Source organism: Centroberyx gerrardi, chromosome 6, assembly GCF_048128805.1.
Source record: "Centroberyx gerrardi isolate f3 chromosome 6, fCenGer3.hap1.cur.20231027, whole genome shotgun sequence".
NCBI lineage: Eukaryota > Metazoa > Chordata > Actinopteri > Beryciformes > Berycidae > Centroberyx > Centroberyx gerrardi.
The window spans coordinates 11,534,293-11,678,471 of NC_136002.1; the positions used below are offsets into that span (position 1 = coordinate 11,534,293).

Consider the following 144,179-nt stretch of genomic DNA (forward strand, 5'->3'; position numbering starts at 1 on the left):
CTGTTGGAGCTCATTAAATAGGGCTAACGGGCTGGTTGAAGTGAACAGTACGTCCTGCAGAGGAAGCTTGTCTTCCAAAGGCATTACTATAACCCAGCGCATCCCTCCTCGGGGCATGTTGGTCTGCCTCTCCCCACTCTGTTTGCAGTGGCCTCGGGCTGTATGTGTGTGTGTGTGTGTGTGTGTGTGTGTGTGTGTGTATGTTTGCTATTATTAGGAGGACAACTGCTGGAAGGTATAGAAAAATGCCAGGCAGGGCAGCTATTTTTAACAGCCGGTGCTTGGCCCTGATCCTTCTTTTCCCTCCATCTTCTTCTCTTTTTTTTTTTTTCGTAGCTGAGCGTGCCGTGTGCTCTGTTGCACCGTGCCCAATGGTACCATGTGCTGGCCGGGCATCAGCGCTTTGCCCCCTTCTATCAACCCCACCTGCCCTCTCTGCCCCCATGCCCATTCCAGGTTTTATGTGATCAGAAATCGCCGGGTGTCACGCTCTTCCGCCTCTTTCATCACCCTTCGCAGTCTGCATGGCAAGCCACATAAAAAAAGAAAAAGAAAAAAAGAAAGAATATTGAGAGATACAGTAAAGGTATCATAGATTTACATGCTAGGTGCTATTTTTAGGAGAATTATCTCATGTCCTTTCATTTGACTCAGCCAGTGGCCAGTAAATGAACTGCATAGCCAGGCTTTTAAACAGTTTCTTGCAAGAGCTATGCAAAAATCCATTCATACAGTCAGTGATATATAGTCCTCATTGACATTGCAGTGCTAATGCAGGCGAGAGAACGCCTCCTCTTCCACTATGCAAGCACCACAGGCTGAGAGCAGCGACAGAAGCAGCTCTCTCTCTCTCTCTCTCTCTCTCTCTGTTCCTCTCTCTCACACGTGTGCACTCTCGCTCTCTCCCTCCCTACTCAAACATTTGTCTTCTCAGTTTTGTTTGACTATCATTTCCTTCTTTTCCTCCTAAAGCTACAAAGCACTTCTCTCTTTTCACCCTCTTCTTCTCTTTGACCCCTTTCCATCCTGCCAGAAGAGAGGAAACAGAACAGCCCCAGCTAATCTCTCCCCCTTTCCCCCCACCTCAGCTGCTCGCCTCAGACTTAAAGGGCACAGCGTTATCAACAACTTTCAAAAATCATCAGATAAGATAATCTCCTGATTGCCTTGATCACATTGTTTCGGGCACACTTTTGAAGACAGACAAAGACACGAGAATGATATGACTCTGTGATTATATCATCCTCTAAAAATATCCAATTTGCTAGCTGTCATTCTAGAACCAGAGGGTGGCGGAACAGTGGAAGCGCTCCTCCATTCCACCCGATAGCGAGAATTACAGGGGCCCATTCATCTGTGAGGAAAACGTGATATAACTGTTCTGCATCCAGCGGGTTATTTTTGGTGCTGAATGTGACAGGTATAATTATGGCACCATATGGTGTTTTCTTATCTGTATTTTGACGGGAGCGCAGAGGTCATTCCGCCACCCGCGTTCCCCGCTGAAGTTAACTGTGTTGTCAAGGCTACCGCATGCAGGATGTGAGGCCGGTGCAGAACACATCATTTTCTTGTTCCATTTTTAAAGCCGCGACCGCAACCTATAGGGACCTTCATGCGTACGCTTTGCTCTGTAGTCCCTATCTTAATAACCTGAAACTCTTTTGTAGCTCTGATTCTGAATCCCAGAGCCACCCGGTAAAAAGCAGTTGTAACTTCTGTTTGTCATTCGGTCGGTGGCTGCATAACCCTGCAGGTGCTAAGTGGCCAAAAATATGTATTTCCTGATTTCTTGTGACAGTAACCGGAGACTTTGCCAGGGCTGGTGGACTACAGAGTTGCATTCAGCTATTACCCACACAGGGAATGTCTTTACCCAGAGAGAGAGAGAGAGAGAGGGAGAGAGAGAGAGAGAGAGAGAGAGAGAGAGAGGGAGGGAGGGAGGAGGGGGTAGGGTGGGGTGGGCAGAGAAAAACAGAATGAACAAAAATTATATGAAAGACTGTGGACAGAGATTAGAGAGAGGTAGAGAGAGAGAGTGAGAGACAGAGAGACTGCATAGCTGGCATGGGGCCAATGAATTCATTTCGTGAGCCCACAAATCAGTTAGTGCTGTGAGTCACAATCCACAACTTGTGTTTGAAATGAAACAGCAGCAAGTGCTCATAGTGTTGGAACGCAATCAAAGTGGATTGCGGTGGAAGTGAACACACCCACTTGAGGGGACCTGGATAGCATTTTGCTTTTAATTCACTTAAGTCTGTTGTTTAGCTTATTTAATAAACGCCGCTGTTAGAGCCATTAAATGTATCCCTGTTATCCACCTACAGCGGGGAAGCCGACCCTATGTGATGCAGACCAGTTCAGTCATGCATAAATGGCAACTATCCCCATGGGGCATGTCGTGTACTAAAAGTACTTTGTTTTTTAACCTTATCTTGCGCATGTTCATTCAGTAAAACTGACTTTGACTATTTTATAGAAGACTGTAGCATTAAGCATTGACACTTGACACTGTAATATATTTCAATAGTGAATACAGTTAAAGGGTGAATACTGCATACTACATACTGTATCTCTTCAGCTTATATCAAATCACTAGACAGCAAAACCTTTTGCAATGAACCTACACATCATGTAGTGTGACATTCTAATGGCGAATATAAGCCATGATTTATCTGTGGTACTTGATACTGTGTCCTTATTAACAATATCTCTACAACATGGAGTCTGTTTTTTTTATTTCTTTTCATTTTGTGTTCAGCAGCCATGACACTCGGTACAGTAATGAGCTAGGTGATATTTAGTGGGTGGCCCTCCTGACTAAAGCAAAGTGACAGCTGCATGCTAGGTTGTAATTTGTTTCTTATAAAACCCCAGTTCGGTGTCCAAGCTTATTACATGTCAGAATGTGTCACATGCTGTATTTCACTGGTTAGTAAACAGCAGTTTTAAGCACACATACCCTCCACTCTCTTGGGCTGATGTGCAATATTATCTCACCCAGGCTATAAGAAACCGCAGGATTATGCATCCACACAACACAATATGCCTTTCTACCCTTTTAATCAGAGTATTGTGGTAAAGAATGCTATTAGGGTGCATGTTTTTTTGCACATCAAGAAAGGAAAAAAATCATTATCTGAACTTCATTCAATATCTATGATGATCTATGAAATATAGATAATCTTGTCTGTCAAAGTGGTTTGTCAGCAAAGGACTTAAGTTACCCACAATCAATCAATCAATCAATCAATCAATCAATCAATCAATCAATCAATCACTTACTCACTCACTCACTCACTCTGAGTCAGTGATTTTGGAATGAACATCTTCATATTTTAACTGGGTTGTTATACCTTGAAGAATGGGCATGCATGTGAAATTATCATTGTTTTGCATTTGTGTGGTGTGTGCATTTGAATGCATGACACCAGCAAACTGTCAGACTATTTTTGTTAGAAGAGGTTGAAGCAATCTATATTTAGACTTAGTTGCATGGGAGCATCATCCCAGAGGATTCTGGGATTTTTGGCTGCATTTGATTGTGTTTCTTCTCTCCCTGTCTCTGGAGCCTTTGCCTCAACTCAAGTGTGATGGTTCCCAAAATACGTGCCACTTTCCCCGATTCAAACATGATTGACTTATGGGAACGGCCGAGCTCCCATTATCATATTCATTACCTCTGTGATTGGAATCCACACATGCAGGCTTGAGTTCTCCATCTCGTAGGCAGGCAAGCCTTCCTCAGGAGACAAGAGGTTTACCCTTGCCTCTCCTCTCTGGCTAATGTTAGTCTTACCATGGAACTACTCTCATCATGACCTCATCAAGATAGACAGCAGAGTAGCACCTCCAAGGCCTTGGACTGAAGGTATTTGATTTACCCCAACTGGCCGGCCTGGATACCACCAGAACCTTGGTGCTAAATGTTGCGATTTTCATCAGAGAGAAGGGGGGAATTTCTATTTTTACTTTAGTGATAAATGAAACCTGGACTCATCCCGAAAGGTCAGGGCAGAGATGGAGATTTGTGTCTCTGGCCTGGGAGGTTATAAATCGAAATGGTGTTAATCTGAGATGAACTTTTTTTATAATCCATACATGGATACAGTTGTCTGCTCTCTCTGAGAAAATCTGTTGCAGTAACATCCGCTGCATCAACAACAACAAATGAATCAGAGGCGCTGGTGAAACAAAAGATTTGATGTGAGCTGGTAGACAATACTAACCATTCAAGCTGTTTTCTGACAGCATCGTGAAGACTGCAACTGAACAGAGAACTCTTGTTTCCTCATTTTCTATATTTATTCTAGCATTTTTATTCTCCTTTTCCCATTCATTTCTCTGATTTTATATTTCTCCTCTATTAGATCAACAGACATCTTAGTCTGATTGTATGTGTTGTGTATGTGTGTGTGTATATGTGTGTGTATGTGTGTGTATGAATGCATGTGTGTGCATAAGAACACGTGTGATCTTTTTTAGCAGGTGCATGTACAATATATGTGTGCTTGCATGAGTACTTGTATGTGTGCATGTGTGTGTGTGCATGTGTGTGTGTGTGTGTCTGTGTGTGTGTATATGTTAAGCATGTTTGGCCTGCTGAATGCTTGAGGGATCACAAATCTAGGAGACGAAAGTGAACCAAACGGCGGTTTGGCCACTTCATGAATGAACAGATCAATTGATTGATTTGTTTAAATGTCTGAATCCTGGTTGCCTGCAGAGGGTCCTGCGATCCCCCCAGCATGATTAACAGATACCCACTGAGAATGCTAAGTAGCCCGAACGGCACACATCTCACAGCTGGAGGATGGAGAGATGGTTTGTGTGTGTGTATGTGTGTGTGTGTGTGTGTGTGTGTGTGTGTGTGTGTAGGGGATGGTGGGAGGATTGCCGGCAACCTTTGGTATTTCTCTAAAAGCCAGTTCTTCTAGTTGTTTGATCGCTGCACTTTTAGAGACAATGTGACTGCAGGGAGGGATCTGTGTCCCCTTTAACCCCTGATGAGACGGAACGATATTTATGGAGCATCACTGATATATTTCGTCAGAGTAACTCAGGCTCAGTGAGGCGCGGTGGAGGCATACGATCGTCTGTATCAAAAGAAATCCCCGCACGGTCAGATCTGTGTGTCACATGGTTCACGTTGCCCAGATAAAGGGTATCATTGCTTTGTGCTGGTTTTTTTTCATTCCTTGTCATTCTTTCTTGGTGGGGCTTGTCAAAGAAATGATCTTGCTTCACTGGTCACTGTATCAGTCATGCCTCAGCCCATAGTTGCTCTGGAAAATTGCCTGGGCTTTGGAATGGTCCGCGGCTCGGGGCATGGAATTTTCTGTGACCAATAGTTTTGTTTTTTTCTCTTTGAAAATGATTCCCCCCCTCCACGACTCTGAGGTTATTCAGGCAGCCCCCAAAGCATTCACAACATAATCCCGCATCATTTTTTATGTCTAGTTCTAAAAAAAAAAAAAAAATACACAGCTCGTTTTATCCTTCGGCTCTATGTGTCCCTATTCTTTTTTACACGAGAGCGGCTTGGGCCGAGCCTGTATCAGACAGTGGTTTCCTTGTGTTCATATTGTAGTAATCAGTAGTCAACAGCACAAAGTCATAGTTATGTTTCATCACAGTGTGGTTGCTACAGCACTATGGCTTACAAGAGCCAAAGGCAGCCAGCCACTCCTCCATACCTGGGCGCTGTCAAACTTTGGAGCAATATGGTAAAACATTTCCTACAAATCAAGTCCATCCTTTATTGAGCAGTATAAAATGAAGTAAAAGTTGGATTATTATGAAAATGTAACTTCAACTATAAATGTTCTGTAAGAGTTTTTATACCACTCCCATAATCCTCTTCTCATATGCAAATGATTTCATTAACCTCACACGATGGGAGTTTGCATGGACTGCTGCGATACAGAATATACTCTGGCATTTTATGATAAAGCATAAGCAAAGTATAAGCAATGCTTCTATGTATGTATGTGTTATGTTATAGCCTACTGTATGTTTGCCAACGATTCAGTTGCTCATGTCAGTATCAAGTCCAAGTAGCCTAGTTACAGTATTCTCCATATAAGAGATAGAGGCAGCTGATGATAGCTGAGATCACATTCAAATGAACTGATAATCAATAAAGTCTGTACGTTGTTTCACAAATGTGCAGAATCTGTACTTCTCTCACTGTGGAAGACTTTATTTTTGTATGCCAAAAAACAGAAGCATTGTATGTGAGCAGGTTCAAACCCTCCAAGAGTGCATGTGTCCATCCTTGTCACAGTGACATGAGTAAGGTCCCGAACCCCTGCCTGCCCCTGTGGTCTGGTCACATGCATACATGGATGTGCGAAGAAACAAATTGTGCAATTTGCCAACTGAAGAGTTCTAAAAAATACTAGTCTTGCCCTGACAAGCCAAAATGCAGAACTGTTGTCAACTCAGCAAGAGCTAACAATAGCATAATTGTTCCTGCCGTTGCAATTATGAGGTGAACATGGATTATGCCTGGTGCTAGCATTAAAATATAACCAAGGCTATTCTGCAGAGAGATTTTTCAAGAACATCAGGCCTCTCGCTCCATATCACATCGCTTCATGCCTATGAATTGAAACAAAGTACTTTTGGCTTTAACTGAGCCAAGAATCTGTGGGTAGAAATAATCCTTTCAAAAATGCAATCACACATTTGACCTTGCGGGCTCCACAGGTCAAGAGGAGATAGAGAAGCATCCCTCAGTCACTTAACAGACAAATGGCACTGGTTTGTTCAAGAGCCTCTTGACAATGACAAAAGAAGCCTTCACCCTTTAACACACAGCATCAATTTGACCTGTTGCCCTTCATCACTGGAATGAGCAAAGGAGTCTTTCTGTACAGAATGGTGCTTAGTTTTGTGTTGAGTGCGGATGGTTCACATACCGGTACTTATGTCATTTATTCCCCGACAGTATGGATATACTATCCATGGGGGAGGGGATTCTTAAATATGCCCTGTGTTGGTATAGTCAGTCAGACTGTTTATCAACAGCTTGGTCATTTCCTAGAGTGATGGATAGGGACCTGTGGAAGACGGATGCCCCCCAACCCCACCCGCATCTGACATACAGTATGATGCAAAGCGCCTGCTGATTTACGCTGGCTCTCCACCACCATAAGGCTCACATCACTCACTCCCCGGTCGTCGGGATGGAACACACTTCATCAAGGAAAGGTGTGATGGTGGAGTTGCGATTGGCGAGGGAGACGAGATGAAGGAATTACAAAATCAGCCATCAAACAAACACCTTCACCTCTTCACCTGCTCTCCCCTCCGCTGGAGCCTCGCTCAAGCTAGCCTTGTTTGCTGAGCAAACGGGCCTGCTAGCGCTCTGCCTCGTGTCAATAGACCTTAGAAGGCAAAGCGATCAATGCCAAGGAAGGCATTCAATTTGCGTTTAAATCCAAGGCTAATCAGCTAATTCATTTGGTTCAATATAGTATCCTAAGCTCCCAATTGGTGGCAGAGGCTACTCAAATGTCCTAATAGGTACGTAAAGATTGTTTTCTCGGTTCACATTAGCCACTTTGACTGTGGAGTTAGAGGAGTGACTGGCTGCTTCAGTTTCTCACTGACAGTTTCTCACTAGTATGAACTTCTCTCTGTCAAAAGAGTCTGCCCCTATGGAATAATGATGTTATAAAAAAAATCCCACTGAACAGGAAGGGTGCTTTAGGAGGGGAGGAGGGGAAAGTGAGTCAGGGAAGATTTCATTTTAGCACCAGTTGTATCCTTTTTATAGTCAATATACTAAGCAGGTCATGGCTACAATACACAATAAATCAGTTTGCTGTGTTTTGGTCGATTTTATAAAACAAGGTTGTTGTTGACTTTTTCTTATCAATTGCAACATTTCCTTTACATAAGTGAATAACTCTCTCCACAGGTGGCTGGCCAGCTGCAGAGGTGATTCGTTTTCAGTTCAACTAAAGCATTAGGTGAGCCTATGTGACAGACTATGGTATTTGTTTGGGTTGAGAAAAATGAAACCACTGGTGGGAGGCTCTAATGGAATTACAATTATTTATTTCTCAGCTTATATATGATACCTTAGAGGGGGCTTTTACTCATTTATGCACTCACACACATCTAAATAGACCAAACAAGTTCTTCTAATTAAAAATTTGGTTGATTTTTTGATGGTTTCTAGAGAGAGGCAGGATATGACATTTCCCTGTGCCTGCTGGTGTGGAAAATGCCAATGTTGAGGAAAACAAATTCTAATGCAGTGTGCAATGTGGTGGAAATTATATTCAAACGTGATTGATCTGTTTATCCAGAAAAGGAGCAGGCTACAATCTAGCATTATTACCCTTCCCAAAGACAGTCATGTGATTAAAAATAAACAATAATCAATCTCATTTCACTCTTCCAAATGACACCATCATGTTTGCTTGGTTTTGCTTTGGTTGATTAATTCATTCACTCATTCATTCAATCATTGCCATTCAATTCACTCATTTACCCATTCACGAAAAAAAAAGGCAGATGCAGACTGACAGATGTAAAATAAAACCGGTTACGCTGTTGGGCTCCTCATTGCCATTCCATCATCTGCCTCGCCTTTAATCAGAGCATGATAACATGTTTCAACTTCTATCTCTCTCTGCATCATGTTCCTCATGAAAAGCTCATGAATAAATTGAGGAGGAACGTCTGCTTTTGAACTCATTGGTCCTTCCAGCGCATGGAGACAAGCTACTCCACTCGCAGGAATGTGGAATAGGATATGACAGGAAGAGGTCCATTTGCTTCCTCCCTCTCTGGTCACACAGTCTCTGATTGATTGGCAGCAGTGATCAATGCAGGGGATACAGATAGTGATATTGACATGGATACGGGAAGGGAAAGCATCTAAGTCTGTTTTAAGTTTGTGTTTAAATCTAAAAAACTGCATGATCAAGTGGATAATTTAACACCTATTGATAACGACTGCAAACACTTAACCTAAGCTGTTCCAAAAATAAAAAAATAAAAAATATCTAAATGGACTTATATGGTTCTTGGTCTGCGGTCTTCATTCATACTGAGTCCATAACATTATTCCTCACAGCTTGCTTGCCTACTAAGGTTGTATGGCGCATAAGTAATGTGGAAAGGAAGCAAAACAATTAGTACCAGCAGGCTCTTGATGTCCATGGTTGTGGTCTTGTATGCAAGCTGTGATTCTGCATCTAAGTGCATCTCTGACCGCCTGTCAGGCTCTATATGTTTACAGAGTGGAATGCATTTCTTTTATTGGATTAAAAAGAGACTGACAATTTGAATGGTGCTGAGGTGAGGTTGCATGGTACAGCAGGGAGAGAGCTTTACTGACCCATAAACAAACATCCGATTTGGATCAATAAGCCGAGTGGCCAATGCTGCCTTGAGATGCCGGCCATAAATCTCCGAGGGCCGCCCTCTCCCTCATTAAATTATAAAGGATCTGTGAGCCGTGAAACACTAACAGCGAAGGATCCCAGTGGTCGCTAAAAATAGAGAGGCCTAAACAAAAGAGTTTTTTTTTTTCTTCTTCATCCATATTGTTACTCAAGAATCCTTTTAACTCTCCGCTTCTCTCATCCCCCGAGGTCAGGAGAGAGAGGTGGTCAACGCCGGGCGTCCCGCCGCGCTCGCGTGTATCTGCAGCGTGTCGTCCATGCGTCAACAAAATACTAACACCTCCCCGTGATGTCACGACGAAGGAGATACAGCTGTTCCACTGGATGGGAACACTCTCTCTGCAGCGGTCTGTCTCTGCCGCCGAGGTCCAAGGTGCATCTCGTTGCTCAAATTTAAATTGCAGACCCACTTAAGGTACATAAGTCAAGAGTGCTCCCAGCTAAAATGCAAGCCGTGTTGCGTCTGGAAGTTTTTAAAAAATCATGGACCTTGCACTTAGGAGGATTACATTTTCATGTGCTAAAAAAATAAATAAAAAAAGGAGTCCCGACACATCATCATCATCACCATCATCATCGCCTCTAAAAGGGGCTGCCTGTCTTGCACATGATATTCCTTTAAAACAATAAATTTTCCCAAGTCTCAAATAATACACATTACAGCCAGTCATATGCTTTTGTTGTGCAGAGGAATGGGTGGGTGGAGATTGTTGCGCACATTGTGATGTGAAACTAATCAGGGAGAAAGACCAGTTTCCACACTAGTGACTTTTCAGGGCCTGTGGTATAAATATCAACCATCTGTGAGGCCATCTGCATTGGGGTGCTATATCATGCACCAAGGCCAAGCCACCAAACGCAGACAGGTTGCTTTCCATGGCACTATCTGCGCTGCATGCGAGACAAGTAACCTAGTGCAGAATCATTACTATCAACGGTGAATCTTCCCCCATATCTCATCTAGTGTTGTCATCTGTTTATACATTGCACTGTAAGTGAGGTCATCCTTTAAAGGGGCGATCACGATAACCCCAATGCTGCATAATGCATTGTACTAGCCATACTCTGTGTCCTGCCACCGGATCGCATCTCGCTGTGGCAAACCCCTCCTTTGGGGAAAATTGAGCATAGGTGTAATATATGTTGGCTATCAGGTGATTGTTCAATCAAGTGTTTTTATCTGAACTTAGATTACAGTACGGTCATGGGGCTTTTCCGCAGCGGCTGTGATTGCAGGAGCAAACATGTCTGTTGTAACCAGCCATCCATCATACTTTGACAGTTGATATTGCGGGATTGTACAGCACACAGTTTTTGCTTTTGTACTTAACTACACTACACTGTGGCTCACTTCTGTGAATACAATCTTTCGCAGAGATGAGCTGCAATGAGACCATGACCTTTTATGTTCAGCTGGAATTACAGAGAGAACACACGAAAAGAGACCCTGAGTGTTACTATAAACAAAATACCCCAGCACACAGGACAGAAGACATGGTGAAAGGCCAGAGACAAGCACATCACTTCGCCATGTCTCTCCCAGCTCCTGCAAGCGTTTGGAAGTATGTGTGTGTGTGTGTGTGTGTGTGTGTGTGTGCGCATATATGTGTGTTTGTTGCTCTCTCTCTTTCTATCTCTCTCTCACACTCTCTGCTCTCTCTGCTACATGTGTATCTAGTATCTAGTGTCCACATGTGTGCATCTGTGAGTGTGTGTGTGTGTGTGTGTGTGTGCGTGTGTGTGTGTGTGTGTGTGTTTGTGTGTGTGTGTGCGTGCATGTGTGTGTGCATGGTTGTGCGTGTGAGACATTGTTTCAAGCTATCTAGTTATTGGAACGGAAAGGAATGGGGGGAGGGGGGGCTGGTGCTGAAGAGAAGGCCACTTCAGGAAGAGAGTGCGAGGGAAAGAGCTGAGAGAGCGAGGGGGGGGGGTGAACGGGGGCTAGTAGAGGGCCAGTGGCTAGTGTAGAGCCTTTTGTTATTTCTGTAGATTGTTGAGACAGGGAAGAGGGGATTAATCTGTCTCAAGGTCTGAGAGCAGCCGTCAGCAGACAGCAGCACTCCACTGTTTGTTTAGCTAACTTAGACCATGCTGCTCCTATACTCCATATTTACTGACACATTCTGCACAAAGCCAGTGAAGGAATACATCTTGTGTGACAGCTTTGAAAAGGAATAGGCAGATTGCTCCCAAGATTAAGAAAGTAGACAGATCCGCTGGTAAAAGGGACATAAATAACTTAATAATAAGGCCTTTGAATTGCTTCTGATCATTTGGGCAGTAAGCATGATGCATGCTTATTGCCCAAATGATCAGAGCCTACATAATGAGATTAATCAAATCATACAAGCAGTTCTTAGCAAACTGAGAAAACAATGTGGTCTAGTTGGTAGAGTAATGAAATATATGATGCTAGAACACCAACTTATTCAGGGTCTTGACCCCTTGTTCATTTAAGAATTTAAAAAGTGCAATTAATTATAATTTCTTGCTGTAAAATCAAATTGACCCCCAGTCATTAGCCTGACCTTCTACACCATTACAGGGAGAAAAAAAAAAAAAAACCACCTATAGCCTAGTAATCCTATTATGAATTTTAGAAGGATACTAACACAGCACAACACAGCACAGGAAGGTATCAATTATGTATATGTATATCCTATAGGAATATTATAGTGATTCTTTAGGAGATTGAAAAATACCATTAAGTGTGATAAACTCACTATTGAATACAGATACTATAAATCCATATAGGAATATAGTAGAAATATTATATTATTCTGTGATACAGTACTACAGGATGAAAAAAATAACATAATAAGGTCATTATAAACTCACAATTGAGTACCACAGACACAATAAAAATGCCGACAGCAGTACTGTATTATAGGACTATTACTGTATTATACAAATTTTTCATTAGAGGTAACTTAAGCCATTCAAATGAAAATGGCAGAAATGACTTCAGTGATGCCCGCTGCAACACTTTGCAGGGGCTCCCATCCGCCCCACGAGCCCCTCGGTGTTTGTTGCAGGATGCCGGTGCTGTGTAAGAGAACTTCAGACTCTAGAGGTCTCCATCCTTCAGCATCCCTCATCATCCACCTCTTCGCCCTCCTCCTCTTCCTCCTCCTCCACCTCCTCCTCCTCTCTCGCGTTTTGTGCAGCGCGGAGGAGGAAAGGAGGAGAGACTGCCGAGGAGGAGACAGAGGGGACCCGGAGACAACACGTCCCACGCCAGAGCCAGACAGCACGGGGAACTTTGATCTGACGCCAAGTACGATTGAAAATGACGATGGAGAGACAAAGCCACGTTTCTTCTCGGGAGGCTTAGACATGTCGGGCGTCTAGAAAACATATGATGTCCTTGGACTCATGTGCTCAATGAAGATTTATGTATCTCTTCTTTCTCTCCTCGGTCGCTGATGGTGCCGCTTCGTTGTGACTGCACTTGGGTCAGCCGAATGCATTTGAAGGCAGTCTGAGCGCATTGTTTCCAAGCTCCGTTGCATATGGGATTTCCAGCCGTGATGTCTGCAATATTTCGCTCTTTGTTTCTGGGTAAGTCACTTCCCATTCGTTTAAAAGAATCATTCAGTGGTTCATAAGTCAATTGTCTCTGAGGATGAGGGTAACGATGTCCATCTGTCTGTTGTAGTCATATTTATTGTGATTTTCTTTAGTCATATCAATTTATTTAGCCGTATTAAAGCAACACATCTGGCAAAGGTTCTCAGCCTGCAAAATGATTCAGAATGATGTCAGAATTTCGTATTCTCTGGTATGTTAGTGATCCGTAGACTTTTCCTCTTTATTATGTGCATAAATTAAGAAATTGCTAGTCAAAATTTAGGCGTATCTGAATAATAAATAGGCACAAGTCAGCCTTTATTTCCAAGCCATAGACTGCTCTAATTGTAGGAGCCGTTAAAAAGGGAAAAAAGATTCTCGAGGATAAAAGTTCACTTGATTAACGAAAGACCCCTCCCTTTAGAGCCGCTATCCAGATTTTTTTGACCGTGTAAATGTTGCATGTATTGTCAGAAACACTCTCGAAAGGCAGGCCAGCGACCTGCGGATAGCCGAAAATGCTTTTTCCCACTTTTTTTTGAGAAATCGGCGTGTAATTCAAAATGTAGCAAAATATGTTTTCACGTAGTCTATTCTACTTAAACCCCACTGAGGCCACATGCTTCAAAATAAATGAAATATTTATCTTGAGCTGTTGCACACTGTTCGGCCCATTTTTAAGTGTTCTGTTAATCATTTTGATTAAGAAAAACATGAATTTGACAGTTGGACTTCATCATTTGTTGTTTAATGTTTGAAATGGAAGTTGAAAAGGTTAATTGAAAATGTTTGTGCTAAGATCACTGATCAAGGAATCCACCACCTCACTTGCATTCTGAAAAGGAAAGCTCCCTCCTCTCTTTGTATCAGCATTAATAAAAACAACACAATGATATTAGTCAGAATAATAATAATAGTAAAATTAGACACAACTACTTACAAAACCATGTCACCTAAGTGCAAGCCTGGAATTTGTTGTGACACTGATGGGGAGGCCCACAGCTAAGAACTAGATTATCTTTAATAGATGCCCAGTAGTGGGATCGGCCTGGCTGGTGGCCTAACATGGGACTGGCCAGGAGACTCTGGCCCTCTCGTGTTCCCAAGTGCACCTGGGTCAGTTAGAGCAGTGGTTCCCAAACTGGGGTCCAGGGATGCCAGAGGGTCCCCAGCAAAATGATGGATTGTTTAATTTTACTGTTATTTCATTGACTAGAATTTACTACTGTGAGAGAAAGTGTAAGAATACACAATTCCAATCAAATCTTCCTAGCTGGGGGGTAACTGGGACAAAGCCTCTATCAAATGAGGGTCTAAAGCATTCTCTATTTGGTGGTCCTTGGCATGAAAAAGTTTGGAAACCCCCGAGTTAGAGTGTGGTGAGAGCGGCCAGTCAGAGGTGCAATGCAAGCATCCAAAACCTGCAGGCTTGTCTGCTCTGGTTTGTTTCCAAAAGTCGTTGTGTGCAGTGCGATGCATGCTTGAATGCTATTCATGGAACTGCAGTGTGGAGTGAAGGCAAACGGCTACAGGCTTTGTGTTTTGTGTTATCTGTCATTCTTATGATCATAATGCAGGATTAAATGATAGTTCAGGCATATGAACAAGGTTATTTGCTTGTTTCTGATGTGGCAGAAACAGTGGTAGATTTGTAAATGCCAAAAGAGGATGTAAACTTCAGCTCCCAAATTGAATTACTTACATAATATGTGGAATTGTGTGCAAGTTGCCTCAGTAATGCGTAGTTTTGTCTACCAGTTAATGCCTGTGTTGAAGGGGTGATGGTCACTGATCCCATACTAACTGAGGAAGCTCACTTGGCAGGAGGCACCAACATGTGTTTGGCCCGTCAGCCCTGTTCTGTTTGACAGTGATGTCATTCAAGCTACACATGTAGATTATATAAATGTCAGTGCTTTACTAATGATGATGATGATGATGATGATGATGATAACGATGATGCTGATGATGATGAGGGTGATGACAATAACAATAAAAACACACAACCAAATTTAGTTTCTTTGCTGACTTAGTTGAGCAAACACTGGCTAGGTGAAAGGTGAAAGCTCTAGTACTTTACCCACTAATGATAATGGTACATTAGCCATCAGCTCACACCTACAGTAGTATTACTTTAACTCTTAACAGGCTTGTATTGTTGCCATGGTGAGATATTTTCTCCTTACCCTTTCATGCTACAAGATGTGAATGTATAACACAGCTCATATCAGACTGCTGAAAATGATATTATTAGGCTGAATGTCCACAACAATTGCAACCTAGGCCCTGTCTCTCATGTAAGAACAAAATTTCTACTAGTCAGCCAAAAGAGAATTTTCCCTGACCAAGGGAGATATATCTGTCTTTTCAGGTCCCAGGCCGCGCTGCTCTGCTGTGCCAGACTGAAGGACATTTTCCCTAAAGTTATAGCCTGTATTAATTCAAGATCAACACCGAGGCCAAGTAAAGAGAGGAAGTGGCTGTTTTATTATAAAAGAATCAATAGTCATTAATAGGGGCTCATTTCCTTTTTATTTGGCTTTGGCCTTGCAAGTCCTGAGACATCCTTAATTTAATATCTGTTGGAGATGTAATATCCACTGTTCACATTACAGATAAGTACCGCAATTAATTGCCACAGAGAGTTCCGTCACTCCCTTTGTAACTCGGCCTATACAAAGTAAGAAGCAGAACAAGGTCAAATAGTGACTTAATAACAGCCTGGTGCAGTGGTAGGTTCACCTAAGTAAAGCAGCCTAGTGATGGATTGCCTAGCTGTCCTTGTGCCAGTGTTAAATGATTTTGAATGGGGGATTTGAAAATGGCTGTCCAGGAAGTAATAACATACTGTAAGTCACTTGACAGAAATGTAATGGGAAAGAATGAGCAGGCTGTCTATGTGAGCTCCCAACCACCACACCCTCACTTTAATTTGAGTTTGACTCGCTTGGGCTCTTATGATTGTTTCGCCATCATTCTTTAAGACATCACAATGCCAGAGAACACGGGAATACAGTAGAGCTCCAGCCTTAACATTCAGTGTTTGTGTGTGTGTGTGTGTGTGTGTGTGTCAGCATGCATACATGTATGTATGCATGACTTCGACTGTGACTGCATGCCAGGGCCTGTGCATGCATGTTAGCGTTAGATGGAGATAAGGAGAGCAGTGGCTCTAAACAGAAATTCTGTCCCCATTCTATATTTAGCATGTCTGCCGGGGTAGGCAGAGGATCTCTGAAATGTGAAGATGACAGGAGCCTCCTGAGCTAGAGGTTATGAAGTGACATCTTGATGCGTTTGCCCCTGAATCACACTCCCACACACACCAAAGCCACAGACTTCTGACATTCCCACAAACCCACAGACATTTTGCTATTTGACGTCTAGTTACCATACGTTAAGGCTCCGTCTTGATCTCCTGTTGACTCAAATTGTTTCTCAGGGTTATTGTGTGGCATCCCCTCGGAAAATATATTTAGTTTTATTTAGAGCACGTGATGAATTTGGCGGATCTATTTTGTGGAATCCGAAATCGCCCAGTATTTAACGTATTTGGCAGTTAGTTGGATGGCCTCGCATGTTGTTTGAATGAACACTCGGAGTGGACTCGACTTTCACTTTGACTATCACTTTAATTGGCGAGTACAATCAACGTACAGGGATTCCTCTCGGTGACCTTGGTGCAGAGAAATATTGACGGTTCCAGCGTTTCAGCACATTCTGACACACGGTACAAAAGCAAAGCGTCAATCTGCATATATACATTCAGGAATCAATTGATTGATACTGCATCCAAGCTGCATGGCGTACAGTGTGGTCGCAGCTGTCGAGGGGAAGGGCAGTGAGTGGATTGCAGTGCATTGCGCCATTGTACCATGAGATAGTTAAATGACTTCCCTTCCACCTATAATGTCAGCGATTTGACACGCAGTCCAAAGTGTAAACAGATTTCCATCAAGAGAGGATTGTATTACTCGAAGCAGAAGTAGCGAATTTGGAATGGCTCAGCAAGGGCACGGCACTCAGGAATGCAAAACCTCTATCAAGGGTGACTGAGTAGGCCTGCAGATGAGTACGGAGGTCCAGCCGTCCTCAAAGCGATTGACCCATATCGTTAACAAACACTGATTTGCCTTTCAAGCACTTTTCCCCTGATGTGTATGGCCTTTGAATGACAGTGTGCTTCCCTGAATAACAACCCGTCCCGTTTTTTTCTTTTTTTATACCGGAGGGATTCTTCATGTTTCATTGATTGTGGTGCTTTTAGTCAGAAGGTCTTTCCATTCTGTCACAGCAAGCTGCACGTCATGCTCGCAACGAGAGCGGTTCTAGGTGAAAGTGTACCTGTTTTGTGCAGTATGTGCTTTCATTCTTATTGGTAGAATTTCAGCGGCTCGTATTTTTATAGCAGCCAGGCGAGGCAAAAACAAAAGGTCGCACTGGTGAAATGAAAATGTTTCATTTCAGCATTCATCTCCTATTCTTAAACAATGTTCCTCTGTGTGACGATCTGTTTGTCTCTGGCGTGGTGCGTTTCTGCCACACCCATAATTTCCAGACTATCCGAGCATTATTGTGTAAAGGCCTTTTTGTCACTTGCATCCCATAAAACACAAGAGACATGCCTAGACAGAGCTGGGTTTGTGTAGTGTTCCTGACCTATAAACCCTCCCCCTTTTCATCCTTCACTGGGAAAATTACTGCCAGATTATTTTGGAACATATGAACAGGAACTGCCTATTTCACTTTACTGCTAATCTTTGACAGATGTTCTGGAGAGGCTCACATTCACATTAACTGGAGCCACATGCACAGTCTACACATGGCATTACACTAGTATACTGCACTGCTATACACACACTGACAGACACAGACACACACATAAACAAACACACACACACATTACGATACCTGCTTTTTCGTACAATAGATTGACCACGGGAGTATGATTTCTTATTGATCACCTTTTAAATCCACTTCAGTCATGAGGTTGAGATGTAGATGAAGGGAGGAGACACATTTTAGAGGGGTTTTTGATCTAGACAATCAAGACATAAATCACAAAAAAATGGGGATGCAGCTCAGTGTTCCTTGTACATTGAGTTTACATTCATTTTAGATAGTTTCTCTTCCATTCATTGAATATCTTTGCTTTCTTTCAAATTGACTTTGTTGTTTTTTGTAAAAGGTGACCACAAGACAGCAATGGCAACAGAAAACAGCTTATAGAATCACCCTTCACCTCCCGAATCCCTCGGCCCCTCCACCTCTGGACTCCCCCAACCTCTCCCGCTGACCTAAGTAGAAATCCATTCAATAAATCATTTAATTAACAACAGAATATTATGGCATTGGGGAAACAGGGCATAGGAGCGTGTTTCAAATGCTTGAACATGGAGCAACATATCCATTTTGGGAGAGGTAATGATTATGAAATGAGATGAGATGAGACTAAGCAGAAAACAAAAAAAAGACTCAGTTTCCATCAAGCATAAGGAGCAGATAAGATCAACTACTCAAAAACTACCATAGGAAACCCTGTATAAATGGTGGTAAAACTGGTAAAACTAATCCAGACTGAAATACTGCATTTGCCCCTGGTTATCTATAATCTCTACAGCCATGGCTATTTCCTAGCAAAAGTGAGGATTTCTGCTTTATTTGCTGTAGTGAATAACCATGAAAGTCAATGGAGCAAGGGCAATTACAGCTTTTTATGTTTTTTTTTAGAAAACCTGAAGTGTTTTGCTGTTAGTGAGCATAAACATTTTTAATGAAGGTCTACGATTGTTTTATGTAGACAGTAAGGAGATCAAAGAGTGAACAAAACAGCGAGATAAACGCTGATGCTGTCGGCCAGGCGGAGCGTGGAATTGTCTCCCATTGATTCACCCCATTGAAGTTCTGTCTTGATATTAGTGCTCTGCAGCGATTGACATTGCAGGAAATGGGACTCCATCTATCAATGACCGCGTGCTCTTGAGCTGTGAGAGCCGAGGTGATCAAAATTAATACTTCTTCCAAAAACACCATTTAAAATGATTTGTTTATCAGTGGTGGGGGTTGAGATGCTATCATCTCAAGGCTCCCAGCCCTGTTTTGGTCCTTTCAAGTGTTTTCTGCCTTAGTGAAAACTGGCAGCGCGGAATAAAGCTGGCACGCTTGTCTTCTCTAAGCAGAACATGCTTTTGATCTATGTTTTCTGTCTCTGAAACCAGGTATATCTCTGTTTTCTGTGCAGCTGCGCGATCCGACTATGCAGGAAAGTAAACAGCTCAAAAAGCAAAATCCCCATTGCTGAGATGTCTTTCACTTCCAAGCGGCTTACCATAATGCTTACATCAATGGCACAAAAGAATAAAAAGTAAATTATAGATAAGGCATTTATGCCCACACAATGAATAGCACAGGAATGACATTGGTTGTGTCACACTAGAGGTCAAGCCTCTCTAAATCTCAAGACTATTGCGTGTCTCATCAGAGGCGTCCCCCTGTCACCTGAACAGCTATTAACATGACCGAGGTTGATAACGCTGTCAGGTCCACATGATATAAAATCATTGTAGTCTTTGCTCAGCAGAGTAGACGCAGTTTAGCTGGTTGCTTTTATTGCTGGACAACCAAAGACCAAAGTTAGCCGGGCTAAAACAGACTGTCAGTGTCCCAGTCAACCTGTATGCCGATAGTTGTTCATTTCTTACCAGTTGCTTAACACTCTAATTGGTCATGGGGTGCACCTGTCAGACCTGAGCCTGTGTGGTCCCTCATCTCACAGTGTGATTATTGATTATCACGTCCAAATATCAGCTTGGACGTTCAAACGGCATCATACATCTTGAGATGGGAATCAGCAAAGGAGTATGGCTCACACCCAGACTGTGACTATAGGGAATCATCCCCATAAATCTTGAGGAAAGGATTTTTCATGCAGACAGGGAGAATCCTGGAACATACATTTATTTTCTTTATTCCAGTATGGCACTAATGCACAAAACATTGACTTTTTTTTCCCTCTACATGACATTCAGCTGTAATTCAATTCCCGCAATTGATTGCAGATAAACAAAAGCGACTTGTGTTGCACCAGACAATGGCAACCCAGTAGAGGCTTTTTTTCCCCCTCTCCTTTTTTTCCAATTGGGAACTGACTGAATGAACAGGAGGAAATGTTCCACGTCGCTCTATTTAGACGCCCGCTGTTCCTTTCAATTTGAAACAGTCTATTAGCCCGGCAAGCAGGACACTCCATTAGGTGTTTTGAACTCGCGTGCTCCATTGTCTCACTCCATTTCCTCTTTTCGTTGCCAGTCTCCCCCAAAGCGTTAGTGCCTTTAATCAGCGGAGGCCCTCCCACCCTTCAGACATTTATCTTCTGCCCCTTTGGTCGTCACCGTGCGGCCTGGAAAGATCTAAAGATGGATGGTGCTTGGAAGGGAGGGAATTTGGTGGCCATTGATTAGAGTGGTGGAAGACGGAGCGGTTACCTGCACAAGACCTGAACACCATCTGGAAGATCACCTCCATTCTTCCTGTATGATAGTCAGGACTCAGCCATCTGTGTAGTTTTACCGAGTGTGAGGGAGAAAGGGATTTTATTTTGATGGGGAAAGAAGAAAGTTGTCTATGCAGTAACTTTGAGTAGTGAACTTAATCTCCTTATTGACTGTATCAAAACTTTGGAATTGACCTTTAAAGCTCTATAAGTTATGCAATCAGGCTGATTAATTCTTTATAGAGATGAAGTACTTGGTCATCAAGACCGCATCTCATTTAATTGCCGTTCAGTAGGAACTGTAAAATGCAATACTTAGGTCCCGTTGTAGTTGCCAGTCCCGTTCTCATGCCGTGGCTGTTGTGTGATGGATGGCTTAATTATCCAACCACAATGCCAGCCATTTGGCTTTTCATACCAAAGCGAAAACATTGTAAACTGGATATCACTGATCAATTGCTAGGCCGTCCACAATTAAGTGTGTAATGCCACTGATTGCACTACAGCTCTCCCCTCAGTATGTCATATCGAGAGAGAGCAGAGTGCAGCGGCCCTTTAACAGGCCAAGAGGTTGAGATGCTCTCTGGAAGAAGTTTGCTTCCACAGGAGATAAAGTCACTTATGCAGGTGCTTAGGCCGTGGTGAGTGTTCAGTATATCGCCCGGGCTGAAAAAGCTTTTTTTTTTTCCCCCTCGCCCTCCCTCTCCTTTTTCCCTTTTCCCGGCAAAGTGGTTCAGAACAGATGGCACCACCACCTTTGTTTTTTACGAGTCGTTAGACTTGACTTGTTGATGAAATGGAGCCTTTCCGCTATACTGCCCATGCAGATGTGTAGCTTTACATTTTTTTTTAATGTCGCAAAGTGCCCTGCAGTAAGGATAGTATAGTCTACAGGCTGAAGTGCCTATGGACATAAAATGTTTACCTTACAAGAGTGCGTAGAGTGCGTTCCCAAAGAAGACTCATGTTTTCTCCATGACTGGGAGGCCAGCACTACCTTTGCATGGAGATAAAAGTGAAGTTTACTTGGAGTGTGTGTGCTTTTTATTGGCATGCCTGGTACACACACACACACACTCTGCAGCCCTAGGGTACTGGTGCTCCTGTGGCTGTGTAGGCTCACTACAGTACAGTACGGCACTGTACCCAAGGGAGTGGCAAATTGATGCCAACAGCTTCCCGGATAAAGCTCCCAGCTCATTCCGTGCAGATACTACCATTTTTCCCCTTAGTGTCTTCCATTTTTTAGTCATCCTCTGCATTTCCTATGTCTCACCCTCACTTGTTTAGCCTGGCCCATCATGCAGTCTGTCAGACCCAACTGTAGACCACTACAGCTCTGGTCTAGAGACAGACAGGGGCTTAGGACTGCATTCAAGATGCCTGTCATGGTTTGGTGTTACTGTCCAAACTGTCTCACTATGCATGAATTCTTCCCATTATGGTTGCTGGATGAGGAATGAGATCTTCTTGTGCAAATATTTGCACAAATGAACAGTACAGTTTTGAGTCGAACCAAACAGATGATGTCTCTTTTAAAATATTAAATATGAGGCTTTTTTGGACCTCACATTTTCTCCTAGCAGCAGACATAATTTTTTATGTTGTGTGTCTTTTTTTCAAGAGGGAAATCAAGAGTGTTAGCATTTGGCTTGATTTGCTGTCTGGGGTCCAAAGTTGCTGTGGAGGAGGAAATAGCAGCGTTTGCAAATTCGAGCTCTTAAAATAATTAAAGTTGGCGTGATGACTCTGCTCTCTAGACGGGTCCAAGCTCAAAAAAGACAGCAACAGGAATTACCATGCACCAACTGTAGGCTGTGTTATACTCAGAAATTAGGAATAATGAAGGTTAGAATATGGACTGTGCAGATAAAATGAAATCAAATGCATAATCCTGTGACTGTGGAGTGAAATAAGGCTTTTGGGCACTGGCCCCCCATTCTAGAAAACAAACATTTTTCCATTTAGGAGAGGGAGATGCTGTTTACTCTATTAACCTTTCCTCTTGGTTGCACTCTTGACATTGAACAATGTGAAAGAGGCCGACTCCTTGCTGGCCCTTTTGCTAATGAGGCAATTAAGTCTATCCTGCCTTGGTTGAGCAAGGGGCAGAGAGAGCGAGGCAAGTCATCTGCTGTCTCAGCAAACACCAAGCATCTTAACCGTGCTGCATGCAGAATACACAACAAGCCCTCTCTGGTGGGATTGGTTGCCTAGCCGTTGTGGTTCTCCCTTGTCAATGTGACCCTTAGCACTGCTGGAGATCACAGGCAGGGTCAGGCCATATTTGAAAGTATCCATGCGTGTGACTCACAGCAAATGGAAATGGAAGAATAACTACAGTGAAATAAAATTATGCCTGCACTCTACTTGTAAAGCATTGTGAAGCCGCTGCTGGTGTCCACTGTATGTCATAGCCACCGCTATTTTCACATTACTTTAGGATAACACGAGCAATACATACAGCATTATACCAATTAGGGATCTAGTAGTGGGCCACTGCTGTGACTTCCTCTGTGTTACACAATCCATTTTGGAATACAGCTATTACCTGATATTCATTAGTTAATACTTTAAAACAGTGGTCATAGCATTCTCAGAATTTTGACTATTTGAAAGTAAAGGAATGAAGATAACTATTGACTTCAATGTACCATTTTTTGACTTTTAATATTAAACCAACAATCAGATTGCAAGAGTAGATGGCATTTATTCAGATAGCGGTGATATTATTTTGGAAAGAAACCCTTTTCCCGCAAAGGGAACAAGCTATGGTAGCTAGCTAGCTACAGATTCACAGGCTACTGTGAAAAAATGTTGGCAGCTTCTATCATGAGCCTGAAATCATACTTTCAGAAATGCTTTACCCAAAATGCATCTCAAGAGGCAAAAACCGGATGCGCAAAAGCATCTATTCCCTGCAGGCAGATCATCCCCTCTATCAGTTGGTACAGTCGTAGATTGTAGTTCTCCATTGTTACAGTTTTTTCTTTAAGTTTTTATGCCTAAAATAGAAACATGCAAATGGTCTAAAAAGCTTATACCATGTGCCGAGAGGTGAATCTCAACACCATTCATTGCTTTGTTTAGTTGCAGTAAGACAGACTACTTTGTGGTCAATGAAAATCGCGTTAGCCACTTAGCTGCTGGTCAACCATGGGAAGGCTTCGGCCTACACTTCCACTTCAGCGCCCTATTCTTCCTCATTTTTTCAGATCGCGGGTATCTTAATTTGGAAAGAAACCCTTCAGTTAATACTTCCTCATTTTGTCAGATTGCAGTCATCTTATTTTGGAAAGAAACTGTTCAGTGAAAACTTCCTAATTTTTTCAGATACCAGACATCTAATTTTAGAACAAAACCTTTCAGTTAATACATACCCATTTTCTCAGATTGTGGTCATCTTATTTTGGAAAAAAAAACAGTTCATACTTCCACATTTATCCAGATAGGCCTACTGGACATCTTATTTTAGAAAGAAACCCTTCAGTTACGTAATACTTCCTATTTTTTCCAGATAGTGGTCATCTCATTTTGGAAAGAGACCCTTCAGTTAATAATTCCTCATTTTTTTCAGATTGTGGTCATCTTATTTTAGAAACACTTCACTTCGAAACACTTAGAAACACTGTTAGCACTTTCTCAGACGGCTCCCTGAGAAAGTCTGCTAGCTATGTTTCAGTGCTTCCTACATTTCCAACTCACCCTGAACACCTACTTCACTGGTGGCCTCTGTGTGTGTTGTTGGCTTGACCCCGCCGCCTGTGGAGTATTTACCATGTTTCTTTTATCCCATAAGTTATTCATGCTTCTCCAAGAGCTCTTGCTAGTCGACAGACTGAGAGGAAGTTGGGCTACAGAAGGCCAATGCAGGCAGTGCGGACGCTGCAGCTTGAGGTACTGCGTAGTGGAGTGAGGATGTAGCTCTGATCGTAGTCCCATGAGACTCATAACCAATACAAGGCCCTGCGTCTCTTCCTCACCTGTCTACTGATTACTAGAGAACAAATCCTGTGTGTGTGTGTGTGTGTGTGCGTGTGTGTGTGTGTGTGTGTGTGTGTGTGTGTGTGTGTGTGTGTGTGTGTGTGTGTCTGTTCACGCCTGTTTGTCTCTTCAGATTCCATCTTTGAAACATGTTGGATAGTTAAACTGCGGAAATGCAATTGCCTCAAGACTGTAGTGCTTATTTCCAGGCTAATGTTGATTGTTTAAAATGTGCTGATACTCTGCATCCATTAAAAAACACCCCTGTTGCCCAATTAAATGAGAGTGACAGCAATTAGCATGTTTCTCCCCTCTTAGCCTAGTGACTGGCTGCTATGAGTAGCTGCTGCGTCATGCAAAAGGGGGCAGCATTAAGGCCTAAGTTAATGTGTTTAAGGGATGCACAATTCTAACGAGCGATAACGGAAGGCTTACGGCTGCTCAGAAGGGATTAGGGGACATAGCTGTCTGTCTTAAAGCTCAGGCTTAACCATCATACTCTTTTTTTTTTTCCTCCGCTTCTCCTTTCTCCATCTCTCCTCCCCGGTAATGAATCGCCTGTGTTTCCTGACACATGGCATGAAAAAGAACGTCTCACTCGGCAGGGAATGAAGACGGCTGCTCATTAGCTCTGGAAAGGTGTACCGAACCAGAAACGGGGAGATGTCCGGACAGATTTGCTTGAAATCAATGCCTGTCTTCTGAGGCTTCCTCTACGTGGCCGCCACTTTGCCGGTGTGGCAAGGGATCACACTCGATTCACAAGCAGTCTTGATTTGCTAATAACAGTGTGTCTCCGTGTGGGCTTGTGTGGGCAGGCAGATGTGTGCTAAAGCTACAGATGCATGCATGTAGGCATGCATTAAGAACAAGGTGATCAATATGATTCCCTTTAGCATATCAAGTTGCACTTGTGTAGGTTCTCACTGTCCATTTTGACATCCTCTGCCACGTGACCAGATCAATATTGAGAGATCACCTCTGCTTTGGTGAGAGAGACAGATGCCTCTGAGGTGGCAGGATTGGAGAATGGCAGGGCTGAGAGTTTCCAGTTACAGGACACCCAGAGGGCACAGTGACAAGGTCGTCAGGAAAAGTGCTCAGTTAGCAATGGCCTCCACCAGCAACCGACCACGTCTGTTCTGCTACTGGCCAAAATTACTGACACTCGATACAATAGGTAGCATGCCTCTACAGCACAATATACTGACAACACTGATACCCCCTGTCTGAATCCTTTCGAATCCTTTATCCTTACCCCTATCCCTTAGCCCTATGTCTTAGCACTGGTTCAACTTCACTTCGGGAACCAATCCTGGTATTTTGCTAACTTGGAACCAGTTCCTGAACAGAACTGGGTAACAGAACCCAACCCTAATCATCACTACCACCACCACTATACACACACACACACACACACACACACACACACACTTACAACACTCTTTTGCTCACCCCCGACTTATTCCTTTCCTTCACATATACTGTGGACAAGGCCCTTATAATGACGTTACACTGAGAAATGACTCTTTCATTCAATATTCAACTCACATAGTACGGCAGGACAAGACAATGGAAGACTCCCTTCTTCTCTTGTTGGAGGAAATGTACTGAGTGTGTGCACTCCTGTGTATTTGTGTCACAATTTAATGCAGTCTGTTGCCACTGGCCCTGGGCAGATGTTATGGCTATAGCCTGTGGCTTATTGTATAGCCAGCGAAGAAGTGGCAGCCTTTAACTCAAGCTAACAGCCTTCCAGTGAAGATGGATAGGCCCGCGCTCGCTTTTTCTGAAGCTATGTCAATATCTCTGTCACTAGCTCCTGTGCTGTGAAGTGTACTGGGAGACCTTTTCATTGACGTGCTAGTTAGCACCGTTTTGTCGTTGGTAACTGTACTGTGGGGTCTTCAGGGAAATCATAATGCGATGGTGCCAGCACATTTTTGATTATTAATGAAAGTTATGGTGTTGAAGTGTGGAGCTCTCCTTGCGACCTAGTTACAGTACCTCCCACTCTGGCGTCTCCTATGTCTCCTTCATTTCCCCTCTTCATTCCTCTGTTGTCCTCCTCTCCCCCCGACCATCCTACTCTCCCAACTGCATAACTAATCGCCTTCTCTAATTGATCTCATGGACGGGGGAGTGGTGGTCGTGACGGGGGAGAAAAGGCATTTAGCCTGTCCTGTCTTGTGGGTGGACATTTTGATGTATTGTGGCACACATTATCATTTGAATGCATTAGCATGGCCAGCCGTGTATGGGTTTTGAAAGCCCCCATTATTTTACCTATTGATTTTTTCTTTTTACTTCACCCGCTCTAGTTGAGTTACCACTCAAGTAATCCCAGTTATTGTTTATTTATCAGATCTGTCCCCAATGTACAGTATTATAATTTGACTGGGAGGGTAGAAAAAACAAATAGATTTTATTTTTCTCAGCAAACCCCAAATGGCCTCTGCATTGCCATTGTTTGCCTACACGGCATTGGAACGCAATAGAAGTATGAATGATGTTTCACTAGACTGACCAGCGTGGTCATTAATCCTAATATTTAGACTGTAGCCGCCATCCACTCCCAGCCGCGGCCTGACTACAAGTAATCATAGCCCCGCACCCTTGTGTATTGTGCTGCAGAAAAAGCACTACAAGCGTAGAAGCTTAGTCCATCAATCTACGGGGCCAGCCATATTTTTTCCTCCTACCCCATGTTGTAGGATTTTACATGTCACCCTTCCCCCCCGTCCTGAGGGAATATGTTTATGAGCCCTTTTTCTTACTGTCCCTTGTCTTCCCAATCCCCCTCCCCTGTTACGAGACAAGGGGTCTGTGCGGACGGCGCATGCATAGCTTTCCGCTGCAGGGTCGTGATGGATGGCCACTCAGCTATATGCGCCTTGCTCACCAGAGGCTGTCCATATTTCTCCTTCGCTGCCCTCGTAGACCTGCATCTGCATGAGCACAGTATGGATGCTGCTTGCTGTGCGCTCGGCAGGCCTGAGGAGTATCTGATTAGTTGTAATGGAATTACAGTAATCTGATTACAAAAAGATGACATCTGTAATCGGTTACAGTTACTGTAAAAAGACAGTAATCAGATCAGATACTTTTGCAAAAATGCATGATTTTGACTTGCTGGGTTGCTCAGAACATCTTTGAAAGGAGAAAGACCTCTAAATTGTAAAACACATTTTTACTGGAGCATAATTCTTCACATTATCAAATAATGGTTGATCATCGCAGATATATATAATTAGAACTATAAATTAGAATAAACTGTTAATTTACAGTAACTTAATTTACAGTTAATTTACAGTATTTGTTCTTGTCGGAGTTATTAACTGAAAAGTAACTGAAAGCAATACATTAAGACAGATTGCATTAGTGAGGATGAGCATTCCTGTAACATTAACTGTTACAATTTTCTGCAGGTAATCAGCAGTCTCCACAAAATTACATTGGAAAGTAATCCTCCTAACCCTGGTAATTGGTGTTACGGTGAATGGTGTGCTGGTGGGGACGGGTGGGATGTGTGGGGGATGGATGGATATATTGAGGTGGAGTATTAGCGATGGGATGACCCGAGGGCCTTATTGGAGGCTAGCGCTCGGTCATGGAAGGAAAAAACGCTGCAGGGTACTCTGCATGGCAGCGCACTGGAGCTTTTGGGTCAGAGAAATGAAGGGAGGGAGGGAGAGAGAGAGAGAGAAAGAGAGAGAGAGAGGATCTGTCATTGATCCTGTGGCATTAGCCTGGGCTGCAGTCATAATGAAGCCTGTGCTGTGAGCTCTGTGTGTGAGTGGGACTATTTGTGCGTGAGTGGGACTATTTGTGCGTGTACGCACACACACGCACGTGCATGTGTGTGTGCGTGTGTGTGTGTGTGTGTGTGTGTGGTGTGTGTGCAACTGACAAGTCCTGTAAATATCTGCATCTAGAGTGTTTATATCTCAGTGATTAATTATAACTCATGTGGACATAAATAAATCAGTCTAAGTTTGTGTGTGTGTGTGTGTGTGTGTGTGTGTGTGTGTGTGTGTGCGTGTGAGTGTGTGTATCCCCAGATGGCCTTGTGTGAGCATATTTGTAGTGCGTATATGTTCTGTTTGTGCATTTGTGTGTGTATCCCCAGATGCCTTTGTGTGAACATATTGCAGGGTGTGTATTGTTGTCATTGTGTGACTATACTATGTGTATGTATATTTCACTGCCTTTGTGGGCATATTTGTGTTCTGTGTGTATGTGTTTATGCTCAGGTTCATGATTTTGTGTGTGTGTGTGTGTGTATGTGTGTGTGTGTGTGTGTGTATGCGTGCGCAGTGGTGAAGCAGGAGAGGCTGCTTGGCGACTCATCCATCATTTTCCCCCCTGGCCCACGGTGCCCTCAGAGGAGCGCTGCGCTGTCACGGTGACATTGGGCTCATTTTGGACTAGAAAAATGGTGCATCCGCCCCCGGCATCGCCACCGCACGCTCCCCCCCCCCCCCCACCACCACCACCACCATCCCCCCACCCCCCCCTCCTCCCACTTCCTCCAGCCAACCAGCCAGCTAAGTCGGCGCGGTAACAATCCCTCTAACCGTCTCGGGCTCGTTCCCCCCGCCGTCGGCTTTGCGCGCCGTATCCACGGGGACAGATTGCTAATCAGAGGCAGCGCTCCGGTGAAGGGCCCTCCTTTGTTCGCGCTCGTTTAGAGAGGCTGCTTCAGGTGGGCTGTCACCCTCTCTGACCCCGACCGCCACCCCCCCCAACCCCTCCTCCTGCATAACCTTGGACAGACCGGTAAGGGGAGGCAGGGGAAGCAGGGAGCAAGGAAGACCGGAGCGGAGGGAGGCGGGGGGTGGGGGGGGGGGGGTTGAAGATTAGGGCAGTTTATGAGCGCAGCGTGTCGCCCCGGTCTCTCTGCCCCGTCCCTGCGTCTCTCCCTCGCTGGTAATGTACAGGGTGAGTCAGCATGAGCAACTGCAGGAGCGGTCCAATCAATCTGTTTACGCTCGCCTCTGAAGAGACAATGCCAACGCCACGCCGCCAAGCCACTGCTGCTGCTTCGTGACTTCGTGATGTGGTGCGTGTGTGTGTGTGTGTGTGCGTGTGTGTGCATGTGTTTTCTCCATCTCTCTCCGAGGATTTGCCCCGGCAAGACAGGACTAGCACACATAGGACTAGCCTTTCGTCGTGAGCTGCTGAGCGGGATAGCTGTTGTGGTCAATGAATATACAATGCAGTGATAGTCATGAGAGATGAGGAAGAGAGAGAGAAAAAGAGAGTGAGAGACAGCGAGAGAGGTCTATATGCTAGTATGATCTTTCTTAGCTCCGGATCAGTCTATGTTGCTGCAGCACACCACTACTGATGCAAAGCACAGTGCCTCTTTCTCTCACATAAAGAGAGACTGTGGCTTTTTGTGTGTGTGTGTGTGTGTGTGTGTGTGTGTCCAGCTCCCCCTGGCTAGTAGTGCTTGGTTTGTATTACTAGTAGGCGCTCCTCTGGGCACCTTAGCTCTCTCCAGCACTGTTAGTCTTGTGTGACATTGGGGCCTTATCCTACTGCTGCTCTTTATACCAATCCCTGGACAGGTTTTAAAGTCTACCTGGCTAGAATAAACACAGACAGCCGCCCCATATTTGTTTACACACACATACACTGAGGGTAGGCGCTGTTTAACACATAGGCACGCACACAGGAAGACACAAACTGTGAGCGCAGATACCGCTAAGCACATAAACGCATGCAGACATAGCTCAACCACCAGCAGCCATTATGTAACTGCAGTCACCACATTTTAATGTCATTCCTCCCCAAACAGCACCTTGCTGTTTTGAAGGGAGGGGGGTGAGGAGGGGTGGGTGGAAGGAGAGAGATATGGATGAAGGGAGGGAGGTATAGGGATAAAGGGAGAGATAGAGCTATGAGCTATGAAGCGAGGGAGGAACAGAGGGATAGTGGGAGGGACAGAAGGAGGGATGGAGGGAGAAGAGGAGGAGTGGAGGGATTGCAGCACGTTTGCCCCCTGCCATCCTCCTGTGTCCTGTGTCTGCAGCTATAACAGTTGCTAATCAGTCCTGTCCCTTTACACACACACACACACACACACACACACACACACACACACCAAGGCCTACTCACAGAAGCAGCACAATGCACACAGAGGCATGCAAACCCACGCAAACATCAACACACACACATGCAGACACACACGCACACACACACACACACAGAGTTTTTCCTCAATAAGCCTCCTTTCATAGATAACCCCTCTCCAGCTGACGTGAAACAATAGCACAAATCCTGATCCCTACAACAACAACAGCGATGGACAGCCGTGTCCTTCACTGAACCCAAGTCAGCACATTCTCCCTTCTCTCTCCCTTTATTTTTATTTTAAAAGGATCAGTTTCCGGAGCTGCCTGCCGCCTGATAGGACACGCTGTTTGTGGCTGATTGATCGGCCTGTACTGTCGCTGGAGATCAATTGCCATCCATCCTCTTCTATTGGAGATCTCGTTTCCTCCATTTGCATCTAGCAGCGCGCCCGGCGACCTCATACTCCCACCTGACCTCACTTTTCCCATAAGTCAGGCTGGAGGTCAGCGCCTGTTATTAATTTGCATGACCTTGTTGGCTGTAATGTCCTATTGAGCCGCTGCGCAGCGGCGCGCCTGTATTGTCTTTCATACAGCCTGAGTATAACTTCCTTCCTGTGCCGGGGATCAATAATGTAGCATGGGCCGTAAGAAATATTACGCCATTCCACTCGCAATAAGGACAGGAATTCTGCAGTACATGCTAGCTAACCTGGAATCGATAGCCCTAATGTAAATGGAAACTCTTCCCTTCCTGTTCCAGTGAAGGTATTGTGGTTTGTCTATGTACATTTCTCTACACTAAAAACAGGCTTCCGGCTTCTAATCTTAAGGAAGCTACACCAAAGGCATTTTGCTGTGTACAAATATCGTTCAGTTTTCCTCCGAATAACACAGCCAACCATTCTGATGCGTTGCTCCACGGCTTCTTATCGCAGCCTCTCACCATGAAGGAATGGTGAATAGCACATTTCAATCATTCTGTCACGGGAGAACTATAATCTTTTTCTTCTGCATGGCATATGTCCTTCCACTTCTAACTAATCCTTATTATGCCTCAGAAGCGAAGGTCATTGTCAAAGCCGAGGGGTGATTAAGTTAATCCACTTGTTTTCTGAATCCGATTTACCTCATTTTCCAAACTGGGGAACAATGTTCCGGCACAAAGACATCAAGATGATAGCGCGGCGAGCATTACGGAGGAGGGCCCCTAGACTGGAGAGGCTTCTATTATCTGTCTACATCATCTGCATCCCATTCTGTTTCCCCGCGCTTCCCAGTTCTATCAGCGGATTTCTAATGACTGCGTTCAAAGCTATCTATGGCAGATGGAGAGACAGTGAGAAAGAGAGAGAGAGAGGGGGAGAGAGAGAGAGAGAGAGAGAGATAGGTGCATACAAGTTAAAAGCGGCATGATCTCTCTTATTTATGGATCGATCTATGCCGCTGCAGTAAGCCACTAGCGAGGCGAGGCACAGTGCCCCAGTGAGCAGTAGCCCCGTGCTGCGGCCGGCCAGCCTCAGTGAGTTACGCAGTGCAGTGGCATACAGTTGACTTCATTAGCAGGGCCCTCCCTTGAAGGGGATGGGTTATTTACTACTGCACTGGGCACAGACAGATGCTCTACAGCTATCATAATATAGAGATGTGTGTAGGTACAAATAGGTGTGTGTGTGTGTGTGTGTGTTGCAGAGACAATGCATTTTGTATCCATAAAAGTCCCTAAATCATGTTGAACCTCTTTAATGAATCCTGAGTAAACTATACTTTAATTCAGTGGCTGCAAATAAAGCTATTAGTGTATGCATATGTGAGCAGATGTCTATGCGTGTGTGTGCTGTGTGTGCATGTAGGCATACATACAGTAGTGTAAGTGTGTGTAAGTGTGTGGATGTACCCATGCGTGTGTGTGTGTCCATCTGTAAGTTGTGCAAGTGTATGTTTATGAATATTTGCTTATTGATTTATTAGTGTGCGTGGCTGTCAGCACATTAGCGGTGCCATTAGCTTCTCCCTGTCAAATCCGATCACTCCTCTCTCCCTCTCCTGCCTTATCATCTCGTGGCATGTGAGCTGCCATTAGGAGTAGAGGGAAAGGGTTAGAGAGAGCGAATGAGAGGGAACGAGACAGAGAGTGCGAGAGAGAGAGAGGGTAAGGCTGGGGACTCACTACTACACCTATTAGGCCAGTGAAAGCCACAATTTTGCCATCAGGACTAATTTTCAAAATAGGACCTGGTCTGCGGAAGGAGCATTCAGCACAGACGATGGTGTAGTGTGTGTGAGGGTTAAGACCTTTAATCTCTGGCCTCCTGATCCAGTCGCAACCATCATGATTATTTCAAACTTGTTTGATTTTTATGCCTCAAGTCTGGACAATCCTTGATGTACTGAAATCTCAAAGGAAACTGGCAAAAGCTGATGAGAGCAAGAGAAAGAAAAAGAAAATCCAGGAAGCGTGGAAAGAAAAATGCTCCAACGGCATGTTTTCTTTTTGGTTCCATGTTCTAGTAATGTGAGAGCTTCCATTTTTGCGAAGTTAGTGAGTTGCATGACTTCAGAAAGCAGGTAGTGTGCTATCCCAGTCTTTACCTCATTTTTGCGTAAGCGCCTACATGGTACAAGACAGAAAAAAAATCATGCTAGTGCTAGTTGTTAAGTACGTGATGTTTAGTCTTTTCAATTGGTTCATGCAGTGTATCACTGGCTGAAGGACAGATAAGAGAGAGACACAGAGAGAGAGGGAGAGAGATTGGAAGTGGGAGACAGAGAAAAGGACAGAGGAAGACGGACAGAGAGGGAGAGGGGGAGAAAGAGAGGGAGAGAGAGAGAGAGAGAGGGAGAGAGAGTGGGGCAGACAAATAAACAGAGAGAGAACTAAAAGGAAAGAATAAAGCACACGTGAAAAAGTGCAGATGTTTAGGGGTGTTTAGCAGGTCCTGTTGTGAAGCACTCAGTCAGTCATAATAAACAGGCCTAATGCACAATTAAAAACACCTGGAGCCCCTCCACCAGTTATTAAGTCAAGCTCATAATCATCGGGGGGGCAACTGCACTGCAGACCTAATGGCTGTGTGTGTGTGTGTGTTGTTCATCTCTCTCTCTTTGTCTGTCGCTCCCACAGCTTTGCAAATTAAGGTGTGACCGAGCCAGAATGAGATCTCTCCAGCGTCAATTACTGAGCCAGGCCAAAACACCGTAATAGGCATTTCAAACACAGACCCTATTATTTTTGTATGACAGTGGGATTGCATATTATATGACATTCGTATTTTTCTCAATTTTGGTTTTTCAGGGTGTTCATTCTCTTCAAACTCTTTCCCTCAAAATCAGCCTCACCTCCTCTCGGAGGTCATGGGCTTGATCCTCAACATGTTTGCATCATAAAGTTGTTTTTGTCCCTTGATTATATAACAAAAAGCCGGACCACTTTAAAGTGAGGAAAGAAAATTCCTCAATGAGACACTTTCTGGGAGAAAAGTTGGAGCAGATCAGCATCAGTAGTAAAGAACTGCCTATGGCTCCCGGCTCCTATTGCACGCTCAGCCGTCCCGGTGGGGGATCCGTCTCTGAATTGCCCCAACCAAGGTTTCTTCCATATTCTTTTTCCTAGTAAGGTTTTTCTTGGGAGTTTTTCCTTGTCTTCACTGAGGGTCTAAGGTTGGTGTTGCCAGGTAGGCTCAACATGCTATTTTGTCTTTTGCTTTGTTTTGTTTCCTTGTGTTTTACTTTGTTGCGTTGCACTGTATTGCATCATTTTGTTTTGTGATCGTTGATTAGTTATCTAGGTAGCCTCGTTCTCTGTAAAGTCCTCTGTGACATGCTTTTGTGATGAAGAGCTGTATAAATAAACTTGACTTGACTTGACTTTGCCTTTAAGGTATGAAAATAATAAGAAAGTTGGGAGAAGTATTAATAATTCAGTGTTACACTTAAGATTGTTTGCCCCTGAGAGAGATTGTGTACACCATTAGCAAATATTACCAATATTATTAGCCTATAGTCAAAGGCATCAAACAGTGAGCGACAATTCTAGTGTCTGAAAATGGAGATCTGCAAAAGTATGGATTTTAAAAATAAGTAATGGATAAAACTACTTAGAGCTTGTGGAGAGCAGCCCCTAATAGACTTGTGACGTTTGTGGAACAACTGGGCAGAATCTAGGAGAGAGTTGTCCCCATTTATTTAAATCTCTCAAGGGGAGTAAACTACACATGAGAGTGGAATGAGTAACTCATTTCCCCTTCTCTTGGCTTTGCACTGTGAGGATTATGCTGCAGGTTGCGTGATGCCATCGGTGAGGTTGCAGTGTGTTTGACTTGGACTCCGTGTGAGAGGAAGGCTAGAGGCTTAGCGCCTCTGAGAAAGCTCACATATAAAAGGCGCTTTTATCTTCTCTGTTGTTCTCCAGCTCCATATCCTCAACCGCAGCAGCGCCTGCTATATGGTTTCTAGTTGTTTATGTAGCTGGCCTCTGGAGGTTCAGCAAACTACATTCAGCACACTGGGGGTATCTTGCAGACCTTTGAAGTTTTCCACTCTTCCTTGTTGCTGTATTTCTTCCTTACTTTTTCCTTCTCCTCTTCACCCAACCACCCAGGGTTTGCGTGTGTCCACTTCGACCAGCCAAGCAAGTCAGCTAAACAAACCCAGTCCTCTGAACTCTGGCTGACTCAAGCTCATTTAGAAAAGAGAGCAGAGGGAATAATCAATCCTGAGACGCAGGAGCCACACCAATCTAAATATTTCATCATCTCCAAATCTGGAAGATGGCTGAGGCTGAGAGGCAGCGAAGAAGGTACATTTCCACTTTGCTGAACAACTCTCTCGTCAGTTTCTCGAAAAAATTCCCACAGCTGCATCTATCATGATTAAGAGCTAAATTAGTTATGATGGAGCATTTCATTAGAAAAAGAGTGTACACTAGGAACAACTTAATTACGAGCCATTTCCTTGCTTTATTGTTTTCTTGAAGACTATTTGTGATGATGAAGAGATTTTGGAAGTGGCCAGTGTGGGAGCCGATTCTTATCACTCCAGTTCTCATGGTTCTGGCCAGATGGGGCGTTTGGTGGCAAATTTCTTAGCACTGGCAGGCTACAACGTAGTACTAGATTCTGTCTGCAAGGTAGGAAGGCCTACAAATGAATGAAATGCTATTTAGAAGCCCGTAATGGTTTTAACTGTTAAGCCTTGTTGTCTCCCCGCCCATCCTTTTGGGCTATTAGAGTTTATGTAAATTAGCTTGCTTAACAGCCCGGGTGACCTCCTTCGGTCTGTCTCATGTACTTCCTTTAATCCACACGCCTGCAAATGATCGCAGGTGCATTAATCAGGGGTGGAAGTTCTTAGAGAACATTATTAGCCGATATAGTAAGAAAACCCCAGGATTATTTCCGAAACTAGTCCTCCTTTTCTCCCTCCGCTCATCCTTTTCATGTTTTGGTGGGGCTGTGATGGCTTTTGTTAACCCTCTGTCTTCAAATACAGTGAATTTGTCTGGGGCGCTGGCTGTTCGACTGGATCTGTGTCTACTTTGAGACTCTGCCTGTCCCTTCAAATTATCTCTCGCCTCACCCTGGGAGCTGGGGCGCAATGATCCATTTGAGCAGGAGAGACACCCCCCTCCATTACTCTCAGATTGAGCTTGGCACCCCTCACACTGCCATGATGGTCCCAGACAGGGCAGAGTGGTACTCATTTATACAGAAAATGGGTTTTAAGCACGTTAATCTGCCCTAAATGGGTAAATCTGGGCACTTGAGTGGTTCCACCTGCATCCTAATCAATTGAGACTCTATTATTTGTTTTAGCTCTGTTTACACAAGCGATTGCATTGCTGGCATGTCTGGGCAAATTAGCAAGGCAGATAAATAGACAAAGTAGCATAGCCCGAGTAAGGCATGACTGATAATAAGATGATTTAGTGAAGCTGACATTAAAAAGGGGATTGAGACGCCGTGAGAACCATTGAAGACGAGCCTCGGAGAGCAGCGGAGTGCGGTTTATGCTGTTTCATCCTCGCCCTAACTCTGGGGAAAGGGGGGGGAGAGGGATTGAAGTCGGCTCAGCGCGAGGTGTGTGCTCCGTCACTTACTGAGAGGACAGGCAGAGATCAGAGGAGCCCACAAACAGGGAGAGAAACTCCGGTCACCGACACCATCGCAGACTCCCTCTCTCCCTCTCTGTCTGTCTCACTCGCTCTCCCTCTTGCTCTCTCTCTCTCTCTCTCTCTCTCTCTCTCTCTCTCTGTCTCTCTGTTTCTTTTCACTCACACTCAGCATCTTTTAATGCCGTGCCAAGAAATTAGCCTTTTGCCAAATGTAATTTCTATAATCAAACAATTATGGAAACAATGTCACAAGCGATATAGCAGGGATAGAGTAGAGGCAAGAAGCCACACGAGGCCCTGGAAGTGCACCAGATCAAGCTTTGCACATTTGGCATCGTTAGTTTCCATTTAGTTCTCTGGGAGCTACTGATTCTGACACCTCTGCTCCGCTTCATCTGCATAGCTGCTAATTTGCTAATCACAATAAAGCTGCTAACAATCCAGTAAACACGGAAGGAAATGAGAATCCCCTGATGATACCACCAAGTGTAAATCCTCTGACATGCAATCAACAGGTTTTTTTTTTTTTTTTTTTTTACTAATGCTGTTCCCATCATTATTCAACAACACTAACTCATCTCGGTAGAGTAGTGTAGTATTATACGTTGCTTAAATTATCTACTGAATAAATGGTTAAGTGGAACTGCAACTACAACACAAGATGTTAGAATTCAGCTTAATAGTCAGTGCTCAGTTGCTATTTAGTTATTATGTTGTATGTGTTGCTTTATACAGTCAATTCTGTATGTAATGTCACTGAGTTTGAGTGGAATCCATTTTGTTAAAGGAACAAAGTGTAGGACCTGCTGTGTTAACATGGAGAGAGAAGTAGTCCACAAGTCTGTAACCTCAGAGAAACTTGTGAAGGCCCAGTTGGATTCACTAAATGAGAGGCCAGGGGGCTTGAGGAATCCGATTTCTCAGTCAGTGATGGGCTGGGTTGGGTTGGGTGCCAGATGTTTGTGGACATGCGAGGGATACGGCTGGCCCTTGCAGCATGCTGCAAGATGTGAAAAAGCTTGGCACGGTCGGCGCTGCTCTCTCCTTGGCACGGTACACTGTGTACACCCTAGTCTTAGTCCCAGCCCTCTCTCTCCTCAGCGTCAGCCCCAGCCCCAATCCTAAGATATCAAACGTTCCCATGCTGTGATTATGTTTCTAAGCCATTTTACTCCTCATTTCTTTCTCCCCATTTCTCAGTCTTTTCTTTCTTTCTCTTGTTCTCGTTCGTTCTCTTTGTGTCTCTCTCTGTTGTGTTTAAGTGATATGTTTCATTAGAGAACATCAAAACATATTTTTCTCGCTTCAAAGAAATCAAAGCCACTTACACAGTTCTATTTTTCCCCTTACAGTACCCTTATAAAGTAAACAGCCTTATCTGAATTCAGGGAATGCAAAGACTGAAGCTAATCATGGCAATTAGCAATCATTGTTTTGATTGCAGCTCTGCTGACTTCTTACTATAATGACATCCGGTGGATCTTTGTAATCATCTCAGCAGAGGCCTTACATAATCCTGATTGTCTCTTCCCGTCTTGTAGTGCCGAATCAACTATATTAGATAGGCTGAGGTCTAACAGATGATAGTTTGACTGCCAGCCATTGATCCGATGAAGAAGACAGATTGAAAGAGGGCCTATGTCCACAGTCAACATTCATCACACCAGCATGTCTGGTCCCAAGGTTGCTCCTCCACTTGGCCCACGGCTACTTCATCCTGGGTTTATGGTGCTGCATTTTGCTAACGTGTCACCGTGGTGCCTAGGGGGTCAACCAGAGGGCTTGATCACCTGACCTCACCGGTCCATACAACCATGTTACCACCACCCACCCCCAGCTGCCATGATGAAGGATGGGCCTGTTAGCGTCACACGGAGCGCCCATGCGTCCCTGAGGCTGATTAAAACACAGGTTGATGGCCTTTATTTACTGCGATGCCCCCATGATGTGTGTGTGTGTGTGTGTGCGTGTGTGTGTGTGTGTGTGTGTGTGTGTGCATGTGTGTGTATGTGTTATGTATGTGTCTCAAGGACGCCAGCCCCAGGAGGCTCCTGGCCTCACAACCCCCATCCCCCCAGCCATTCAATGGATCATGTGAGGGATTGAGGAAGGGGGAAGGCCAAGATGGCTGTCATTTCTTTCCTCTGCTGGATGTGTCACCTCTTTAGCCTTGGTGTTTAGCTGCTTGAAGGTTGAAGGCTGCTGACATACACTCAACACGCAATGATATGCCGGAATGTGCTGTGTGCTGTGCGTTTGTGTGCATGTGTGTGTGTCTAGGTGTGCATATGTTTTTGTGTATCTGTATTATACATGTTTGTGTGTGCGTGTGTGTGTGTGTGTGTGTGTGTGTGTAGGTGTGTGTGTGTTAGACGGCATTGCAGCTGATGGCTTGTCACTGATAGTGGCCCCGCCGTGAAACGAAGGTCACAGTTCTCTCTGAGTTTCATCTGGCCCTCTCTTAGGAATACCTCTGTAGCTGTCAGCTAATGAGACAGTAGGAGGGTGGAAGGGAAAGAGAGAGAGAGAGAGAGAGACAGAGAGAGAGAGAGAGAGAGAGAGGGGGGGGGGAAAGATGAGAGAAGCGAGATGAGAGAAAGAAAGAGAGAGAGGGGAGATGTGGTGCTAATGAGACAGTAGCAGGGAAGAAAGGAGATGGAAAAAGACGGATCGAAAGGGAAAGAGAGGAAGAGGGACAGAGAAAGAGAGATTTTAGAGACAAAAGACAGAAAAAGAAAAAGGTGAGATGTGCAGTCGGGAGACGTACGAAACAAAATGTGGGAGAGATAGGAGAGGATAGAAAGGGAAAAGCAAGTCGCCAAGTTATCAACGGCAACAACAAAAAAAGGGGACGGCAGAGACAGAGAGTGCTCATGGGAAAACGGCAGGCAACGGGGACAGGGAGTGAAAAAAAAAAAAAGGAAAGAAAGGCTTGAAGAAGAGGAAAAACTCTGCTGAAACTCCATTTTCAAGAGAGCCATAAAATGTAGCTGTACAGAGCTACGGCAGAAACGGTGTGGGATCGGCCTCCTGCAGTCTGCCATGGCCACTGACTGCACCACACCCGCCTGCTGAGAGCATCCTGCTCTCTCTCTCCCTTACTTTCTGTCTCTCTTTCGCTCCATCCCTTCTCACTTTCTTAGGTTTTCTCCCTTTCTCTCTCTCTCTCCGTCTCCCTGTCTGTAACTCGATCACTGTCTTTCTGTTTCTGTCTCTTTTTGACTTTTTCCCTCTTCTGTTTCGCCCCGCATGCCCCTGGAGAGCGGGAGGGAGAGAGAGAGAAAGAGAGAGAGAGCTCCCAGACAGTGCCTTGAGGCCGCCATACTCAGGAATGATGGATTGGGTCGAGGGTGCATGGAAGAGGAGGGGGTTGCGGAGCACTGCAGTGTAGCATGACTGATGGGAACATGCATTATTTTCCTTGAGGGTTTCGGCCGGCTGGGGCCAGAACGTATATCGCCTGCACACGCTAAAAGGCCCTGCAGCAGAGATGAAGGGGGCGTGTTTTTTTTAATGGTCATTCTCTAACCCTGAATCATGACCTGCTATTTCTATCGGCGTGGATTAGAGGGGAATATTCTCAGATGTTCAAGGGCTGCGTTTGTTCTCCTCCACAGAATCCACGGCTGTTCGCATGTACATAAAAGCACTCTGCTGGGTGGAAATGAGGCTGTTTGGCTGAGACGCTATCCAGTGACTCACCGTCACCCTGGGACATCGTCACACACACCCACTTCCCCCCCGCTGTCATACATCTACATATGCATTACGTCGGCCGCCACCTCCCCACTTTGTTTTTCTTTCTCCGGGGCAAGCGCATACTGTACGGCGGAGTCATTTACAAATGGCCATAAACATCCACCCAGCAGCCTCGCCATGCTTTTAAGTCACATCATAATGTTTTAACTTTAAATCAATAGCGCGGACTGTGAATTCCTGCGACTTGGTAAAAACGTCTTTAAATGGCCCCCTCCATTACAGTGTGCCGGCCGTGCTGTGCATATGTACTGTAGCCTCGGCCCAGCTCATTCATTTATAATGAGTGGGTTATGACTCCCCTGAGTCACGCTGGAGACTGGAGTCTTATTGTTTAGTCAACCAGAACCTCCTGTTGGAGCATGTATGCGGCGGTGTGCCACCGTACAGTATTTGTAATGCATGAGGGGGGAAATTCTGCTGTGATATTAGCACCTAGTGTACAGTATTTGCCTGCTTAATATCACCGCTCTATTTACCACAAAGTGTGTTTGTGTATCATCAATTTATTTTCAGATAGGGCGACTACAAAACTGCTGTTGCAGAAAAAAACCCATAGCTCCAGTTTTTGTAATTTTCACGTATTTATTTCTATTGAAGCTTCACATGACCTTTTATTGATTGAGCGAGTTTCCTGAACCTGCAGGCCTATGAAACCTATCCAAATCCCACAACTAATTTTTAGAAGGCATGGGTGCCAACCTGAAAATAAGGCTGTTTTTCTAAATTCCTTTTGGAAGATACAAGGATTTCAACCGACATGTTACTTGCAGTAGCTACACTTGTAGTCCATTAGTATGCATTATATCTGTATACACTATAAGGTGGAGCAGAAAAGTAGTGTACATGCCAAAGTGCACTAATCTATTACTCTATAATTTATCTCCATGCAGGAGCTCTCCATATACCTTAATGAGGAAATGTAGAGATATACTTTATTACAGCACATTATTCCATTAGTGCTTTATCCAAAACAAGTGCCAACCTTTATGTAAGCATGTCAATATCAGCAGATACTTCAACATGAGGAGCTGTAGGTGTACGTTACCGTCGGTTTCTGTATCAATCTACTCATCCCTAAAAACATCACATCCATTTCTGTGGAGGCAGGACCGAAGTGCTTCAAAATGCATCCTTTACCTTTGCTGTTGAAAGCCAGGAAGAGATGAAGGCTTCACACACTGCTGTCAAAGACCGGCCATCTTGATTCAGCCTCGATCTCTCGAGAGTCTCTCAGGTGTTTAAGAGTCGGGGAAGAGAGGCTTTGAGAGGGGAAGAGGCTGGTGCCAAATGGCTAAAACCTAAACACTGTGGGAGTACACTTTATCCCCCCGTCTCCCTCCCTCCCTCCCTCCCTCCCTCCCTCCATCGCTCCCTCTGTCGCATTCCTGCTCTCCCTCAGTTCCTTTCTCCCTCATTTTCCATTTCTCTCTCCCTTTCCCTTGCTCGTGTCTCTCTTCTCCCCCATCTTCTCTTCCTCTCTTCATCCCATTCTCACTCTATCCCTGCTTTTTTGTCTCTGTCTCTCTCTTTCCATCCCTCGCTCCCTCCCTCCCCCTCTCCCTCCCTGCTGTAAACCAGTGGGGCTGTGGAGAACGCAGAGCCTAAGGACAGGATGTCAGGAAGTCAGCTCTCCCATGAAAGGCAATGGGTCGCCACCATGCCTCTATAAGGCCAGCCAACTGCCGGGTGGTTTGTATATGTGTGTGTGTGTGTGTGTGTGTGTGTGTGTGTATCTATGGGCGTTGGAGTACTTACTAGTGTGTGTGCGTGTGTGTGTGTGTGTTTGTGAATGCACATATGTTCTTGGGTTTGCCTGTGTGTGCACTTGAATACGTGTTTGTCAACGTCAGTGTCTGAGTGTGTGTGTGTGTGTGTGTGTGTGTGTGTGTTTGTGTGAGACTGCAGCCCAGCAGCAGGCTGACGTGTGCCGTCCGCAGCCACAGGGGCCGAAGGGGTTCTGCTCTCCCTCAGCTAATCCAAACAAAGCGCTGGCTGAGCCGGAATGAGGAATGTCTGCACTGTTGGTCATAGCTAAGCAAAGGGTCAATCTGAGTAGGGGAGGGGGTGTTTGTTTGTGTGTGTTTATGTGTGTGTGTGTGTGTGAGAGAGAGAGAGAGAGAGAGAGAGAGAGAGTAGTTTTGTGTGGTTGGCGTGTGCGTCCTTGCATTTTTGTGTGTGTCAGTATGCACTTGTGTCTGAGTGTGTTCGCCTGCATGTGCTTTGGTATACTCAATGTGAGCTTGAGTAGAACCACTGTGTGAACTTGCAGGAGCCTGTTGGCAGGCGGTCTATTCTTATCCCCAGACTTACCTGATTGCCATGTATAGTCACAGGGAGATGATAAATTCACCCTCGCTGGAACATATTCAGTCTGCACCAGGATCACACACAAGGGAGCTCCCACACACACTTCAACACAAAAGAAACGCGCACACACACACGCGCACACACACACACCCACAAGCACACTGCATGGACTCCATGACAGCAGTGCATTTCTCTCAATATCTCTGTGATTCGTCTTCATGTATTTATCTGTCTTCCTCATGTGTTTATCTGAATCTGAGTGCTTCCTCTGAGACACACGGTTCTGTATACAAAAACAACCCGTTTTATTTCCTGAATGTGGAAATCTGATATAATTTCTTTTCCATTCCAGTAACATTTGCGCAGCACATTCCCTGTTGGCTCTTCCCTCAAATTCCTGTTGCATTTCAAAACCCTAACCACTGACAGTGGATCCACAGTTTCCTCAGGGCGAATGGTGAAATACAGTCAAGGTTTGGAAACTTGACTGTGTGCCTGAGCCAGAGGGATCATTAGCTGCTTGTCAACGGCAAGGCTATTGCATGTCAAGGGTTTTCCAGTGGGCTAAGGGGTGAGCAGAGCATGACGCTTCGGGCCTTTAACGCAAGCCAAGGTTTGCATTCACGATCAACTTACATGCAATCACAAGACATCGCCGCCTCTGATGATCTCAGAATCTGTTATTGTATATTCCGCCCTTTGTCCCACATAAACTTCAGCATATCCACAAGGGAGGCAAACTCAAGGCCATGTGTTTTGAATGTTTTTGCTGTATGTATACCTAATCATACCAGGTGATTGTAATTATTGAATTTCAGAAATCTGACCCATCCCTTAGGAAAACAAACCTCTTCCCGCTGCCCCAAACCTCTTCCTGCTGTAAAAAGTCTAGGATGTAGACTTGAGCTTGAATCCTGATGTGTGAACACTGCTATAGCCCAGGTTCTGAAGCCTGGGCTTGTGCATGGGCAAACAATAAGAACTATTCTATTCACTACAGCCCGCCTCAAGCACTACCATGGTCAAGAGGCTATAAGGTCTCAGACCTTGCCGAGTGGAGACAGCCATCACACATGCGTGTGAGTGTGTGTGTGTGTGTGTGTGTGTGTGTGTGTGTGTGTGTCTCTGTGCTCACATGCATGCATCCTATGATGTGATGCCCAATGAGGGCTTGGAGCCAGAAGGTTGCAAGTGGGGTTTGGCTGGAGAGATAAAATACATTTTCCTTTCTCATCCATCTAATAAGTTTTGGAGATTTGCGGATGTTTTATTGATTAATCCAGTCTTGGTCAAAATGTCAACAAAGTGTGATATACTAAATAAGAGATTTTTTTGGCCCCTAATACCACTTACACCCTTCTGGCTGTGTGTGTGTGTGTGTGTGTGTGTGTGTGTGTGTGTGTGTGTGTCTTTTCAGTCTCCTTGTGTCCCGGGGGCCCATCGGCCACAAGCAGGGCTTTAGAGCAGCTGTGACTGCTTGACCTCTGACCTCTGAATATTACACTACAACATTATTACATCATCCAGTCCCAGGATCCCAGGATACTGTATCAGTCTCAACAGAAAGGCAGATGTATAGAAGCCTGGTGTTTATTCTAGACTGTGTGGCAGATTAAATGCATCATAGCTGATCTATTTTTCCCTATACTTTGTTGTTTGTATTGTATCAGTGAAGTGATACGGCACAGTTAGTACAGCTTTGCAGTCCATCAGCGGCACCGCAGAAAGCTTTTATGTGTGATAATAACAGAAACGGCATTTGTTTTGCAGTTAGTATTGTTGAGAATTCTGCCGTTGGAATCTAAACTGTTTTACTTTCTCTGTATATTCCTTCACACATCATCATGTAGAATTTCCTGGCAGGAACGAAACAATGCAGCAGTGGAGCAGCCCATTTGCGATGGGGATCGGTCCATTTGCGATGGCACATGTTCAAAACCTCTCGGTGTTTGGCTCAGGGTCCAGTGTACTGTACCGTAGCTTAGTCCCAAAAACTGGAACTAGTTAGATTACAGTCAAACTGCAGTCACCTTACATATCCCCTTCCCCATCCATCCATAGCTCCCAGCCACAAACAACACCGCCATTTCACAAGGAGGCCAATTAAAAGCCAGTGACATTCAGGCGTGGGAGACAGAGTGACATTAAAATTAATTCCCGCTAAAACCCAGTGACATTATGGTTTAATCTACTTTAATCTACTGGGTTCTTTGGTGAAGAATGTGGTGCTGGGCGGGGGGAAAAAAAAACGCTAGTGGGGAAACTATGACAATGTGCAGCCCTTCAAATGTCATTAGGCATTTCTCTCTGTGCTTTTAGCAGTTGAGATGATCTACGTATACTGTATAGGGCGGCTGGGGGGATTGCAGCAAAGTGAAGGGGAGGGACATCGCCTCCTTTTAGCCGTGATCAGAATCAAAATCAGCCTGATCACAGAGCACATTAACATGTTAGATGCATTTGTGATGCATTTGTTCGACACCTAATGCATACAGAACGGAGGCCCGACTACATACATATTTAGGTTACTTAAAATACGCGTTCTGTGCATGAGTAAAGGGAATTGGACATTGTTATGTAGAGAAGAGAAGCAATTTGCTATTCAGAATGGCTCTGCTAAGAATAAAAGGGGAGTACCCTTCACCCCCACTTCACCCTCACCCTACCCCCCCCCCCCCCCACCCACCCCCCCCCCCCCCCCCCCCGCTCTCTTTCTCCCTTTCCCTCCATAACCTCGCTCTCCTGCCCATGCAGATGTTGATCCCGCCCCCCCTCCTTTGTGTTTGAGTGGCGCAGGGAGCGAGCCTGTGATAAAGGACATCTCGGGGAGGAAGGACATTGGGGCTTGAAGGTCGCACCATGGAGTCTGTAGCACATTGCTTAGGGCAGCATTACTGCTCCACTCAAGTGTGTGTGCACGTGTGTGCGTGTGTGTGTGTGTGCAGGTGTGTGTGTTGGTGTGCGTTTGTGAATCCGCTAGGTGTGCATAATCTCAGTGCGCTAACCTGTGTATAGGAGTGCATCTGTGTGCATGTGTGTGTGTATGTGTGCAGATTGCCCTATTAGGTATGCATACTCTGTTTCTGTTCTGTGTGTTGTGTGTGTGTGCGTGCGCGTGCATGCACAAATGCATTATTTGGTATGCATACTCTGTTTCTGTTCTGTGTTTCTGTGTGTGTGTGTGTGTGTGTGTGTGTGTGTGCGCGCGCGGGTGCATGCACAAATGCGTTATTAGGTATGCATACGTTCAATGCGCTAGTGAGTTTATGTGGGAAGACGTGAGGGCATTCTGTCTATACGCTAGATGTGTGCGCTTGCTCCCAAAGACCCCGCTCCAGGCTAATCTGTTCTGCTCATTAAACCATACAGGAGGAGTGTTCTCCCCCCTCGTCCTCACACACAGACCCTTAATCAGCATACTATCTCGCCTTGATCGCCCTGCTTCCTCTGCTTACCCACTGAATGAACCTCAGCATTTAGAAGTCCGGCAGATCTCAGTCACACTAATGTACTAATACACACACAGGTACTTATACACACACACGGCTGTGCAGGCATGAACACACACACACACTATGCATGTGTGACAAAACGCACATGCTCATACGGTACACACACGCTTCACACACACACTCCACACACAGAGTAGCAGTGGTGACAGATCTCAGGTACAGTGAAATCCTCTGCCTTCCCGACTGACCTCTTCTTCCAACCCCCTATTAGCCTGGCTTCTCAAGCGGAGCCACAAGTGTCACATCACATCATTGGGAGGCAGACACCACTAATAGAAATATTAATCTGGGAAAGATGAGAGAGAAAGGCCCTTTTCCACTCTTTCTCTCTCTCTCTTCCCCTCAGCAAGCAGATTAGGACCTAATCCACCAGGGGTAAAGGGAGATAAATTGCTCCTGATTGGCTACATTGGGATAAATAAATGCAGGTCGGTTTAAAATGGATATACACTGCAAAAAAAAAAAAAAATTTTAGCAAGTCGTCATGTTTAGTCTTAAAATCTTACTTACCTTAAAACAATTCTGCCAATGGGATAATTCCTGTTGTTTTCCATTTCACTTGTTTCAGGAATTTTCTCATGACAAAGGTCAATATCTTAAGAATAAAGAAGAATAAGGCAGATCACTCCACTAGCTTGAAGAAAATGACGTTGCAATGCATCAAGTTGCATCTCATCCCTTCCTATTTATTAAGATTGACATTTTTGCATCTGTTCTCATCTTTGGTCTAGAACTGTGATCTGCTCAGAGTTCCAGATGTTGTAGCTCACGATACCAGACTCCAGTAGTTTTGGTCTTGATCTTGGACTTGACCAGGACTGCTCTTGGTATCAGTGTTGTCTTATTTGTCTTGGTCCTGGTTTCAACTTGGCCAGGGTATCAGGGTTTTAACTAAAACCTTGATACCGGTTCTGATCCATTTGACGGTTAGGGCTGCACCAGGTCAGCGTGTAGCATCTCAGGAAAAAAACCTTGGATGTTTGAATAGTTTCTTCTTTTTGATTCAGGGGGGAACATTGCCATCGTCCTGGCATCGGTCCAGCCATGCATGGCACAGGCATTATGCACTCTTGGCTGAGCAGGCGCCATGCAGGGGCAAGGAGTGTGTATTTCCGGCAGCGAACGTTGGTGTGTGTGTGTGTGTGTTCTCTATGAGGGCTAATCTACTACAAGGCAATGAGAGATGTGAGATACATGATGATGGGGGATGGAAACAGTGGAGGTGGTAGGAACCTTTCCCTTTAGGCTCCCAACCCCACCATTTTCCATGCGGTTTGGAGACCAGACACGCAGAGATGGTGAATCGGTTTGGAGACGCCTGTGCACTCCACAGTGGAGCTCGGTCTGAGGGCATGTTGTGTGACCAGTGGCACACTGCCCCTGCAGCAGGGCACAGCCAACAGTGTGACAAAGCAGCTTTGAGCAGCCACAGACTGGCTGTCTGTCTCCTCCAAGGCTGCTCAGATTGGCTAGTGGGATCTGCACTCTGTCATTTCATGCAATCATGCTTGAAGGCGCCATGCTAATCTTGCACAGTATTTCATTTATAATTTATTATTTTTTTATTCATTGGATTGCAGTCAGGAGGCATCAAAGGAATATAGAATAGAGTTTGTTTTAATAAATGATCATTGGATGCCAAATATGCAATTTGGAGGACACCTTTATCCAGTAGCAGTTATTATGGGTGGCCACAATGGGAGTGATACTCCTGACCCCAGCAGTGTTGGTGCCATGCTTTACCAATTGAGCTACATAGACCCAAATAAATCTCATAGCTTGTGAGTACTTGAGTGAAAAGGGACCTAATTTAGCTTTTTTTTTTTCTTCACTTTTCTTCTATTCGGGGCTGATTTGCTGGCCACACGTGCTCTTTGTTTTTTAAGACACATTTCTACAGTTGCTCCTTGGAGCAACGTAGTACAATGACAGTCTTCTGGCCATTGAGCAGCTCCACTGGAGTGGTTGAGGGTTGTACCTTTCTCAAGTGTCGTTACTGACGGAGGGGAGAACATTAGTCATACATTTTCCCCAGAGTTCTCTAGCCAAGCCAGGGATTTGAACTGGCAACCACCCAGCCACAAGCCTGTTTCTCTAAACTTGTGGTGACTGAAGCCTTCAGTTCCTGAGACCAAAAAGTCAGAGTGACATAAGACTGCAGCAAACTGTGTGTAAGTCATCTGACTATGGCCAGACAGACAGATGGGACCTGTAATTTCCACCTGGCTTTCTGAATCAGTCCTCACGATAATAATAGTTATTCCAATATACCCATGGAAAACTCAGGTTGTTGTTACACTATTGGCCTTATCCTGACACAGACAGACACTCACAGGATTGTGTGTGTGTGTGTGCACACGTGTACATTTGTGCATCTGCGCATTCGTGCAAGCATTTGTGTGTCTGTGTTTTTTGATGCACCATGGTACAACAAATAAATAGAAATCACATAAATCAATTTCTGTCTTTTCAACTCTGTCAGCATGCCAGAATATACAGCACGTGGACACATATACACACAAGCCCACACGCTCACATCGGCTGGAAAAAAACATGTTAACATTCAATTTTGGGCTAATAGGTTTCATTTTCAGGTCTGAAATCCAATTTGTCAGCACAAGAGCGAGCGAGGCAGACAGAGCGAGAGACAGAGTGAGACAGAGGCGTTTGAAATACAGCTGAGCTTCACTTTTTTATTTATTTGTTGTGTTGGTAAAAATGGAAGAGAGAGAGAGGGGGCGAGGAGGATGAAAGAATTGCTTCTCTGAGTGAGCAGAACGTTCTCGCTGGTGCGCCGCATAAACCTTTCACTGGTCGGAGGCTGTTTTTAACCTTTGTGCGGGATCCAAAACGCCACAGAGCCAAACGTCTTTCATTAATCTCAAGACAAAAGGTCCTTGCATCAGCACAACCCGCCGAGCGCCGGCAAAGTGAGGATCATATCCCGAACTTTTAGAGAGAAACACACCGCCGTGCCACTCCCACCTCTGCTACAGCACACTGCCTACACCGCTTTCCCTCCTGCACCTTGTTCTTTTTTTAATTAGGAAGGAAATACTGCCCAAGGGCTGATGCATAAGGGACAAAGCACTTAGCATGTCTGGCCCTAACTAAGATTCTACATTCTGGTGCCTAAAATAAATCCATTTATTGCTCCCTCCTGGGTATGCTTTCTCATGCCTAAAAGGAGCACGATGTTGATTATAGCTTTAGCTGCCACACTCTGTAGACTACCCAAGCTTAAGCTGTGTGGCCAAATTTAAATGAAAGGACTGTGAGAGATGAATTTGCATAATACACACACACAGAGAAAAAGAAAGCGCTTGAAGGTGGAGACGCGTGAGACGAAGCGACTGCAACTTCCTCCGAAGCAAAAATTAAAGTGCCCTCGCCTCCCCGAACCCCTCGTCCCCCCGACCCCCCCAGATGCTATCATCTGTTAAATTACTACCTCAACTCAATGACATATCCTCAGATACACCTCATACACATTCATTATAATGTTTAATTCACTTGAAAGTTGAGCACGGGGCATGTTTTTCTTTCTCTTCTGCTCCCTCGCTTTCTCCATCTCCCCGTGGCGATGTCACAGGGGATTAAGTCACGGAGGCCGAGGGGCTTGTTTATGATTCATCTGGAGGGATGCTGGAGCCGGTAGTCGTGCCTCCTGTACAAACAGGCCATCGCGTCTCAGAGTTTCTAACAGTCTTCGCTCATATCCAGGGATGTAGTGGAGGGTAAACCCATTTAAACTCTGTTTGCCCACATCTTTTGGCTGACATCAATCTTTGTGACGTAAATCAAAATGTAAGTAGAGCAATGTTATGTGAGGGTAGGGTTTTTTGAGGGGGGGGGGGGGGGGGAATGATGCTTTTCTGAAAATCTAATAGTGTTTTTGTTTAGATTGGTGGTTGTTTGCCTTATGATGATCACTGACAGGAGGTCAGTTTTTTTTGCAACCATTACATCACTGTTCATGTCTGCGTATAATGAGAAGAGCAGAAGAAATATGAACTTCCAAATGATCGAATATAGTAGTTCCCAACCTTATTTCCTCTGAGACTCACTCACAACTCACTCCTGATGAAATTCACCCCCCTCCGTTTTGGGCCATATTGTTTGTGCATCTTTAAAAGACACTTTTCTCCTAGTTCAGACAAGTCAGAATGAATGTAGAATATACTTTAGTTTCTTTATGAGGAATAATGTGTAAAAAAAAAAAAAGAATGGATTATTACCAGTTACTTATTTAGCCCTGAGTTTGTTATCTCTCTAACATAATTCCTTTAAATTCTAAGGCCTCATGCACCCCATGAGTTCTTTTAGAGGGAACCACTGCTGTAATGTGTATTCCTTACTAATAGCATTTACTGTAAGTCTGCTCAGTCCAGGCTCAGGGCAAGGCTTGTCAGATTTTTAACAACCTATTATTCTTCGCTGAGTTGATTAACAGCTGTAATAAGTGTACATGTGTATTGTGGCGAGGCTTGTGTTTAACAAGGCCTCTCACAGCAGGTAAACCACAACCAGCACTAAAGGATAGTCTGAAGCACATGTTCAACCACAAAACAAGCCTATCTCCTGCCAGGTTTTCCTATTGTTCTCCTATTATTAGTCTCTTTTGTAATGAAAAGTGGTTTGTTATTAGTGGCAGACTACAGTAGAATAGTGCTATTCACCATCACCGCACCGGTGTCAAGGGAACTAACATATTACCGCCGTTCAGTGGGACTTACTGTCTTCTTTTAATTGCTCTTTTAATTAACTTGTGTCTAGCCTTCGTCTCGTCAGAGGATGCCCGAGCATGCCATTTAGCACAAGGTAATGAGATTAACCTCTCGTTGACCAAGCAAATGTAGATTAAACATTATGGCCAAATGAAATGAGCTGGGCTTTATTTACTCATGTGTACAGGCGGGCGGCAGGCAGCCGAGCCACAACTCTCTCAGCAGTAACATAGCTGAAATGTCATGGGGATAGAGGGGAGTGTGTTTGGCATGGAGTCGCGAGTGTGGCCGACCAGCTGTATGGGAAGGAGAGAGAAGCAGCCGGGACTGGAAAATAGTACGAAATTCTCCCTCTCTGCCGCTCTCTCTCTCTCTCTCTCTCCCTCTCTCTCTCTCTCTCTCTCTCTCTCTCTCTCTCTCTCTCTCTCCCTCTCTCTCTCTCTCTCTCTCTCTCTCTCTCTCTCTCTCTCTCTCTCTCGGGAGAGGCCATTGCAGACAGTTGATGAAAACAGGCCGCTAATCAGTCAGTCACACTCACACATGTTAAGCTCCACACACACACACCTACAGTCCACAGACGCACTCCGTCGCTGTCTATCTCTCTCTCTCTCGCTGTCTCTCTGTACACATTCATTTCGAAAGAATGCAAATGACACCCTGCCCCTTCATCTACACACACACACACACACACACACACATACAACGACATGACCTCTCACATGGCCAGTGGTGGCTTGGAGCACACACACACTGGGTGTGAGCATGTGAACTGATCGAGGCAGTAAGAAGTAACACGTGGCAGCATGTTTGGCAGTTTATTTTATTTTTTTGCTTTTCCTCTTAGTCCCAGTGAATCCTTGACCAAAGTTTGCAGCATTGCTCAATATTTATTGTAATGTCTGAGGACAGGAACATGAACATTGTGCCACAGCGCTGGGGAAAACTGAGGAAAATTCTCACAGTGTTCAGGATTCATCCCAGCACACTACACCCTAAAAAATAGATGGTTCCTCCAAGGATCTTTATGGGCTATATGATACTTTATAGAACCCTCACTCTTCTCAGAAACACTTCATACATTATCTAAGGGTTCTTCATCCAATTAAGCATGGTTCTATAAAAGATCATTCTAAAAGGGTTCTTCAAAGCAAATGTAGAAATGAAAAGATGTTGTTGCTGAAAGGCATATCTATATTTCAATATGAAATAATATTGAAAAAAAATCAGATGTCGGTGTCAGGGCTCTTCATCGCATTCAGTCTCTAACTTCTGCATTATGCTAGTATTTCTCGCGTGCTCCATAATTCTTGCAGTTTGCCCTCATTTCCTTTGGCACGTCAGTTACCAGTTTCCACCCCAATGGCCTACTTTACCCCTCCTCAGCCGCTGTACCCCCCAAAAAAACACAATGGAAGGTGACAGATTTCTCCTTGCTTTTAGGCAGAATCTCATTTAATTAAAGTCACATTTAAACAGGAGGCCGTGATTCAGGGTCAGTGGAATTATTTGTCTGAAGAAAATTTGGAAATCTGGCTGTGCTCTCTCAAGGAAAGCTACTGGGACAGTGTGAGGCAATTGCAGAGACTTTAGTTGTGACCTTCGCCCTGTTTCCTCCTAGCCTGGGGTGTCACTGCGAGCAGACGCCCTCTTCCGAGCCGGAGCGCAAGGCCTTGGCCCAGCTAGCGCTGCACCTCGTTTTAATCAGACTTTGGGGAGTGAAATATGGGCCTGGCAAGCAAGCTGTACCAGAGCTCCATTCATCTGGTTTCAATCTCCTCTCCGCCCTCGGATGTGGCCGCGTGGGCATTCCTTATCTAGACGTTGGGGGGTGGGAGGAACTGGTGCTGAGCAGCTGAAAGGGCAGGCTTATTTGTTGGGAGGAGTGTGTCTGTATGTGTGTATCTGTGTATGTGTGTGTGTGTGTATGTGTGTGTGTGTGTGTGTTTGTATATGTCTGTGTAAGAGCCTGCAACATGCAAACTGGGACTTCTACTAATGGTGGTGGTTTGGAGCTGGAAAGGGCTAATGGTCTTGTATGGTACTACTCTCCTTAAATGGACATTTAGCTTGAAAGGATAGGCTTATATTCATAGACTATTGACTAGAGCCATAACTCATAGTCAAAGCTTGTATTGACTGACCCTTGGCATGTTAATGTGTCTGTTATATTTTACTGTATTTTTCAAATCAAATGCATTCTAATTACATATGGGTTGTACTACTTTTTGTTGAATCCCAACGGCACATAACTTGCTATGGGTCATTTGTATTCACAAGGCTTCCAGCAGAGTAAGCAAAGGGCTTTCAGGGTAATTCCTGTGTGTGTGTTTACACTGTACGTATGTGATTGTGCATGCATGAATATACTGTACGTGTGCTAAGTGTTTGCATGTATGTTTGCATGTTGCGTGTGTGTGTGTGTGTGTGTGTGTGTGTGTGTGTGTGTGCAGGTGAACAAGGTTAGTGTCCTGCATGAGTGCATATAGCCAGTCATTAGGACAGATGGTAGGTTGGTCCATTAGCTCTCCTAGATGAGCCTAAGTGAGACCTTGCCTGGAAGCCCTGGAGCCCCTGTTGACCCCTGTGGCCAGTGAGCGGCTAGTCAACACCTTTCAGCATGCAGCTGCCAAAACAGACGTGGCATCTGCTCACCTCTGGGGAAATGGCAGCCATCGACGTGCCCTTCCCAGTCACCGGCTGGGATGGATAGGTTACCACTTTGTCCTTTGCAGCGGCAGCAGCAACAACAGCAGCCGTAACAGCGCCGCCCTCTCATTTGCGTTTCAGGCGTCCCCTGCTTTGTTATTTTCCGCTTAGCCGATCAAGTAAAATGATACGTCAGATGCATACCGTAGGTCTGGCGACAGCACTAATATGTCACTGACGCAGCGCACTAGCGCTGGGCGGATGGAAAGAGGGAGTTAGCGTCCCGTCTGTTTTCAATTAGCGGGTGAAATGTACAACATGGGAGCTGCTCTGTTGTATTCAGATCCTATTCTTCTGTGGATCCAGCCAAGTGAGTTAGTGTCTCTGCTGAGAAACGCTTCGGTGTCTAACCCCAGGTGAACTTGGACTTAAGACAGTGACAAACAATGGCAGTGGCCTAAATAATGGAATTAAATCTGTGTGTGCAGAGGAGCGAGGAGGAAGAGGAGCGGGATCAGGGCAGCATCCAGAATCCTCACACACTCCCCACTCTGAGCTCCCAAAATGTACTGCTTACATGTCCAGATTGGGGCTATCTTACAGTGTTTCTAAAGCTGAGCTTTAGTGCTGCTCCAAATATAGCACTAGCTCTGGGCTTGTTTTCCTCCCATTCCCCTTGTTTGTCACGTGCCGCCCAACTTCACCATATAGCCCGCTGTGGCTTTTATTGTCTTCCCACAAGTTGTTAAACGCTTCTTTGAAACACCACTGGGGTATTGAATTACATTTAATAAAAGTCAGGGGTGTAGTACTTTACAGCGCATGAGGTAGATAGTATTTGAAGTTTTCATCGGTCACACACTATTGTGGAGCATCCATCACCAGAGAGAGCCTGGGCGACCGCGATACATTCCACTTCCTGTGGTCATACACCTAGTCAGCTCTATTTTCAACCTAATGGACATAAAAAATTGCAGATTGCAGCAAAATGGACTTGGCAGCACAAAAGCTTATTAAGTATTGATCCGCTGAGGTCAGTGCCCAAGTCCAGCCGCTCCAACAATGTGAGAGGAGTTCGTTCACACGCTCGCCAGCCACAAATTGAGATTAGGCGGCATAAATAACTCGGGAAATAGACGTGCATTTTGTGTCCTGGGGAACAGCGAGCCGTGCCCACGGTCGCCTGATGTGCCAGGGAAGGGAGGAGGGAGAAAGGTTGTTTATGTGTGCATTGTGGGCATTATGGTTGTTTATATCACAGCTGGCCCATCTGTCCAGGCTGCAGCGGAGCTTAGCTGATATGATATCATACCAATACCCAACAGGAGAGCTTTAAGTTGATCAGCAGCAGGCGAACCTGTCTTCTACAGTGTTTTAATGAATACAGCCGATCTTGGTTCTGACTGCGCCATCTGTCAGGCTGGCAGGGTCAAACAGAGCTTGAACTCAGCAGAGAACAACCTTCGCCTGTGTTGTCTATACTGTGGTTTCTGTAGCTACAGTAGAGGGCTCTGTGATGAATATTTTCCTTTCCTTTTCACAACCCCCTGCCAACGAAAATACCTGAACGCCGCTCTGACCAAAAAATAAGCTCAACCCTGGGACAATAGCATGTTGAAAACAGAGAAATAAAAAAAAATGTTATAGTGCAGGACTGAAAAGAAAGTTTTGTTTGTGAGAGAAAGCAAATTTGATTTCTGTCAAAGCAAATGTAATTTCTCTAACTGGATTTGGAGTTGTGTTCTTTTGATATCCCAAATTGCTGACTTACCACTTTCTGAACCACGCAATTGTTTTCTCTTCGGTCTTCTACACATTCGAGTGAAAATGAGTTTCAGCAAAAATGTTTCATTCTAAACTTATCTGTGGCTGTCTTGGTATGTCAGAGGATTCATCTCTCCTCTGTCCTTCATTAAAAAAACAAAACGTTTCTCAGTGGGGGACAGCAGGTTTGTGTGCATGTGCTGCGGGGGGGATGCGCCCTTTATACACACACACACACACACACATATGATTCCAGAAAGGTAAGCAAGACTCCTAAGTTTCTGCAAGACATTACCTCTGTCCTCTTTGGTGCACGCTTCCCCATATTCTTAGTCTCCGGAAAGCAGATTTGGGGACGCTCATGCAGAACAAAGTGAATGTGCACACACGCTGGTTTGTTTAGGCCTTGCCAGATGTTGGGAGGATCTGTTGCTGCAGCAAAATAGAGAGGTCACTGTCCAAGCCCCATTTAACTGAAGCGTGTTATCTGGTGCAAAACAGACCGTTTGACATTTGGACCTTGTTCAGTCTGAACACATTAAAGGGAGGGAAAAAAAACAGTCTTGAATAGTGTTTTTGAAGCTGAGTGTAACCCTTTAAACGGTTTAACACCATAACACCATACAAGCTTCTGGCGATTATTCCGCGAGTCAGGCTGAAGTCTCTAAGATGCATTGCTGTAATTAAAATTTTAAATGGGGACCATCCATTCCAAAATGATGAATTGGGTTTTAATTAAAAAAAAGAAAAAAAAAAAGAAAAAAAAGAAACTTCCAGCCAATGACAATCAGTGTTTCCTTTGTGTTGGAGACTGGAGTCCTAAGTCCTCTGCTTGTCACTCTTTCCACTTGGTCACGTGTCTCGCTGTGGTTTTTGCACAGCCACATCAAGGTGGAAGGAATTAAGAGTCTTACTGTTTACTGGAATGTGTGGAGTCTAAGTCCCTACACACTCTTTCGCTTGTTTTAAAAAACAATATGGAGTTATTGGAGTTTGTGTATAGAGCTTTTCATAAGCAAAATTTCCTAACAGTGAGGTTGACACAAGACAAGCAAAGCACGTAGATGACAAAATGCGGACATTTCAAGGCTCGGTGAAAAGTAGGAGGATCTGATGTGCGTGCAGGATGGTGGGGAGTGATAAAAAGCGTATGGGAGTGAAACACTTTATGGAACCGAGTGTAGCCCTGGACTCCCATATGAGACGGTCCTTGGGGTGTTTCAGGCTAAAACTAGAAGATTCATGGAGCAGCCGTAGCGTCTTGGACAGCTACACCCATGAGTGTGGATGACGCCACCAGATGCCGAGTTGAGAAGATGTGTACAGCAAGTAAGCAGGTTTTACTGACTCTCCGTCCCTTTGGGAAATGGTGTAATTAGCTTTTTTTCCCCCCATCTCCTCCCCCCTTCCTTATTTTGCTGAGGGAAAATGCGGAATACTTCGGGGGAATTAAAAGTGCTTGTCATGAAACTAATTTAGGATCTATTTTGGGGATCTGTCAGCGGGATGGCGTCCCTTTTCGCACAACATGACAGCAATGATGAGGCCTTGAAAGGGATGCTAATGAAGGCAATAAGAGCAACTCGAGGTGAACGTTTACAACAGGGCCTTACATTATTCAGACCTCAGTGGTATTTCATCTCCCTTTTCCTATTTCCCACAGGTCCTCCCTCTTTTCTCCCATTTCCCTTCCCCTTCAGGTTCAAGGGATTATCTTGGAAATTATTCCGTTCCTTCTTTTCCTACTTCACAGCGACCGGTTGCCACTCCAGCCAAGACTCTTAGGAATCTATCATCACAGATGAACATGGACAGGATGGCCCTCGTTTTTAAACGTTTTCCTCTCAAGCCTTGGTTGGCTCACTCCACCAGTGGCCCTGATACCTAACAGTCCTGTAAATGGTATAGCGAGAGAGAGAGAAAAAAAAGTTCCATGTCAGCAGAAGGGGGTGTTGGTCGCTGGGCGCGAGGCAAGGAGGATTATGGGATTTTATCCCTTCAAAGAGCCAGCCTCCAGTCAGGGAAAACACAGCCCCTTTGATTTTCACAGAAGCAATATATTCATGAGTTGGACCTTGAAACTACAAGGAGCGTAGTGTAGGGTACCATACACGTAACGTGTGTTTTAATAGGGCATGGTAGCTTGGAACATTTAAAAAGATTTACCCCTTAAGCAGCTGTAATTAAAAAGAGAACTCGGGCTGTATGAATAAAGGCGTCTCATAAAGACGGTGCATGGGGGTTGTTTTCGTGGGCTTTCAGTTTGCACTAACATCTGGAGGCGGGCGCTTGTCGGCTGAGACATCTGAGATGCAAGAGGTTTTTCAGCGTTTCCAGCTCTCAGTCTCCGTCTCCAAAGCCTCAAAGATAGCAGGAAAAGAAGAAAGGGCATAACTTAACCTCCCCCTGTGCTCATGTCTGACTGCTTCTGCTGCACTGGTGGAAGCGCTTATGGTATATATGTTTACCATTTGTATAGCCATTTCAGGAGGTCACAAGCCTGCTGTGCTGTGGGATGGGGCAGACACAGCCTCTTTTAAACAGCATGCTGAGCTCTGAATATTTCACCGTTCTCCCATCATCCCTGTGAATCCTCTCAACGTGTCCCCAACTCAGCTAAAAAAAAAACCTCGCTCTACGTCAGCAATGAGAATACGATGCATTTCACACATATTCGCCATGTTTGATTTTGTCAGCTATACACATGACGTCCTAGTATCTCAGAGAATATTTATACATATCACAGCTCAAGTAATTTTCTACCCTCTTTCCCCTACTCTGGTCTTTCGTCCTGTTTGGCAGATAAGCCTGTCAGTGGCACAAGATAAAAAAAAGTTCTCGTACAGATTGGCAGGGTAGAGAGATGAATGTTGCTGTTGCCTGTTATATCTTCCTTCATGCATCGCTATCCCAGACCCTCAAAATGTGACTGGAGAGCCCGTATGCCTCACGACTGCTATATTCCAATTCTCAGGTCCGTGCGCTGAGGCATTGATTTACTGTCAGCGAGAGATAGGCCCTCGTATTCCCATTATGCAGATAGGCGGCAATAGAAATGTCTTCCCGACGGAGCATGTGTTCACATAAAACATACATCACACACACCAACAGTCACATATGTGCAAAAAATGTAGAGGGAAACACATGTGTTCTCTGGATGTAGTAGCAGCGTGCCGTACACACAATAGGAAATTGTCAGCAGAAGTAAAACAAGCAATCATTTTTTTTCTCCTTTTCTCCAATTGCTAACCTATGACTAAAACCACCTTTATTATGGAACAATCTATTCTCCACACCAGTGACTTACAGTAAGTGCTCAAAATAAGGCATTGCGCCACCATCCCTCCACCCTTACCACAAGCCCCAGCCCTATTCCTCTGTCTCTCTGTCTCTCTTTCTCTCTCTCTCTGCCCCCTCTGATCTCCTCTGTGTTTGAGAACCAGAGGTCATAAGCTCCGGCTATGGAAAAGGCCTCGGCCTGGCCGGTGTGCTGACGGAGGGGATATGGGGCTTGACTTTGGGCAGTGTGAAAGATCCAGGGCTGCCTTGTTTGTCTGTCTGTCCGTCTCACTGGCCACACTATAATAAGATTGCAGGGTTCTGTAGGAAGGCGGATTTACTGGAGCACAACTCCCCCTAGGGCCTTTTCATAGAAATTGGTTCCTCCATATTTCACCCTAGCCTCTCACTCTGTCAAATCTTTCTCTTTCTCTCTCCCTCTCTCTCTCTCTCTCTCTCTCTCTCTCTCTCTCTATCTCACACCCTAAGCCTCTGGTGCCAGCTCCCACTCTCTTTTGTTAATTATGATATGCCTCTTTCCTTTCTTTTTGTGGGTAAAGACTGAACCTATCCAAAAATGGCAGTGTGCAGCTGATCTGAACAGAGCTGAGGGAGAAAGGGGGAGAGAGAGAGAGAGAGAGAGAGAGAGAGAGAGAGAGAGAGAGAGTGGTGGTGGTGTAAGGAGTTTTGTTGTGTTGTACCATATCACCCCCTTCCACTTGTATCTCTCTCTCAAGATGGACATGTTTATTTAGATGGCCTTTCCCAGGTCCTTATGGAATCTCATAAAGACACGTGAATGCATACATAGCATTGCGATCTAGAATGTTAGGAACTTGAAGCCACGTCTAGGTATGTCTCACAGTTTTTCCTGTTTGTTTGTTTCTAGGTCACCGAAACTGTATAAACATTGCACCTTTCTGCAAATCGAACGCCAAGGTCATAAACCTAAACTTGAGTGCTAAAACTATTTTTTTTTTTCCTACGGTGCTACGCTGCCACAGAGTGCAGAATTAAACCCTGCTATGCCTCACAGTGTTGTTGATGTTGACACAAATGATGGTGTCTTGCGGTCCAACCCGACCCAGCTGTGCACACGGTGAATGAGGCCAATCCAAATGCAAGCGCAAACTCACATCAAGGCAGGCTTATTTTGGGAGCACTGTGTCATCCATTCCAGAGCACAAAAGCCCCTCTGCAAGACCATAAATGAGTGGGGAGTGGGGAGCAGCGATTGTAAACCAACCAAAACCCACTCTGATTTGTCTGCCAGCTCTTTCTGGCAGAAACTAACACAATTTCTGACACAGATACAGGATATTTGCCGTCTTTTTTTTTGGGAGGCTTATGGCACTCAAAACTTCATTGTTGGACAGTGAAGCAAAGCAAATTTTTGAAACCAACAAATGCCACAATCAGAGAGTGACCCAGAATAATTGTTCGAAGGTCATTTTGAAGTCAGTTCATATAATAGGCTGATAACAGAAACGCAACAAACCTTTCCAAATGCCCCGCTTTCATCGTTCAACCCAGCCCTATCGCTCTCATGCAAACTCTTCCTCTTCCAGGCCGTAGAGCCGCCTGTTGGGGGAGCAGGCAGTGAAGGATGAGGGGGGAGGTGAGAGAAGAACCTGGGAGCTCTTATCAGGCCCGTTACACAGGCCCAGGTTTAGCCCTGGGGTGGTGATGAGTGTGGGAGCGCTGATTATAGCGGCTGGCCTGAAGAGCCGAGGGGGAAACAGCGGGCACACGTCTCCCAGTAGACCCCTTTACTACCGTTAACCATTTACTTGCATCACCAGGCCCAACCAACTCCCCACCACACACACACACACACAGTCTGACCCTTCTCGCACCTCTTGGATATTCTTCGTGCTGCAATGCTCTCTCTCTCTCTCTCTCTCTCTCTCTCTCTTTCTCTCTCTCTCTCTCTCTATCTCTCCCAGGCTCCCCTCCCCTGACATCCAAACTAATATCGGCGGGGAGCCCACAAGACGAATGACTCTGCAAATGCTGCATTAAAAAGTCATAAACGGGGATACCTTCAGGGTCCGGGAGCTCCTTGGTGAGGAGAGGTGGCCCTCTTTTTTCTGCTGACTAATGATTTGAGCCGAGCAGGTGGTCAAAGAGAGCAGGAGGACCTCTGCAATTTGTTCTATCACTCCTGGGCTGTCAAAGGGGCGCGCCGACACTCAGCCACCTTAATGTGCTCTCTCCAGTTGGCGGATGCCAATTGGATAGAGGGCATCCTGGGTCTAGTGGGACCTGTAACCTCGATTGACAGCGAGTAGCCCGGAGCTTAGGTTTATAGCGGAGGACTCACAGAGTTGTAATAGAGCTTAAACAAAACTTAAAGAACTGCTGAACTCCACCAGATGATGTCATCAGTGTGAGTCAAGCTCTTTTGGAAGAAGTGGTTACTGTGAGGCTACACTACGCCTCTGTGTACCGCGTCAGCACTGACTCATAGGTTTCACAGCACAGAGCTGACATTTTCATTGGCCCAAAAATCACTTACGGGACTGGGTGTTGGCTCCTGAGAGGGTGGACCACTGAACAAGTGGACAGGCGCCCAGTGCTGATGCATTCACTGGCCACATTTGGCCTCCTGTGGAACATTTGACAGCATGTGATTGTGTCTGCAGAGCACAAAGGCATTCTTTCAATGAGTAGCATTGAGTTGAATCACTCCACCACAGACATAACAAACTGCCTGTGAATATACATAGCACCTATTCAATAGCATGCCACATGGTAATGAGAGGGAGATGTCACAATATTTACACAACCTGGGCATTTCCGCATCATTCCAATCGAGCATCTGCCGGGCTGGATAACTTTATTTTAAGCTCTCAGGATCCCTGGGAGCGACTGGCTCGTTCAGCAATGATATTAAACGCAGGTAGTTAAGTTAAATTTTATAGTGCCAAAAATATCTGTCACGTTTGGGCGAGTAAGCCCAGTGAAGCTCGTGGGGCCTCTGCATTATTGTGCACTCTTGTTTCTACCAGGTGGAGGGAGTCGAATATCCACTCAGCAGCAACCCACCCCTCTAGACACACACATACACACACACACAAACACACACCACCCCCGTCCAGAGCTCCAGCTTCCAGCAAATCCCCCCGACGCCTCTGGCTAATTCCACTCAAGCCCGCCGGGCTGTCCAGCATCCTCCAATAAATTATCCTTGCTGCTCCCCCACTGAGACACAGGCTCTGACAGTCTGGCCACTGCCCAAAGTCACACACATATACACACGCAAGCACACACCCATATGTAATTATTGCTACTTTTTTTTTTTTTTTGCACACCAAGCTCTCAACAGAGTAGACTGGGGAATATTTTTGGTATTAGTATTATTAGGATTTTCTGATCCATTTTAAATAGTCTTGGAGATGTTGCCCCTCCCATCTCAAACTGGTTGGTATTGAGTCTGTTTATGCCACAAAGTTAGAGAACCTCAAGGTTCTTGGTTTGAATACCAAGACCTGTTGGGAATTGAATAACTCTATCCCCTCAATATTACTGCTGAAGTGCCCTTGTGCAAGATAGTGAGCCTTCAACTGCTGTAGTGGAGTTCCTCAGTGGCTAAAAGTACAAGACTATGGTTGTACTGCGCGTGTGTGAATGTATGTACCCTCCCTACCATGTCACTACTCCCCCAGGCTGCTCCTGTAAGTAAGAATGTGCTATTGGTTGACTTCCCCTTGTTAAAAAGGGTTAAGGAAAAGATCATCATAATGCGGCTCCCCCATCTCCTACGCCAGACTCGATCTTAACCTATTTCCTGCGAAAAGGATTCTCATTCTGTCTCCCTTCAGTGCACGGGTGTGACATATCTCAGCATCTGTCAGATAGTGATTGTGATTCTGGGTCATATCTCTCGCTGCGTCTTCCGACTCAATTTCCTGTATCGGCATGGTTTTGCTTCCTATCCTCAGCATCTGCCTCTTGTCTCAAGTTTGGATCTAGCTAGTGTCCCCATCTGACATCTCTCTCTCTCTCTCTCTCTCTCCCTCCCTCTCCCTCTCCTTCTCTCCCTCAGTGCTATTCAGCCTGCTGTCAGTAGGTGCCCAGACGGAGATGAAAAGGGTCGTGGGGGACAACGCCACCCTTCCGTGCCACCATCAGTTCTGGCAGTCCACCTCCCAGTCCCTCGACATCGAGTGGCTACTGCAGAAACCAAACTCCAAACAGAGAGTGGTGAGATGAGATAGTCCTTCTCTTTTTTTTCCCTCTCGTTTCATTTTTCTCATACTAATACCAACCTGTGAGCCAAGAGAGTCCCTTGAAAATGTCCATATCAACCTAAAATGACTCATAATGCCTTATTGTTATTTTGGCTTTTGGACCATACTGAAACCACTATAAAAACTCCACTGCTTCCCTAAAACTTGTCATTCATGCAAAGAAAAGCTTGATTTCTGTCCAGAAATATGAACACACAATTTTCATGGCTTTGAAATCCTGGGGTAACAGGCTTTCTGAACCCTTCTATGGAGTTGGGAGGTTAGGAAAGTCTGCGCTACATCAATCTCGCTCCCTCTCTCCCTATCTCCCTCTCTTTTTACTCAGTTTTTTTCTCCTTTTCTCCATTTGAGCCATGCTGATTGATTTTCAACAGGAGCCATAATAGCTGTACATTAACTGAATGCCCAAAGTTACTGTGGCACTTCAAGTTTTAGTGCCTTTCTCAGAGGAACAATCATGCCGCAGAATGTTCCCCAACTCATTTTGTAGTTGTAACCTTGGACCTTTTACTTTTTACTTTACAGTTGTCTCCAGCCATCTCCTGGTTGCTTTCTACTGCATAAAAAACATACTCCGGGAGTTTCTAATTATAAGGTTCTATCTGGGTAGATGCAGTTCTGAGATATTGAGCATCAAAGATTTGACATACCATCTGGCAAAACTGTTTTGTACTTTCTCTTTTTAAATATTTAAACTCCAAAAGTTTTCTTTTTTTAAAATAACACTGCACAAGCAAAAACTAACATTAAAAGATTATGAATATGTGGAAAACACAATTTTGATAAAAAATAAATAAAAAAAAATCAGATAGAACTTTATAATTGCAAGCTCACGACTTATTTTATGGCAACAAAACATATTTTTTTCTGGTATGCCCAAAAAATGCTCCACTTCTATCACTATACAGTAATAAATAGATTCCCTTGGATTCCCTTAGCTCTGAGTCCACCTGAGAGCTAGTAACTACATAAAACATGACATCAGCGGACACCAGCTGTGGAAACAGAAAACCTAGATGCTCTCTAGCCTGGAAACTGAATTACACGCCATCAGATCTGTCGGCCTCAAATAGCAGAGCAACTAATCTGTCCTATGGTACAACATCACCTGGCTGAAAGTCTTTAAATGGCCCTAACTTGGTTTCGTGTCTCACGAAGCCTCAGAAGATGTTACAGTATCCATTCACTGGTTTTGATTCATTGCCTTTCTTCGCCCAAATGAAACGTAGTATCTGATAGCAACCAGAGCGTAAAATCTCAACAGCTTTCTGTCAGAAGAAAGAGATTTCCTCTCTCTTTGGAAGTCATTTGTTAGCGCACTGATCTGTTGGTTAGCAATGAGAAATTTAGCGCTGTGAGAAAGGAAAGAGAGGGAGAGTGCGGAGGGGAAACAGAGGGGCTAGGAATGAAAGAAAGGGGGGAAAACAAGTGTCTTACGCTTTGATGCTTCAGAGGGGGGCCGCCACATTGCAATGAATATTTAACGGGGAGATAACATTGAAGGCGCCATTAATTAAAATCAAATGTCTGAAAATTTGATTAGGAAAGAGACTACGCCCGTGGCTGAATGAATAAATCATTCTTTTGTTCTGCTGGAAGGCCGTGTTGAGAGGGAAGAGAGCAGCTTGTCAACATTTAGCCTCTGTTAGCACATGTACAGGCTACATGTGTTAAGGACACAGAGGGGCTAGAGATGGGGCATGACCGGGGGAGAGGGGTGCTCCATGACTCTCAACAAAGATCCTGTATGTTTTTTTAAGATGAGTATCTCAATAGTAAAAAACTGGCCCACCTTGCGGTCTGCGCTCTCCTTCTGCAGCTTTGCCACAGGCAGAGACGGCATTAGCATAGTCACATAAAACACTGTTTGTTACTAGTGACTTTTGGTTTGTGTGTAATTTGGTCCAAATAATCCTTAATTGTTTTTAACAAATGATATTTGCAACAATAAACCTGAGACCTAGAAAGACTCTGTTTTCTCCTTCCGCAGATCGCAAAGATATTTGCAGTATCCTGAAATACAGACAGAGTGAGAGCTCACTGCTTCTACCTGCTCTGTTGTCAAAACTAGCATGCCAATGCTAAAAAAAGAATAAATAAAAAACATAACTGAATCACGCCTGTCCAGCTTTTAACTTCAACAAAATCTAGCCCCTTCAACTTAATAGGAGAAGGCAGGGGCACTGCATACAGTTTTGCTTTTATTTTTTTCCCCTCCATTTTTTACTGAATAAACAAACAAGCTAATGTTAATTGCAAATTATGCTAACAGCCCCAGGTAATTTTCCTAAACTCTTCTTAAACTCCTCACAATCTCTGTCTCTGTGTCTGCCTCATGAGCATATGTTCAGAATACACCCAGACATTGCCACAAGCAGGGGAAAAAAATCAAACATGTATACCTGTAAGTATAGACTAAACATCCAAAGCTTGTGAAGGCAACAGAAGTGTGCCCATAGGCTGATGCATTTAAAATATGACCCACTTGGTGTAGGTGCCAGGGCCGTGTCACTGTGTGCCTCTGGCTGTGGCAGAGCTGTCTATGTGTGTGTGTGTCTGTGAGTGTCTGCATGCCTTGGTATGCATGCGTGCGTGTATGTAGGCTACATGTTTGTGTTTGCTTGCAAGCTAGTTTGTGAGTGTAGGTCTGCTTGTGTGTGTGTGTGTGTGTGTGTGTGTAAATGGCCAGTCGTCACCTGTGATCACAGCAGGTGCCCCCTGTTTCTAAGGCACTGATGCGCTGTGGCACCGGCGTTTAGCAGTCCCCATCTGCAGGCTCTCACTTGCCCTGAGTAATAGGCCACTGTGACAGCTGTGTTTGTTTGTGTTTGTGTATGTGGATAGAGAGAGAGAGAGAGAGAGAGAGAGAGAGAGAGAGAGAGAGAGAGAGAGGGAGGGAGGGAGAGAGAGAGGAGAGAGAGAGAGAGAGAGAGAGAGAGAGGGAGGGAGAGAGAGAGAGAGAGAGAGAGAGAGAGAGAGAGGAGGCAAAGAGAAATAGGAAAAGGACAGAAATAAACAAGCAAACATACAAAATAAGCAAAAGGGAAAATGAAAGTTTAGCTTTCCAATTCATACATAATATATGTGCACAGATATTACCTGTCTACATTGCAATTTCAAATCGCCTAATATTTCTGCTGAAGAACAAATTCTCTGTTGAAGGCCCAATCTTTGAAAACATAATTGTAACTGGTGTTAGAAAGAAAAAAAAGATGTTTACATCATTTTAATGATATTTCAATATTTTAATAAAGCTAGTCTCCATGGATCATTATTATGATGTTTTTTATTGTATTGTACTGTTTTGGCCAGGTCTTCCTTATCAAAGAGATCCTTGATATCAACAGTTAACCACAGACTACTATCCGCATCTGCTATTGGCTGATCTTTGGTGCCAGGTGATGTCACCTTCTATAGAGTACAACAGGTGGTGACATCACTTGCCACCAAAGATCAGCCAATAGCAGATGGCAATTTCAGTAGCATGCTTTTTACCATTAGATGCAGGCTTTACACAGATTTGGGTTTGGGGGTTTGTTACTCTCTATAATGATACTTTACCCACCCCCACCAGCAGGGAGGTCATATCATAGGGTCAGCCTACAGGGCAGCCACCCTTCCCCTCACCCCCCACCCTGCCTGCAGCTGGTAGGGAGTCAATGTCTTGCTCAAGGACACTTCAGAAGGGCAGATGCCTGCTGACACCGGGATGACATGAAGGATGGTTTCTCTAACCACTAGGCCTGGTCTACATAAAGTAAATAAATCTCCGCTTATCTTCTCTCCCAACCCCCAAGATCATTACGTTTTTCGGGGGCCAGGTGTACACCAATGAGGCGACCGGCAGCGAGGCCAGCCGCCTGTCCTTCGCTGGGGAGTACCTGAACGGAGACGCCTCCCTGCTGATCAGTGACCTGCTGCTGACCGACTCCGGGGAGTACTCCTGTAAAGTCAAGACTGGGGGAAAGTACCACTGGAGCCAGGTCAACCTCATCGTGCTGGGTGAGTGTGCTCAGACACACACTGATACACACACACACACACACACACACACACACACTCCGGTTGCAGACACAGATACACACACACAGGTGCACGTGAGTATGTACATGCACATGCCACAGGGTTGCACAGACACAAACACTCATGTACATATATGCATAAGGATGCACACACACACACATACAGTACATACATACACACACACACACACACACACACACACACACACGCACACACACACACATACAGACCTAATCACTGGATCATTAGCCTGGCACATTTCCTCCGTCATGCTGACTGATCTAATGATTCAATTTGATTCAGACAGCATGATTTGATTTCGAGGCTTGCTGTTTGGGTTCGTTTGGATTGCTTTGTTGATGAGGTGAGACCAGAAAAATGTGGCTGGGTCTTGAAGACCACAGAGCTGATTTATTAAGTTAGGGTTTGAGTTACATGGATGAGCATCAGGCTTAGTTCTTCACCATGCCTATCGTCCAGGCTAATACCTTTGTAGCCCTTTAGATCTATGAGAAAACAGCAGGCAGACCGTTCTCCATCAGTGTGAGGCACATACTGTATCAAATTTAGAAGTGAAACGCTCCACAGTTGAAAATGTTTTTCCCAATGACAATGAAAAAAGTCAACTGCCATCAAACTAACTACAGATAAGCTACTTAGGATAATTTAATATTTGCGCTGATCTGTTTTCAATTATCATACGCCTGGAGTCCCATGCCATCTCTCAGCTCTTGCAACTATGACAAAGCCTGTTTTGGCCTCATAAACCACAGCAAAGTCATCATTGTTGCATGTTTTATCCCCTTCATTTTTTTTTTTGTTTGTTTTCCTCATTTGCTTGGTATGGAGAGGCTTGGCAGATTGGTCATAAATGGCTTAGTTTTACCAGTGGTAATATGTGTCTCTGCCTGCATATCTCAAATAGCTAAACAGCTTTGAAGGACAGACAGCAAGAGGGGAGCAGCTACACCACAAAAGCCAGCCACAAAGTCCGGCGGGAGGAGCGAGATCATTCTCAATGTCAGAAAAGCAGCCGATTTATTAAAACATCATGGGAGATTAGTTCAACCCGTGGTTATTGGTTTTCTAATGGAACAGTCTGTTAATCCTCTCGCTCTCACTCTCCTCTCTCTTCCATAAAGACATTTCAGTGAGTTAGTGCCTCGATTTTTACAAATTGCCCTCAGCTTTGCGGTGACACTTTCGATTTTGAGAGAGACGAACATTTGCATTTTTCTCTCGCTCCCCACGCTAAGATAATAGCTTGGCAGCCGAGCTGGTAGCTGGCTTGGCATGAGACGGTGTGTGAGTGTATGTATCTGTGTGTGCGCCAGGGTTTATGCGTGCCTCCACTGGTGGTGTGTGTGTGTGTGTGTTTGTGTGCAAGCTCGCACGTTCATGCCTGGCTGCCTGCACTGTTCTTGTTCCAGAGAGTGTGTATTTGTCTTTGTGTGTGTGTGTGTGTGTGTGTGTGTGTGTGTGTGTGTGTGTGTGTGTGTGTGTGTGTGTGTGTGTGTGTGTTTGTTAGCATTGTACAAACGTGTGAGTATGTGTCTGTATATGTGTGGGTATGTGTGACAATGCGTGTGTTTGTATTTGTGTTTGCTCGTATGCATGAATGTGTGTTTGTGTGTCTGTGTGTGTGTGTGTGTGTGTGTGTGTGTGCGGCCACGCGCTCCAACTGCTCCCTGCTGCAGTTAGGCCTAACTGACCCTGACAGAGCTGCGAGATGCACAGAAGAAGCGTCAGCGCTCCCCGCTCAGCCCCTCTCATTATATCCCTTACTGAGTGTGTGAGCAGAATGTTCACTCGCCTGCCTCCGACTGAGGGCAGGGACGGAGAAAAGGAGGGTGAGAGGAATGAAGGGACAGATACACACAAGCTATCTGTGTGTGTGTGTGTGTGTGTGTGTGTATATGCAGGCTGCAGCTAACTCACTACATCTTAGCATTACAAAGTTAGTAATTCTGTACGTCTGCTGACAAGCAGAGGCAGGCAAATACGTAGACGTCACTAGCATCATGGCAGGGTAACAAGAAATACAAAATAGATGTCTAAATTTAGTGCACCAGTGATCTAAAAATATGTCGCCCGAGTGGGAGGCAACACAGTGTGTTTTTTCCTGCTTTCTTTTTTTAGCTTAGCCTTTCCAGGTGTATCCACTCAGCAGAGGAAAAGAGCAGCTGCAGAGGCCTCAGAGCAGGTTCATGCTTTACTGTACTGTACCTCAGGCTGTTGGACTACGACCACAACCTTTGATCTGTAGACAACAAATAGCCACAGGCGGTCATGGCCAATTTTGGGGTCACATTGATCTATTCCCTATGGGCTCTGGGGTGTATTCTGTGTCCATCACTGGCACTGCTAAGGGACTATGATGACAGGATAGAATGCAAACTAGCATTAGCTTTGGAAATAAGCTCACTTATGGGTGGCATCCTGAATGTACTTTAGTTCTAATTTAGGGAATTTATTTATTTACATATGCAAAAAATGATGAAACAAAAAGACAAAATATACATAAAAAAAAAAAAAAGAAAATCCAAGGGCCTTATAAAGATACCTCAAAAGAGAAAAAGGGAACAAAAAATCAAGATTGCAAAAACACAGCTGAATTGGATACAGAGACTTAACAAGCAGGATGTTTTCCCAAAAATGCATTAAGGATAAGTAAGGAAAATAAAATGTTAAAATACACCTAAATGGAGAAAATATAAATCATAGGGAAAATGAGCATGGTAGTGAATGGCAGGATGTGTGTTCAAAGACAGAAAAAGAGGAGGGAGAGAGAGAGAATGGGTGTGTTACAAAACTGAGGGAAGACCTCCAGCAGTTTCTACATATATTTTATACTTTATGTTAAAATCTTCAACTTTATCAAAGTTAACAAGCCATTCAGATTATTATATCACTCTTGCTCTCCATTTCATAATGTTTTATTCTGAGATGATATACACTCCTGGGTAGTGTTGGACTGGATACCTGTATCACTAGTTATTACATTATAGTATAACCCATGCTTCAGTAAATTTGCTACAATATTTAAAGAGAAAATCCATTGTAAACCATAATTTAACTGATCTTAGACAGTTGGACAGTGATATCATGAATAAACACTATCTGGGGCGTATCCATTGACAGTGAATGGAAGACTGACTTTATGGACCAATAGAATATTTGTTTGAGCTTTTAAACCCTATGAACTTTATTTTATAGGAGCACTAGCAGTTCAGAATTAGGAAATGTGTCCATATCCCCATGAAATCACCCAGGGCGCTGTTCCAGTCTCCGTGAGTCTCTCAGTCAGTGTCAGTGGAGCGACAGCAGAAAGCCTGTCTAGATGGTACCAGAGAGTCTTTGGTCTCCTGTCTCTAGCTCATGGATAGACTGGTTCATATCTACACATTTGGAAAGAAAAAAAAAGTTATATGCAAATTCTTCTTCAGGGAAGTTTTGCTTTACTGTTATATTGAAAAATAGTAACTACACTCATAACTGATATATGTAAAAAAAAAAAATTAAAAATTCTATATTTGGCTCCATCACCTCTTGATGACGACAAGGTTACTTATGAAAAGGATTTCATGACCGTTTGCTTATTCCACTACTTTGCTCTGAAATTAAGTCACTCTATTTAAGGGCATCAGCTAAATGCCTAGAATTTACTGTGACACTCTTTAAGTTGTCAATATATCTCTGCCCCAATGTTGGCAAGAGTGTCTGATTCTGATGTTTTTTTTTACAGTCAAGCCTTCGAAGCCAAGGTGCTGGATGGATGGCAAACTCTTGGAGGGCAGTGACGTCAAGCTGAGCTGCAAGTCCAGCGATGGCTCGGACCCCATCAGCTACAAGTGGGAGCGAGTGCTGGAGAAGGGCAAGAGTCTGGGCAAACTGCCCAACCTGGCACTGATAGGTAAGGAAACCATTGGCAGTACACCGGTGTGCTGATTCACCTCACACCACTCTAGCTTATAAAGTCCTCTGAAGGGGGATACTATGAAGATTCATTTTCATATTAGTGATTTTTATAGCCTGCGTTTATCCGGGGAAGTGTTTTGCTGAGCACACTGTCTTTTTTTCAGCACCGCCCCACTTCACATTCATACATTTGCACATATTCACACCTAAGAGCTGCCCAGTGCCACCACATTCTTCTACTGCTGGTCCCTGATCAGCTTCACCAGGGTGATTGATGGTTAGTGCCTTGCTCAATGGCACTCATCAAGAGTTTTGGAGGGAGGCTCAGATTTTGCCAATTGATTCTGAGTGCCTTTCTAACCTTTATACTACTGCTTCCTCACAAATTTGAGCGAAAAAAACCCCATCAAATATGTATCACCTATTGCAGCTGAAACCCACATTATCTGTACTGCATACAAATCATTTTGAAAACTTCATAGATTTTCTAGGAAATCAAACAGAGCACTACCCTCTGGTTTCCTGTTGTAGTCTATAGGGAGGAGTTATATAAACTTGTGGACCGAGGCTGATTCTGCGATCTGATGAAGACGTCTGTGACATTGAAATGTCAGTCTCGCTGAAGTAAATTCTATTTGCATGCGTGAAGGCAGCGTGCACTGACTGATTTCCTGGAATGTGTATAAAGTGTCTGAGATGATTCAAATGTAGTACACAGACCTGGACTGGCAGCGCCCACTGTTTCTGCAAAACATCGGCTTGGCAGTCGCCCTGAGGCACACCTCTACCCACATAATGTGTTTTCTGGCCTTCCTCTTGGATCACAACCATGCATATCTGCCTCTAAATAGTAACAGAGATAGTTTATAGCGGGGGAAACGTAATGGTCGGGCAATTCTCCGTACCGCGCATTCTCCAAACAGGCACATAACACCCCCGGGGGCCAAACCTCCCTGTCTCAGTTTTCCCCCCAATGCTCAACTGGCATCCGCGATGGCACGTGCCCAGACAAAAACCTTCAAATTAATGACCTCCATGAAACAACACCTGTTCGGTCTAATTAGTTTTCATTGGACGATAACACACAGCGTCAGCAGCCATTATTTATGGGTCTGGTGAAAGGTAATATCACATGGCTGTCATTGGTGGAGATGACTAAATGTCCCATGGGGCCGTGCGGCTCCATCGCTCTCCCAGACAAGCTCCTGCTACTCTCTTGGATCCCTCCTCAGTGTGATGCCCCCCTCTCTTAAATCAACACTCCATCAATGTCTCTCTCTCTCTCTCTCTCTCTCTCTCTCTCTCTCTCTCTCTTCCCTCTCTTTCTCTGTTTCTCTGTCTGTCTGCCTATCTGTCTATCTCTCCCTCTTTCTTAGGCCACAATAAATATTTTTGTTGCCTCTCCTCCTACCCTCCAAGTGTGATACTTTGGGCATGATAAACATTCAGGAATGTACAAACAGTACACACACTGATACACAAATCGATAGGGATACTCACGATACGATTCATTACACAATATGGGGTTCACGATTCAGTACAACCATGATACGATGTAATAAATAAAAGTTTCTAGCAATGGCATTGGCTGGCTACAATGTAAACAACAATTTAAAAATGTCATTGCAAAGTGTAAATAATATAATTTGGATGGAGAGCTTGTGAAATTGTGATGGGCAAGCCGTCTCAAATGTAGCTAATATCGTGATTCATTTTTCTACCTCAGCATACGTATCGTCACATTTTTGTATTGCAAAATATTGAATTGCGATATATTGTCCCATCCCTGCAAATCTATGTCGTTTGTCAAAACTGACTGTCCCACTAAGCTCTCTCCTATTGGTCCATTCTTCACACGAACTGAACGTGTTTGTCTCCCAGATCTGAAGAACCCGGAGATCGTGACCCTGAGGAATCTGACCATGGACAGCACAGGTGTCTACAAGTGCACAGCCAGCAATGACGTGGGAGAGGAAAACTGCATCATCGAGGTCACCATGCAGCGTGAGTTGGGGAGGAAGGGGGGGGGGGGGAGTTCACCTCACACCAGACTGCCACACTGATTGATGGCTGCAGTTTCCAACTGCAGCTGAAAATACATTTATTTCCCCCTCCTCTGCTTTTCCACCCACCCCCTCCCCGTTCTCCCCCGGTGCTCCAGCACTAGGGAATGCACTAAAACTTAGAACTGGGGGCTACTGGTCACCACCTTCGCCCCAACAGTTATGTTTCAATGTCACACTAATAGATTTCCAGAGAGGCCCAGGACTTTTGGGGTCACTTTGGGGGGGTGAGGTGGAGGGAAAATGACACTTCTAGCAGCTCAGCAAAATGGTTTGATAGCAGCAGTCTTAAATTCAATGTGGAGACTGTGGCACATACACAAGAAATGGTGAAGGATCGCACAGTACGTGAAGCATGGGCCACAATTATATGTAAATTTCAGACTTAGAATGAAAATTAGGGGTGTTTGCAGTGATGGGCACTAATTAATATGCGGGTGTAGACAGTGTGTGTTTATCCACCATAGGAAACTAGACCAAAGGAAGTGGATTGTACAAAATATTAGCAACACCTTCCTTATTGCTTATTCTCTCTCTCTCTCACTCTCTCGTTCTCTCTATCTTCTACGTTTCTCTGTTCCTCGTCTGTCTCTGTCCGTTCACAGATGTGAGGGATGTTGGTATGGTAGCCGGTGCAGTGGTGGGAATATCCCTTGGCGTCCTCATTGTCATATTAATCATCTGGCTGGTCTTCCGGAAGAAGGAGAAAAAGAAGTACGAGGAGGAGGAGACTCCAAACGAGATCAGGTTTATCTAACTTCTTTTCTACCGTGACAGTTTCACTTCTTCATCATTTTCCACTATTTTACTATGTGAGATGTGGCATGCTGAAAGAAAAGCTGTGTGTGTGTGTGGTGTGTATCTACCTCTATGTGTGTGTGTGTGTACTGTCTCTCTGGGTGTATTTACTGGCATGTGTTTTCCTACCTACCTGTCTCCCTGCCTATGTGTGTGTGTGTGTGTGTCTAAAAATAAAAACGACCACAAGGTCAAGTGCAATATCGATTATCTTCTAAGAGCCTCCCTTTCACACCTCCCTTCCTTCCATGTTTGTATTTGTGTGTGTGTGTGTGTCTGTGTGTGTGTGCGCGCGCGTGTTTGTGGCATCAGAGCTGAGGTGTGGGATCACAGCGGTGTGTTTATTCCCCACTGCAAAGCACAGAGTAAACCTGGACCCTGTGGATCGCTAATGACACTTGTAAAAGCGACAGCATGTTTTCGTGACAGAGTAGAGTCAGTGTAGGTGCATATTTACCGGTGTAGCGATGAATAATGCAGCGCGGTTGAGGGACAGCTTCCAGTAAATAATGTAGGTGTGATGAGGTGTTTTCTGTTTTCATGTCATGTTCAGAGTCTGAGCCGTTCCACTGAAGTAGTCAAACTCAAACCGCCGGCTTTGGTGACGCACATCTCTTAGATGAGTCGCTGGGGCCAATCGTTGGTATAATGGGTGTGGATTTAGACCCAGACTGAGAGGTTTATTTTTTTATTGTTACTGTATCTTCTTAGGTGCACTCATGTATGGTGCACAGAGTGAGAGGTTTCTGTTTCTGGTCAGAGTTTTCTCCATTGAATCTTAAGCCCGATTTGCACAGGACTATTACCTGGTGACGTCCAGTGATTTGTAATAATAGCGGAGACTGTCAGTGATTTTGGTCCCGTGCAAACCTGCCATGTCTGTAATTAAAAAAAGTAAAAATGACCTATGTTTGGTGAAGACAGCGATCCCCTAATAATACTAATCTGGTAGAGATCGAACTCTTGGTAATTTGTTTTTGGTATTCAACTATATTTATTTTTCTTCTGCTTCTAGGTGTGTGGTTTTTATCAGCCTCCTGCTATGAGAAATGGAGGCAGGTGTGGAATTCTAAAATAAGGTTTTGAATACATTTTCGGCGCAAACTTCAAGTTTTGCTTTGCTAAATCAGGAAGTGACTTTTTTTTTCTTTTCCCATTGTTTCTGGGGAACCGGTGATTTCAGCAAATTTCATTATTCCGTGAGAATGTGCTTCACATAACATAGAGGTTGGGAGGGAGCTCATGAATTACATGAGGTCCCCACATTATACTAGTCCCATGTGAATAGGGCTTCAGAATGGGGTTGGGGAATGGTACAGTGGTGTAGGGTTTGGGGGTTTGCTGTGTTTGTGCGTGTTTGTGTTTGTTTCTGTTCTCTATTTTTACCAGTATTGTTGGTTATAAAATGAATCCACATTTCTCACCACTTTTTGTCCTGTGTGTGTGTATGTGTGTGTGTGTGCGTGTGTGTTTCTACCCCTCAGAGAGGACGCAGAGGCTCCTAAGGCCAAGCTGGTGAAGCCCAACTCCCTGTCGTCCTCCCGCTCCGGCAGCTCGCGCTCCGGCGCCTCCTCCACCCAGTCCATGGTGCACAACAGCGCCCAGCGCGGCCACCGCCCCCGCCCACCTGCTGTGGCGGCTCTCAAGGAAAACGGACAGCCTCCAGGCTTCCCCCAGTCCCCCCCGGCCTACACTGCAGTGGTGCCTCCCAAGACCCCCGAGCCCCCCGCCACGCCCAAATTCAACTCCAGGAACATGTCTGGGCCCACACCGCCGACCCTCATGGTCCCTGCCCAGACCAAGGCCTTTCAAACTGTGTAGGACTGAAACCCCAGCCCTTCCTGCAGCCATGTGAGACTCCCATCCCTTCCACCCCACCCCCCCACCCCCCCCCCCGGCTCCCCCTCCCCTTCCCCAAAGACTAAGACTCTTCCATAAACAAAGAAATGCAACTAGTAAAAAGGATGTAATTAAAAGAATCAATACTATAAGTCCAAAAGTACTTTTAATGAATGCATACTTAAAAAGGGAAAATAAGACATGCTTGCCCCCTACTGAATTACATAAAACAACAAAACAAAACAAAAAAACAAGACCCGAGATGCGACACTGTTTGTGTCTCTTGGCTCAAGGCAGAACTTATTTTCTGAGTTCCTTCTTTCGACTTTGGGAGGCACAGGGAAGCACCGTGTGCAGCGAGGTGGAAGGAGCCCCCGAGTAGAGCTTTTATTTATTTATCAAATCAAAGGGACGGGCATGCAGAGGAGGGAAGAGGAAAAAAAAAAAAAAAAAAAAAGGGAAACAGCGACGGCTGGATGAAAAAAGGAGATCCAAAGTCTGAGCCAGGTACCAATGGAGTCACGCTGCTGTTGAGCTTTTGTCGCGATCAACAGACAGAAGAGGGATCCAGTCGGGGCGGAAGGGAGGAGAGGGGAGAAAGCGCGAGGGTGTAAGACAGCTACTGATTTTTCTTTTTTCTTTTTTTTTGGGGGGGGGGGGGGCTGAGGACGACTCTCCCATTCATTTCACCACGCCCCTCCCACTCGCCGCTTCCAGCACCTGCTCTGAAACCACAAAAACCCCTTTTGCTCCCCCGCCCCCGCCCCCGCCCCCCATGGGCTGGGCTAGACTGTGCCCATCCATGTGGACAGACACAGTGAGATCATCTGCCTCGATGCTCTCGGATCTTTCACGCTCTCATAAAGAATCCACGACAAGCCACAACGGTCCCGAGTCTGACTCGGTCGGCTCGCAAACGGCTCATCTGCTTTACCGCTCAGCAGGGGAAACTTCAGCCGCAAGGATGTAGCATTGACAGCGGAGTCGTACCGGTGGAATTGTCAGTCCCTCCCACATCCCGTCTAGGTCAATGGACATCCTTTTCTGGTACTGAATATCCTCCCTGAATGAATAAATAGTATGTATTAGGCCTATAGACAGTCAATACTTTAAATATAGAGGATAAGTATCTATTAGACCAGCCGGACTTGTTATGTTTTTCTCTCTGAACAGGTTGTAAAGGGTGACAGACAGCTCTGTGTCCATTCATCCATCTGAAGAAGTGCCACCAATCCCTAGGATGGGTTATTGTTGCTTTTTTACTCTTTTATTTACCTGCTACTTTTCTGAAATGTTATACTGAAACCAAAATCTGTCAAGAAACACCATGAATGTGTGTTGAACAAAGATGGTTGATCCCATTATTTTCAGCGTCCTATAAGGTACTGAATCGATATTCGAGCTAAGGCACAAACAATTGACCTTGAAGTTGAATTTTACAATTACTACGTCTGACTGAACGGGAGGAAGGAGTATGATTCTAGAGACTTCAATTGTATAGCGCCTGTATGGTATCACTCTCGGTACTCTCCCTGGATCCATAACAATGGAGTGGCACTCGATTGCTGTCTGGCTGAATCGCCGCGTCCTGCTTGGTTATTGGTCGAGCCGCGCTATCAGCCAGTCCCCCTTTTGTCATATTCTCAGACAGACCCAGTGCAGTTTGATTGAAAGTCGCTGAAAAAAGGGCAAGTAGCCTATCTAGTGTGCCTTTGCAATCCCTCTCCCTTTTGATGGTTTCTTTCTCTGTCCTTATCTTCAGCGCACCAGTGGTTAAGTCTCTGTTCACATCCAGCTTTGAGGGTCAACAGCAGCAAATACTGAGAGATACAACTTCACAAACCTGCCTAGTATTATCGGATGCAGCCTAGGGAGCACCAAGCAGAGAGTACATTATCCTTGGTGAGAAAGCAATCCCATGCCACGGGACAATGTACATTCTGTAATCTGTTGTTTTATAATGTACATACAGATAGATATACACATGATGTCATTTAATTTAATAGATAAGGTTATGTGAGGGGAGAAAAAATCCAATAAGGGAAGAAAAATGCCTTTTATTTTCAACAAGAGACAATGGTTCATATCTGACCAGGGAAGCTGGTTGTGCGTTAGTATGTGTGTGCGTGTGTGCGTGCGTGCGTGCATGCATGCATGCGTGTGTGTACAATATGTGTGCGTGTGTACGTGTGGGTGTGTGCATGTCAATTCAGTATAAGCCCTAGGGCCACACCCACACATCCTCATGTTAGCCATTCAAGGGAGTGAGAAGGATCCAGTCAGGCATAACCTCTATCCAAATTGATATGACTGCAGACTGGCAATGTTTATTTTAGTTTTCGGTGACTTATATGCCGATTGAACGCGGCTTCACAGGCAGCAGTCGTGTTTTTGCTTGTGGGGGCGGCGTCTTGAGACAAAGCACGTCCATAATTCATAACCGTCTTCGGCTCTGGAGGCCACTTGTATGCCTTCTGCCTGCGCATGCTGTCTCTTAGCATAGAATGCACTGGGCCCTTGGTGTACTGATGGCCTCTCATGGCACACACACACACACACACTCACATACACGCACACACACACACACAATACACAAAGGTACACATTGTATACACCCACACTCACACAGGTACACTTTGTATATACACACGCACGCAGGTACACGCTGCATCTACAAGTGCAGACAGACACACAGGTACTGTACGTGCTGCACGCACATGCCCCCAGACACATAAACGCACACACACACACACACATTGCACACACTGAAATTGCCCAACCAAAAGCCCAAACAGCCATCCTTGTTATTTCTGTTCTTTCAGAATCAATTTGATGGATAGAATGTCTGGAGGTATTACGACTGACTGATGGAGCCAGGATACTAAATGCAGCACAGAAAGGGACAGTGTACAGCGCATCACCCAGGAAATACACACACACACACAGCTATGCATCATAACAATAACATACACACAATAACTTTCTCTCCCTCTCTCTCTCCCTCTCCCTCTCTCTCTCTCTCTCTCGTACACACACTCTTGCATGCAACCACACATGCACTCAGTGAGACACTGCTATGCATCTTAACAATCTGGATGGCATACGCTTCAACACTTTTTTTCACGGGAATCTGCGAGAGTAGTATTGGGAAGCGGGAGAGGTATAACAGGATTGATATTGAGCCAGGGCTGTAGGCTCTTGCCATTGAAATTCCCCCCACCACAGATGAAAGTACCACGGTGGAGGATGGGATGCTAGTCTTCCAGCTGTTAAATTCCTCCAAGCTTTTTGATTTGCTTTCCAGCAACTGGAAGTCTCAGGTGGCAAATTCCCCAGTTTATGAGCCCTCGCATCGCATTGCTCCTCTCATGTGTGCAGCTTTGTGGACTGACAAACTTGCTCGCTTTCCAACCAATGAATCTTGAGGGGATTTTGTCAGTTCAATAGACATTGGAAGAGGGATGTCTTGCACACCTCCGAGTTCCAGCAGCACAGCCAGTATCATCCTCTATAACAGCACCCACCAACACTATATATTGTTATCAACACTCAACGGTGCAGTAAGCAAGAAGCCATTCATGGTTATCCTGCGTTATATTATAGGATATGAATCTTATGTAGCCACCATGTTTTTGTGTTCTATTAAGCCGTTTTATTTTTCTGATAAAAGCTGTCGAGCAGGACAAAGTGACAAAGTGACGCTCAGACTTTGTGGTTTGGCCTTGTGTCTCAGTATGGGGGAATGTGATGCGTTGTGACATTGGAGAGAAGAAATGGAAGGGGCAGAAGTCAACCTGAAGGAGGAAAGCAAAGGGACCTGCATGTCATAGGAGATCGAGCAGAAGAACGGGAATGCTTTGCTTTGATGTAACATAACTGTATTCGGCTAAAATAAAATAAAATTTAAAAAAAGAAAATCTACAATTGTAAATATATTCACAGAAAATTTTATGAAGCTTTATTTTTTTCTTCTTCTTTATTTTGGGTTCTTCATCCATGTACTTTGCACTTTTTTGTGTGCTGTGCTCATCACCGGCCTGAGTGGGATCTGGGTGGTTGGCTGTTTCTCTTGACTACATGGTCTAGGTGTCAGGGGGAGTCAGCTCAGCATGGCGTAGTAAAAGGGAAATATAAGACACTTATCTTTTTCTTTACTCTCATCTGTTATTCCGCAGTGGCTTCTCTTTGGTTTTGTAAAGCAGTACAGAATTTTTTTTGTTTGATGAAAACAATCCATGTAAATATCACAAGTAAAAAATGTATATTTTTACGACTTCTGAGTTATTACTATTTCATTTGCAAATAAAATATTCAATGACAACCTATTTAGTCTGGTGGCATCTTGATTTGCATTTTGGCCGCTGTGAGACTCGCAGAAAGAGAAACAGCGCAGCTGACTTAAGTGGGAAAACAGGTATTTGCTATGGTAGAAGATTTAGAAACCCTTTTATTAACCAATGGAAAACTATCTAAGTAGACAGTAGTACTGACAATTTAGATGTAGTAGGAGATGTGCACCCCTGCAATATTGTCTGCCACTGTTACAGAAATTGACAGTATAAAATGGCATTTTTCTGTAGTCGACAAAGGTATATTTATCCCCCAGAAAATTATTTCTTGATATGTTTTGTTTGTTCCTTTCATTTCACAGCACTACAGTAACTAAAAAAAGTGTCATATAAATGTAATAATAGTAATAATAATGAGACGAAGAAGAAAAAGAAGACGAAGGTAGAGGAGGAGAAGAAGAAGAAGAAGAAGAAGCAGAAGAAGAATGAGAGGAAGAAAAACAAGATGAAGAAAAAGAAGAACATGGACCATCTCTGTAATGGGCCTAACATTGCTGACTGCTGCATTTCAATAGATGATGGGTCATGTTTGTAATTTGGTCTACTAGTGATGACAAAGGTATTTTGATAGATAATTGGCCGCCTCTTTCACATGCACCATTGCTGATGAAGGTATTTTAGTACATTTATGGAAGCCCTGTTTTCTAATGGAGCCCGTCAAACCCCCGGTCCCTCAGTGAGTGAAGAGCAGCATCGGGGCAGGGGGCTGCTGCCTCCTCGGCTCTCTGTCTGTCTCCTGCCTCTCAACGTGACGCTCACACCCGTGGCAACGAGGTCAGAGATATCTATTGACCTGTCAGCCAGTTATTGACTGACATTCATCTCTTTCCTCTGAAAAGTTCTTCTTATGTTGACAATCTATTGAACTGCCCAGATGGAGTGTCTGTGTCAAGCCTGGTTAAAGAGATGGGGTGTGACTTTATCTCCACTTCAAGGATGCACAGAAAAGGTATGACAAGAAGTCACACCAGTGGGCTGCAGGAGTGGAGATAATGCACTGAGTAAATGCACATGGACAAGCCATGAGCCGTAATACCATTACTGGTGTGTTCTGCGACATCTGTTTGTTGGGGGAGCTGGCTACATACTGCTTGCTAAATTTACATCTTTTCAGAGCGCCACATCCATATTCAGCAATAACAAATTTTCAAGGCCAGATCACATTTCTCCGCTCTCTGCTCCATGCCTCTGTGCCCATTGTTCCACATGATTAGCCATGTGTGATGACAGTGTCATCCACCCCTCTCACTAACTAACACACACACACACACACACACACACACACACACACACACACAAACCAATGCATACATAATCATGAGGACACACTGGTCCAATAACAAATCTTCTGATAAGAAACTGAATTAACATTAATATAAAAAGAGCTACATTTAAAGTTAGAGTAGATTTATTTACATTAACGTATACAATAGCAGATATTACAGCTATAGTTTAATAGAAAGAATCCATAAAAACATTTTTCCTGTGAGCTAGATTCGACTGTTGTGCCTATTGAAGAGAGCAGTACTTTGGAATTGCAATTCATCTGATATTATAATTGTGAATTACCATGGAAAAGGCACACTCACACTCTAATTAGCCCAAATACGAATGTGATAAAGATTTGTCATCATGCAGATAAGAAATCTTTTTTGCTGTGAGCAGGTTTTATCCAGCTTAATTAATACCAACTCAAATTTTGCTCCTGGTCTCTCTCTATAATCTGGAAAGTAAATACTTGTAGATTGCCACACAGGACCTTCATAATTGAAGCACCAGTTAGTCACTTATATAATTGCACCCCCTGGTGTTGATTGGGGATAGCTTTCTTGTTATCTGTTATCTGTGATGCTGTTGGGCCCTTTCTGAGATGAGAAACCTACATTATAAAGTGATTAACCACCATCAGTACATCTCCAGCATCTATTCAAATGTATGTCTAAGTTATGATGTACTGTAAATGGCAGGAACCAGGAAATCTAGACTGACTGACAAGTTGTGGAACTAGTCCCTCTGATTTCATACAGTAACTCAATTACACCTGTGTCACCGCTGCTTATAGTCTAGGTTTCCTCTATGTACTTCATGTCTGTGAGGCCTGGATAATATGTAGCTCCACTGAGGAAATTGACCTTATCGCTAATCAGCAGATCTCATTGCCCGGGTCCCCAAAGATAACTCTAATCTAATCTAACCAGGAGCCTTGTTTGTTGGAAACAGAAAAGCTTGATGCATCTAAACCCTATAATTATCCCTCCACCTAAGCCTCCACCTATCCACCTATTAAGAGATGCACTGCTCACAGCGATCATGTTTTGTGGGTTCAGATTTCATTGGGACCAAAAATGAGTGCCCTCATGGGACTGTAAGGTGCTTTGGATAGAAGTGTCCACCAAATGGTTTCATGTTGGTGCAATAATGGAGGCTGTACATGAGTAGCTTTGCTTAAAGCTCCCTCTGGTGGTACTTGATTTGTGTGTAGCCTACCACAGGCTAAATACTGGGCAGGCTTGTAGTAACACACAGAAGTGCAAGTAATGCGGGGAAGGCAGAGTATTTCAGAGGACCCTAAGCTGAAGGAGGCACTACAGAGAGGGGAAGTGATAATATACTAATTTACATCCATTGGAGAGAGTGGCCAGTATCTATATCTCGTTGTGACACAGTGTAAGTTTAGGGATCATGCCAGACATTTCAGATTGTCTGCAATAAATTATCCTCTTTTTCTGTTTTAATTCTTGCACACAAACAGGTGCAGGTGATTATGCCTGATGTGTGACATTATTCAAAGTGAGGTATATTTTGTTATGAGGCCCTGGGATGGAGTGTAGTACAGTAGATCTAATACCTATAAATAGATAGGCTTTGCTATTCAAAGATGCATCCAGATATTGACATGTAGTTCTTCTCCATTTGAATAGAGCTTTTTTCATTCATCTGAAAACTAATAGCTTCCAATCAGCTTTAAAAACAATGATGTCAAAGTGCAGGACTAATGCACCATCGACGGCAGTAAATCTGCTTCACAGTTGTGTCAATCTTTTCGAATAATACTGTGGACTTTCAACAATGCCTTGTGAGTTCTCTCACTGATTCTCGCTGGATACTGAACATTGCACTGTGACCCACATCTAAAGTATATTTCACTCTCTGACAACTACACTAATTATAGTGCTGCCATAAAATTAAATGGAGAGGTTAATAGCATGCTATTTTTGACACTCATTCGCTGCTGTGATCCCTTTTCAAAACTTGAGTTGCCTTTGCATATAGATGAACTGTGTAGAAATGATTCATTTGTGGAGGCTAAATTGCTAACTAACTACCTGATACTGTTCTATCTGACAGACCCGATTATGATTAATGCACCCATGACAGCCCTGATAAATGTGAACATCAGTTTACATTGTGATTCTCAGACCTTTTTACCTGAAAAAAAAACACTGTTAAAGTACAGTAAGAGTGATTCATTTCATGTAAAGGTTTCCTTCAGCTTTTAATGAAGCCTTTGCATGTTTGTGTGACCTTTTTTGGTGTTATGTCACAAAATGCCTCGAGACTATAGTGTTCATAAGATACTTTAGTATAGAAGATATCCTAATATTTAATTATTAAATTTAAACTGTTTAATTACTAAATTTTATTTGCTTTATTAAACAGGGGAAGCAAGAAGCATGAATATCAATTTAGTAAACTGCAATCTTAATTCTGAAAGCTATTAGTCCATCTAATTGAAAAATGAAGCGATTAATGAAATCTTTTAATGGAGCCAGCAAGTAAAAATTAAGTGTAGGCCAAATTAGCCAAAGGAGATCCATTAGCCTATTAAATTTATTCGACACTCTGAAAGGGGAATACCACTCAACTGAGGGTTTCACCTTGTGGCCCAGTACTATCCAGTTAGTATCTGGGAACATGAATAGCTCTCTCCCAAAACCAAGACTCTCATCTGCGGTGTCACATTGCTCCGTTGACTGTGAATGGAAAACTTCCTGCATTGACTTATAGGATGTTTGTCTGAACTGTTACATCCAAATCTGCTGTAAGATATGGCAGTGCTATTTATTCTGACCCAGAAAATATAGCCTTATAGACAGAAAATCATGCTGCATGCTGTCAACTCTTTGCACCATTTCCAATTCATTTCTCCAAATCACAGAGTAATGGGTGGGACAAATTAATGCTTACAGGGGATAGTAGTGAATGTTCACTAGTAAAGACTAAAGGATGCCATACTGAAACACTGAAAGACAGGAATAATACTGAATCCTAAAACTGAGAGGCAACCTTGTCCTCCTTTGCGTCTGATTTTGGCAGCTGCTGGGCTGACTGCATTCAGGTCAGTTGAGGAGAGCTAATTGATAACCGCACTGTAGCCTATACCAAAAAGAAGGGCTGCAATCTAATACAGTGCAAACTAAAGGTGAAGCTGAGTAACAGGATAGTCTGTTCTTCATTCATGTAGGCTATAGAAGCCTATATTGTTGGTCTTATAGTGTATGCATATCATATCAGCCTACTATATGGGCAAATTTGACCCCATTGCATCCATCATTGAAGATTAAACCTGCTGTTGTTCACCTGCTGGGTGTGATGAATAAAAAACAATACAGACATCAACATAAAGACTTCACTTAGTGATGACAGTTCTATAATGGTGATATTTTTTGGTCTGGTATGTTTTTGTCCACTCATGTCCTAGAGGCCATAGAGTATCACACTTGAATGTAGGCTAATTATTAATTGATCATCTGAACCATCCATCTCTGTAATAAGGGAGACCTATTTACAGTATATCACTGACCCTATACTACTATGGAAAATAATAGTCTAATAATAATTATGTTGTTATGGACAATTCTGTCTCACACAGTGTTGCTTGATCTAATAACTGCTAAATATGGATCTATATGTTTTTGCCAATGCCTGGGCAGGTTTGATAGGTTAGATCTTGATCATGCAGTTATAGCCACTGATGTAAGCTCTTAAGCCTTGTCAAGATGGGCTTTGGCATATAACAGGGGTTCCCAAAATTTTTCATGTCAAAAGGACTATGTCCCAAGGAACCCCATCTGTGAAGATTTGTGGTGGTACAGTGGTTAATAATACGATGGGTAAACTATGGCCTCCGCTTGGTGATTATCATCAGGCAGACAACCACCACTATAAACAAAAATCAATTATACTTTCAGACAAACATTAATATATAGCCTACTTTTTCCACCTTAAAAGACCCTAATAATCATATAACCTACATTATAGTTGGATACTACTGTGTAGCCTATGAATTTACATCATAAAGATTTCTGTCAACCTAAAAAGATGGGTCAACTCAAATAAAAAGCAAATAAAATAAGGTGGGCCACCTGAGTTTAGGTGAGTTTACCCTGCGCTATATCCCTGAGGATATGACCTACTCCAAAATCCCATAGACTACCTGTCTAAACTGTAGATGGGGTAGATAACAGAGGGGAGAGTGACACCTCTGACCAGAATAAACATTCTTTAAACATTTATAAACACTGTGCTAGTGTCTTGTGGGTGAAATAGGCTACCGGTGAAATGAGTCCTCATTTTGGCTGGGAACCCTCTCAGGGACCCTGGAATTCCCCGGACTCCAGTTTGGGGAACCAATGATTAAAACTACATGGCAGGCAAGTGCTCCGTGCGAACTTGAGAACTATCATTTGTACCTTCACGTGCAGCACGCCGGAGCGCGAGGAGAGAGCGACTCCAGCGGCAGGTAGCGTCGCGTGGGTAGCATCCCCGCTCTGTAGCCCACTTTTCCCGGTGAGGAACAGCAAAACACGTTGCGTCGAAGACCGCGACTACAAGCAGCTATCTGCCGGCTAACTTTCAGTGGGACAGCTGCTAGTAGTAAGAGACTCTCAAGTCCGCTGGCAGCAGTGTAAACAGCGCACACGTGTTGCGGACAACAACATGGCCTTTGGGCATCTCATCCCTCAGCTGAGGCTGGAGGAGTCGGCGGAGGACGGGCTGTTCAAGAGCATCACCATGCGTGGACATCACCAACGCGGGAAGCCCAGGTCCCCCTCCGGAGATAGAAAACGACACAAGTAAGAGTGCTATACAGCTGCAGGGGGGGTTGTTAAGCTTCCAGCGAGGAAAGTCTGAAAATTAATGAATGCACAAGGCGATTACAATATTGGTGGTGTTTAAAGGATTAAATTTGCATGTCAAGAACTAGTGATACCCTAACGAAAAATAAACCATAGTAATCCTATAATAAACTTAATATCACAACAAAATCCTCGTCCTCCTACAGTAAGTCCTCGTCGATGTTGTTGTTAAATGTCATGGGATAGGAGATGGAAAAAAATACCATAAAGTAGCCTACAGTAAGGTTACTGTAAGCTCATTACTGAGAACCTCAGGCACACTATTAGTGTTTTTTCGTCAGGGTATGTTTTTTTCTTCTTTCTTTAAGGTGTCCCAAAAAGTCACTGAAACTACTTGCTAACTAATGCTGAGAGATTATGCCACATAATGTGCAGTATTCTACCTCTTTAACCCCTCTTTTTCATGAAACAATTGGTAAAATGAACGCTGTTTTGCATCTATTTCATCTTATATGTCACAGTAATCGCTCACTTGGCAAGGCAAGCAAGCCATGTTACAGTATGTCACATATAGTTGCCTTTATCCTACATGTTGCTTATATATACACTACAGTTTGACTTTAAGGCTTGCTTACTGTATCAATGCAATTTTGCCTTGTGACTTTTTAGATTAGAGTATCCTATCATTAGATGTATCTAGAGAAAGACTGATTAATTTATCTTAATACTGTTTGTCTTGATACAATTATTCAGTTCAGTGTCGACCACTAATATAACAGGATCAATTTGTGCCTTGAGCATAAGAGACAGGAGAAGCACTTGAGTGAATCAGTGTGTAAATTATGCCAAAACACATGTTGAAGGCCAGCTGAAAACAGAGTAATTGGTCCACTGAAGTACAAAATTTGATTAATGTAAAATCTATAAAGAACACATACACTCATGTGTGTTAGTTGCTATTGATTAATGCAGTCCCACTCAGTGTGGATGATAGTGGGCTGCAGAGGTCATTCCAAAGGCAGCCATAGCTTTATTGGACAGCTATTTCTCACAGCCTTTTTTACATTTTCACTGGTTGTAATGTAACTAGGAAGGGGTGAGGGGGATTAGGTGTGGGTTTTATTAGCAAACATAAGGGAATGTACTTTCTAAATAAAGGTTTCATGAAATCGTATTATATGAATCCCTGTTATAGTTCTGCAACATGAGATACCTGTTTGATATCAATACTATAAACTGAAGTCTAGACAGATATAGATATAGACAGTTTTAGTCATGTAGTACACTCTTTCAATGGAGCAATCTACATAAGAGAAACACCAACATCATTTTCTAGAAGTCAGTGTGTTATATTTCTCTTGGGTCTGATTCTACAACTATCAAAGGCCTTTTAACTTGTGATGGAAAACTTGATGAATCATTAGCTTGAGTGAAAACTTAAGGAACTTGACTCTTACAAGGTGGTACAACATGAGAAGTAATATAGCTGTAGAATTGCAGTTGGCCCTGCCTGCTGCTACGAGAGCTGTCAACTGGGACAATTTGGATCTAAATGGGGCTTTGTCTAATATGGAAACTGGTTGTTAGCGGCCACAGTGGTCTGGTGATTAGGCATCCTTCCCTCCCTCTCTTGAACACTTATCAGACCTCCAATGCCATGAATCTGTCCTGTGATTCTCTGGGTAGTACTGAGGCATGCCAACTGTGTCAGAGCCAGATTACACAGCTCAGTGATAGTGTTATAGCACTAAGGGGCATCTGTCTAATGATGTGGCTTATAAAGAAAGCTTCTGGGCTGAGAAAAAAAAAAAAAACAACTCTTTTTGCCACAGTTATCTGATTTAACCAAAAGTGTGAAATTTGCCAAATTCCTTCTGACATATTCTCACTTAAGGCAGTAATTCACAGGGTTACATTTTTGGCCTGAAGAGTTGCCACAGTGTTGTTGCTTTAATCACATAGGAACATCTTGTTACAAGGAAAAAAAATAATGTATTTTTGACTCTGTGTATACACTTTGTTAACTCTTGCTGGGAGCATTGCTTATCTTTATTGCCCAAAAAACCCGCTGTGTATCATCACCCTCAGACAGCTGGTTAGAGTGTAAAGAATGTCTTCGCACATGCAATTTGTTTTAGACACATGGTACATTTTAGTACCATACATTGCACTGGTATTAACTAGAGGAAGTGTGATTGAAGAATGTCTAATATGAGTAACCGTTTAACACATTTATTATGCAGTGGTTTGTGTGCGACCTTCCCCTGGAGCAGTTGTGGTTGTCTTGCAAAGCCTATTTTCATAGAGTGATATTTCAATATTCTCCAGTAGCACCAGGTTTAACCTGCCCTTGAGAGGCAGAATGGGTGCCATTGTTTATTATCTGAGAAAATATGGGCTGAAGGACACTGTCAGCTCTACTGAATGGTGGGTGGTTGTTACTTGTCAGGTGCCTGAGCTTCTCTCTAGTGGATATAATTTGAGGTTTCACGTAATTGTGGTGCCAGCCCCTCTGGCTGTCATTGTGACAGTATAGCATTATAAAAATGTCAATGCTGTCCTCCTGACTTTCTTTTTGGCCTACATTGCAACAATTTTCTGCAGTGGACTAGTTACAGCATAAACCTGTGGCGTTATGCACCACTGAATCCTGATTCCCTGCAAATAGGTGGGCTATTGGCCGAATGAAAGGATTCATACATCACATGATTATGTCACGTGTTCAAAACATAAATGTGTGTTGTTGTTGGCATATGTTGTGTTGAAAACAAATAGTAAAACAAATGTCCCAAAGACACACAGTGGTGAAAATACACATGTGGTGTGTTATGGTGAGAGAATGCTGCGACTGCCCAATCCTAAACTAAGATGTGCATTGCGGTACTTGGGTGTTATTCATTGAGCTATACCTGCAAAAAGAAACAAGTTGCTCTCCTCTCCTCTGCTGGGGCATACAGGTCCAGTCAGCAGGCTTTTACTGCCAGTTGATTAAATTGCTCGTAGGGAACCACTAATAAAGAATTAATCTGGACCAGCCCATAACACTACTCCAAGTCTGGCGTCCCTCCAAATGGATGAATATGGATGCTTTCTTTATTCCAGCCACTCATTTCAAATCAGCAGAATTAACAGCCACTGCTGCCAAGCATGATGTAATACCTATTTGGGATACTGACGATTGGGGAGGGAGGAGGGAGGAGGGTTGGGGGGGTAATTAAACAGCTAAAAGAGCAGTGATCGTGTGTTGGTTGTAATATAACATGGTATGGTAACATTTTTCAGTTTTACAGCAAATCATGCCTCATGTTTTAGTTACTCTTCTTTATTATATTAATGTGAAAGAATCTGTTGAATGTGTTGATTCATAACTGTATAAGCATTATATCCATATTCTGTGCTAATGATTAAAGAGGCCCCTCGAACACTCCTTACAAGGTAGTTACTGGCCACACTAATCATTGGCTAATACACAAGCAGGTAACTTATGTGTGTAGAAGGTGACCTGGTTAATGTCTTGGGCCTTGGGCCAGCCAGAAGCTGATAATTAAAGTCATAGTGTAGAAACAAGTCTGTTGCACTTGCATGCAATATGATGTGCTATTCTTAACGTGGACTACTTTGGCAAACTAAAAGCACCAACTCAAAAATCCTTTGCTTTGAGTTCAAGATAACACCGTATTATGTTGGTGAAATCTGGAGGGTTTTAGTCCAGATTTGTCTAGTCTGTTGTGGTGCTGTATGTCTATGTGTTTGAGTCTGTGTGGACAGACGGAGAAGTAGTATGTATGGATGGAGAGTAGGCTAGTAAACAACCCAGGGGCTTAATTGCTAAGAATCACAGTGTCACAAAATAAAACACAGCAAAAGCGTAATCATCATGATTTATAAAGAAAAACAAAAAAACATTGTACCTCTTTAGTTTTAGACAGAAATAAGTTACAGGTCTGATGGTTGCAAAGTTTCAACATATTTCTGGAACATCATTTAAACTTGCCCCCCCAATGACCTTAGTAATTAAACAAAAGAAACAAGGGAAGACACAAGATTGTTTTACCCTTGATGTAACTTAGCCTTAGCTTTGTTGTGAGTAGAGGGCAATGAAAGGAGAAGGTGAGGGATGACAAGGAAGAGGCAAGGTTTTAAGTGAGCAGAGGTGAGGACGAAGTGGGTCTGTTTTACAGTAATTATCTAATAAGGAACAGACCACGAAATTATGGATCCTGGAATTATCTTAATCTACCTTTTAATCTATTTTTTAAGGGTGGCTTGGCACACATGTGAAGTATACTATCTGTAGGGAGACAATGTAGGGAGACAATGCAGAATGGAAAACACCCCACCGGTCTTAATATCAATGTCTATATTACAGTAAAACAATACAGTAGTTAAAACATCTCAGCTCCAAGCAGAGACTGTTATGGTGAAAATAACACCAGCTCCCCTTCCCCCAAAGGCTTTGTATTCCTGTTTGGTATGATCTCTGTGGTAGTGGTGGATATTGAGGTATTAATATAGACATACTGTATATCACAATAGGCTTCAGATGACTAAGGAGAGAGAGAGAGAGAGAGAGAGAGAGAGAGAGAGAGAGAGAGAGAGAGAGAGAGAGAGAGAGAGAGAGAGAGAGAGACAGGTGGCACCGTGTGCTGGGTGCTGCCACATAGAATGGCATTCCATGGTGCTTAGCATTGACGGCCAGCTGGTATGTGCCTACGCTGTTGGCTGTGTCACTGTTGGCAAACATTCTGTCTGCACCCAAGACCACGGCTGTGATGCTCCTCTCTCTCTCTCATGGTGAGCGCTGCCATGCTCTCTGTGACTGAGTGTAGCAAGGAGTCCCTCTGCTACCGCCTCATAGGCTGGTATGCTGGTGTAAACTATAATTGCTCACCAACGCTGCCCTCCTGTTGGATTTTACACCAACTCCGCCAATAATGCTGCCCTCCTATTAGATTTTTTTTTATTTATTAGTCCTCTCTTGTCCTCCTTTTCAGTTTTTCAATGCGTTCTTTAGCCATGCAAACTGTGTTAGAGTTTGGGAGTCATTGTTGTACTGTATTTTACAGCAAGATGTATTCTGTAGCAATGTAGAACTTTGGATTTTCACACACATACAGCATCCAACTTTGAAACATAAAATAGAAAGTTCAAAAGGTTCAAAAGGACGATTGAGCACTGTAGCCAGAGGCAGCAGAATGGCCTGGTGGTTAGATAGACCATATGACCCAAAGTTCAGAGGTTCAGTGCCCACAATTGCAAATGTGTCAATCCCTGTCAAAGTGTCCTTGAGCAAGGACTCTAGAGATGTGCCTCTGGCTTTGTGCTCTGACCCCTGTAGTGAAATGCATGTACAGCATGTATGTGTCTCAGAGGGATATGAAAAGAAGCACAGCTTTAAATTCTTGAAAGCTTCAACTCTGTGGCTGATTCCGATGCACTTTCTTCTCTGTCACAGCGCCCTACATGGATGCTGTAACAGTGGATCCAGTACATATGGGTACTAATGAGGACTGTGACTGGTAAATGAGGCAGATCCAAGCCTTGGTCGAGGAATTCATATTTTCTTTTATCCCTGTGAAATCTAGTGCACCAGCTCCCCCTGATTATCCACAGCCATCGCTCAGATCAAAGCCGTGACGTGATGCATTTTAAATCCAGTCTAAGAAGCAGGCTTCCCCCTCCTGGTCTCTTTTGGTAAGCAAAAGGATTAGATGAGTGATTGTTGACAGTGGGGGAGATAAAAGCTGTCGGATTGCCTGCATTCTCATTGAAATATTTTATTTGAATTAGAATATGACAAATATTTACATGCACAGTGTTCAATTACAGTGCATTTGGGCCTGGCACATGCGGGTAGCAGAATAGAGTTCTGTGCTGCCTATCTTACTGGCACTCGCTTGCAGGCTGCAGAGCTGCATATGGCATTAAGCCTTCTTCATCAATCGTCTGTGAAATGTGCTGGGAAGCTTGGAACCACAAAATTTGTTTTTAATGCCAAACTCCAATTAACGTGAATGTATTCCTGGCCTTAAATACTGTGCTTTTAGAACTCCCATTTGAATAACCTGGTGGAGTTAGATGCTTTACTCTGGGTCCTTTACCTTATCTGGGAAAATTGAAGCTACTGTTTAATGTTTGAGATGGAAGGTTTAGCTTTACAGTTATGGCAGTTGGAAAATAATCCATGTGGTAGGTCTGCTTGCTGTAACATGAGAAACCATTCATGTCTTGCTGCAAGGTATTGCATCTGATCATCTAAACACACAGGGTTTTAGGTCTAAAATGATTCCTGCTGTATCCCCTTGTTTGTCCATGGATTATTTATTGCTGGCTGCCGCTATAGTCTTGTGCACATCATTGTGTACACAACCAGTTGAACATTACGTTGCATTTTCCATGGCAGGGCCACACATGCAGTCTTCTAGCCAGGTGCTGTGGCTAGGGTTTCACAGGCCGGGTGCTCTCAACCACTGTTACGCAGAGTGAGGCTTGCCTTTGTTTTGACTCCTCCCTGAGGCCTAATGCACCACGAGACCCATCTCTAATGCACAGAAACAGGATACTTTATGTGGGTCTCAGACTTTTTTCCTTTACTCCATTGGGAGCCAAATTTGATGTCACATGTAGTTTGGTTTTGCACTGACCTGCAAGAGGATCTCAGACTGTGTACAGGTTACAAGGTCTGCGATATAGCAAAGGGCCAAACCTTGCCTAGCTTTAACAGTTCAGTCTTGAAATCATTTCTAAATTCCCTCCTCTGCACGGGGAGGCGGGAGCAATCATCTTATATAATAAGTTAATTGTCATACAAATAATAAAGGTTTAGCTGGTCTATTTGATGCTTAAATGACGTGATTCATTTGCCCAGCATTTAGCAACAGCAGTGCAATCAGCCTGATAGGCACCCATTTAGTTAAGATCCTCTGCCAATATGGTAATTAGATTCAGATAATCCAAACAACAAAAGCCTTAATCCCACTCAAATTCACTGCATTCTGTTGGTGTTAAACTGGCAGCGCTCAGCCCTGTTAACAAACTGCAGCCAGAAAGATTAGAACACAGAGCTGTTTATTGGATCACAAGGCCCAAGTTTACCCACATTACTGTTATACCATATGTCATGGTGAGAACTGGATGTGTGCCTCGCTGTCACAGGGACATGCTCATGCGTATGTGTGTGTGTGTATGTGTGTTTGTATGTTTGTGTGTGTGTGTGCGCGTGTGTCTGTGTATGTGTGTGCGCTCACACACGTGTCCCGGCATGGCTGTCTCAGCCATACCCTAAAGTCCACCAAATTCAGCAAGGGCCAGATGGTTAGATGCTGCATTTTGGCATAATACATGAAAGTTTTCCCTTATTGTGTCAGCTAACATATCAATTGTTTTTGAGAAAATCCTCATACTGTAGCTATACCAATTAAACTTTTTTTGCGGTAAGTCATTGTCCTTTTAATCCACTTAGACCATGAGGTAAACCGTTCATTATAATATTTGTTTAATCTCTATGCTTTTGTTGATTCATGTCTCTGGCCTGATTTTCATTTGATGTTAAAAGGTGTAGGTGAGTGCTAAAAGATAAAGTGCCCTATTTCCATGAAGGGACAGATCAAGGGCATTGACCTTACGCCGGCGACGTGGTCATTTCATTGGGTGCAAACTGATTTTTTTCCTGCCTGCGTCTGTCCGGTAATTTCATGGCTCGCCATGACGTCGCTTGCGCTGAAATTAGAGCACTAGAGGGGAGTGTCTGCTCCTAGCAGACCTACTGATAAGTTATTCCTCCTAATCCAACCCCTTTTATAACTGCACCGCCAGTGCACCACTGCTGCGCCAGCACATCTGGTCATGAAATAACCAAAAATCTGTTGGTCATGGAGTGTCCTGGTTGCTCAGTGGTCTAAGGTGCATACCATGTAAACGCGACGGGGGTTCAAATTAGGGCTGCAGCTATCGATTATTTTAGTAATCGAGTATTCTACCGATTATTCCATCGATTAATCGAGTAATCGGATAAGAAATACTTTTGCTTTATTAAAGAGCAATAGTAAATATACAAAAGAGAAAAGCTGTCCGCACGAAGCTGTCCATACGACACTGTGATTTACTGAAAACGAGGTGAAATAATTGTTATTATTGATATTTATTACTAGGCCTAAATATCATACAAGTTCATAAGACTGGCTAATGTACATTTATTTACTATGTTGAAGGGTTGCCCTACACCTGCTGACCCTACTCACTGCAATCAAACTAAACTGAATATACCTGCTGTATTGGACTGGTGCATTTTAGGCTCCAATTGCTACTTACACCACCTGATATTTTGCTTTCTGGGGTATTTTATGCATCACTGTGAGGGGAGTAGGTGTGTGTGTGTGTGTGTGGGTGTGTGTATGTGTGTGTGACTATCATAATAATAACATGAATGAAGCTCAGGCTTTCACAAATTGACTGCAGCATTTTATTTTCTGTGGTTATTTTCTTGAGCAAAACTTAGCTAACTTAGGGACATCATAACTAGCCACCATATTGATTTACGTTCTTAACTAGCCATTACATATAGCCATAATTAACGTGCATTCTTTACTAGCCTTCATCTCATCCCGTTTTAATATTAAGTGCTGACTTCGCCCACCCGGGCCAGTTTCGGCGTACGCCGGTAGCAATTACAAGTGGACCCTATCCTACAGTCCCTGCTCTCAGCGGAGGGAAGGAGCTACGCTGTGTGTGGGAAGCGCTGTGACCGTCAGACCTCTCTGGATTAGACAAGCAAGTAGAGAAAACCGGCATCAGCCGAACCAATTTATTACCAAATGCTTTGGGATTCAACACATTAACATTGCTTCCCATGGTCAGAAAAAGTCGGCAGATTTGTCGCTAGTCGCTCTTGAGAAATAAAGTCGCCAGGGGGGTCTGAAAAGTCGCTAAGTCTAGCGACAAAGTCGCCAAGTTGGCAACACTGGATCCGAAACTTTGGACACTTTCTGTCGTTTTCTCTGGCCTGTCTCTTCTCTTCGCCCCTCGCTATTTTCTCTCTCTTTCTCCAGCGCATTGTGCAACAGTAATAATCATCCGTGCGAAACACTGAGTGTGTATATAGTTATATGGATTAAACGAAGCTTCGATGCAAAGAATTTGCATCGATGATTTTCAGTAATCGAGTTACTCGAGTTTCTCGAGGAATCGTTTCAGCCCTAGTTCAAATCCAACTTAGCCACTAGTTGGCTAAGTCAACTGTAGTCCTTCCACATACCTTCCTGGTATGTGGATGTACAGCACACCAGCCTAATGCTTGTTTGTGTTCTACCGTACTGCCTGGTGTACGCTGTATTTCCTTTATGCAGGGCTCTTGGGGCTCTGCGCCGCCTAAACAGTGCATACTGTAATTCTTTATTGTAAATGAATAAATAAAAGAATGAATTAAAGAATGAATAAACCCTTAGTAATGTGTTATGTTATGAGATGTATTATTACGGAAGAATGTTGTTCTGCCTATTGCCACATTGCTGATTTTATACATCGCTGAAGCGCCTTGTCCATCAGTTCCTGGTGTTACATAATACCCATGTGTATGCATTTGACAGCCTGGAAAGCATCCACCAGTTCCTGGGCTGTGCAGCCACGTTGCAACCGACTTCGCTTTGTTCCTCCAAGGGCATCACCACAGAGCATGGCTCGCCACAGGGCCTCAGCTAATGAGCCAGCGCAGGGAAATTGATTTAGCTTCCCCACCTTCCTATCTCCATCTCAGGCCAAAGATAAAACAGGGTGAGTCCCCTGGGTCACCGCTCAGTAAAGCCCTCCAAAGTAATTTCCTTTCTTCTGACTGTAGACCCAGATTAATTATAGACAAATTACAAAAATAACTAGGATCGGGTCTAATTAGTGAGCATATTGAATAGGTGCAGTCCTGCACTGTTAGTGGGTATCTTAATGGTTGTAAAGATGTGCCTGTGCTCTCAGCTGTTTAATTCCATGCATTTTTCCTGAGGCTAGTGTAATTTTTTTGCTCATGTATGACAAATAACAAAGCATTTTAACAAGCAAAGATTATTTCCCTGAGGTAATATAGGATCTAATGTGCTAAAGCCTTGTTGCTAATCTCTATTAAAGGTTTTTCTAATAAAGTCAAGTCTTTCTTTATTATCCCTAGGAGGAAAATATGGGCGTCAGCAGCATCTACATTGAAGAAAAACAAACAAATACACACACAGAGAGAAAAAAAAATAGGATTCTAAAAACCCTAAAGGTCATGAACCAAAGAGGACACTGTATTTCCCTTACGCAGGGCTCCTGGGACTCTGCACCGCCTAAAAAGTGCATTCCCCTTAACACTGCGCACTGCAAAAAGCATTACACACAAGCAAACAAACCAATCGACAAACACACAAAACCACTGTTGCAGCTTACTGAAGTTTGATGCTGCACATACAGCAAACTTTAGTTTGCCATCAATTTTCAGTTTCAAGAGGACAGCTGCTCAATCAGGGACCCTCTCACCAGAGCGAGGGGAGGGCTTGTAGCGTCCCGGTTGAGAGCTGTGATCATGCTTGGTGTTCTTGACATTAATCTCAAAAGAAATCTGTTCACACCAGTTGGTAAAGCACTCAATCTCTCTTGAGAAACCAACATAGAAGTCTGTAACATAATGATGGGGCTGATCAGCTGCTTTTCAATCATTTGTGTACAATGTATAGACCACCGGTGACTGTGTGGGGCTCCAGCTAATCAATGATTCGTTTTGCACATGGGGCTTAAATTAATGTTTGGGGCTCAAGCAAATTAAGTTTATTCCCTTAGGAATAGTGTACATTTTACTCTTATGTGACCAAGGAGGTATAATGCTCACAGTACTGATACTTCAGTTACATTTTGCTCAAGAGTAAGAGTATACTTGCCTGTAAAATTCCTCAAATAGAAGCAAGCACTTAGTTACCTTTTGAATAAAATCCTCAAGTTTATTCAAAGTTCCCTCCTCATCTCCCACCCAGAAAATACATAGATATAACAACTACTGTAGTTGTCATTTTCCATCTCGACCAACAACAGTTCATTGTTAGTGGCCATACCATACAATGTGGTGTAGATTACTGTCCACATGGTGGCACAATAGCATTACTCTTTATTGCTAATAAGCCAGTTTTGGAAGGGCAAGAAAGATTGAAAAAGTCATTGTCAGACAAACTGCCCCCCAAAAAAATCATACAAAATCTCAAAGTATTTGAAAAGATTTCAGTTAGTTATATAGCCAGGTCTGGTTAACATGCAGTTTATCCTCAGATCTCTGTTTACATCTATTGTCAGGTCAGGACAAGTTACATGGTCTGGCAGCTGCAGACCAAAGAGTAATGGTGGTGCTTTTCCTTGTGTGAATCCAAACAAATCTCCAACATCTCTGATACATAACGCATCACTAGACCACAACCATAATGATGCACACACACACACACACACACACACAGACACCCACCACCACAGGCTTTTTCAAGGACCACTCTAAACGGTTCACAGCTCTCAAGGTTAACCACAGTGTGGGAAATGAGCATAAAGCTAGCTTTTAGCAGCGATCACAGGGGATAGACATGTCAGGTCAGGCACTAGCAGTGGAGAGACACTGTGCTCCTTCATTGTTTTGATTATTAATGGGAATCAAGGACAAAATATGAAGGATATCTATTTAAGGGAAGTGGTTCATATTTAAATGCATGCCCAACGTCACATTTGAAAGCTGCAGACTAGTTTCAGCTGATATGCAGGGAGTGGGGAGCAGTAAATCTTATCTTCACATTTAATGAGGCTATGGCAGTCTCTTAGGGTGCCTTGTGGTAAATGACAGCATAATTTCAAGAAAGGCTTATGAGAATGTCACTCCGGGGCCATGCCACTGCAGGGCCATGAACAGATATTTTGGGGGGTAGGGGCTCAAGCGACACTTTTAAAATGGAGGTGCCTCTTTTTCATGGCCGTGTATTCCCTGCCCTTTTTTTTAGTGATGATGATGATGGAAAGAAGTAATATGGAAAAAATAAAATACAATTACTATTAACACTATCCAACAAAGCACTTGTTACTGTAAGTCTGAGGGCAAAAGGGAAGGGGCTGCTGCTCCCCCTGGTCTCTATCTGCACATGCCTGCTCTCATGCTCTCTCCAGTCATATTCACATTGCATTCCACTGTACCAACCAAGAAAACAATGCATACCAAAATCTTCTGAAATATTGATGAAAGAGCTGTCTTGTTCTCCTCAGAACTGTCTGATCTTCACTATACCAGGAGTGGGAAAACTCCAAATACTGCTGTAGTTCACAAACAATCTTGCAATTCAAAAACTGTTTGCATAATACATTGCTTTGGATAAAAAGGCTATACTGCTGGGCATTAATAAATTAAAGACCGCACAGCAGGTGCATTATACAGTAACCAGACAATGCTTGTTTTGCAGTAGTGTGTTTCATTGCTACATTCATGTTATGTGTATAACTCAAAGGTCACAGCCATTGCTTTGTAGTGATTTTTGTGGTGGGTTTGTTGTTTGACACATTCATAAGGAATAAGATGAGAGAGGTGGAACAAATCAAATTCTGATTCTGGTCATCTCACACATACAAACACACACACTCATACTCACACATACACACAAACACACATATACACGCATGATCACGTGAAATGGCTACACATATGGTAATGACTTTTGCAGCGATGACAAACATGTCTTTCCACTTTTCCTCACTTTGAGTTTTAAATGCTTTGTTACAACACATGAACATGTTTGATGTTCTCTTACAATGCCTTACAGTGCCTTCTGGCGTTGTATTCCTCTATCTTATTAAACAGCTGTCACAGAATGAGGGTGCTTAGGTCCCTATCCATTTGTTTAGTAGATGTTGTCATGTCGAACAACTGCAAAGGGGTTTGCTGGATAAATATGCCCCAATGGCACAATATCATAATGGCCTTAAGTAATCATGCAAAATAGAAGCTATTATGCAAACGCAATGATGACATGTATAAACCAGCAATTCCCTGTCCCTGTAGCTACATCTGCCTGTTATCTGTACAGCATTTCATTTACCACACAACAACAGAGCTACCAGTCTAAATTATTCACTACCCAACGCATCAGTGGAGCATATAAACACACACGCACGCACGCACGCGCACACACACACACACACACACACACACACCTTGTCCCTCTGTCCCTCCCTCTCTCTCTCTCTCTCTCTCTCTCTCTCTCTCTCTCTCTCTCTCTCTCTCTCTCTCTCTCTCACACACACACACACATACACCTCAGGACACCTATCATTTAGCCCATGTACTTAAGCCTGGTATCCTCTATAATCAAATACCATTCATCCACCTTAAGAGGAATCAGCGTGTTCTGTTGTCTGATTATACCTACAATACTGTAATACATATCAGCGCCTCCACAAGCCTGCCTCATCAAAATCCACCATATAATAATTCCATCCTTTGTTCACATATGCAGTAAGACCAGCTTCACTGATCTTCCCCAAATTCATAATAATGTCTTTTTTTTCCACCCGCTCAAGGAAGAGAGAGAGAGGGAGGAATAAAGTGTCACTATAAAGTGTCTGATTGTGTTCCATGGCTTTAATCTTCCTCCTTCTTCCTCCTGGTTGATTACACCCTTACTGTCAGGGAGGGGGAGAGATTTTATGGTGAGCACTATCTGTAATGCTGGAGCCTTTCAGTGATGCTGTTGTTGAATTGAGGGAAGGGAGAGCGGTTACATTTATCACTCAATCTCGGTTGATCAGTGAGGGTCAATGCAGTTCACTCACATACACTGCAAAAATATATCTTAACAAGACATTTAGGCTAGTGTTGAGTCTTAAAGGGGGATACAATTGCCTGATATTCAGACTGAATGGCCACTTCGTTACCCCTCCATTATTCAGCCTGAGATTAGCTGTTTTCTTTGAGGGGAAGGGGTTGATTTTCCCCGAACCAATCATTACTACCAATCACTGACTAACATATCCGGGCGCTCTGACGTTATTTTCAGTGACACTGATGCTGGGTGTATTCACTAACTTAATCAAGAATGTCGGTTGTTTTTAACAAATATCGTCTTTGCAAAGACAATATGTTGGTTAAGGGGGTGATTTCAACGAATATTATTGTTGTTATATAAATGCCAATGAAAAACCGTTGCACGAACGGTTCAAACTTTAGACCCGCCCACAAAGGCGCTAATTGGTTCGATTGTGGGCGGGACGCGATTCAGGAGTCTGGAACAAGGCTAGGGATACCAGGGATTTTCACTAGTAAAATATGTCTTTCTCTCACTTTCAGAAGTATTGTGATCATAGACCAAAAGTTTGAATTGGTTCCAGAGCCAAAATTGCCAGGCCCAGCTGGGTCAGGTCACATGAGCAGCTTACGTACCCCAAATGCTAAAGACCCCTTTTCAGTACAATGCAATGTCAATGGGAGTTTAGATCTAAAATCTGAACCTGATGATTTGAAAGCAAACAGAGAGCTTGAGTGTCTCTGTCTGAATGAGCCAAACAATACTGAAGTGTTGACTGTTTTGTACAAGAAAAGATAATTTTGTGTCACAGAAATCCACCAATATTTTCTGTTTTTGCAAGTATTTCACTTGAATTAATATTGAATTGCATAATCTAAACAATAGAAAATGACCATTGCATATTGCATATTTTTTGTTGCATGATTTAATGACTATTTTATTTTAAAATGCAGCAATGACTAAAATTCAACAAGGAACATATCCAATGTTGCGATTCTAGGATAAACATTTTACATGATGCACTACCTCATTTGACATAGTTGGTTTTATATTAGCCTACATGCTGTATGTGAATTTGTATTTGAGTATCAAATTTTGCATTAAGAGTTTTGCACATTGAAACTTTATGAAAATTGAGTCAAAGCAAACCAGGTGCTGAAATTTCTGGCTTTCATAACTCACTTTCTGGCCTTGCTCTGTTTTGGAGCAAAAACTCTGCCCCAGTGACATTATTTTGATACTAGTGGTGTGATCAACCTTATATCAAATCATTCATTGTCACAAGAAATTCTTGAAACAGGTGGAACTGTATTGAAAATGTGTGACATTATCTCATGTCACTGGCAGATTTCTTCACTTCTTTTAAGGAAAACTGGTTTTGAGACTCAGTATATACTAAATGAAATGTTGAGATGGATGTCTATTGCAGAGTATAATTGCTTATGGCTGGTTCAGTCATTTTGTGTGTGTGTGTGTGTGTGTGTGTGTGTGTGTGTGTGCGTGCATGAATGCTTGCATAGGTGGAAATGTGTATATATGCATGTGTGTGTGTTTTGAGGGAGAAAAAGTCTGCATACTTGGCTACCCAAAGGTCATGTGATTGCAGCACTGCACAGACAGACTGTACCATCAGAGACAGCAGGGTAATGTGCCTCATCAGCGAGGACCACTATGCTAATCAAGTGACAGTGGGTGATGTGCCATTGTCTCTCACTTTGGCCCACTGGGTGACACTTAAAAGGACAGATGATTTGGGTTCTGATTTGATTAGAGGCACAGTCATGTTAATTACTGCTCACTGCTTTCTGTGTCTGACTGGAGCCGTAGAACTCTTGCATCGGGAAGCTACAGACAATATTGTTGTGCATTTATTTGAGTACAAATAACTTTTTTTAGATGACAGAAGGTGTCATATTAGTGATCCAAGAATAAAATATCAGAGTCTGAAAGACATTGCAGCAGCTTAAATTAACTAGAAACAATGATACTGTTGAATAATACTGTTGCTGAGGACTTCCTCTCATGCAGCACCATCACTGGGCAGTATCTTACATTAATCTATTGCAATGTGCTTTTTTTGTTGTTCTTCATATTATTCAGTATTCTGAAAATGAACTGGCTAATTACAAATATATATTCAAATGAGCTGGAAAACGTCACCATTTCTTATTACCAATATTAATTTAGGATGCTGCATAAACCTCATATACATCATGTGCTGCAGGAAGTGGCATAATTAGAAGTGTAATTGATTCAAATGAGAAAATAATAACTTAACCCTATCTCCTGTCTACAGCTGGCAGATATTACATTTAGCGTCTCAACTTATTGTCTAATTATGACTAATGATCAGCACATTTCCCCTAATCGTTTGTCTCCCAAACAGTTATTATTTACGTTTTTTACTGTTTAAAGTTTGTGGAGGTCCCTTCACAGTATCGATACTCCTGCCCATGCCATCATGATAGATGGCTAAGACATTCTACCTTGAGCTAGGAACATGAAAGTATTTTCATCATGTGTGGAAGTTGTGCAGTTTCTACTTGCAATGCCAGTAGACACAGAGACTAAAGGTAAGCACAGCAGGCAACACATCCTTAGTGAATTCTAATTTTAGTAACTTAAAGTGAAATTTTAGTACATTGTAACTACGGGCAACAAAAATGTTAAAAAATATCACTACAATGATAGCTGTATTTGTCGTATCATTCTGAAGTTCACTGAATGTATATTAGGGAAACTTACTCTTCTCATTAAGTATGCTGATGAGGTAGGCTAAATCCAGGGAAAAGCCATTATCCCTTATTGATATCCCTTTAAATCTATACCAATCAAGAGGAGGAGATCAGACGAGTTAGAGAAGGATTTTTAAGCTTTGAGACAATTGATGTGTGGATTGTGCAAAAGGGGCTGCAACTCAACATCTGTCCCTAATATTTTGTACATTGAGTGTATCTCTAGTATGAAGCTGCTGTCATGCAGGGTGGGCTCGGTCAACCTGACATTTGTTTTCCTGGTCAGGTTGGTCATGATAGCATCCGTGCCTTCTAAAGTAATTGAGTAATAGAGTAATTGAGTAATAGAGGGATGATGCTTGAGGCTGTGCTGTCTCCTGCTGGGAGAGTACAGTACAGTAGGTGCACAGTGGACAGCAGATATACAACCTAAGACCTTAACTTAGACAACGTGTGGTGCTGCTACTGACATCTGGAAACGCATTGCATTTAGCAGTCAGTCTGATCTCTCGCTTGCTCTAACACTGTTTAATCTCATTAATATCATTGATCCCCTACAGTATGAATTAGAAAATGTATTAATTATTCATTAATATTGTCAAATAGATATTTAAGGTGTTGGATTCCTCCTTGATGAACGTAGAAATCTTCTGCACACATGGAGGACAGTCTTAGTGACAGGTTCGTAGGAGGAGCGCAAATCAGTGAGAAATAAAAAACTCCCAAACACTGTGTACACTTGCATATATAGATACAAATTAATCATCATGAGATGCTCCACACAGCATTCCGAAATTATCTCTACAAACTAATTTGCACTAGAATTGTGTTCTGTAGTTGCATGTGTCAGCAAAGCAGTTCCAACTGTTATGCATAAACAATAAAATATGTTAATACCTTGCTGTATATTCCTTATTAGTAGACCAGTCAGTTCAGGGATTTGAGTATCAAATATGAGAGCATTTGTACTTATAAATGGTTTTGTACTCTTATTAGTAATTAGTCTTGTTAGCATTACTATTTGCGATTTCCCTTGAGCCGTCTAAAAAATTAGAATATCTGAGGCAGCTAAACCAATAACAATTAACAATACACACCACAAAATATCTTTATACGCCGATGATTTATTATGTTATATGGACCAAGTACCTACAACACTCCCAGTCGTTCTTGACATATTTACGAAATTTAGTGCAATATCTGGTTATAAGATCAACTTGACTAAGTCCTTATTACTACCTTTGAATGCAGCAATGACAGATCTGGACGGAAACACAGAAATTCCTGTTGTACAAAATTTTAGATACCTGGGAATAGATATATATCCATCTCTAGATAGACTTATAAACCAAAACTACAAAAGTATGTACAAGTCTATAAAGGCTGATATTGATAAGTGGGCCAATTTAACTGTATCATTAGCTGAACGCATTTCAATAGTGAAAATGAATATTCTGCCAAGAGTAAATTTTTTCGCTAGTATGCTACCACTGCCACCTCCTCTTGGATTTTGGGACAAACTTCAAGGTCGTGTCTCAAAATATATCTGGAAAGGACAGTTCCCTAGAATTAGAACAACTATATTACAGCATGACAGAATGTCTGGGGGTCTAAATGTCCCAAATTTTGAATTGTATTACTATGCCTTCATGCTTCGCCCTTTAAAGAACTGGTTTAATGATAACTCAAAGGTGCCGTGGATAGAGGTTGAAAAGCAAATAGTGTCACCTTTTTCACTTAAAGACGTATTGTTCTCTGCCTTGTCTGACTATTATTGTTTCGAACATTTTGGCCCGATTGTTGCTCATTCTATTTATATATGGAACTGTGTAGAAAAACTGGGCGCTTGGAGATTGGATTGGCACCTTGATACTCCAATATTCAGGAATAACCATTTGAATATTGGGGGGAAACCAATCTACTTCCCACAGTGGCAAAATCAAGGGATTTATACTCTACCAGACATTATGAATGACGAAGGACTAAGGTCCTTCCAAGATCTGAAACATGATTTCAGTTTGCCTGGGTCATCCTTTTTTTTTTATCTGCAGTTACGCGCTGCTATGCACACATATGGCGTGCCATGGAATCAGCCTCTCAAAATGCACCCAATGGTGGAAATGATGAGAACTCTCCATCCAGGTGTGGGTTTTGTGTCATATGTGTACAAAAAGATGCAACACAACACTCAAGGTTATATGGGAATTGTTAAAGTTTGGAATACCGATTTGAAAAATGATGGCTTGACAATAGATTGGAAAAGAGTATGGAGGAACATTTCATTAACATCTCGCAATTACAATAATCAGTTGCTGCACTATAAAATGATTCATAGATTCTATCTATCGCCTAGAAAGTGTTGCCAACTACAGATAACCCCCAGCCCTATTTGCTCGCTATGTTCACAAAGGTCGATTGGCACCTACATCCATATGTTTTGGGAATGTTCAGGTGTAAGATCATTTTGGGTACAGATTGCACAGGTCTTATCAGATATTATTGGCACTGAAATACCATGTTTGCCTAATGTTATATTGTTGAATGACGACTCCTCCCTCAATATATTAGGCAAACAAAAAAAAATTTTCTTTTGTGGTCTTACAGCAGCAAAAAAGATTTTAGTAATGAGATGGAAACCACCGCACGTCCTTAAATTAGATCAGTGGATGTCTCTATTTTATAGTATACTTGTTTTAGAATCATCAATAGCAAGTGTAAATGGTGCAAAAAGGGAAACAGTTGAAGCACTTACAGATGTAGCCGAATTAGTCAAACGGCATATATAATACTAGTGGGGTGTAAAGTATATTATACTGTATTGTATTGCATGTATGTATGCATGCGTATGTATGTGTATGTATATGCGTACATGTGTACTGTATATGCTTGTATGTGGGCTGTATATGTATATGTATATACGTGTGCAGTGCGTGTGGGTGTGCGTGTATGTGTATATGTGTGTGTATATGCGTACATGTGTACTGTATATGTACTTGTATGTGGGCTGTATATGTATATGTATATACGTGTGCAGTGGGTGTGCGTGTATGTGTATATGTGTGTGTATGTATATGTGTATGTATATATATATGTATGTATGTATATGTATATATGTGTGTATGTGTATGTATGTATATATATATATGTATGTGTATGTATGTATGTATATGTGTATGTATGTATAAGTATGTGTATGTATGTGTGTGTGTGTATATATGTGTATGTGTATGTATATGTGCATGTATATGAAACACTTTGCACTATTATACCCCCCTTCATTACTTTTTTTTTTGTTTTTGTTTTTTTTGTTTGTTTGTTTGTTTCTCTTTAATATTTATTTATTTATTTTGCCTTTATTACTGTTGTGCTTTACCGCGTTTCTGTCAATGGGTAATACCTGGGACGATCTTGGTGTGTTTCTGATGTCTATTCCCATGGACTATGTATTGTAGTTGTGCATTTGCTACTTGGTTGACCCAGCCTAATTATGTGGGTGTTTTCGCTGGCGTACTGTGGATGTTTTGTGGATAGTAGGTCAAGCAATGTTGTACTATTGATGGCTTGACACACACATGCACGGAACTTGTACATCTAAATTTATTTGTTTGTTTTTTGTTTTTGTTTTGAAGAGGCCTGAGAGGGGGAATGGGGAAGGGGAATGCTAGCAGCCCAAGTCATGTATATGAATCAATAAAAAATTGGTCATAAAAAAAGTAATTAGTCTTGTACGCTCTTCCATAAAGTGTTAACTTTGAGATTGTAATTATGAAGAAATAGCCCCCTTTTCTACCCACGTTTTGATGAATATGTATGTATTATCTACACTTCACAAATAGCTCTATAGTGAAAGGTCACATTGAACAGACTCAACAAACTGATCCGCAAGGCCAGTGACATTGTGGGGGTGGAGCTGGACTCTCTGGCGGCAGTGTCAGAGAGGAGGATGCTGTCCAAGTTACGTGTCATCTTGGACAATGTCTCCCACCCACTCCATGACGTGCTGGTCAAGCACACGAGTACATTCAGTGCAAGACTCATTCCACCGAGATGCACCACAGAGCGCCACAGGAAGACATTCCTGCCTGTGGCCATCAAACTTTTCAACTCCTCCCGCAGAGTGTCAGACACTCTGAGTCAATAGACTGGACCTTGGACTTATTTCACCCCTGTCAGCAGCTTAATAACCCCATAATTTAATTTATAACTTATATTTTAAACTGTGCAATACCGATTCCGGTAATAATTTTGTGCAATAATTCAAAAACAAAGGGGAAGGAAAAAAGCAGGAGTGAAAGGCCCAGGTCAAGGATTTCCTCCTACTCCCCCTCCCCCACACCCACACCCACCCACAAATTTCTTATTTTTCTTATTTCTATAGTATTGTTGTTATATATTGTAGTATAATGCACATACTTTACATATTTTTATTTTATTGTATTATAATGCACATATTTTACACATTTTTATATTTATTTCTTATTTCTATTTTTCTTATAATTTCTCTATCCCTATATATATTTCACTTCTAGAATGTGAGCAACTGCAACGAAACTCAATTTCCCCTCGGGGATCAATAAAGTATTTCTGATTCTGATTCTGAATAGATAGGATCTGTGTTTCCAATTAATTTTAATGAAGATGGGGTGCACAGGACTCTGTCCTTTATATAAAAATAGATGTTAATAACTACTAACAGGGCACATTGTTCTCTGATCTTGTCTCTCATTAGCTGTGTGGGAGAATCTGCCCTCATATCTCCTTCATAACATCAATGTAGCAGTTACCTACATGAGAGACATGCTCATTCCAAGTTTTTATTTTTCACTTTCATAAAGGAAAGATTTTGGCATTTGTACAATGGTTAGTAACACATATGTGTTGTGGGCGCTTAAACAAGATGTAACTCTTGCTGCTTTGAACAAACACCAACCCACTCAGCCAATGAAATTACAGCTTAAAGGGATAGTTCGGTATTTTGAACCCTGGGCCCAAATAACATGTTTTCCGTCATGATCCCTTTTAGTAGAAACCATAACTTCGCTAGCCGCCTGCTCCACCCGTCAGGTAACACTGGGCGGCCGCCTCCTACTCTACTGCAATAGAAACCTATAGGGGCATACGCGACAGTCTTTGAAAACTATGATAAACGTTGTTTTGCAAAACACAATGCTCACAGTATAATCATACCGGTGTCAGTATGTTATTTTGAAAAAGAAGGTAGTGCGTCTTAGCGAAAAAATTGTTCCTATCCAAATAGAACACAGCTATTGACAGAAAGCTTGGTTTTTTTACTGTATTGTAGCTTATCGAGTCCGTTAACATCCGCACTCCCCTTTTGCACTGTAAGGCTGAGCAGCCTTTTCCTCAGCTGAAGTGGACCATCATTCAAGAAGTTTGACCCAAAGAGGTATGTCCATGCATGGTTGTTAAAAGGACAAAGAAGCGCTGATTTAGCAAAAAACATCAAGAGGTACAAACTGAAGATAAGGCCATCTGTTCTCTGTTCTGAAAGGCAGATCAATCTGTATCACAAAAATGCATACCAGATAAAGAACTACAAAGTTGTCACTGTACCAAAATTTTGAACTTCGATAAGCTACAATACAGTAAAAATCTTCAATATTTGATACCATTTTCAATACCATGGCAAAAAAAACCCACCTCAGGCATGCAAACTATAACAGCAATTTTTAATGAACTATATCTTTTTAATTTTAACCTTAAAATCAAGTCCAAATTCTCTCTAAAAATGCATTAACATGAAGCATTTTGTAAAAAAATGCTTCATGCCCCTACATAGGTGTGTTCCCCCAGTGAATTCTGGCTACTGACCCCACTGTTTAAAGGGTAGACGCATCATTGATCCCCTACAGTAAACAACTAATGAAGCTGGGGTTTGATAGAGTATCAAATACAACTGAGGACGGAACAAATATAGTTTTGTGATCAATACAGAGCCTACAGGCTCATTAAGTTACATCAAATAATTCAATGTCTAATCTGTCCCAGTAAAACATGCATTGATTTTGTTTTTTTAATCAAACTTACAATAGCTCTATACTGTGTCTTTCTACAGTACATTCAACCTGGTTCTACCTTGTAGATATTAACCCTGGTTGCAGGTACTGCAGGTACTGGAAGCCTTAGGCCTCTATCTGAAACTGCCTTATAATGCTTTTCTCACAAGGACAAAATAGTGAAAAGTATTTCCTAAAATGAGACAATTTGATATAAAGCCTTTGGTCCTTATTGGTCTCCAGCTGCTGCTTGGCAGTAAGACTTCAGGCAGGGGACTTCTCTCTCTGCAGACTGACTTCCTAACCCTCCAGCTAATCTACAGATTAGAACTGCCATGATTATTTTTTAATCACAAAGAACTCTTTGTGCTTCTGACCTCATATCCTCCATACATGGAATGTTAATCACAGAGGAGAATTTTACACACTTTTACTGTATTTTAATCCTAATAATATGTAATATGACCGTGCTTGCATACTTTGTTCTTGGACTAACTCCAATATTGCCTATTCTTTGAATGCTTGACTTGTTTGTTCTTCATATTTTCTCTCATAGAGCACTGTATGTAATTTCAGGAACACATTGGGCAACTGGACAACGACAAATATTGTTTTTGTCACAGTAAATACCTAATAATTAATTCCCTACTCAAAGTGTACTGCATGTTTAACACCAAAAAATTACTTGCATATCTCAGATTCAAACTCTCTGTTTCATCACTGTTACTGTGCTGTAAAATATGTCTACTTTGTGATATCATCGCCATTACCATTATTGTTAGTAGTAGCAGAAGTAGTGGCAGTAGTAGTGGTAGTAGTGGTAGAAGTAGTAGCAGTGGTCGTAGGTGGTGGAGGTGGTGGCAGTGGTGGAGGAGGTTGTTGCACATTTACTGAGCTATTCCCATGGTGAATTTCATAGAATGTATTGATTACCTTGTAAGTCTTAGTCCGGATCCCATAACCAATAATGTATGTAATCAGTGGCTCCAATACTTGTAAAACGATTGTGTGTGTGTGTGTGTGTGTGTGTGTGTGTGTGTGTGTGTGTGTGTGTGTGTGTGTGTGTGTGTGTGTGCATGCGTGCGTGTGTGTGGGTTAGCATGTGTGTATCTTTGTAGATTAGACCTGTACCCTTAACAGAAAGCACATTCCCTCCGCTATTTTCATAACATCAAACAGGCAGTGAAACATTAATACCTTTAGATAAACAGTATGTACTATTTGATGCAGCTGACCTTTCCTTATCCTCTTACACAAACTCTGTGCTCAAGCAACTAAAAAGGACATAATTCCACCAATGTCAAACAGCTACCCTAGACTTTTGAATATGGTCAATTTAAAGGGGCACTATAATAAGAATTCAAATTTTCAGTGAGATTTCACATTAATTTTCAAAAATGCATTTGTTTTTCTATACCGACCGTCTTGGTCTTGATTGACACTCCAATTGAGAACTTAAAATAAATGCAAGAAATAGCCTATTTACTGATTTAAAAACAAATTGACAGTGACATTTCCAGTCTTCAAGCCCACTCATCTAACTACCTGTTATTGTGTTAGCTGCCTGTCGGACCCTTTCCCACCACCTGCTGATGGCTCAGGTCACTCCAGCCCTATTTATATCCCTGACACAAGCCTGTCCCTCCCTCCCTCTCATCCCTACTGTTATCCCCTGAAAGCGTGGAGATTTGCAGCACAGAGAGAAATGGGGGAGAGGGCGGGGTGGGGGGTGGCTCTACTGTTGGGGGAGATTCTCATAATAGCGCCTTACAGTCCGCTTTCTTCTGTTGTGCATTGCGAATGGAGGCTCAAAATAGAACATCTCTAGAGAACATCCAATTGGACGTATGGTAGCTTTACGCACACAGGCGCACACTTACGCACACGGACACACACTCTGACATGTACACATGCACACACACATATGACAGACACACACACAGGGAGACACACACTATTGCCTATTTTTTCACATGATCATGGGAAACGGGATTTGCAAGCGAGATCTACAGTGACTCATTCCGGGAGATGTATTTTATTCATTACATCCATTTTTACATCAGAGCCCAGGCATCCCCCATTCTGTCTGAATCCCTGTACATAGTGCTGCTAATAGTGCTGCTGCTGGTTCAATACCTGCAAATGTATTTTTGTCATCCGTTAGGCTAAAGATGAAATGTAATGCGGTGTAATAGCACAGGAAATTGTAAGCAAATATTTGTCATAGCCAAGAGAGCTTAAATTTCATGTTGAAGTCATTGTGGTATGATTGGAGATTGTGAACAGGTCGATAGCAGGACTGTAACACAGAAACACATGTTCCACTGTGTGGTAGCTGGCAGTAACAGCATACATTCTAAAGAAACACCGGGTAAGGAAGCTGACAGGAGTTTCTGTGTATGTGTGTGTGTGTGTTTGTCTACATGACTGTGCATGTGCCTGTGTGTACAGTATGTGTGTCTGTGGGTGCCTAAGCTGTAGTGGATAAGAAAGCAATGCCAGAGTGAGTGAGCGAGTGAGTGTACGAGTGGAGCGGGATCAGGGAGAGAGAGAGAGAGAGAGAGAGAGCAGAGAAGGACACAGAAGAAACAGAGGAGAGAGAGGAGAGAGAGAGAGGGCTTTGTGCAGTGCAAGTCGCGATTCCCCAGGAAAAGGGAGGTGCATCCTTCCATCTTCTTGTGGGGGATTTGAATGGGCTTCAGTCTGACGGAGGATTCCCTTGCTTGTGGAGTACGGCTGTCTCCTCTAATGTAACAGAGCACTTTGTAGTGGAGCGAGAGAAACACAGGAAGGAGGGAGAGGGAGACTTGCTCCCACTTCCTTTGTACCCAACCTGCTTGACAGATGGTGCTGGCAGTGTGATCTTTGACTCTCACCCAGCGACCGGTGCTTTCTCCACTCACTGAGGTAACGTATGTCAGCTCTTCTTCACAGCTTTCAGCGAAAAGCCATGTGCTTACATGCATTCCGCTGCCCTGTTTTTGCCTTGAATGTGCTGGAATGAATGTGCAAAATGTATTTTGACAGCTCAATGTGCATGCAAGTGCATCTGAAATTGTAGTTCACAGGCAGTGCCAAGAGCAATGAGACAGAACAGAAGGCTAGTCTAGAACTCGCTCCATCACCACCTCATCAGCACCCATTCAGAGTGTAGTTACCATGTCTTAGTTGGTGGAACTACTTGTCAGCTGAGTTCGTCAGTGGTTTTTCGTCATGCAATAGAGATGGAGTGTCACTGTGACCGCCGCTGACCTTCATATCCTGTATGCTAGGGTAACCTGAGGTCCAGGACGGAGGGTGGGCATGTCTAGCTGAAGGGTAGCACCCTGCCGCCAGCACTTTTTCTCCTGAGTCTGCATCCACCTGCACTTTCTACCAGCCATCTGCTGTGGATGAAATTGATGCTGCTTGTCACTGTGTCTCCACTGGCTCAGGCAGACATACAAAACACAGTGTGCAATAAATATGTTGCAATGAATGCCAGTGCTGTGTTGGAAATAACAGCCACTGTCCCTGGAGTGGAGTTACACGTGACGAGAGTGTTGCAGCCTTTGTAGTGTGAACATTGGAGTTTTGTTCAGTTGCCCATTTTTGGGGAAAAGGTGAATATAGTGTGTGTTGTGTTTTCACAATTCTAGATTATATCAATTATATTGCCATATAATAATCTCATAATGATTTTATTGGTGAAGTACTAAGATACAAAACACTATTAAGAAACAAATGAGATTTAAACTGTTGACACATAACAGCAGTCAGTTTTAAAATAATTATAACAGTAAATATAACAACAACAAGAGTATCAGTAATAAAATCTACATCTCTCCAGCCTATCATAAGATTGAAAAAGCACTATTAAATACTAAGGGGCAATTGTTATTGAATATTTCAGGGATTATTGCAGTGTAACCTGATGTGATGGATGGTTTTGTTCCGACAAACCTGCGTTGGAAAATACCATGCACATGACCTTAGACGTTTTGATCTAGCTCTAGTTCTTTTGCATTCTAATTTGAAGTGTCTATAACTCAGGCTTAACATCAGATGACTTTTTGGACATTAGCCAGCCTTTCTTTTAAAACCCATGCTTTCAACACAATGCACTAGCATTTCTCAAACAGCCTACACTGTTGGAACTGCATTGTTTAATTTCCTTAGAAAAATAGATGACAGTCTCTGTAGTATCTAGTAAAAATCTGAGATTTTTGAATGTGGGGAAGTTCGTATCAGAAACAATAGTTGAGTAACTGAGCTTGGTCTCTGTAATAAATCACGCACCTTTCCTCTTAACCCCATTCTCTCTCTGTCTCTCTCGCAATTTCTCTCCACCTCTCTCTGTTTCTCTTTCTCTGTATTACGTCATAGCGCTGTGCCCACACACAAGGTAAAAGTAGTCTTAACAAAAATGATTACACTCTCCTCTCCTCTCCTCTCCTCTCCTCTCCAGTAACTCTTGAAATGGACATGAGTGTTGTGTTCAGAGTGATCCTCAAAACACGTCATTCTACCAGACAATAACGTGGCACCACAAAAATACGTAACTACATCAATACGTAATTCTTGGAAGTTCCTTGTTGCCACCTGCATTTTAAGGCCCAGTCTGTAATTTCAGTATTGCATTCCATGTTGAAACAATGTCGTCCCACTAGTTACTTTGTTTACATAGTGATTTACTGGATTGCAGACATTCTTTTTGCTCTATTCTTATAGTCTGAGACTTTGATGCAAGGAATGACAGTATGTGAACACCTAACATTTTTGTGTATTTTGAGGCTATAAGAGCTGTGTTTATATTTGTAATTTTTAGTTAACACTGAAGCAAAACATCTATATTTTTAGATACAAATGGATTATTAACTTTCTAAGAATGTAAGTGGATAAAACCAAAATTTAGATGGTCAAATGAATTGTGTCCCTTAACCAAAAGGTCACAGGTTCACAGGTTCAATCCCCATAACAGTAAATATGTCCATCAACAGTCAGGTGTCCTGTCAAAGTGTCCTTGGGGGAGACAGCGAACCCCTACCTGCTCACTCATTGTACGTCAGTATTGATAAAAGTGTCAGATTAATGCCTAAAATGTAAATGTAATTACAAATTGCATCTTTAAAATGCAATCTCTGTCTCCCAAACCTTTTCCCTGGAAGACAATATGACTTTAAATATCTAACCAAAGCGTGCACCGAATAGCATGTACTTAAAACCAAAAATGCAATTATGCATGAATGCATACCTATCTGGTTATCATCATGTTTTTTTCCACATTATTGATATGCAGAGGTAATGACCACTGGCACTGCCATCTGAGTCATGCAGAACGGAGGCTCTAGACATGCATGTGTACTAGAAATACTGTACTTGATTTAATTAAATAGGTAGCAGACATGGCAACCCTGATGCCATACCCCATTCACAACTGAATTATAAGACTTTTCTGAAGCTAATGTTGCAGCTGCAGGGAAATAACACAATTGTTGAAGTTGCATTCAGAGTTTGCAGAGCCTTCTATCAGGACAGTCCAGTAGTTTAATATTATGCAACTTCTGGTCAAAAACACAAACAGATTGCTGGGCATCCTGATGGTGCACACTATGAATTCACGATGTTGTATGTTTGAGTCGGGGTCATGAGCTTTGCCGCGTGTTATCTGTATCACTGTCTCTCTCTTTACTATCTTTCCTATCGCTTTACATACCATTATATAATCAATAAGAAATTACCTAAACACAGATTAGACTATTCCCCTTTTTAAAGAGGTGTCTTAATTTTAGTGCTGTATGCGCACAGATCAAAGTGGGTTTTTTATTGTTGTTGTAATGTGTTTATTTTTAGCGTTCATTGACCCTGCCTCGAATGAAGATGGATGTCGGATTACCTCCTGCTGCATTCCCAGGGTCACTCTCCTGCTGTCTCGCGCTCGTATTGAATCTCTCATCATTAACTATAGATCAAGAATGCTGTGGCTCTCTGTCTCCCAGACAAGGTGACAAAGCAGGTGATTTGTAGTCCCTGCTGTGCTCTGTGTTTTAACCGATTTTATCTTAATTGGCAGACCTGTAGGAATCTGCCTGTGTGTTGAATGAATGTATGACGTCAGAGGGAGAGCAGGGGTTTGCGGTCAGACTTTTCAATCAGACTTTGACCTTTTGCAGTGGAGGGGAGACCATTTGTCCCAATTCATGTCCCAGTAGAAACTAGACGCGTGCTGAATCCACTAGAGATTAGCCTGATCTATTGAAAGATTGTCATGTGGTTTACACTTTGCTATTACACTTAAGTAATATCTTTTGTAAGATGAAAATCAAATGATGAAAAAGTAAATCGCATACTGAACTTTTTATATATGACGTTATTAATTGATTTACTCACTGATTGTTTGGATGAGATGTTGAAATGAGCGTTTTGAGAGGAGAGTTGTTCATGTCTGTGCATGTGTTGTGCATTATTTGTTTGTTTCCAGAAGCTAAAAATAACAGCATAAAGATGGCTGTTGCAGTAGGACCTTGCTAATCGGAAACCCTCAGGAAACGAAGTCGCTCCTAACAGTGAGGTTTTAGGAACAGTGGAATAGAAAAAATACAGGGGCAGTTCAAATCCATAATGAAAAACATGCATGCCTACAGGGTCCCAAATCTCCTCCATTTTCTATTTTGCAGTCCAACACCCTCTTCCAAAACTTGCACACACACATATACGGTGTATTTTTGCAGCTATGATATTTAGTTCCTATTGCTGGTTCAGTACTGTAGTCAAGCCAAGTCTGGGGTTTGAATAAGTGCGGCTCTCTTGTATGCCTCCCAGAGATGAAATACGACAGTATTTCATCTCTGGGAGGCTATTTTGTTGAGCTGCGACAGCCACATTTTTATCCATATCGATAAATTTTCTCATCTCTATTGCCCCTCTCTCCTTCCCACCTTGCTGTGAGCAGCTGCATTACCATTATAATGACAGCAGCAGAATCCGCCTCCCTGGAAAACATATTTCCTTCTTTTTAGTTTCCAGCTTGTTGCTTCGCTGTAGTTTATTTTCTGTTTGGTCATACTTTGCTGTTACGTGCTGCAAGTGCTCACCATCAAAGCCTTTTCCATAGTATCAAGTTGCCATAGTAAGAATTCAATCAAATCCAAAGCTCAATAGGCCTGTGTTGAAACTGTATTGACTGGCGTAATGAGTTTAGAAAAATCTCCATGGCGGAGAACATTGTTTATTAGCATTCCCTGACTAATCATATTGTCACCCCCTAATAAAAATCAAAGGCTGGCAGGGTTAGCATAGCTGGCATGTTTGACTGGTATTAACAGGTGTTACGATAAGCTAGATTGACTTTGGTCATGGAGGCATGCTGAGTGTTATTAAGCCCGCTTTTTATTAATATCAGCTCCTTCCAACACAGAATGGATTATGACTAAGAAGACACACTATATTGCTAATTTAAGATTTGCTGTCTGTTTTAGGGTTTGTCTGGAATTTCACAGCATAAGTTAAGGTGTGTTGGTACTTTAAGGTTTACAGTGTCTAGTTAGGGTTGGTCTGGGCTCCCACATGGCACAAATTAAGATGTTCTGGAATTTTACGGTTTGTCTTTTGGGATTTGTCTTTATAGGAATGACTCAGTTCTCGCTGTTGGTGCTTTGTACTGATGGCTTGATTTTCAGGAGAATGGACAGCACAGAGGAAAGTAAATGCATTGTGGTTGGGGTGGTGGATGGACATTTGCCTTTTGACATTTGCCTTCAGCTGAGCAGCTCCAGCTTGATTAGCAGTTTTCTACTATGAGTTTTCTACTGAAGTTTTTTACTGAAAGCTTTTCTTATTTAATTTATTTATTTATTTTGACTAAAACCTTACCCTAACCTTAACCAAATTGTTGTAGTTGCTTAACCTTAACCAAAGTTTTAGTTGCCTAAACCTGACCCTAACTTTAACTATAACCTTCACCAAAGTTATTTTGCTTGGCTAACCTCGATCCTAACCTTATTATCCTAACCAAGTTGTTTTACACGTAAAACAGGTGGAAATGGCGTGTCCAATTCATGCTATTGTCACATAATCAAGTTTGTGATATTGTCACATAATCCATTTTTTGTTGGAGAAATGTAATGTTCACATAATCTGTGTGCACAAGACACTGCATTTCAGAGTTTGTGCTCATTTCACAAACATCTATGAGACAGTGTTTAAAGCCCTGAAGAAGACCTACAGTGGTCGAAACATGTTGGCTTTTTTAATGATTTAGCCACTACAATAAAGGCTTTTTTAAGTATTTTCTTCCTCGTGGTTATATTTTTATATTTGGAGTGCCTGGACTGTCCTTTTGTTTGTAGCACTCTTTTTTTCCCCGTTTTCCAAGAGCACCCGATACATTTTTGATCCTAGTTTGACAATATAGAGCAACCAGTCATTTCCTTTTTTCCATCTATGAGACAGTGTTGAGTGGAATAGTTTATGTAATGAGTTCTGAGCAGCATCGGGGGGTCCAGCAAGGCAGCCGAGAGAAGCACTCTATAAAGCAGCACTCTGAGCTCATTACAGTCTTTTATTTGTGTCTTCTTGGTGCACCTTTCTGTACCGAGAATGCTCCTCGAAGTACACAGACAGAATAATAAACAGTGGCCAGGACAATGTCTTTATGATTGCTAGACAGAAGGAAAGAGTCTTTTGTATTTTGTCTCTGAATGAAACAATGAAAGGGTTGAAGGAGTTCCCCCTGTTGTCTGAGCTCCCTTTCTCAGCTCTCCTGGGAAGATCGTGTTTTGGTGATCACATATGCAGATAACCAGCTCGCTCACTTTTGATCAAGAGTTCTTGAGGATGCCTGACCAACTGCTGAGACTTCTCCACAGCACAGCAAGGGGGTAGATTAGATAGTCAAGTATCTACTCAAGAACTTACATAAAGGTTTGTGGTCCTTGTACATTATCTGAATGTTTCCACCTCAGAGAAATTTATACTTTCATTTGCAGTTTTTTTTTTTTATTTCGATAGGCTTTAGCTACTTAAAAAGCAGCTGCTATTCTCCTTGGGGTATACTACGTCACGTATGTCAAGGCAAATATCTTCCTTTTGCTCACCCTTTAGTTAACCTGTGGAGTAGTGAAGGTGAAGATTTCTTAAGACTGATGAAAGAGGACTTAATGATATTGAACTTAATTTATTCTTAATTATGCTTAACATGAAATTCCTTTATTTAAGCTGAGTTTTTGAATGGAGGATTTGTATTTTTTTGTACTTTTATTTAAGTAAATGACGTGTTCCATCAGAAAAACAAAACCAGCTTGCCGTACAACTTGTTACGGCCGTGGCCGTACCCCCAGAAGATTCCCTAGTGTTTCCTTGTGTTTCCCCTTCCCTGTGTTCCCAGTGCTCCCCTGTCTGTCTCTCTCGCTGTCTATGTTTTGTTTGTGTGTGTATTGGCGTGGGCGTGGTCTCCCTTCCTCGTTCTCCTGGCTCCCGTTGCTGCTCATCCTGCACACCTGTCTGCAATCGGCTCATCACCTCTCCCAGTCTGCTCACCTGCCTCTCATCAGCTCATCAGCCTGCAGTATATCTACCCCGGCTCTTCAACCATTCTTCGCCAGATTGTTGTTTCAACCACAGTGGTAGTTACGCTCAAGGCCAAATCTAGTTAAACTCCCAGTGACTTTGTTTCTCCATGTTACTTGTGACTAACCAGCCTCTCTTATCCCAGGACCATCACCCGCCTGCCTGTCTTCCTGCTAGTCTCCCTGCCTGCCTGCCAGGCACCTCCTAGCCTCCAAGCTACCCCTGCCTGCCACGCTTCCCCCTCATCCCACGCTCACGCCAAGTCCCGCTCCTCCTCACCATCACTCCCCCTTGCAGCCACCGGATTCCCGTTCCCTGCCATCAGCCCCTCATCCAGATCCTCCTTTACAATAAACCTTTTCCTTACCCTCACCACCCTGTCCGTGACCTGCGCTTGGGTCCCACCTGTGTTCATAACACAACTAAGGTGTGAGAACTAGAAAAAGGTAGAAAGAAAAAACAACTTCAGCGACTCTTGGAGGCCGAAGGATGTTCTAATTTCTTTACTGGTACATGTAAACCAGCGTGTTTCAGCATAAAGCCTTCATCAGGGTTAGATGACAGAGACAATGGATCTTAAATATCTTTCTAAAAAGGCCTTTGAGTAATCAGAAACTAGGTCACATGTCGAAGGTCAATGTCATGCAGATTGTATTTGTTCTTCCTTTTTTCTGCCTTCCAGCACAACAGTGAATTGATTTATTTGTAAATTTTATATTGATTTATTTGTTGGGTTACCAGTGTTGCAGAGCTTTTAAAACTCATTTAGCTGTGGTCACGTGGGTAAGTTCTATTGCTCCATGCTGCCGTTATTGTTATTTCCTCACATACAAATTATGACTTCCGATGATCATTTAGCTAACGCGAGGAAACCACTTAGCTTACCTCTGGGAAATTAACACAGCAACTAGCAAGCAAAACTAACTTCCTAGAAATGTCATGCAGGAAAAGGGACGAGGCAAAAACAAGAGCCAGAGGTGGGCACCGTCAGTGGTACAGTTAGCAGCTGTCATCCTGAGGCTTGTATGAGCTGTCAAGACAAGCAAAGTTTTTATTTTTTTGCTTACTGCAAACAACAGCTGTCTCCAAGAGCAATTCAGAAAGGCATTGTTAGCTACAGCGAAGGATCTAACTGTTCAGTAGAAAAATCCAGCTCTCGCAAACTTGGTTGCTTAACAACCCTAATGAACCTGTCCAGAACCCATGGCAAAAATAGCCCAACAGTTCTGTAGTTTATGTTCCTCGTACAGAGTTTGTGGCTCCTAGATGTGTGTTGCATTTCTGACACTGCAGTACTCCTTTTAAACCAGTGTTATACATATATACTCATGAATTAGACAATTGGAGTCTTTTTTTGACTTTCGCTTCACTGTCACTATACTTGTCCATTATGTGCAAGTTAACTGTTTGAGTAGATGGACGTGGGTGGTTTTTGATTGAAGCTCTACTTGCTGTTTGTTAGAACAGTGGAGGGAATCAGAGCTTTTATTATTAGGTTTAATTCACTTAGATGTTGTACTGTAAAGTGTTTTGATTACCATTTCAGTTGACTCAACTCTTCTAAGGATCACACATTTTATTGGCATCCAGGGACTGGTTTTGGAAATGGTTCAAAAATCACACACACTGCATGAAAACAATTTCCTCTCTGAGAGCTTAGGCTACATAAGAGTGCATTTTATTTATGTAACAATACTGTCAACAATCACTAAATCTTAGAAAATTTGTGGGAAGCTTTTGACTCAGTAAGCATTAAGAAAAGACTCCTATGGATACCATCTCTCAGTTGTTGACATTGTTTACATCGTCAATTGCAACAGCATGATGACATGCTGATAATGAGTGTTTTATGGGTTTCACACTGTGGATGTGCGCAGTCTCCACAAATTCTGTGCATTCCTGAAACCAAACCCTTAAAAATGTGAAAATGTGTTCAAAGACTAAGTTTACTAGAATGCTTTGCGAGTGAGAGAGTGAGCACCTGGAATACGATGATGAATCACAATCTTTAAGTCATTATAAATTACAGACTCACATCTGGTCACAAAATATACCAGTTTCCATAGAAAATAGGGTGTTTCTCTATTTACAATATTTATTAAAATAAGCTTGCAGGGATAAGGAAGACATCCAACCAAGCTCTAAACTCATACACACTTCAATACTGCATTACCAAGTGAGATCAAAGAGAAGAGCTCCTTTCATTTTCAGTCTTTGGTAAAGGCACTTTTTATTATGCTGACTGATTTGTTTGGACAAATTAAGATCATGCAGTACACTGTTATTACCTTCAAAGCAGGTGGAGCCTTTTATGTGAAAACTTGTAGGAGCACAGTGGCCTCCGAGGTACTGGAATTGATGGATTCCCCAATCTCATCCTCACTGGGAAACACAGATGATTTCTGTCTTTATTGTGTGCTTAAACTGTGGCGCTTTGTGACAGTGATATACTCAGGGATGACAGTTTTCATTTGTTTCCCAGGATTTGACACCGTGCTCCCATTCATTTCTAATGGAATGTTACAGTTTTCCTTTTTTTTCCTCCTAGTCAAATCCCTCCATACTGTAGATAAAGATTAATGACATGGACAAATGGAGAGAATCACATTCTAGGCTTCACTGTGAAACAAGAAAGATGAGTCCCCTCTGTTTTGTCAGTGAACTGTGACCTCTGTGACAGAGATGTACCTTAGACAAAGATAATCGTCACAGAGAGCGAATCTGAGCCATTTACATTTGTCATTCCATCCACAGTTATTTAACAGTTTAATTAGCAGTTATTTACAGCTACCCAGACAGCTGTTATTAGACTTGTGATTCTTTTTCAACAATCTCCGCCAAAAACCTGATTTGTTTCTTTGTTCCAGCTGTTAAACAACAGTACCTACAGTAGAGCGAGCATCTGGCCAAGATGGCAGGTGTATGTGGATGGAGACCATGCTAAGCAGAGCTGATCCTAAGTGGTGCTGTTAATGTCTTTGCACCGTCAATTAATTTATCATCAGGGCGGTGCCAGCTATCCTCCATCTGTTGAGCTGTCCTGGATCGTCACACTCTGTAATTACTACATCACATTTTTTTCTCATCAAGGTGAGCTTAGGCGTCCTCATCAAAAACATCCTTTTGGAGATGTAGAGGTATACCTGCACTGAAAATAAAATTTTGGCTGTGCTGTTTCAAAAGACATGAACTGATCTTGAAAATATCTCACATCATCTTTGCTCTGTACCTGTGTGGTGCAGATGACAATTATGATATTGCAGATTACAAAGGTAATTTTAAACACGACGCAGCCATCATCTCATCTCAGCTATATCACAGACTCAGAAGCCGTGACTTCACCAGTCATGCTTGATTAAAAGATGCTATTTACATTAGCTTAAGCAAGCAGTGTCTCACTCTGAAATAGACTAAATAAGCTGGTACCAGCTGTGCTCTTTCAGAAAATATATTTTAAGCGTCAGTGCTGTCTCTCCCCATTAAAGTTTTCTCAATTGCTAATGATGTGTTTGAAAAAATCAACGGCAATGTGCAACATGTTAACTTTGAAGCCTAGTCACACCAACAGTTTTCTTCACTATGTGACACGAAGAGTCAGCTATTGAAAGTCGGTGTGAATAAACTTGTCCAAATTAGAAAAGCAATTTAGATCTGCTTGACATAGTCCATAATGATAAAATACCTCAGATGTACCGTTGTACATCTGAGGTATTTCTGAGGTATGTCCCCTATTACATTTGTCTCCAACAGATTTATTTTGACTAATATATAGACTAAATCTAAACTAAATCGTGTCAACATATGATCCCTGAATGGTTTCAGTGGCCTTGAAAAAATGTTTCATGAATGTTTCCGAATGTTTTGATTAGAATTATTCACATCCCATGCCTCTCTTCTGAATATATACATTATACTTTTGTATTCAGGGAATGGCAATTCTCAAAAGAGTCTTTCTAATTCAGTTTTTACTGCTATTATTGTTACTCTAAATCACCACTCAATCTTTTCCTCATTTCTCTCCGTCTATTCAGCCAAATTGCAAGGGCATTTACGCTGCAGTGGGGCAGGATTCATTTTCAACATTACTGCAATTATGCACTCAAAAGATTAGTTCTCACTAGACACTCAGCAGGTAACGGTGACAAGAGGGATTTTATATTATGAATGGACTTGAGGATGATACACCAAAGGGTCTATGAATTAAATATGAAGTGTGATACTTAAGTGTCTTTTGAGGAATAAATGAATGCATTCCAAGTTTCCTGCAGCCTCAGTATATGAGACCTGTTGACTCATATTCAAATGTTTATTACATTACGTCCCTAGGTGTTCCAGCTGTACAGTCCCGCCACGGACAGGTAATGCATCAGACTGCAAAGTAATGAATTCCTGTGTGTTTTCTCTTATAAATCAATATCTAATTGTAGCCCACAGTAATATCAGTTGTAAGTATACGCAGATTGCTTGTTTAACTTAATACACAAGAGGGTTGTGCAGCAACAGGATTCTACACTGCTTAAGAAAAACTGCAGTAATATGGAAGATATCCATTACTGTCAAAAAGTAACACCTTTCTCCATGAACTACTCCATCACTGCTCCATGATTCTGTGGTCCTTGGATAAATGCTGAAAATCATTTGCTATATCACATTTGCTTCAGCTGTAGCTGGAAATGGATGCTTAATCAAAGAACATTTTTTTGCACTGAAACATCAAGGCAGACAGCAAAAGCTTGCTTATCAACAACAGCCTCCTGACAGATGGCAGACCTCAGTCTGAAATGGCAAGTCAACGAGTGCAGTCAGTTTCCCTCATAAAGTGGGGACAGTGTGCAATTGAAAATTATTCTAAGTGGTGAAAATATTCAGTGGATCACAGATATAACAGGGGTTTTAACTATCCTTTTTGCTATTGTAATTGGATTATACGCTGTGCTAAAAAAAAACGATAGCTCATTGACTTTCTTTTTCATTGGTCTTTTGTGTTATTTCTAATTGCCCATTTAGGAGCAGGCCTGGATCTAATTTGAAGCAAACAAATCACCCTAACTTGGTTAACGCTGGATCCAGCTGAAATTACACTTCACATAATTAGTGGATGCTAATTTCTCTCTGTTGCAACGCTGTTAAAGGTCTGCACTTCAGGGAGAAGGTTATGTAACGATATGGATGATTTTAATTACCTTGTACATTAGAGCTGGAGCAAGAGAAAATGTGGCTCATTGCGCATTAAGCTGACAATTTTCTGGTACTTTTCAGGCCGTCTATTTTGCAGAAGTTCAGGGTGAATTGTTGCCCTCGTTGTAGAGAATCAAAGCAGGATATCTCACTCAACTTAAACCTATATCAGGGGATTATATGATCCCTATGTTAGCTTCCCTGTGCTGGTTCCCTGATAATTTTTAGATTTGATTTTAAGATTTTCCTGATTACTTTTATGGCTCAGCTATGTCCGGTTCCTAATTACATCTCAGATCTCAAAAGTCCTTATGAGCTGCAGTGCAGCCTGCTCCTGCCTATTCCAAAATCTAGTCTTTATACTTTATATTAAGTTGACCTGGCCTTTGCTGTCCAACTGTCTAGACTTTGCAACGCCACAACCTAAGGAGCTTAGGCTGGCAAAATCAATCGTATAATCAACTCTTAAAACATTTTTACACGGTCTTTTTCTGTAATTTGTTTTTATCTATTTTTCCTGACTGTATTTTCCTATTAAGTTGTCCTTTACCCCTATTTTATTGGCTTAAATTTGAATATTGCTCTATAACTTGCAAAGCACTCAGTGACATTGTTTTGAAAAGCGCTATATAAAGACAGTTTACAATATTGCTTGGAAAATGACACTCCGCCAGTCCCTTCCAAAACGACTGACCCGTCAGTCTCGAAGTTGACTTCCTCAATCGTTAAAAGCCCTGAAAGTTCTGGAGGCCAGAGACTCTGGAAACATTCAGGAGTCATTATCTCTGCTGCAGGAGTTCCCCTGGGCGCTGCTCGGACTCTGACTGAGTCTCTAGTCCCTAACAATTAAAAATATATCCCTCTGATAACAGAAATAGCCCTGGCTTCTGTCTGCCAGCTCACTTTAATTAGCTAGTATCTCTTTGTACTCTCCCTTCTCAGACACTGTCAGGTTTTTGTCCAGTATAGGCTCCCTTCCCCGTGATTGTTATAGTCCATAATAGTGTAGGTGGGCAGATTTGTGTAGAGTCAGAGTGAATGTGTTTTGCTGCTACTGAAGTTATAAATCATCACTTTCCTCTATCAGCCTGCTGCTCTACTGGCTTTGGGAGAATGGAAGAGACAGTTAGCGTTGTTAGAATAAATCAGATCTCTGCGATGCCTCTGAAAAGCAATGAGCGCGTTTTCATGCACATTTATATTCCAATATCTCTTGGGATACTGTCAGCATTCTGCTTAAGGGTTGCCTTATGAAAACGTCATATCCGGTTTACAATAGCCGGGATAAAATCATATCCTGATCATTAAGAACCTGAATATGATAACTGGAATATGCTGATAATAGCTGGGATATTGAGGCATGGAAAGCCATCATACCATTTACTGTTTTTGTGGTCTATTTATGTCCTGTTGCCATGATAATATTCAGAATTTTCTGTTTGTTCATGTATACAGGGATGTTTGAATCAGAATCTGCATATAAACAACTCTAAATGTGACCTAAATCAGGATACGATCCAGTGACTACAATCCTCTATGCATGTAGGTACACTCAGTCAAAAGTGACAATAGATACAGCCTTAGTGACATATTGAGCTTTCAAAATGTGATCTTCACTTATACGTCTTCATCATATCAGTTGGCGTACAGTTTATCAAAGAACATTTTCAGAGTGTTGGGGAGAAAACAGCTTTTTCCTTTTCTGTCACAGAGTTTGATATGTTTTCCCTCTAAAAAGGGGCCGGAGACTGGAGTTGCCTAGAGCTTGAGAGAGTTGAAATCTTCTGAAATCCAAAGATGGAGTGGTTGGCTGTGAGCTTGATCAATCACTAAGAAGCCATTTTGCCTGAGGTGCTTCATTCTAGCCCCGTGCAACGTCACACCCTCACACATACATACATTTGAAGCCCCAGCACTACCCTTTCATATTATAGAGACCTGCGTAAGATCAGTCACTGTGCTGAGGTGGCCTGTAGCGCCGATTCATCCTGGGATTACACTCAGAGTCATGGCAGCCTCAGGATACTCTGCTTTGTCACTGAATATAGAAAAATAAATGTCACAATTCGCTTTGGTACCCTGTGACTCATTGCTGGTTCATCTGTAAAAGCGGCAGGCCATAACACCTAAATGTCATTTTGCCATAATCTTGGGGATTTATGATCTGCATTATAGTGTATGAAAATATGGAAGGAGATGAGGATCACTATTTCAGGCAATACTAACCTCATTTCTGAGGGAACAGCTGTACGTTCCTGCCTTGTGCCACCAGCACAGGAGATGATGAATTAGGGTATATTGTTGCTGGGTTTGGATGCTTGATTGACTGTGTTTTTGGAGGCTCATTAGTGGGATAATTTGCATATGTTTTTGTTTACTGCTTGAGAGAAGAGGATTTGAATTCACAACTGTAGCAGCATGAGAAATATAAGTTGATGAGGAGTTAATTTTGGAAATCATCAGAAATCAGCATGTGACAGTTTAAAGTCACCACAGGGGCAAGTGTTTGCATTTTGTGAATCATTGAACATGTCTGAGATTTTCACTTTGCACACCAAGTGTATCTGGAATATATAGTGTACGAATGTTTCTTATTGTATTAGCAAGGAGACTTGGTGTGCCAAGTGGGCTGGGCCATTCTTGTTCTATGGTGAATTAACTATGTTTATAAAAATATGTGCTGTATTGTCTAAAGCCTTAGTTAGTTTGCTACATTTTATTAGCCTAAATTATCCTTCTTACATACATATACATTTGGCCTGACATTTTTTTTTTTTTGCTGTTAACACATTTCCCCCGTTCTTTACTCATTATTTGTCAAAACAAGTCGTCTGAGTAATGCCTTTATCAGCTGCCCACTCACCAGTGCTACAGATAAATCCTTTCTTTCTTGTCAATCCTCATGCTGCTGCTCATCACTTACAGAGCTGTGGTTACAACAAATACAGCAAAAAGAAGACCGATCATTTCGTCAGTGGAGGTCACTGCTCCAGATAGGCCTGAAATTAAACATTAATAATAAGTGCCTAACTAACTAGCCAGCCAAGAGGTTAGCTGACTCCAAGCATGTTATTTGATGTGATCAATTAGTAATGATGTTATAGATGTCATCATTAGGAATTATTGCTCACCTGTCCAGTAGCACTAGAATACTGTCACAAAATAAACTAATTTCCTCTCCCATCACACATAAAAGCTTAAACTTAAATTTTATTACCTAAGTTATTGCATTTACAGTTGTAACAAACTATTTAAGTGTGTCATGTCCCAAACAGGTCGTTAAGATAAGATAAGATAAGATAAGATAAGATAAGATAGCACTTTATTGATCCCCTTGGGGATATTAAGGGAATGATCATGATAAGATCAAACATACACAACTGTAATCCAATAAACACATATCTATATAGATAGATTTGATGAAGGATACTCTGAGAAAGGATAAATGAAACTCTGTCCCTTATTGCTCCCTGTGGGGAGAGACGACCCAGCAGGCCCTCTGTCCTGGACCCAGCAATGAGGTCCAGGCGGGGGCCGCTGCCTCGGGTCTTCCACGCCGACACAGACTTCTGCGCTTATTCTGAGATATTTGTTTGCAACTTCAACCCTGGCAGTGAGTGTGAGGCTGTGAGCGGCCCTTATCAGAGCAAGCCAGGAAGATGCTAATGTCCACGGTCAATTAACACAAGCATAGTATGCTAGCAGGCCCATGTAGCTGTTAATGCATTTTCAACAGCAAAATAGTTCATCTGAATACACTATTAGCGTTTTAATAATAAGATGGAATTTAATAATTGAAGTCAATTGAATCTGCAGCACTGCCTGTGAACTCATTTTACGGCACACTTCGTACGATAAGTCTGGATATTACACGGCTATCCTGAATACTCAATTCTGATTGGCCAATGAATGCATTCTGAGATCTGTTATTTCAGACAGCTGTTTCATTTAGCAGACTGCTGTTTTACGTTGCTATGGTTGCAGTTCTGCTGGGGCTTTATTGGGGTTTTTTTGCAGAATCTTGTGAGTCACTTTAACTCATTATAAAAATATTTGAAACCAGTATTTCGTGTCAAATGATTAATGCCTTTGGTAAGTAGCCGTGTAATAATCAGGATAATGTACAGCCAAATATTATTATTGCAAAATAAGCCCATCAACATGTGAGGCCTCACCTACAGGCACCAAGGTCCCTGGCTGGCATTTCAGTATGGTGAACATTTTCTGAACATGTTAAATTGTTTTTAGACAGACCAACTTCTTTCACCCCCAATAGAGTCTCTTTTGCTGGTCACTAGCTGTGGCTACTGCCACCTGCTGGCCCAGCCCAAAACACTTCAACATCTAGGCCCGAGTCAAATAGTAATTTAAAAAAAAATATTGCTAACACTCTCTCTCTCTCTCTCTCTCTCGCTCTCGCTCTCTCTCCCTCACTCTCTCTCTCACACTCACACACACACACGTACATACTCATACACTCACCATCACCATCATTACCACTCTCTTTCCCTTATGATTTTAATTAATTTGAATTTAATTAATTCTTGCATTAGGGCTATTTTTATTTATTTTTATTCCCATGTTTCACATTGTTTCTGTTGTCATTGCCTCTGCCAAGAAGGTTATGTTTTTCACCCATTAGTTAGTTTGTTAGTTTGTTTGTCTGAAGATATCTGAAAAAACTTAGAACAGATTCCCATGAAATGTGGTGCACAGAGAGGCCTCGGGCCATTGATTAGATTTTGGTCATGATCCGGATCTGGAATTTCCACCATTATATAATTATCATTTTTACCCTTAACTATTACACTAACAGAGATAATCTTAGTTTCAAATCCTGTAGGATCAAGAAATCAATTTAACTAAAAGTGATTTTAAGTGATAGGAGTGATACCTTTGGGTGTAACTGCAAGTTGGAGAAGTGTTCAGTTTTGGCAGAATTTTGCGCTCTCAGAGTGCCTTCTTCTAGTCAGTTTTAGTGTTCTTTCTTTTGTTTATTTTGAAGAGAGATACTTTTATAAGCCCCTCAGGTTTTGCCCACCTTCTGTGTTTTTAAAGTATTTTATATCTGTTTTTATCACTGTGCTTCTGTTTTATCACTACATAAACCAAACTAAATTTTTTTTAAAACCTATCTTGCACTGACTTTCAAAATACTTTGTTGTGAATGTCCAAAGTCTCTGGATGTTATTGTTTTATCTTTTGCGACAAAACCACCCATCTGGCACCAATAGTAATTAGACTAAAACAAGCCATAAAACGGAGGTGCAAATAGGTTTCTTAGCCCAGGTCTGCCACTTTTTGGTTCCTAGACACTACATTCAATTGCAAATGAGATGGAATTTCAGCCAGATCTTTTTTTGAATAAGTTGACTTTCTGTTGTCTTTTGAAACTCATGACACATAATATGATGACAAGCCCAGTCATATTCATAGGTTGCCACATCAGAGGCTTTGTAAAGTTCAGGAGATAAAGCAGAGTTTTATTCAGAGAAATTGTGGGTGAAAAAGCATTTATAGGAAAACCTTCTAACCCTGTAACCCGCATGCAGATAATACATAGCTGCTTGTGGCAATTCCACACTGTGTCAGTGATAAGTGAGTCATGCTGAGGTAATTGTACATTTCATGTTCATGAAGCCTTAGGAAATTTGTTCGTGCGCGTGTGTGTGTGTGTGTGTGTGTGTGTGTGTGTGAGTGACAGAGAGAAAGAGATACCTTGTGGCTCTAATCATATCTGACACATTTCATGGAACGTCAGTGGTGTAAGGTTGAAGATAAGAGATTGTACAAATTCCATTCCAAAATGAAATATCCACCACCAAAAAAAAAAAAAAACAGAACTTTAATATAGTTGGTAGCATAAATAATTATAACTCACTGTGGAATACTTTTGAACTTAGTAGCCTAGTCTAGTAGTATCTAAGACCTTTCCCCACAACATAGTAACACATTTGAGGATGAAATCAAGCTAATTTATGAAGTATAGGGTAATGTACAGTATTTCTGGTACCAATAATTTCAAACTGGATATACAGTATGGTGTATTGAAAGTAAACCCCTCAATGACTTTCTTTCATGGCAGCCTTTGCGGCTTTAAATCCACATGCAAACAAGGATACAATTACATTATACATACACAATAACACTGAGCAAGCTTTAATAATCTGAAGATAAAACTGTTAAATATAGCAGCGAAAGACATTTCATCTTCCTATTGTTACCGTGGAAACCAAGCGAATTTGCCTCCCCCCCACGCCTGTACTGTATATTTATTACTTCATATCCCGCACACAAAATGTGTTGTATGTGAAAGAGCCTTTTCATGAAGCAGTGTGGGGAGGAGGAGGACTAGAGAATAACAACTACAGATTCCTCTGTCTCCGTCCTTCTGGAGCTGCCAGATAGGCGGCTGAAGATGAATGCGATGTTGGGGCATACTGCAATTACTTCACCGAGCGTGGTGCAAAGCCCACAGGTTCTCTAACACATCCTCCTCTCCCTGTCTCCTCCTGTCTCTTTTTCTTTCTTCTCTCTCTCTTTCTTTCCTCTCTTCTCTCCCTCTCTCCTCTGACACTCACACGCAGAGACTCATTGGATCATTAGATTGTACAGTGCACCAGGCTGTGCGGTATAGCTACATGTAGGATGCCAGTCCAAGACAGCTGCACTGTGCCTGAGGTGATGGGTCAGTAACAGGATGAGTCTGACAGCACTAAATAAGGTTATGAACTTGAGGCCAGTTCAATTTCCAACTTTTGCTGAAGGGATATGGCGACATTTTGACACTTGGTGATCGGGAGGCAGCGTGGACCATCCTTCAACCGGACGACCCGGGTTCAAGACCCTGCTGAAGTGCCCTTGAGCAAGATGCACAATCCCTACCGGCTCCAGGGATGCTGCTCTGTAGCTGACCCTGACCTCTGACCTCCCTGCTGGAGGGGCAAGCAAGTTTCCCTACAGGGATCAACAAACTATCACATTATTTATGTGGTGGTTATTTTTCTTCACCAGACACATAGTGGCGGAAACAGTTTTACATTTGTCTTTCAGTTTCTCTAAAATGGCTTATTAGCATTGCTTATGATGCTTTAATGAATTATAGCAGCCTCCTTGAAACCAAGGGGCTTGGCCAGCCACAAATTTGTAGCTAGCTATGCCCCTTGCTCTCAGTGAGGAGCGTTAACAATGCTAATACGTCATTTCATAGAAATTGAGATGAAATGACGATCGTCTACCACAGAAAAGTACCTAACTAAAATGTCAAGGTATCCCTTTAGGAATATGTTGTTCCACTACAGATTGTCCCTCCTGTTGGTATTACATCTTTTCCCACATGGCAGCAGTCCCATGAATCTTAGGGCCATCAGTGATCATACTCAAAGTGACAAATCAAAGGACCCACCCTGGTCATGGGCTGCCGTGTGTGAGAGCATGTGCAAACCGATGTTAAACGCACTCAGACTTGTCAGAGGACACGTACGCTAAGACACGGGCGGCCCTTCTGTGCAGGTGGGCTAATGGTTAACCGGGATGGGATTTTATGAGTTCATGAGCTGTCCTGTTGGCTGCAGTGTGGTGTCTATGAATGGCAGAGTAGTTACTGGGTGAGTGCCATGAATTACTCTCGGTGGTCGCACATTACAACAACAGCACCTACGATGCATTCCTATTCCTCAGAGCACTGACTCATCATCGTAGAACGCTTTCACTTTATAATTGGAGACTAAACCAAATACTAGCCATTTGGTGCTGAATATTATTATTGAATATAAAAAGTACACATTTTTAGCACAGCATTCATTCGTCCAAATCATATTGGCCTTTTGAGGCATCGCAGAAGCAAGAAATGTGTTGATGTGATTTAGGAGAAGCAGGCAAGCCCTGTCCTTTTGAATCCAATCCCTTTGGTAGATATTAAATTTTGTGTTCTCAAAAGCTTTGAATCACAGCTTGCCCTCTTACCGATCGATACTGGTTGGTCACACAGCTGGCAGGTCTTGATGTCATCACCTGATAAATGCACTGTACACGGCTGGCCTCAAGTTACGTAAATCCCCCAGTTTAATATATTTACTTTACAGATGGAGAGCAATGAATCAGTGTAAGATGTTGTCAGTCACGTATCTCTGAAGTGTTACTGCTTTTGATTTGCAAACTTTCATCTTGTCTTAGAACAGTTCTTGAAAAATTGTAATGTTTATTTTAAGTTGAACCGAATCTTCTTTTGCTGTGGATAATTGGCAGCTTTGAAGTCCTTCATTTGGTGTCCTTCGGTGTAAATGTCAAATTTATTTGAATTTAATTCCCGTCCATCCCTATGTTTAATCAAGACTAAGTAAATCAACACCTCCTTTGTAATAACCTTCATGCGAGCGTAACACAACAATTAACTGACTGATTGAAACAATCTAAGCTTTGATATCTTTATGTCTATGCTTTTAGTGCCCAAATTCTCCATATCAACTGAGGACTGACCTTGTGAGAGTGCTATGTCCATTCCTAAACATTACGTTGCATATGTCATACCATGGAAATGTTTATTTAGCCTCAGATTTTGAGTCTGAGGTGGTAAATTTGGGGTTGTTTTATACAGGGACAGATGTTTGGAGACCCACAGATGAGAAGAGTGTTGAACTGCACAAAACATCCTTAAAGGATAAAAAAGGTTATTAAAATAGAACAATAATGGCACAACCCAGGTCATCCATTTGGGGATGTATGGTATATAAGGCATGACTCATAATATCCCTGTGAACCAAATACACCAAATACACTTGCAACATGAAAATGTAACTTAAAGGGTAATTTGCACATTTTGGCCGTAGTATAGACAAGATGCTTCTGTTTGCGGCAGTGAGATGTTAAATGGAAACCTGATAATAACTAGATTCTCTCTTCCTTTCTCTTCTCTCTCTCTGTCTCTCTCTCTCTCTCGCTTCTTTCTTCAATGGAAACATTGTTCAAGTTGTCAATAGAAACCAAGAGCCAAGTTGTTACTGCCAGAAAACAGCCTTCTGCATGCAACATGCATAAGGCACAGTGAGAAACTCACACTCGGAGGGGGAGGTGGTGAAAACACACACGCACACACACACATACATTGTAATCACACACTGTCAGACAGACAGCCCACATTGTCGTCTGTAACCTTTAACCCTTTGTTCTCAAAGAGGCGGAAAGGTCAGGCTTCATGATCTGTGACATAACAAGTCACTCCGGACTGTAATCTGCCGCCTTTGTGCCATCTGTCAAAACTGTTTGGTCAGTCTCTGATGAAGGTCAGCTTGACCAACGCTTAGGAGGATCAACTGAAACTTGGACTGATTCAATTGTGTGGAAATGTGTCTCCTACTTTCCCACGCAGTTCAAGCCGTACATGTGGGCATGTACAGGTGGAACGATTGAGGACGTGCTTCACTATGGAAACGCACACTGGGCACATGCAGGGCACAGATAGCTTGTTAGAAATGCTAGCATTCTCTATTTATGCCTACAAACATTACAAGGTTAATTCTTGACAGTTTACAGTGTGATGGCAGCAGAAACAGGCATATATGCAAATGCCAACATGGCCTACATCACGACAGGCTTACAAAAATACAAGGTGTACCTTTAGATTTTGTTCACCGGCAATCTAAAATTGGATGCTTTTTAGGTGGGAATCTAAGAGGGGGTGAGTGTGTTCCCTGCAGTGTGTTTTTTCCTCTTTTTTTTTCAGCTTATCCCTGCCTCTGTGTGGAGCCATACAGTAGCTAAAGTATACAGTATATCACTGCAGTAGGCAGTGTCTTTGCATGCTGAGAGACTATATGCCTCTGTTTTGTTACTTGTACTTCCAACCTTACACTCACAAACCTCTCCACCACACTGTTAAATTTTTCATTTTCTGCACTATATTGTGCTTTTCTTTTTGTGGACTTCATTATGGTTTCATGATTGATACCACTTTAACCTCTTTGCTTGCTGTCCTTATTTTTTCAGTGTCTGTGTAAAGTGTATTATGACATTTTGGTGTAAACTGCAAAACTTGATTTGATTTGAAGTCAAAAGAGGCATTTCAATAATGCTAGTATCACTGACCATAGTACTGTTGTATAGGAGTGGTGGTTTTTTGGCGTAGTGTTAAATATAAGTGTAGTAGTAGTAGTAGTAGTAGTAGTAGCCTAGTAGAAGTAGTAGTCTCAGGCTGAAAAAAAATACTTGGCAATAACTTTTTATAGATATGTTCCATATGCAAAAATTGGCCAGAAATGTATTTACACATGTACATGACATTAATTGTAAATATATTTTTGACACTGGAAATACATTCTTCCTATATGCTGTTGACATATTTCTGCAAGTCTATCCAAAATATATTTGGGCCATTCAAAATATATTTCGAATTCATGTACATATTTGGCCAATTTTTGGTATTTCTTCTTTCTTTTCTTTTCATTATGGGGCGTAGTGATGATCATCATTTTCTCTCATGGAGCAGCAGTTACACTGTAAATTCAACAAATCTCTAATAGCACATTCATTAGCCCCCTCCAAACGACAATACCGATGAATAATACATTTGCTGCATAATATTATCCAAAATTCCAATTACTGCAGATCAGAGGATTCCCTCTGCTTTCATGTCAAGCACCCTGAAGTGATTACGCGGGTCTGTAGGCCACAGACCCTCATCTGACAAAACTTTTGTAGTGAATGTGCTATACTGAAAATGTACCGGTGCACCCTGCTGCATGGCACAGAAATCAAAATGGGTGAGAAATGAAATAACAAATCATGGGAATTAAAACCAGGTCGGTCACGAGCAGCCTTCAGGCCACTAAGAGGTTAAAAGGAGGGAGGTCATTCCTGTGGCTTGGTCAGACACTGATAGGTCACTGCTCAGTGGTCTGCTCTCTCCGGCTCTCATCTGCGGAGTGACGGGCTGCGGGTCTCCGCCTCCAACACGCACTGATTGAGTTTGTTGTTCAGCAGCAAGTCTGCACCGGTCAAACAGAGCGCCCGGCGGCTTCACCGGATTTATCACTGTTGTTTGTCCGCATGGACGCATGTGGTCCATGAGTTTATCCGCTGGGTTTGGCTGTGAGGCCGTGTAGCCTGCTGGACGCGCAACTTTCTCAAAGTTGGCGAAGGAGAATCGAAGGTAAAGTGCACATATAACTCACAGACCGTGATGAAACATGTCAGAGTTTTGTAGGGTATTTTCTCAATCATTTCGCACAGAGTTGACAACAGTAGCGATGTTTTGCTCTGTCAGTATGAATCGTCCAGTTTGATATTGCATTTAAGTCAGAAAGGCAATAAATAGTTTAAGAAATCGACGACACTCAACGCGCAACACTGGCCTCAGTATTACACTTTGTATCTCGACTAAGTATTAAACAGGAAATACTCATTTCCCAACAGCAAATATAGGTCCTATAATTTGAAATACATGTATAATTGCCTGCATCGTTGTGCGCAGGGGGCTTTTATGCACTTGCTGCGGGTTACTGCGCAGGTCCTGCTGCTGTCCGAGAGATGCTGCATGTGCATTTGGCTCGTAGAGGTGGTTGGTTGCAAACTTAGTACTATTGAAGTTTTCCCTACGAATGTCTCTCTCCCTCCCCCCCCGAATAATCCACTTGACATGTTTGTGGGTGCTATATTGTATAGACCAGGGGTTGCCAAACGTTTGAAAGTCAAGGACCCCCAGATGTAGACCATGTAGACCATGCGCAGTCCCCCAAGGTTTTGTCCCTGGGACCCAATCTGAGATGTGAAACCTCTGATCAGAATACCCTTTCCTATACTTTCTCTCACTATATTAACCTCTAGTAAATGAAGTAATGGTGACATTGCCCTAATCCTAATTTTCCTGAGGACCTCCTGGAACTCCCTCAAGGACCTCTGGGGGTACCTGGACCCAAGTTTGGGAACTGCTGACTATCCTGTTTAGGGAATAGTCTAGAGCTGATTATGACAGTACTGAATAATTGTGAAACGCATAATAATAATGAAGGCCAACATTAGGAATAATAAAAATGATAAATAAAAAGGAAAAGGCGGTATATAGGAAACAAAACAACTAACATTTAAAAGACTCTTTGATTCAGCAGCTATTAATAACCATCATGACATGATGTTTATTGGTTAATATGACTGTCCATTGTTAAAATGATAAAACCTTATTCTTTGGGAGGCTGCTTGAATAATCTATCACAGTAATGTGTACATATACAGTATATATATTGCGTGGTGATGACTGTGGCGGACACTTTCTACACAAATCCTTTGTTGGTTTTGTAATGTGACTGCTGCCCAGCTGTTGGACTGCACACGTCTGTCATGTTGTGCTTATTGACTGTGTGCAGCGCCGCATGTGTTGAGGACAACTGGTGAAAAACTCTTTGGGGGGGATCTGTAATGCATCCCTTGTGTCACAGCAAGTTCTTACTCAACACAAGGTGTGTGTGTGTGTGTGTGTGTGTGTGTGTGTGTGTGCCTGCCCTGTGATCTACATTGTGACATACTTATTAACCCCAAGCAGTAATCTGTGCCATCTTCCTTTGATATGAATGTGCAGTGAATGCAGTCAGTAGCCACGAGCAGCTATCTAAATGAGCCCATTAACAATGCCGTTCTTGATATTTTCTCGGTGTGAACGGGGCCTATAGCTCAGCTGGAGCAAAGCAATGACATCCTCGCACTGAAAGCAGTTGCAGTGTGAATGTACAGTGGCTGTTGCTGTGGCCAGCTCTCTCTGAATGAGACTACTTTGAATGCGTCTCACAAATCCAAGCTCATGTCTCCCGGTTTCCGACAGCCTCTCTTCTCTTCTCTTCTCTTCTCTTCTCTTCTCTTCTCTTCTCTTCTCTTCTCTCAGCTATTTGTGACTGTCAGCCCTGGGAAAGTGCCTCTTAACCCCACAGGAAGTGACAGTTGCTGAACAGACCTACGGTAACTGTTGTGCAGTTGTCTTTTCCTCAGTGGCTTAAAGTGGCTCATACAGATTGTCTTCAGGGATGTAATTTTTGTGATTTCAGGGTTTTTTGGACATATAACTCCCATTTATTTCCTCTGGGAAATTGTTGTTTTCCTGCCTTTTTCAAGCTTTATTTTTTGGTAATCCTGATTATGGCCCTGTGTCTGATTTGTGAACTGAATTCCTTCTAATGGAGTTCATTCTAAATTCAGAAACTGTCTAAATATGTAATTTATGGACTGCAAATTGGAAATGAGATCCAGTAAAAACTAAACATTTTGTCAATACAAACCATTACAGGTAAGTGAAACCTTGACCCAATCAAATCCATAAACCCATAATCCTTTACATACATTAAACAATGATTAATTGCCAGTGACTAAACCACCGATCGGCGCATGCAGGTACAATTAACCCGTCTTACCTGTCATGTTACTCAGCCTGAAAGCTCAACTGTAAGGTTATATAACACATCACAGTTGAGGGAGCAGACTCGTGGCAATGGGGCTCAATGTTACAGAGCTTCAGATCTGTGTTTCGGACCATGCAAAGCCAGAGTGTGACGGTTGTTACTGTGGAAAGGAGTTTGCCCACAGTCCTCTAGTTGCTGCTGATGTAATGGACATTTTGTGATTGCGAAGTGAGTTGTGCTGTGGTGTTATGAGCCAGTGTGCAGGACCGTGATGTAATGGCTTGACCTGTCTATACCCAGATGACCCTGTGTGTACTTGTGGGATGCAGCTAACTCTCTAGAGATGCTACTAGTCTTTCTTCATGCATGTTTATATTGCAAAGTTATTAATTTGAGCAATTTTACAGTCTACTGACAGTTCAGACAGCTAAAAATATGTGGTGTCAATGGGAATCTACCAGCTGGGGATAAGTGTGTCTTTTTTTCTGCTTAGCCCCTCCTCTATGTGTGTATCTTTAAGAGTCTGGTCCCTTAGCTGCTGCTGATGTACGTGACAGTTTGTGATAGTCTGATGAAGTGGCTCATGATGAGGTGTTGTGAGAAAAGGCTGGCCTGGATGGCTGACATGTAGTGACTTGAACTCTTTTGAAATGACTCTGCTTTAGAGATTAGATTTTTTTTTTTATTGGAAATGATACCGTATAAGTCAGCTCTGGAAAATCTGTGGGTTTGTGGGCTGGCTGTGTCGCCTGTTTAGCATCCTGTGTGGTCTGGCCTGGATTTCCTGCTTATTTGAATGTTTCATTAGTGTTTAAAGGTTCCTTTTTCACTCTGGTGTTGATATTTATCTTTGGATGTACAATGTAGGCTACTGTATAGCCATAGTATTGACAAATATAGTAATATTACAAATTTAATTTTCTTGGCTAATTCATAAAGCACTGATACAAGCTAAATGGGCCTCCTTAACAGCTCATGACAATCATCCTTGCTTTATTACCACACCACACTAGCACTGAAGGGGCTTTGGTAGCTTTACGTTCAGACAAGGAGACTTGTGACTGTAAGTTGGCAGCTCAAGCCATCAACCATCAGTTAAAATTTATAGTATAGTAAAACCAACCAATACAGAAATGAGGGTGTTATTTTGTTGGTGTTGTTATGTGGAGGTTAAGCTGTGAAGATGAGTTGTGAATATGTACTTGAAAACTGGGGCTGTTTCTGATTCTCTTTTTAGAAGCTTGAAACTGGTTAGAAGCTTGCTGTTAATACGGCATGGGCTGGTGGTTTAAGTGGATTTTCTGTGTAGGAATGGATCATGTAGCGCCTTGTAAACCAAAAGAGGTACTTTACAATTAATCCACTGTTTTATTGTGAGCCAGACTAATGTTACAAGGACAAGTGTGATGTGTTCAGGCCATCTATAGCTCATCAAGAGTCTGGCAGCAGAGTGTTGGATGGGTCGTACAAGCGCTAGTACAACCAGGCAGAAATCCACAGCTACAGTACATAAACAGATCATTCATGCAGCGGCACCAAAAGCGAAAGCAATATAGCATGACAGATCCAAATAGAATGTCTTGTCAATGCTTCATTAGCAAACATCACTTAACGGCTTCTAATTACTGTCATAAAACTGAAATCTAATTGACCAAATCAGGCCTAATATCTCAGAGAAGTCCTCTTGTCACCTAGGTTTTAACACTTTTCAGAAGCAGATACTGACTTTTGTATTTGGCGCTTTCACATGATGCCGGTGCTGCTGCATCAGGGTGAGGGTTCAAGTGCAGGTTTGGCCTCAAACGCAGAATTCACTGGTCTTGCACTTGTCTCAGACTCAAGCCTATTTTGGCATCTCTGTCTCGGCGGATGCTAGATATAGCTTTTTGCATAATATCATTGCATTTATTTTAAAAAATTACACTAGTTTAGCCATATTTTCTCTGTCCATTAAATAGTCTGATTGGAACACAATCACATAATATTTAGTAGCCTACATACCCCCAATTAAATGCCTCTTGAAATAGACTGAACTCATTCTGGTCTTGGTCTCAACTCCCTTTGATCTTAGTTTTGACTCGTATTCAGCTAGGGTGGTCTTGACTACAGCCATGCATAATACTACATGTATTGTACCCCGCCAACGACCCATGCCTGTTTCCATAGTGTAACAAGGCTAATTTTAGAAAGCAGGGTTTCTGAATAAGAGATGAAAAGCTTGTGTTTTGATCAGCCCAGCAAGCCTCTATAGACATGGCCCAAAGAGAAGGAGCCAGCCCTCTTTAAGATGAGAACAGCGGGAGCGCGTTGCCTGCCAGCTCTGACTAAGCTGGACGCTCTTTGGGCTCTTCATCATACATCATACATCACACATCATGCATCTTACATAATGTGGTTTGGAGCTGCACATGAAACTGTAGATGAAGGCAACAAAAACCCTTAAGATTTGCGAGGATGCCGTGGGATAGTCGTTTAGTGCATAAAGACGCCTTGTAGCTGTTAATTTAACATTTATGTAACATATAAATGACTCATATGGCTCATGACTGAACTAACCACGGTGTTTATATTTACACTGAAACTTATTTACATTAAAATCAGCCTCCTGGCGGGTGAACGGCACGGCAGCACAGTTGGACCCAGCTCAGAGACAGAGGGGTCTGTGGCGAATAGTCAATAGTCATTTGCAGCACAATGTGTCCCTTTATCCTTTTCTACAGTGGGTCAATGTGCAATCAGATTCCAGTCTGGCTGGAGCGCTAGCAACATTCAGATTAGCACAGGAAAGGGGAAAAGGTAAGATGGGGTGAAGGCTGTTACATGAGCAGGGTTTATGTTCTCATCGTAGCTTAACAGCACTCATAATATTTCCCCCATCACCCCTCCAGCACATTATAACATACTGTAATCCTCTTCCGGTACACAGTACACTCTTACATGGGTGTGATTTTATTTGGATAGGGTGTATGGTCTGCATACAATAACACATAATAAGTTAATAAGACATTAACTATATAGCAGTGTATAAATAATTTACTTGGTAATTTCTTTGGTTTTCCCTTCGTTGTTGAAACTAGCACCTTTGTTGGATGAAGGGGACTTCATCCAACATTCATTTTTTAATATTGTTTACTAATGTGTGTTGTTGATTAAAGGCAGTTGTAATGTGCCAATGACATGTAGTTAATGTAATTAATTAATTAATATTAATGTGTATTGACTGTGAGTCGTACCAAGAAAATTTCCATACCACCTGTGGTTGGTATGGAAATGAAATTTGAATCTTGAGTCTACAGACTGGTGATAGGAAGTAGGCCTTACTGCTACATACACAAGGTGCCTGGTTACCCTTGGCACTTCCCCTCATGCAATATGAGAGTGTGATTTACAAACCAGTAAATCATAGATCACCAACTATAGCCGGGATATCCATGTTAAACCTCTGCTGCTGCAGACCAGCAGCTCTCTCTGTCTTTCTCTTTCTCCTTCCCTCCCCAAACATCCTGTGGCTACTTCTGCCTGCCAGAGAGGAGACAAAAGAAATGATTAATGCACTTCACTCCCCATGCAAATATAAACTGTTCACAGTTTCTCCAGCATGTTGCTGCTTCATGCCTTCATTAGGCAGCTATGATAACAGCACCTCACATTACATCAACACACAACAACACAACCTGTCATATCGTAACCATTACAATTCAGTTTTATAACAATACTCAATAAAGTGTTAGCTTTATGGACAGATGATTTACACATTTCCTGGATGTGTTCTTGAGAGTGTAGTTGACTACAGAGGAAATGGCCTGTAGAGATATTAATGATCGCTCTAGTGCACGATGCTGAGCTGGTTACTTTGATGTTACAACAGTGTTTATGTAGACCAAGAGCATGGAAGTCCTTCTGTTTCCCTCATTACAGGGCTGAGATTGAGACCTCATGCAGAGCCTGTTAGTCCGTATAGGTGTTTCATGTAACTTATAGTATGTGAAGGCCAAAAAAAATAGAAAAAAGGATAAAAAATAGAAGAACAGACACAAAATAGAAAGATGAAAAGCAAAATGTTTTTTTTTTTTTTTTATCAAATCTATCAAGGATTGTCACAGCAGCCTCTTCTTCATTGTAATGCGTCTTTTCATATTTTAACAAACATGACAAAGATACTTCCCAGTCCTCAGACGGCGTATTGTTTCGTGTCCTCGTGAAGGATTCAGTCGATTAATTGTAGCGCTTCGTGCCGTATTTACCACTTATGCTAACTTCCTAATCATCGTTAGCTTCTCTCATTTGCTCACAGTGTTTGACAGTGTGTTGACAGGGACACGGTGCTAAGAATAGAGAAGCAGGGAACAATAGAGCAGAACTTTGATGGTCAGAAATGACGCGTGAAAGACAAGCAATCACACGGTTGTTCTGCGCTGTGGAGCGGCCGCGGTGATGGAAAACTGTGATCTCTGTCTCAGCTGTAACAGCAAAGTTGCTCTGTGGTAGGTCCATCTGTTGACTCCACTAATGTACACATGGCAAAGTGCACAAGGCTCAGGGACACAAGATGGCTGGATCATTAAGGTCCTTCCTGCTGTGCACTGTACTTTTTTGATATTATTATAGTGTACTTACACTGTACAGGTGTATCAACACTCTCTCATGCTAGTTCTTCAGCAGTTTCTCATATTTTGGCCATGTAACTGCAGGGATTCACTGTGCCTGTATGTGGCGTGCTTTTCTAACACATGACTGAATGAAAATTACTCTACATTTCACCTAATTCTCAGCCATGCCAGTGTGTTCAACCCTGACATCACCTGTTCACCTGAGTTGGACCCAGCTATCCCAGAGCATGTCCCGGGGCAACCCGAACGTGTGAAGCTGTAAAGAGAAACGCTGTCTTGCCATGATTAATGCATGATGTTTCCCCACTTCTACACTCAGCTTCCAGTTCAGAGAATAACAGAGTGAAGGGTGTGTGTGTGCGTGTGTGCGTGCGTGCGTGTGTGTGTGTGTGTTTAAGTAAAAAATGAGTATTACCGTTTAAAAACCAGTGTCTTAATGGAAAACAGGGGCAGATGGCATTTTAGTGGCTTCTAGTTGCTTCCTTTTAACTACAACCCAGCTTATATGATATAATGTCATGTCCCTACTGTATACTTTTAAGGCAGCTTTCATCAGGAATGAGAATTTGCTCACTGCAGTGCAGATTATTCTTGGCTATTTGCATTGATCTTCAAACAGTACGATTGCCTTCAGTCAAATATTTGCACATGAATCCATGGTGAAGAATCCAAAGGTAATAGTTGATTGGCTATCTCTGTTACACTGATAGCAATGTTTGAACTGACGGATTTGTCTACAGGGCCTCAGTTGTATAAAAAAGGAATAATGCATCCCTCATTACCACCGCATTGTCATCCTTGCCTGTGTCCATGGAAACTTATATACAGTACATATATATGGCAAATTATACAGTATAATAGATGGGGTTTTTTTGTGCAAACGAGGCATACTCAGCTCAGCATGCACATATCAGTTCCCCCTCTTATTTGTTAACTATCACCTCATGGATAGCCAACAGCTACCCAACTGGGACAGCCACACATAGAGAATAATTGATGTTGAGTGAGGCAGGCTATGAGAAGAACACAGATGGTTGTGTTTACTATTGACTGCTCTGCATGTCTGCTGGGTTTTGACCTACATCTCCCACGAGGCTCCCTTTCGATCCAGGCTGCTTGCTTTGTGATGGTTTCGACTACCCACATTTGTTTTTTTTTTTCTCTTTGAGGCCTTCATCACGCTGCCTTGTTGTTGGCACTTGCACCTGCAAGACTGACTGGTGTGGTGTGGGCATGCACACCAGCAACACTGAAGGGTTTATCATTAAATTGCGTTGAAGAACAGGTGGGCAGCACATACTGTATATGAGGCTCCTCAGTCAAGGTCCAATATGGTGGGAGCTTTCTTTTGTTTTCTGATTTGATTTGCAAATAGATATCTACAGTGAGCACCATCATTTTCATGGTGCTGTATAACCCATAAAGAATTCAGCTGCCACTCAAATATCCATCATGTAACATGGCAATGATCAATATAGGTTGTTATCTGTTATCTGACATCTGCTTGTTGAAATCCATATTTAGTGAAAAAGTTTGTGATACACGTTTTCAGGAAAAAAAGTTGTTTTGGATAGTTACATTTGTGCTGGTGCATGGTGGTGGATTTAGGCAGTGCAGACTTGGTAGATCAGTGTGTGTGACTGTGTGTGTGCGTTTGTTTATGTGCATCCTATCTTTACTGCTGCCTGTTTCCTGTGAATAGTTATTGTGGTGTATGTCTGTGTCTGTGTGTGTGCGCTTTAGTGGTGCACGTACAGTATGCCCGCCTGCTTGCTTATTTGCCTGTGTGTGTGTGTGTGTGTGTGTGTGTGTGTGGCTGCTTTACTTACTTACTGTCATCATCACCCTCAGCCTTGCCTGTACCTTGCAGCCCTATCACCTCCCTCTAACCTGTAGGCAGTAACTGCGTGGAGACGGCAACACACTGGAGCCCCGAGAGACCGGACATTTCGTCTCACTGCAGAACCTCTACCTCCAACACGGGCATAAACCGGACCGACAGTGTCTTCTTCTGCTGCAGCAACTTCAAAATCAGCACAAAGTGACAACGAACAAACTTCGAGCCTTTACCCAGCCCCACCGCTTGGGTCGACATCAATATTCAAGGGCTGACACTCTGTGCCTTCCTCTTTAGCATTAGCAACAGCAGCTAGGCTACAGTAGCAGCTTGGGCGGCTCGGATAGTAGTATAGTGAATGCGTGAGCGAGTGTGTGTAACTTGGCCTGCCAGTCCCTGGGGAGGACCAGCAAAGGAGTTCTGTTACACTCCCTGACAGGCCTTATACATGTTTCATCTGCTGCTCTCAGAACAGAAGCCCCCTTTGTTATCTAATCCAGCCCTCTCCTCTCCAGCCTGAGCGACTGACTTGACTGCCACAAGACTGCTCTTCACAGTCTGTCAACCAGCGACCCAACTGATGCATATCAACCCAACAGCTGAGGAGTAGCAGAATCTGCTGTGCAGGACTTGCCGACTGATCTGTCAATCCATAGGCCGGCACGTGGAGAGGGCTTACCTTGAAAATAAACCATAAGAACTGAGAGGGCTGTGTGAGGTCCACCAAGGACTGTTCAGGATCCAACTTTGTGCCTCAGCCATTCAGCGCTAAACCTCAACTAATCAGGTTTCAGTAGTTAATAGCCCTTCAAGCTGCAGAAGTGGCAGATCTGCATTTCTTGCTGTATCCACAGTAACCAAGGATCTCAGAGTAGAAGTGCATTTGCATTTGAGAGGGCTCGTCAGGACCATGAGTGACACTCTTAGACCCCCCTCGCTCCAGGTGAGCGTCCCAAACGATGACCCGGGATACTCAGACGGCGGGATCAATGCAGTTTCGGATGGCTGCATGCGGTCCAGCTCCTCCACCCCGACGCTCCGTCGCAAACGCTTCAAGATGCGCCGCATGAGGAACGTGCCCAGCGAGAGGGAAAACGAAAGGGGCCGGCTAAA

At 42.9% G+C, this 144,179-nt stretch overlaps 2 protein-coding genes across 5 annotated transcripts in view; both read left to right on the forward strand.

Annotated features, from left to right (window-relative positions):
- The first annotated feature begins 12,948 nt into the window (after positions 1-12,948).
- clmpb (CXADR like membrane protein b) lies at positions 12,949-75,536 on the forward strand. Its single transcript, XM_071917868.2, has 7 exons — positions 12,949-12,989; positions 62,709-62,866; positions 66,711-66,915; positions 70,682-70,849; positions 72,736-72,858; positions 73,523-73,664; positions 75,200-75,536. Exons 1-7 carry the CDS (start codon positions 12,959-12,961, stop codon positions 75,534-75,536), a joined length of 1,164 nt encoding a protein of 387 aa, XP_071773969.1. The 5' UTR covers positions 12,949-12,958.
- A 68,440-nt stretch (positions 75,537-143,976) lies between these two features.
- gramd1bb (GRAM domain containing 1Bb) overlaps positions 143,977-144,179 on the forward strand; it is a 78,180-nt gene continuing 77,977 nt past the window's right edge. For all 4 annotated transcript variants that reach the window (XM_071917839.2, XM_071917836.2, XM_071917837.2 and 1 more), the window contains exon 1: positions 143,977-144,179. This exon is cut by the window's right edge. In XM_071917839.2, coding sequence (XP_071773940.2) covers positions 143,977-144,179 — 203 coding nt within the window.

What these genes read in the sequence shown, in the direction of transcription:
- clmpb (XM_071917868.2), top strand. Translation starts at nt 12,959, where the DNA reads ATGTCTGCAATATTTCGCTCTTTGTTTCTGG. An exon ending in ATTTCGCTCTTTGTTTCTGG is followed by an intron (nt 12,990 to 62,708) that starts GTAAGTCACTTC and finishes TCTCTCCCTCAG; the next exon opens with TGCTATTCAGCCTGCTGTCA. An exon ending in GCCCAACCTGGCACTGATAG is followed by an intron (nt 70,850 to 72,735) that starts GTAAGGAAACCA and finishes TTTGTCTCCCAG; the next exon opens with ATCTGAAGAACCCGGAGATC.